Source organism: Crocodylus siamensis, chromosome 7 (assembly GCF_052110815.1).
Source record: "Crocodylus siamensis isolate JL-2025a chromosome 7, ASM5211081v1, whole genome shotgun sequence".
Lineage (NCBI taxonomy): Eukaryota > Metazoa > Chordata > Crocodylia > Crocodylidae > Crocodylus > Crocodylus siamensis.
Window position 1 is genome coordinate 33,608,323 of NC_143401.1, and position 110,285 is coordinate 33,718,607.

Below are 110,285 nucleotides of genomic sequence, written 5' to 3' on the forward strand. Positions count from 1 at the left end.
GACAGATGGTACTATCAGCTAACTTGGAGGTCTTCAAGAGGAGGCTAGATAGGCACCTGGCTGGGGTCATCTAACCTTGGTCCTCTTTCCTGCCTGGGGCAGGGGGTCGGACACAATGATTCTTCGGGGTCCCTTCCAACTCTACAATCTATGAATCTATGAAAATGACACCAGAAACATGACTGAAGGAAACAGCCTGTCAGTACAATAGCCCCTAATGCCATGTATACTTGTGATCAGTGTGGCAGGACCTGCAAGTCTAATATGGCTCTTCATAGCCACAAGAGAAAATGCACCACCAGTCAACAGAACACCTGCAATATCCATCATCACTCACTGATGAATGGATATCATACATATGCATGTTCATACACCAGACAATGCTAACATTGCATGGCATTCTGTGGTACCCTTGAAAGGATCTCAAGACATCCCAGGGTGCCACAGTACCCTGGTTGAAAATCACTGATTTAAACTTTCTGTTTATGTAGCCTCATCAACCACCTCTTACTTTAGTCCTAAAGTTTCCTGCCTTCCAACAAACTGGAGTTCGCTCACTTTCATTTCTGTTTGTAACAAAAAAACTGCATGAAGCTGAGGCAGTGAAGACAGTTCTTTAGGCTGCAGGTATAAATCTCACAGGAATACATCCTGCACAGATAAATTATTTTTGTCCTATGCTTCAGGTTTTATAATGTATATGACATTTGGAGCTTGGCAGACTGAAAGGTGCTTTAGTGTGCACAGGAATTGCTAATATCAATTTAAAGAATGTGTGAGCTGTCCAGTCACCATTGTTATCTTCTGAGTTTCAAAAGCCCCCAGGACCGTGTCAGACCAGCAAAGTAGCATTAAGGAAGCCTTGTAGTTATCTATAGTGAAGAAACACATTTGTTTAGATGCCACTGTGCCCTAATGCATCGGTCATAAGATTTATTTTGTAAGGGGAACACAACACCTCACTTGTTTGTAAATTGTGAGCGGGACAAGAGTGTATAGGCCACAAAGCACCCCCCATAAAGCACAGCTCACAAGAGCTGTACCTGTTCCCATTCATTTAAATCCAATTTATCATTAGTCAGTTGCTCCCTGGAGATAATGAACTATAGTTAGATGAAACCACTCCCAGGTAGCTCTGCTTTGCACCTGTTCTATAAAACCTGGGTTATACTGAATTGAGAGAGATCCATTTAGGCAAAAGAAATTTTAGACTGCTTGGTCTGCATTTAGTTCTTCATCTCTTGAAATGTGTACATTTGTCTCCATATGAGGTGTTTTGTAATGATTTCCTACCCCATGTGCATTACATAATCCTAAATTATCAGTTTAATTTTCTGTGTTGTTAATCTCTGAAAATCTATAGTCCTTGGCTTTTACTACAGTATTTCCCGCCCCCCCCCTTCCATTGCCCCTCCTTTTCTAGCTGCTTAAATTCCTCAAAAACAAAAGGCTCCATTTTGGGTGAGATCACTGGTTCTTCTCCATGTTGTCTTTTATTGAAGCTGGAAATACTGCTAATCTCATTGGGTATGAAAAACCTGGCTGCATCCTTCAAATCCATCTCAACTCATATAATTTTAAAGAAGCCTTAATTTACTGTGATAATAGCTGTTTCCTTTTTTGCTGTCCTGAACAATTTCAGCCTGGTTTCATGCAAGTGAAATCCCACTTTCTATTTTAAAAGCACACAATCACTTTGTTTTCAGTTGGAAGAAAGTACAGCACAGCCCTTGTTTAGAGAGCTCCACAGTGAAACAAGCAAGCTGTTATTTTGCACATGGAAAATATTACAGTCTTCAGCTGCCTTCTTGAGTAGGAAGGATCAATAGGATGCCAAAGGGCAGGCTGTTCTGGGAATAAGATGAATGTTGAAGAATCCAACACAGAGCGAAGACGGTTCTTTTTTTTCTCCACCTCTTATGAGTTCCACTGAAGATCAGGTGTTTGTGTGCTGGTGAAAAAGATGACGGCATTTTAGTTTATTTATTCATTTGTTATTTTATGTATTAGATTCATATGCTCTCCTCCCAAAAAGCCTTGGGTGGCTTACAATAATATACAAAATAAATAAAGAGATAAAATATTAAAATATAATAGTATGCAATAAATTAAAAAATGCCTGAACAGTGCTCGAAAATGTAACCCTTCCTGTTAAAAGCCTTCCTAAATGAAAAGGTCCTACAGGATTTCCTGGAGATGTGCTGGCTCAGGCTTTGCCAGCCCCCAAGGGGAAGGAATTACAGAGCTGATGTGTGACTCCAAGCAACTTCCGCTTAATGCTCTTAATTGGTTCCAGAAAAACTGAGTGTTAGGTAGAACCACACTAAGTGAAACCCATTTCCCCATAGAAATGAATGCAAGTAGAGATTAATTGGTTACTGCCTTCCATGCTGCCGCCTCTCCCCACTCCCATACCCGCCTGCTGGTACTCCAGCCCCACGTACCAGCCCGGGCCTATGCTCCTGCCACCCTGCTCTGGGCCCCCGCCGGTCCTGGCCCTGGGCACTGGCACAGGTCCCACACTCATGCCTGGCCCCGCCTCGCTGCTTCTCAGAGCTGCCGCCTCTTCCCACCCCCCTTGCCTGCCCACCGGCCTCTTTGGCCCCACTTGGCAGCCTGGGAACTGGTGCTACTGATGTCCTGCTCTGGGCAGAGGCCCCCAGTGGCCCGGGCACCAGCGTGGGCCCTGTGCTACTCACCTCTGTCACTGTAGCTTCTCTCCACACCCCATCCTGCTCCAGCCTGGGCACCACTGCTCCTGCTGCCCTGCTCTGGGTGTGGGCTTCCACTGGCCCTGGCACAGGCCCCACACTCCCACCTCCTACCCTGGGTGGCCTCTGCTGGCCCTGGCCCTGGCTCTAGGCACCGGCTTGGGCCCCACGCTCCTCCCCTCTTTTGCAGCTGCTTGTCACCCCCCCATCTGCTCCAGCACCATGTGCCAGCCTGGGCCCATGCTTCTGCCATCCCACCCTGGGCCCTCATGCCTGCCTGCCCACTCACTGCCACTCACTCACCTCCCACTTGCTGCCACTGCCACTGCTGCTTCTCCCTGCCTGCTTGCCTGCTGAAACTCCAGTTCCACTGAGCGCTATAGCAAAACTGGCTGAGCACTCAACGGAATTGGGTATCAATTCTAAATGAGCACTATAGCAAAATAGCACTAACTGAAATCACTTTAAGCAGGGTTGTCTGTACTGAGAACAACCTACTACAGTAAAAGCCGCATTAACTGGCACTTCATTAACCAGCATGCTCTATTAATTAGCATGCCAGTTGACGCTGGTTGACGCAGCCAAAGAGAAAGTGGAAGTGGGACTTCCAGTTTTGTCAAATTCCATAACCTGGGGGAAAGCACCCCGTGCGGAGCCCGCCACTCCCTTGCCCCTGGCACACTGACACCAGGGGAGGGGTAGGAGGGGCACACAGTTAATCTGAGATGTGGACACGCTGGACACAACGGGAGGGGTGTCTTTGCCCGACCAGGCAAAGACGCCTCTCAGGTAACCGGCACATTTGGTTATCCAGCACCCCCCATTTCCCATGGGTGCCAGATGACGGAGCTTTTGCTGTACATGTTTTTGATGGATGAAAACTGGTACTAAAATGGTTTCCTTTTTGCAGCTGGCTTGTAGCTAAAGTAAATTTGCATTAGTACAATGGTCCAGGGAAATGGCAACATGCTTACGTGATTTCTAAAAGCCTGTTTGTGACAAAGTGCCCTTCAAGGCCCACTGGGTCTGAAGCCAGCAGACACACAGGCTGGAAAATTGAAGACATGTACCACAGCATTCCATAACATGAGATAAGGTTGCATTAGGCCACAGTGCCAACTGCAGAGCCCTTGGGATTTCCAGTATTGGTGAACAGACCAAATTAGGAGGCCTGGTAAATAACCAAATTAAGATGTATGCATGTGACGGATTTGTGGCGAACAAAGAAATATGCTGACAGGACAGAAAGTGGACAGTATGACAACCACAGGAAAACCAATCAACAATGCCTAGGAATGAAGAGTCTTCAGAGGGGGGAGAAAGAATACAAAAGGAGGAATATCAGATCAGCAAAGGGTCCCCGAGAGGAGAACTCAAGGCCACCATGGACAGAGGGCATACCAGCAGCCTGTCTCACTCACCCCACTGGGGCAGAGAGTGGGCTTTGGCCTTTGACCACCAGGCTGCTGACATCTGACATTCAAGAGATAACCTCAGGGTGAAGCTCACGTACTGGTTAGATGTACCTTCCATCTGTCACAGCTCTAGGACTGATAGATATAGAATTGTATGCATTATTCTTATCTGCTATCACTATGTATCAATAAAATTTGTCTATTATTGAATAGAGAGGTCTTGGTCAGTCTGAGGGTTTGGGTCCACCTGGAAAAAGGTATCTGGGTTATAAATCCAGTGCCAACAGTTTTCACCAAATGGACTTGGCACACAGATGGTACTTGCTCTCAGTTAACCTTAAAAATCTCTATGAAACATAACGGAAGAGGCAATCCTTCCATATCACTCTTTGGCATAAAATGGTGCAGTAGAAAAAAAGATATGCTAAGGCATACTCTATTCCTGGTCTTGAATTTTTCAGGACTTGGCACATGAGATAAGAATACGTAAAGCAAGGGAGGAAAATGCCTTTTGATGGTAAATAACAGACTGTAGGGATGTATTGAAGCTTCAGTCACCGATTTGATACAGAGAAGATTTGGCCCAATTTGGAGTCTGAATCACTGAATCCAAAATGAATTGGGAGACCAAAAAACCCCTCCGAATCTATTTCAAGTCTATGAATAGATTTGGAAAAGATTTGGAAAAAGATTCAGAGATTCGTAAGGCAGGCTTTCAGGGGAACAGAAACTGAGAAAAGGGTGCAGTGGGGGAAAGACTGACATCTGTAGCTGGCCAGTGACTGTGATCTTTCCCTGAGTCCCCTTCCAATCACAGTGCTTTGGGGGAAGGACATAGAAACAGTACATAAGCCTCTGTCTGCAGCCTTTCTGCCCCATGGTCCTAATCCATGTAGGCACTAATGATGTGGCCAGGAGCAGTCCAGATCACCTGATGAAGGACTACCAAGCTCTGGGGGGCAAGCTGAAGGAGATAGGGGCACAGGTCATCTTCTTATCAGTCCTTCCAGTGAGCAGACATAGAAGATGCCATGAGACCTACATCTGGGATGTTAACTTGCGGCTTCAGGAATACTGTCTCCCAGAGGGCTTTGGCTTTTTGGACCACGACCCATACTTCAGAACAAGAGACATGCTCGGGTGGGATGGGCTTCACCTCTCCCCCAAAAGGTAAGTGTGTGTTCTTTTTCAGGTTGGCTGATCTCCTCCAGTGGGCTTTAAACTAGGCACGTCAGGGGAGGGGAAGGGGGAGGACCAAGAGAGCCACAGAACACGAAACCAAGAGACACCCACAAGAACAGCCCAGACAAGACGGGCAATGAGCACAAAAAATACCCAGGTAAGACACAGGGGCCTGGACAGTCCTGGGATTGTGGGGGAGATGCATACACTTTCAGGAGGCCTTAAATGCCTCTACACTAATGCTTGTAGTATAGGGAACAAGCAGGAGGAACTTGCCCTTCTGCTAGCTAAAACAAACCCAGATATAGTGGGATAGGATCCAACGCATGTGTCACGGAGCCACAGAGGTGCCCCGTGATTGTGAGGATGATTGGCAGAGCTGCCAATCACCCAGGCAGCTCAGGTGCCGGGTTACCAGGGTGTCACGGAGCCACAGAGGTGCCCCGTGATTGTGAGGCTGATTGGCAGAGCTGCCAATCACCCAGGCAGCTCAGGTGCCGGGTTACCAGGGCAACCAGGTGGGTCACATGGCCAGAAGGGGGCAGGGCCCGGCCTTTATAAACAGCTTAGGCCGGAGCCTGACTCACAGTTCCCTTCTGGCTGCCGCAGGAGCAGGAGCTCTGCGGCTCGAGCTGAGTGGCCTGAGTTGGTGGTCGCAGCCTTACCCCACTAACAGGCTGCGATGATGCGGGGAACCAGATCACCCTGACGGGAGGTAGGACTGAGAGCCCTGGTAGGGCTTGGAGTTATAGTTAGGCGTATGGAGCCTCTGTGTTTATGTTACAGCCAGATGGCTGGAGTTTGAGTTACAGTTTGCACCGGAGGACCGGGTGAGGCTGTAGGGGAGTGAGGAGGCCTCACGGGAGCTCCCCCACAGCTTGGGGGTTCCCAGTGCCCAGTAGGGGCACAGTGCCAGGGGCACTATTGTCGGCACCAGGGAGGCACCGTATTGCGCCAGGGAGGCGCGGTGTACAAGGTTGCAGACCCCAGCCCTAAGGGTGGGGTGTTGCCCGGTGGGGCAACTTGACCCTGAGAAGGGTCAAGGGGACAGGCACGGCGGCAAGCGCCTGTGCCCCTAGCGCGAGGCGCACGGTGTCGGCCCTAGCGAGGGCAAGGCCCCGGAGCGGGGCAGAGACAGAGCGCGAGGCGCGCAGTGTCAGCCCTAGAGAGGGCAAGGCCCCGGAGCGGGGCAGAGACAGAGCGCGAGGCGCGCAGTGTCAGCCCTAGAGAGGGCAAGGCCCCGGAGCGGGGCAGAGACAAGGCGCGCGGTGTCGGCCCTAGAGAGGGCAAGGCCCCAGGGCGGGGCAGAGACAGGGCGCGGGGCGCGCGGTGTCGGCCCTAGAGAGGGCAAGGCCCCAGGGCGGGGCAGAGACAGGGTGCGGGGCGCGCAGTGTCGGCCCTAGAGAGGGCAAGGCCCCGGAGCGGGGCAAGGACAGTGTGGGGCGTGCGGTGTCGGCCCTAGCGAGGGCAAGGCCCCAGAGCAGGGCAAGGACAGCGCGGGGCGCACGGTGTCAGCCCTAGAGAGGGCAAGGCCCCAGAGTGGGGCAGAGACAGAGCGCGAGGCGCTAGGCCCCGGCCCTAGAGAGGGCAAGGCCCCAGAGCGGGGCAGAATAAGAAGTGAGAGCGAGCCGGCCCAAGGGCGCCGAGACTAGGGCGGCGAGAGCGAGCCGGCCCAAGGGCGCCAAGACTAGGGCGGCAAGAGCGCCGGTAAATAGGGCGGCGAGAGCGAGCCGGCCCGAGAGCGCCGGTAAATAGGGCGGCGAGAGCGAGCCGGACTCAAGGGGCGCCGGTATTAGGCGGCGCTAGCGAGCCGGACTCAAGGGGCGCCAGCAATTAGCTGGAGGCCAGTAAGAGAGGCCCAGGGCGCCGGGAGCGGGCTGGAGATAGGAGCCCGACCCAAGGGGGCGCCAGGTGGGCGAGGAGCCCCGGGGCCCGAGAGAGAGAACAAGGGCACCTGAGGGGCGAGGGACCATCCAAACGTCCCCAGAACAGCTGCGAGGCTTGAGGCGTGCTGAAGGGGAGGTTTGGAGGCACGCATAGCCCTTAAGGCGGGATGCACATAGATACCCCAGTCTGGAATAGGGACAGGAACACCAATACCGTCCACTAGGGAAACTGGCAGCCTCCATAATATATATATGTCATCAAAGTCGTGGCGGGCGAGATTCTGAGGGTGCTACATCACCCTAACGTGACGGTAGGGGGGCGCTAGGGGGTTCGCGGCCGCCCCTAGCCGCCGCTCCCTCACAGCATGATTGGGCAGTAAACACCAAGGGCTATAGGCTGTATAGGCAGGATAGAACAGGGAGGAAAGGTGGGGGTGTGGCGCTTTACATCAAAGAGCAATACACATCCTCTGCAAACAGCACTGGGCCTGAGGTAGGGAAGACTGAGGTGCTCTGGGTCGGGCGGAAAGGGACCTAACGGTGGGGATCTACTACAGGCCACCTAACCAGGGAGAAGAGCTGGACTGGGAATTCTCAGGCCAGCTCACGGAGGCAGTTAAGTCAAGGGACATGGTCATCATGGGTGACCTAAACTACCTGGACATCTGCTGGGAAGAGTAGTCAGCCAGGTCTGACCGCTCACGTGGGCTCCTAGCCAAGTTGCAGGACCTCCATCTAACCCAGGAGGTGCACAGTCCCACAAGGGGAAATGCCTTGTTGGACCTGGTCCTGGCTACAGGCGACGACCTGGTGAGGGGACTGCGGGTGCTCAACCACCTGGGTGATAGCGATCATCACCTACTGGAATTTACCATCCAGCACAGGGTGTCAAAGGCCTGCAGCAAGGCAGCAGCTCTGGACTTCAGGAGGGCAGATTTCAATGAGGTAAGGAGACTAGTCTACTACAGACCACCCAACCAAGGAGAAGAGCTAGACCAGGAATTCTTAAGTCAGCTCACGGAGGTAGTTAGGTCAAAGAACGTGGTCATCATGGGTGACCTGAACTTTCCAGACATCTGCTGGGAAGAGCAGTCAGCCAGGTCTGACTGCTCACGTAGGTTCCTAGCCAGAATGCAGGACCTCCATCTAACCCAGGAGGTACGCAGCCCCACCAGGGGAGACACCTTGTTGGACCTGGTGCTGGCTACCGGTGACGACCTGGTGAGGGGGCTGCGGGTGCTTGACCACCTGGGCAACAGCGATCATCGCCTGCTGGAATTCACCATCCAGCACAAGGTGGCAAAGGCCTACAGCAAGGCAGCAGCCCTAGATTTCAAGAGGGTGGACTTCAATGAGCTAAGGAGAATAGTCGGGGAAGCACTGAGGTCCCAGACAGGAGGGGAGCCAGGTGTCTAAGAACAGTGGTGGCTCCTTAAGGAGACGATCCTCCAAGCCCAAAGGGAAGTAATCCCAACACGGATCAAAGGGGGCAGGAGGGTGCAAAAGCCCCCATGGCTCACCAAAAGCATCCAAGAAAGTCTCCTAGCTAAAAGGGAGGCGTACACCCAATGGATCAGTGTACCCCCAGCAGTCAGACGCGGAGCAGGGGAAGAGGGGGGCCACAAGGCCAGACACGGAGTGAGGGGCGGGGGTTGGCACACGGTTGAACACAGAGTGGTGGCAGCCGCCGTGTGTAAGCTTCCCCCACCCCCTGCATCTGTCTGGGCAGTGCTTTGTCCCCACCTGCCATGGTATACCCCCTAGGGCCTTCTCAAGTACCCCTGGGGGTGTTCTAGACTACATGGCACAAAAAGACATTACCTCTTGAAAGTATGACTCTTCCCATGGTGCAGGAAGTCCTGCAGGCTGTGTGATCCCACTTTTTTTGATCCCTTGTCTGGATGTAACAAGCTGAGCTAAGATAGTGGGAGTCTCCTTCAGTGAAGCATTGGAAATAATTTTTTAAAATAAGTATTTATTAACTACATATTTTGCTGATCTCATAGACTTTTGTACTTTGGCTCAGCTATCAATATCAAATCCTGCAATGTTCATCTGAAAACTCCTTCCACAGGAAGGCAATTAGTAGTGCAATAGCATGGCAGATTACCACAATGTTAAACCAAAACAATTTGATCAGGTTGCACTGTTAAGGTCTCTTCCTGGAAACAGTTACTGCTGTAATGCAACATACCTTTATGTATATTACAGTTCAGCAGTGGGCAATGTACTTTCCTCCTGTTCAGATTCTCATTACTCCTGTGCATAGAAGGCAGCTGCAGGGTTCATTTAATTCCAAAGGATCTTAACGCATATTATCCACTTTAATTGGCAAATAGGGATTATTTTGTTCATTACTGAACTGAAGCCACATCCAAGCCAGAATGTAACAGCAGTTAAAGAATGTACAGCTGACATTGTAATGAGAATATCAACAGACAAAATACAGTTAAAGCTGTTGTCCTGGCCAAATTCCAGCCTGACTAATAACCCTACTCAAAAAGCACAATGTTTTGAGACTGTTAAGGACCACAAGTGGTGAAGAATACATTTCAGACCGCATCCAAAGCACAAGAAAAATCTAATGTTCCTCCATGCCACACTTTGAGGCAGTACTGACTTGAAAACACAAGAGCCATCATTTACGCTCTGCACAGCATTTCATAGTTTCATAGTTGGTAGGGTCGGAAGGAACCTAAGCAGATCATGAAGTCTGACCCCCTGCCATGGGCAGGAAAGGATGCTGGGGTCAAACGACCCTGGCTACGTGATTGTCTAGCCTCCTTTTGAAGACCACCAGGATTGGGACAAGCACCACTTTCCTTGGAAGTTGTTTCCAGCTCCTAGCCACCCTGACTGTGAAGTGGTGCCTCCTGATGTCTAGCCTGAATCTACTCTCAGTCAACTTATGGCCGTTGTTCCTTGTTACCCCTAGTAACAAGTGCCTGGGGGAACAGGGACTCTCCCATTGCCTGCTGGTCCCCCTTGGCAAGATTATAGGCGGCCACCAGATCCCTTCTCAGCCTTCGTTTGTGGAGGCTGAACAGGTTCAGGTTCCATAGCCTCTCCTCGTTGGGCCTGCCCTGCTGCCCCCTGATTATGCGAGTAGCCCTCCTCTGGACCCCCTCAATGCTGTCCACATCCCTTCTGAAGTGCGGCGCCCAGAACTGGACGCAATACTCCAACTGCAGCCTGACCAATGTCACACAGAGGGGGAAGATCACCTCCTTGGACCTGCTTGAGATGCATCTGTGGATGCATGACAAGGTGTGGTTGGCCTTCCTGACTGCCTCCCCACATTGGCGGCCCATGTTCATCTTGGAATCAATATTGACACCAAGATCTTTTTTTGCCTCTATGTTGACAAGAAGGGAGTTCCCCAGCCTGTAGGTATGCTGCTGGTTCTTCCTCCCCAGGTGCAACACCTTGCACTTGTCCATATTGAAACCCATCCTATTCTCATCTGGCCACCTCTGTAACCTGTCCAGATCTAATTGTAGTCTGTCCCTCTCTTCTAGTGTGCTCTCTGCTCTCCACATCTTAGTGTCATCTGCAAACTTGAACAAGGTGCTTTTCACCCCCTTGTCCAAATTGCCAATGAAGATATTGAACAGTGTGGGCCCTAGGACCAAGCCCTGGGGAACCCCACTGCCCACATCTCTCCAGGTCAAAAATGACCCATCCACCACCACTCTGAAGGGTGTTATGAGGCAATAAGTGAGGTGGGAGGAGATAAGCACAGGTTCTGGTTTGTCCCTGCCTGAATGATTCCCGCCCCCCCCACCCAACTGCCTAGCCTTTCTGCAAGGAGGTGAGCACTGCAATATACAAATTAGTTTTTGAAAGTAGGTGCCACTTAATTCACAAAAGTTATGGAGGGGTGCCTCAAGTCTAGTGAGGGTGCTTCAAGTTAAAAAAGATTGAGAATCACTGGTCTAGAAATATTTGTTTGTAAAAAACTAGTCAGCAGTTACGAGGACTCTTAGGTGTATTTGAACTGTTTGGCCAGAACTTGAGCTCCCCCAAATCTGCATGACAGATTGGTTTGGCAGTTAATATTATGGGCCTTAAAGTGGACTTCATAGTTCAATCCAATCCATTCCACCTCTCTCACCATCAGGCGTATATGGCAGAGTCGCTTCCAGGGATCCTGGTTTTCCCTGATAAACCCCCCCACAAATTCTGTGATAAAACCCCCCAAATCTGTGATTAAAATAAAAGGCCCCCCACAGCCCTGCTGGTGCCCCTCACTCCCCTGCCCCCCCATGACAGCCCCCACAGTAGGCCTGTGTGAATAGGGCAGTATTTGATTCAGATTTGGCCAATTCAGAAGCCAGCGATTCGATTTAGAAATTCGGATTGCTGTTCCAAATCAATTTGGCCGAATTGGCAGATTCAGAGACTCGGCCATAGAGGATAATGTGGAATCACTGAAATACCTATAACTTTGTCATTTTTTGACACTTGCCCATTCTGAGGGCATGAAGCCTGACAAGTTTCAAGGAGATAGGTGCAGGGGTTTCTGGGAAACTGCACCTCAAAGTCTTGAAAACAAAACCCATGTTGTGTGTGTGAAGCCACAGCAGGGTAAAAACTGCAGGCATGCTAGCCGCTACTGAGCCCATGACTGACTCTCTTGCCTGCATTGCATGCCAGGCTCTGGCTTCTTTACTATTCCTTTCATCTAGGAACAGCACATACACCAAGTGCAGGTGCTTCCTCAGCCTGACAAAAGGTTTTTCAACCGAAAACCTGGCAACCCAGGCAGCTAAGCTGAGCTCACCTGGAGCCTCACAACTGCACTGCAACCAGCAAGCCTCAGGGCTGTCAAACACGTGACAGGTCTGGGCTTTCCCCAGCCAGGACTGTGCATGCGTGTGGTGGCTGGAGGTTATGGCACCTCCTACCCACCTTTCACCAGGGGGATCCTAGGTCCTGGCATTGCCTGGGACTGCCGCACCACCAGCAGTCCCACCACATCTCCCCAACCCTGGCAGAGTGCAGTTTTAGGGGTCATGCCCAGGACACGGGGCCTCCTCCATCCCCAGAGCCCCAGTCCATACCTCCAAGTTCATCCTGGCACGGAAGCTCAGCAGTAACATGTTTTTCCTTGCTGGCTGGTGATGCAGTGAGTGCCCCCTCCAGCTCTGAGAGTGGGACTGTAACTGGTGTTAAAAAATAAAATGGAAATAGGTACAGACAGAATGAGGAGGGAGGCACTCAATCCATTTGCAGGTGGAGCTTGGGAACCCCAGCAGTGGGAGGTTTACCTTCAGGAACACCAGCTACTCCACTAAACCAGGATCCAAGCAGGTGCGATGGGGTGTGACAGCAACCCCAGCAATGCTGAACACCCTCTTGCTTGGAACACTGGATGGACAGGACAGGTGTTTGCAGGCAACCATGGCCAAATCCTGCCACATCTGGCTGTGGCTTTCCCAGTAGGCCAAGGGGTCGCAGTCCAGTGGCATCATGACAGCCTTGACAATACTGGCCCCGTTGTTGGTAACCATGAACCTGTGGGTGAGCTCATCCTGCCCAGCGAGCCACCCCTGTACCATACCTCACCTCGGCTTCAAGGAGAGCCCACCAACAGCTTGACTGATTGCACCAGTGCACTGTGAGGGAGAGGTAGGTGTGATCTCCACCCCAGCTACTCCAGATGTTGGAAATGACGTGCGAGGCTTCTTGCTGCGCCACCTTACGCAACTCCTCTTTAAAGTCCTCCCTGCATGCCTCATACAGGAAGGGCACCACCCTGCTAAAGGTGGTACATGTGGGCACTTGGTAGGATGGGGCCACAATCACCATGAGCATCCTGAACCCTGGCTGCTCAATTAAGGAGAAGGGCTACTCATCGAGAGCAAGCATCTCCCCAGTGCTCTGGGAGATTTCATTTGCTCTTGCAACGCACCACCCTCTATCTGCAGCTTTTCCCCACTGCTCCAGGGTGACCTGCCTCTGCTTTGGGGGGATGGGGGCTTTGGAGCGAGTGGGGGACTTCCCTTTAGTGCCAGGCTGAGGAGGAAGTAGGGCAAAGGGGTGCTGCCTCCTGAGATGCAGCAGCATCACCGTGGTAGTAAGGTGTTTCATCTCCTTGCCCTGGCTGATCAGCCTTCGGCAGTGCTGGCAAATAACAAACTTGGGATGATATGCCACCTCAAAATGATCCCACACTACACTACTCCCTCGCTTCTGAGTTGAGGATGGAGATCCTGCCTTATCTCCCTCCTTAGCAGGCAGTGGCACAACAGCAGGAGGAGCTGACTTAGATGAGCCACTTGCCTCCATAAACTCCTCTGAGGTGCCTTTCTGACAAGGAGACCTGGGTCTAGGGGAACTTTGAGGGGTGTGGAGCACAAACTCAGATTCTCTCTGGGTCCCCAGAATTTCTTTAGCTAGGGCACTCAGGTCCCCTGGTTCCAGCTCCAACTCCTCTTCTGGCAGTGAGAGGCTCATGCTGGGAGATGACGCTGTGAAGCTGGGGTGGAGGAAACTGTTATTCTGCTGCTGGTGCCTATTTCTGGAGCATGGGAAGGTGGTGCAGGTGCAGGGACAAGTACTGCTCCACCCACCTTGCTTCCACTGGCAGCAGAAGACTGCCGGCTGCCAGGAAAGAGGATGTGTTTCTTTGGGTGGGGGAAGTGGGGGTGGAAACTTGCAGCTCTAGCTCTTCCCCTACCCCTTCTAGCCCCTTTCCCTCCCTTGCCAGAAGACCTGGCATCTGCCTTTCCAGCACACTTCATATTAATCTTTCGTGTGCTAGAAAATGTGTCTGTGTGTGTAACTAATCATAGAATATATGTCTTCTTCTTCTCTGATATATGACTGACTGTGTCTGACTTCTTCTGTGTTGTCTTTTTTTTTACTGTTCTGTGTTGTTGTGTAGCATACCTAAAATATCTATTCTCCTCTTCTTCTTCTCTGACTCTCTAACTTGTTGTGTTGTGTTAGTCTGTGTCTGAGTTCTGTCTTGTCTGTAGTGTGATTGTAGGTATGATTAATAATAATTGCTATCTATAAATTTGATCTCTTCTTCTGTGACTGATTTACATTACTCTTAAACCGTGACTTCTTTTTCTTCTATGTTTTGTTTACTGTTCTGTGTTGTTGTGTACCTAAAATATCTCGTCTCTTCCTCTTCTTCTTCTACATCTCTCTGATTTGTGTTAATCTGTATCTGACTCCTGTGTTGTTTGTAGTGTAATTGTAAGTATGATTAATAATAATAGCTATATATAATGTGATCTCTTCTTCTGTGACTCTCTGACTTCCGTTATATTAATCTGAATCTGTGACTACTTCTTCTGTGTTGTGTTTACTGTTCTGCATGTATTGTGTAACTAAAATAATCTCTTCTTCTTCTGTGACTGAGTGCCTGATTTCTGTGTTGTGTTAATCTGACTTCTCTGTTGTTATTAGTCTGCATGTAACCAATAACTATAACTAATAATATTAATAACTATATATAATATTTTCTTCTTCTATGAATGTCTTAATTATTCTGTGTTGTAATAATATCTACTTCTTCTATAACGTATGTGTATGAGTGTGTGTAATATGTGCTTCCCTGCATAGTGGTGGATAACACTGCCAGGGAAAACACAGCTTTCTTTTTAAAAAGTTCTGGAAAAAAAAAACCCAAGAAGAAATATAAATTGAAATAAATGGATAAGTAGAGTGATTCTAGTTAGTAAGCTAAGTTATATTCAATCCTTTCCAAGACCAAAAAGTAGAAGGAGACTGACTAGGAAGCCAAACCAGTACAGTACCATTCAGATGCTGTTGCTCAGGCAGAAACAGCTCACAAAAGGCACAGAAAGCCTGCAGACAGAGGCTTTTATGCTGTTTCTATGTCCCTCCCCTAGACACTGTAATTGGAAGGAGACTAAGGGAGAGATCATAGTCACTGGCCAGCTAGAGATGTTAACCCTTCCCCCCATTTCCCCTCCCTCTTCTCAGTTTCTGTTCCCCTGAAAGACAATCGCCAAATCTCCGAATCTTTTCTGAATTGATTTGGAGTCTTTGAATCAATTCAGAAATTTTTAAGCTTCTTTCAATTCAATTTGGATTTGGAGATTTGGCCCCTGAACAGGGTTGAATCTTCTCCAAATCAAATCACAAACCGAAGCTTTGCACAACCCTACCCCACAGCCCTGCTGGTGCCCCTCACTTCTCCCCACAACCTCCTGGCCCTGCTGGTTCCTCTTGCTACCACAGCCCCCCGGTCATGCTGGTGCCCTTCACTCTCCCCCCCACCCACAGCCCAGGTGGGTGTAGGCTGTAAGCTCAGTCTCCTGCCCTGCTGCCTGCTGTACATTGCCAGAGCAGCGCAGAGCTTGCAGCAACAAGCAGCTTCTCCTCATGACCTAGTTATTCCCTGTCACACCGGGTCATGCCCGCTGGGCTGCAGAGGCCCCAGGGAGGGCAGCAGGGCAGAAGCCCAAGCCTACAACCCATGCCCACTCCAACCCCTGCCCCATGCACAAATCTGGGGCGGGGCGCAGGTCCCCCCACCTCCCAGGGAGTGAGCACAACACCGAGGAGCAAGCCCCACCCTCCAGAGAAGCCATCCACGGCCCCGTTCTGCCCCCTGCTGGGGCTCTGCAGCTGTGCATTGTGGCCCTGGGCCCCCAGCCCCACACATTGCCCATTTGGGCAGTAGCCCCAGCCCCAGTCCCATCCCTGTCCAACTCTGCCCCCTCCCTCCCTATGGGGGTTCAATTCCCACCCCCTCCCACCTACTTACCTGCAGGAGCTGCTCTACAGGCTGCCTGACCACCCTCCTCCCGCTCCCTCCCATCCCCCTGCAGGCTGGAAATCTGCCAGCCTGCAGAGGGCTCATCGCAAAACTGCAACTTATTGCAAAAGGTATTTATAGAGAACCTGGTATCTTTATCAGAGGACTACTAATGGGATATGGAGACTTTCACCTCTATAACTTCCGCACAAATCCATTACTGTTCATCAATAGTCACCAGAATGCTGTTGTGTGGCCTGTATGAGATATTTGTCACTGTAGCTCCCAGTAGACAAATATCCTTGCTAGTTATGTTCAGTGGTAGCATTAGGAAATTTATTCTGCAATTTCACTTCTGTTGTTTGCATCCATGTTACTAGTTGTGATGTGCAATTGAGAGGGCTTCAGTGTTGTGTTCACATGATCAATTAACCAACATAAGGATCCTCTAACAATTTAAGGTCTCGGTTGAGTGAGGAAAAAAAATTCCTGGAGACACAGAAATAAAACTGCTAAACCCATCATGTTGCCTTTGTGAATGGTGACTGTTGAAATGCATTTTGCCTTGAGCAAATCATCAAGCATATGCTTAAGTCCATCCCTATTAAGCAAATCACATCCTGAAATGTTAAGCAGACACTTAAGTGCCTTGTTAATGAGAACCTCAAAATAGGTGCTTGTAATAATATTGATATAGAGGCATAAAGTTAATTAATTCTCCATTGTGGGCAGTCCAATTTAAACTAATTTCTTCTTCTATTGCTGCCTAATAGTTGTATGTAAATTTTATGTTTAAAGAAGGACACTGCACATCCAAGAGATTTAAAGTAGGAAGAAAAAGCAAACCCCTGGATTAGATTATGGGTCAAAGTTTATAGTTTATTCCCACTCTTTCCTGAGCTGAATTCAAATCCCCTAAACTCTAGGCAATATTGGAACCCTCAAAGTTTAAGAACGGTGACACTCAGCATTTTGATGCTCTTTGTTAAGATGAAAGTACATATATAGATGTAAGACTTAAGGTATGATTTTTACACTGTCTTTGTCTGTAATCCCTTAATTAATGTTTAGCGGTCCTGTTTTGGAGAAGTGAGAAATTAAGAAATGAAATCCTAATGGAAGGATATGCTATGTTTTGTGTTGTATTTTATGTTGTGTGATGGGTTGCGTTGGGTCAGTTGGTTTGTTATGTCATGTTGTTAGAGCTGGCTGAAAACCTAGAATGTCTTTTCAAGGAATTTTTCACTGGAAGAAAATCCCGTTTTGAAATTTTGAAGAAAATGGAAAGTGGTATTCTCCTCATAACCTTTCTTACTGTATGACTGGTTAACACTTTAGAAAGATCCTCACTACCTTACTGTGAGACAGTATAGAGGGAAAGTAGGAAAATTGGGAAAGTCTGTAAGCCTGAAACAAACCAGCAAGAAAAAAAAAACCTTGCACATCTTTTAACTGGAATTTGGGGGCTTTCTTCAATTTCTGCTAGTGTAAATTTCAGAAAAATAATCAAGATCAAATTTTCCTGTAAGGAAATATTTGTACAAGCTTCATATCTAATTAAAATAAATTCACTGGGAAAAAATTGGTCAGCTTTTACAGTCTTGCTGTAAGCTGGTTGATAGGCCTGCGTGAAGCAGCTAGTATTCACTTTGGATTTGGCCAATTTGGGGACAGTGATTCATAGTTTCATAGTTTCATGGTTTCTAGGGTCAGAAGAGACCTGAGTAGATTGCCTAGTCTGACCCCCTGCCATGGCAGGAAAGCGTACTGGGGTCAAACGACCCCAGCAAGGTGTTCATCTAGCCTCCTCTTAAAGACCCCCAGGGTAGGAGCCAGCACCACTTCTCTTGGAAGTTGGTTCCAGATCCTAGCCGCCCTGACCATGAAGTAGCGCCTCCTGATATCCAGCCTAAACCTACCCTCCGCCAGCTTGTGACTGTTATTCCTGGTCACTCCTGGTAGTGCTCGGGGGAACAGGGACTCCCCCAATGCCTGCTGGTCCCCCCTAACTAGTTTGTAACAGGCCACTAGATCCCCGCTCAGCCTTCTCTTTTGGAGGCTGTGTTGCACAAGGGGCCGTTCGAGCTCCTGGAGGCTAAGTTCCAATTTGGTCCCCAGAAGTGAGTCACACCACAAGCCACAGAGACAAAGCCTTTATTGCTTGCAAGCAGGTCGGCCTGGAGTCATGAGACTCAGATCAAAGACGACCTTGAGTGCCTATTCTCCATTGCTTATATACTCGATTACAAGGTATTGGAAAATTCCCATTAGCACAATCACATTTCAAACTAGCATAGTTGCGAAGCTAAGGACTTTCCAACTGCAAGTCTGCGGTTTGCATGTTTGTACAACAGAGCGGGAAACAAGCTGCATGTAGATGCTTCCTGAGTTCTCGTAAAAGCAAATGGTTTTCAGCCCCCCCGCTTTTCCCACAGCTGAACAGGTTCAGGTCCCATAGCCTCTCCTCATAAGGCCTTCCCTACTGCCCCCTGATCATGTGGGTGGCCCTCCTCTGGACCCTTTCCATGTTGTCCACATCCCTCTTGAAATGTGGCGCCCAGAACTGGACGCAGTACTCCAGCTGCTGGACGCAGTACTCCAGCTACTAGACGCAGTACTCCAGCTGCGGATGCAGTACTCCAGATTTGAATCACTGTCCTAATTCAATTCAGCTGAATCTAATTCAGAGATTCGGCTGCTGCCAAATGTCTGAATTTTCAAATTAACCCAGGCCCTTCCCCGCCCACCCAGGCCCATCCCCTGCCCACCCCAGCTCCTGGCTCTTTGGGAAAAAAAAAGCCCCGACTCAGCAGGTGCTGCCAGGGGAAGGGGAATGATCCCTGCTGTCCCCCACTGCATGGGGAGCTCTACAAGAGCCCCCACTTGCTCCCTCAGCCCCCCCACGGGTGCCCCTCCCCGGCCAACTCTGGCCATTTAAGGAAAAAAAAAAAGAAGAGAAAAACCATGAACTCACCACTCCTGCCAGTGGGGGGTGATCCCTGCTCCCCCCGCCACTGGCCCATGTCATGGGGGGTTCTCTACACAAGCCTCCAAAGCCCTAAGGCCACTGCAGCAGGGTGAGTTTCGGGGCTTTTCTTGGTTTTTTTTTTCTTAAAGAACCAGAGCTGGCCTGGGCAGGGCAGCTGTGCGGGGTGGGGTGGGATGCCGGGGGGATCATGCAGAACCCCTCATGCAGTGGGGGGCAGTGGGGATTGCCCCCCCTCCTGGCAGCACCCAGTGAGTGGGGCTTTTTTTTAAAGGGCCAGGAGCTGGGGTGGGTGAGGCAGCCATAGGGGGATGTGAGGGGTCCCCCCATGGTCCCCTCCACCCTCCCCCAGACTCCTCTCCCCGACTTACCAGCTCCAAGCCCAGCAGCAGCTCTCTTCTGCAGCCACCAGGGACTGCCCAAATCATCAAAGATTTGGGCAGTCTTGGAAAAGATTTGGAGAGCTTTGAATTGATTCAGACCTTATAATTGGTTCCCTGATTCAATTCGGATTCCGAATTGAATCAGCACCCAAAGCTTTGCACAGCTCTACTGGTTAACTCTTTTGGAAAGCATTTTTTGTTTGAGCTATATAACTTTTAATATGAAGTTAAAGACATGGGGGGTTGTTGTTCTGAGGTGACTATCAACCAAAATAAATAGTAATGGAAGGCAAGAGCATGGGGAGGTACTGAGCTCCACTGGAGCGGAAAGTGCACCCTGATAATCTGACTCCTGCAGTAATAGCATTAGAAGAAGTGAAGGAAATATAATTTCCTGGAGAAAGGTATTAGGGAGAAGGCTGCCTAGCTCTGGAAAGGATTTAAACAAGATAACAACAGATAAGGAGAGGTCAAGGTCAGGGATGTTAAGTGCTCACAAAGAGTGGCAAGATCCATTTGCTTCAGACAGAAGCAGCCGGGCTGATGTGTGGTTATCGATAAGAATAAGGATGGCTAAGCTGTGCAGTGAAAGGCTGAGAATAAAGCCTATGCAGCACTGTGAGTATGATGCCTGACAGGCAGGAAAAAGAGCAGTACCCTAACCTCTAGGCTACAGCCACCTTCTCTCTTGCTTGCTTTTTTGACCCAACACATCTTAAATCTCTTTTATGCAAGGCAACCCAGTTTCGGTGGGAGGGGTGGAAACTGTCCTGATTTCAGACCAGACTGGTGGTAGGGCAATCCTAAGGTAAGTATGGTGCAGTTGGATTTTAATTTCCTCAGTCAGAGGCGGGCTTCAAATCCAGGTCTCCAACCTTCTAGATAACCAGGACTGTTGATGGTAGGACCCGCAGTACTATCACCTCCTCTTGTAAGAACTTCCCCAGATTTGAAAGAAAAGTCACAGATCCCTGCCCTCAGGAGGAGGTTTATGTTAGAGGTACAGATCTGTGCAGCTGACTTCTCTATGGATCCTTGGTAATAGATCTGCTGGAGAATGGGTCAGAACCCATATGAGTCTCCCTGGCTATCACTGTAACCTTCTGGCTACTTCCTTAGTGGACTCATTCTCCTGTTCTCCATAGATGATCGGCGTATCTTTTTCTCCTACCACAAAGACCATGAACAAGAGAAATACTGAGTGAAGCATTGGTCAGATACCCTGACCCTGTCTCATAGACTACTGCAGATCTTGATTTCTAGTGCCTTTGTACATTCATTCCTGATTCCTATTCTTCTGAGTTAAATAGCATAAAGCCATGATGCCCCAGCACCCTGAGAAAAGTGGCAGTCACTTGTTTCTCTTTCTTTCTCCAGGCCTAAGTACATAGTCAAAAAGCCTGAGGCTGAATTGATTCAATCTTCACAGGTTAGTCTAAGCTGCATATATTGAACCAATAAGCAAGTGAACAGATATTCACTTTTGATATCGGAAATGCAGCCACATGCCTACAGTGGCCCAGGCCAGAAGCTGGGGGATGCTTAGAACATGCCTCTCTGCTCAGCTGAGCTTGGGCCAAGGCTAGCCTGCCCACCCTGCAAGGGGAAGGTTTGTGGGGGAGGTGCAAAGCATCCTGGGATGCTGGGAGACTGTGAGTTAACTTGGATCTGGGACAGTTCAATAAAATATTTTGACCTAAATGAGTTAAGTCTGATAATACATCCATCCAGGTTTATCTTAAACCAATTCTGGCCATTTTGTGCACTGAGCTTCATTTCAGTTACAGATTTGAACTAGGGTTTTCCCAGACATCTTCTCTTTTTTGGACTCCTGTCCTCATATCTGGGTGGGTTTTCTAAGTTAGAGCTAATGTTCGGGTTTTGGCAGCAGGCAAGGTGATTGGCTGTTGGGGGTCATGTGCTTCCTGCACAGTCCCCAGCCCCAGCCCCAGCCCCAGCCAGGTAAAGAGACACTGTGCATGCATGTGTGTGCAAGCATGCATGTGTGCATGCATGTGATCTGCTTGGGCAGCAGGGCTGGGGGGCAGGATACTGCCGGTCAGGGGTGCAGAGCACCAGCAGGGGGTTGCGGGGCAGGAGTGAGGGGCACCAGCACGCTTGTGGGGCAGAGGGCTGTGGATTGGGAGTGAGGGGCAATAGCAGGGCCGGGGGGCAGCAGGGCTGTCAGGACAGGGGCTTAGAAGCGAGGGGCAGAGGCAGGGCATGAGCATATCACTCCCGCCCACCCAATTATATGCTCTCCCTCCTCTCCTCCCCTATTCCCTGGCAAGTGTCCTCTTTTTTGATACTGGAAATATGGTAGCCCTAATTTAAACCAGTTTCCAATCACTTATACTAGTTTATGTGTAATTTCTGCCCCTGGTCCAAGAGACCGTGTTGCTAATTTTGTGACTGCTGCAGCAAACCTAGACCAGGCACTATACTAAGCAGTAAGTATCTAAAGCTGTAAGTGGTCTGCTACTGGAGCGTCACCTACATATAATCCAGGCCCTGACTCAAATTGACAAGGACAGGTTGCCCTGTGAAATAATCTCTTTAAATAGCAGCAGCCAACCCTCAAAGTCATTTTTTTTTGTTTGTGTTGAAGTGCAGCTTACAGCAAGACACCTACTGAGTGTATTTCCCCCCCCGGGCATTACAGTGGTGGTACTTTTCAGAGGCAAGTGTGTCCGTTGCCTGGGGTCTCTCTGCCTTATTTAACAACAGGAATTGCTATGAATTTTGCAGCACAATTTCTCTACTCCAAGGTTTTAAAGAACAGAACTCCCAGGGAATCCTCCTCAGAAGATGAAGACTATGATCCTTTCTGGCAAAGGTTGGAGAATCTTGCTGTGTGACCTAGAACTAGAGTGCTCCTTTCTCCCCCCTAGGAGTGATGGACAGTCCTGGGTTTGCACCCGGGGCCAGAGCAATTGGCATCACTTCCCCTGGATCCCTTCTGCCTCCTTATGGTGCTGTAGTTGGAATTTTGCTTCATCTCTTTGTTTATTTTGTCACTGTGCTTCATAGGTAATGCTTTATTTTTCCTTTTTCTCGTTCTTTAGAAAAAACAAATCGATCGCAGTTATTCCATGTTTTCCAAAGCTCTTAGTGGACTAAATTTATCTCTGGGATTACTCCACTGGAAGCACTTGAGCTATATTAGGAATGAGCTGCAGGCAAAGAAACAATTTTTCTGTTAAGCCTTTGGGATTCAAATAATTTATGTCTCCATAAGTGTCCTGATGAAGACGGGCTTGAGGTGGTACAAAATGGTTCAAACCATTTTGTAGGACAGTTTATATTATGCATGTGTCTAGAATCTAGGGTTGCAGGTGTGCTACAGAGGTATTTGGACTGGTGATTATGACTGTCCTGCAATTTTTGTGGTACAACAAAGTCTGAAAACCCAAATGAGATCTAGTTTCCAGCGATCATGCAGTGCCTAGCACTGAGAGCTCTGAGTGTACCCTTCTGCAAAGAGCTTGCAGTCCAGGGCTCTTATCAGGGAAACACAAAATGCATGCTTAACACTGACCATGTATGCAATGCCATTGATGTCAGTGACAGTCCTTGTGGTCAAACCTAAGCTTGTAATTACAGGATGGATAGAAAGAGAAAAAAGATGGGAGAAAGGAAGGATTATTCACCTGGGTTGTACAAATAAGAAACTGAGGCACAGAAAGAGAAAGTAGCTGCCATGAAGGTCATGTAAGACAGCTGTAGTACAGCCTGGATTTAACCCTTGATCTCATGAATACCCAGCCAGTTCCTTAATTATAAGACTGTCTTTCTTTCACAGCTGTTTCATTTTTTTCCCCTTCTTACCTGTTAGTTAATGGAAAATTGTTTACCGTATGAGAAGACTCCCAAATAAGAGCTCTACTGAGATTTAATTTTAAATATATAAATATAAATATATAGATATATATAAATGTTTGGGTCTGATTCTTCATTTTCCTAATAACTGCAGAGGCAGCTATGCTAAAGTGCATGCAGTAAGTTTGATCTCACAAATGTGAATATTGTAAAAGAAGAATCTGTCTCTCTAAGGAACTCTTTAAAATTATAATGGCATTATCATAACACTGAATCTCTCTCTCTCTCTCTTTTACACATGCACACACACAATGTGTGATCATTTATCTTGCTTCCTGATTATTAATTCCCCTAGCATCCCTTTGACATTTCCCAAATACTGCCAGCAGTAAGCAATATTTGGCATTTTTAGTAAACTGTATTTGAGGAGGCTATGAATTGAGGTCATGACGACTGGTCAGGCTGAAGCCATGTAAAGAGTACGGCAAAACACTCATTATAATGAAGAAGTATTAAAGATAATACATACATTATACATAGTAAGATGTAGAAAATAATAATACAGCTTTACTAGTAGGAAGTAGACAAAACCAGGTCTCCACTTCCCCGCTTCTTCCCCACTCCCCACCTTGTGCACTGGAGAACAATGAAACAAATGTGCCTGCTGCATATGCAGTCTCTGAGGTGTTTTTTTCACTTTGAATAAACTACAGTTCAAAACAGTAACTTTTTACATAAACTGCATAGGCCCAGCTTACCTGGCCACATTACTTAGCATTTGGTTTGTGGGGAGCTAGGCTTGTAGTAAGACCTGGTTATGTATGGGTAAGGCGTTGCATTAGGATTTGGGATAGCTCTGAGTTCAGTTACAGGCTCAGGAGCAGACTTCCTGTATGAACCTAGATCAGTCAGTTAATCTGTCTGTGCCCTAGTTCCCCATCTGTAAAACTGGGATAATGTCCAAGCTTGTGTCTATGTTGTCTGTCTAGGGAAAAATTTTCCCTAGTACCCAAGAGATATAGGAGCACAGGTCCCAGTGACCTTCAGTGGGAGCTGGCTGCCTAAACCCCAGAGGTGCTTTTGGAAAATCCACTCTGAGATTCTAAACTCACTGAGACAGGGATAAATCTTCTTGAGTGTTTGCAAAGTCAGGCCCTAGTCTCATTTGGAGGCCTCTAGGTGCTATTGTAATACAAAATAATAATACTGGTAAAATGCTTCTTTAATTTGTCACACTAGTTCTAGTCTTGGGGTATTTTGTCCTTATACACAAGGGAAACAACGTTGCCTTTAGTCCAACTCTTATAGGGTAGTCAGAGATGACACTGAATGTTGTCTTGTGATGCCGTAGGGTTGTGTGACCCTTCTCATCATTTGGTTTATTTCTCATCATTGATTTGATTGTTCTCATTCTCTTAAAAAAACAAAGGCCTGAACCCGAGTTAAGAGCTCGATGCAGGAATGCAGGGTAAAACTCTATGGCCTGTGCTGGGCCAGAGCTCAGACTGGTCAATGATAGTGATTATTTCTGGCCTTTAAATATATGAGCCCACAATCCTCACTCAGTCCAAAATCACCACTGACTGGAGGATTTGGTCTGCAGGATTTGTCTTAATGAATCAGACTACTGTCCCATCAACTTTAATAGCCTTTTTGCAGCAGGGACCTCACCTGATAAATTAGAAAAATGTTAAAAAAGAAAATGTATAGTATGTGTAGGAAAGGTTTGTTCCTCTTTGCTGCTGAGCGGTTTCTGAAAAAGCCTAAGATGCTTAGCATTCTTGAGGAGAAGCTCAGCCTCTGAGGATCAGGTCTTAGTACAGCAATGTATTTCATGGGTTGGAATTTACTGTCTGTAGTAAATAATTTAATCTAAGCCCGGTTACTTTGAATGTAGACTACAAGTAGGTCTACAAACCTCATATGACTGACATAAGTCATCTTGGTTAACATATTGCTGAAAGGTTCTTGTACAGTTTGGGGATGAGGGCTGTGTAGGAATGCAGAATTATTTGTCTTTACCGTAGAAAAATCCAGCTATAGTATTTGATCTGGGACTGATTGTCCTGGGGCTTGAACCATGTCACCCTTCCAGGCTACATTGCTACTGCTTCATCACTAGGTGGCCAGCAAGAGTGCCCAACCTGACAGGCTTGTCCCTGGAATGAATCACAGTAACTATACTGACATACAGCAGGATATTGTGAGGGAAAGAGTTAGTACATTTTATCCAACATAGTTCAGAAGGACTTGAAGTGGCAAAGTGAATGTGTATGTCTATACAATCCTTGAACAAAAGGCTTTATCCAGGACAAATTCAGTGTCTCTTCACAGCCTTAGAATAGATTGGGATTGTTAGAAGTTATATTAATGTTTTATAATATCCAACACATTTCCATACTACTGCTGCTCACTGAGACTGATGTACAGGAATTTGGAGATCCTTCATTTTTGTGGGGTCCTTAAAGAAATGAAAACAGAAGAGAGAGCTGTCCTGCCATCCTCCCTGAACAGTCCCAGGATGGTTTCCTCACTGCCTCTTCAAGAGCTAAAACTGAACCAGTAGCTCCAACTTTGGAAGCAAAGAGCTAGATTTACATGGGTATTTAAAAGTCATGCATACAAAGGCTGGAGTGCCCTGCCTTATACGGAATAGTCCTGAGGTCTGTTCAGTTCTGGGGTTCAATTCCTTCTCTGCCTGAATTAGAGCAGGAACTTCAATTCAGATTTCCCTACCCTCCAGAAGAGTGCCCTAACTACTAGGCTAGAGAGCTTTCTAGTGTTCTCTCCGTTCTCTTTGGTCCAGAGATTGAGAATGAGACTGATTCTATAGCCTGCTGGCTAGTGCCCTCAGCCACGTGGTGGCATGCCAAGGTACGTTTTCCAGTGGATTAAACTGGAATGCAGATATTGCCCGTCCTAGTCATTGCTCTAACTACCAAGCTATAGAGTCTTTTTTCCCCTCTTCTGATCCCATAAATATTTCACTATTTTGCAAAGTAGAACAGCTTCTGAGAGACTGAGAGAAACCAAACCAAAAATATTCTTTAGCTTGGTGCTTAAGGCTGTTCCATGGGTTGTGGGAACATCTCTTCTCTGTTTCAGAGCAGTGAGATTTAAACTGGGGTCTCACCATCACGCAAGCGCCCTGACCACTGGGCTATAAAGCCTACTGCTTCTCTGTTTTCTCTCTGTGAATAGCTCCAATGCCCCCTTACAATTCTAGCTTAAAAAGTCAAACCATTTTGCTTCAGAAATACCAGAGGGAACTGTTTTGTCCCAAACTTGCAAACAGTTTTTGCTTGCCCTGACATTGCATTTTTGGTAACTAAACTGCATATGAGAAATTCTCCCAAGCACTCAGATTCCATTTGCTTGGATGAATAACTGGGGTCAAGATGTACAGTCTGAGAAACTCAAAAACTATTCTGACTCCTAGGGTAGGAACAGACTGCATTTGTCCTGGAACAAGTTGTGCCAATGTTTGTCCTCAAACAGAAATGCCCTGTGATTGGTATGTATACTCAAAACCCTTCTAATCAGGGTTTAATGAATGGTTGAATGTCCTGCTGCTTTTCTGCCATTGATTCAATGATGCAATCCCAGAACAACTGTTCAGATGCACTTTGTGATGTCCTGGGACATACTGTTAGCACTTCTTCTCCTGTGAACATTTTATGGGTTTGTCCCAGGACAACGGACATGGACATCTGAACAACTGCACTTTGTCCCGGGATAATTTTCCCCCCAGAATAGTTTCATAGTTTCATAGTAGCTAGAGTCGGAAGGGACCTAGGTAGATCATCTAGTCCGACCCCCTGCCTTGGCAGGAAAGAGCACCGGGGTCAGATGACCCTGGCAAGGTGCTCATCTAACTTCCTTTTAAAAATCCCCAGGCTAGGAGCCTGCACCACTTCCCCTGGAAGCTGGTTCCAGGCCCTAGCCGCCCTGACTGTGAAGTAGCGCCTCCTAATATCTAATCTAAACTTACCCTCCGCCAGCTTGTGACCGTTATTCCTGGTCACTCCTGGCAGCGCATGGGGGAACAGGGACTCCCCCAATACCTGCTGATCCCCCCTGACCAGTTTGTAGCAGGCCACAAGGTCCCCCCTTAACCTTCTCTTGTGGAGGCTAAACAGGTTCAGGTCCCGTAGCCTCTCCTCATAAGGCCTGCCCTGCTGACCCCTGATCATACGAGTGGCCCTCCTCTGGACTCTTTCCATATCGTCCATGTCCCTCTTGAAGTGTGGCGCCCAGAACTGGACGCGGTACTCCAGCTGCGGCCTGACCAGTGCCGCATAGAGGGGGAGGATCACCTCCCTGGACCTGCTTGAGATGCATCTGTGGATGCATGACAGGGTACGGTTGGCCTTCTTGACTGCCTCCCCACACTGCCGGCCCATGTTCATCGTGGAGTCAATGACGACTCCAAGATCCTTTTCCGTCTCCGTGCTGGCAAGAGGGGAGTTCCCCAACCTGTAAGTGTGGTGCCGGTTCTTCCTCCCCATGTGCAACACCTTGCACTTATCAGTGTTAAACCCCATCCTATTCTCATCCGCCCACCATTGCAACCTGTCAAGGTCAGCTTGTAGCCTATTGCACCCTTCTAGTGCACCCACATCCCCCCACATCTTAGTGTCATCAGCAAACTTGAACAGGGTGCTTTCTACCCCCTCATCCAAGTCACTGATGAAGATGTTGAACAGTGCGGGCCCGAGGACCGAGCCCTGCGGAACCCCACTGCCCACGTCCTTCCAGGTCGAGAAGAACCCATCCACTACCACCCTCTGGGTGCGGCCCTCCAACCAGTTGGCGACCCATTTGACCGTGTGGGCATCGACACCACAGTCTCCCAGCTTTTTGATGAGGACAGGGTGAGAGACAGTGTCGAAAGCCTTCCGGAAGTCCAGAAAGACTACATCCACAGCAACCCCTGCGTCTAATGATTTGGTGACCTGATCGTAAAAGGCCACCAGGTTGGTCTGACAAGACCTGCCACTGATGAACCCATGTTGGTTGCCCCTGAGCATGCATTCCCCCGCAAGGCCCTCCTGGATGTGTGCCAGGATAATTTTTTCAAAGAGCTTACCCGGGATTGAGGTAAGACTAACTGGCCTGTAATTTCCCGGGTCCTCTTTTTTTCCCTTTTTGAAGATAGGGACCACATTGGCCCTCTTCCAGTCCTGCGGCACCTCACCAGAGCACCACAAGTGCTCATAGAGCCGCGCCAGGGGTCCCGCAATGACCTCGGCCAGTTCCTGTAGAACCCTAGGGTGAAGATCGTCCGGACCAGCGGACTTGAACACGTCCAGCCTCTCCAGAAGTACCCTAACTAACTCCTCGCTAACCCCTGGCCCAGGCGTGTCTCTCCCGGGGGCATGTGCTTGAAGCCCTAGCTACATGATCCTTTCATAAATTCTTGCAGCTTCACACAAGCAAACACCAGTAAGTCTGCCTCTTACAGGAAAATCTTCCCTGGAAGAGAGAAGGAAATCACATACATGTTGCTTAAGAACAGATGAATTGTCCTATTAAGTGTTTTATGTTACATTGCAAAACAAGAACTGGCAAAAATAAGGCAGGCTGAAGTATCTTTGTTCTCTCTGTGCCTCAGCTGTAGTCAGTAAAGCAAGTACTCTTCAAAAACCTCTTGTAGGTCATAGATAATATTTGTACATCATAATCTTTAACCACACAAAGACATTGATCCCGTGGTCACTGCTTTTATGAGGAATAAATGCCTTTGGTAGTCTAGCATCCTAGAATTGTTTTCCATAGAATTGCAACTGCTTCTTTGGGGCCAAATTAGATTGCCTGTTTAGGACTAATAATAAATAAATTGGGTACTGAAATTAAAAGTCTTTCAGCTCTCATTGACATCAGAAGACTTAATATATAGCTGAAGTAAGCCTTTTCTAAGATAGGAAGGCTTTTTCCAATGAGTATAATTTGGCTCTGACATGCAGCTGCAGTTCTATTAACCTTATCAGAGTTTCACCTATTCACACTATGTTTAAGTTCATGCCATTGAAAAAAAAACACATTTTTTTTCCTGTTCATAATATCTGAACACCTCACTCAGAACTATGAGTGCATCTATGAGTACTTATTATGGCAAAGCTATTTCACAACCTATTGAAAGGTCAGTATAAAGTATTAGTGATACAGGAAGGAAAATTTAAGTTATCTGTGATTGTTATCATCTTGTAAATATTTATCATCTTTAATTCTTTCAGACTTTTGGGTCTGGTGCTTTAAGATTTAGCTGTCCACATTGCTGGGTTTCTGAGGGTTAATACAGATAGCAGATTGCTCTCCCATCTGGCTGTCCATAATCATGTCATCTTTACCTAGAAATACAGCTTGACTCATTTTGCAGAAAGTGAAAAGGCTATTAAGGGGGCCAAAATCGGCATACAAATCCTGCAAATTTAATTGAGCAATTCTGCCATCTGAGCAGGACATATAATCTAGTTCAGTTGAGTAGTACAGTGGGTGCTTATATCCTCCTTGGGGAAAAAAGGACACATTTAAATTGGTTTAAATAAACATGTACATAACTGATTTTGCTTATTGTTACTTGCCTTGTTGTAAAAGAGGATATTTCAAAGGAAACAAACAAAGAAAGAAAATAACTCATTCAAAGTTGTCGCTCTTTACCAGATTTCAAAAGGCTAATCTTGTGGCATTAAGACTTTAAGTAAATACAATTTTTCTCCAGTTCTTAATTATCTCTGGAATTTCCCACATGGATCTTCTCTCTACTTTTCTTCCAGTTATGTGGGGAAGCTCTTCTCAAAAAAGTAGGTTTATAAACTATGCCTGTATTACTGTTATTATTATTATTACTATTATTATTAATCACACCTATTATTATTAATCACACCAAAGGTGAAGTGGCATGATCTATGGGTACATAATACAACTTACCAGCTGGATATTTACTTAATGTGGGGCTGGCTCAATATTTGCATGAAAATAAGGAATAAAACAGTAATGTTTTACAGTGTGTGAGTTTCTTTTACATGGGATGGAGTATGGTTATTAAATCATGTACAAAATGTTACTGGCATGGCAAATCATGTTTTTATTTTTCACTAACCAGACTGTTAATGTTTCCATGTTTTTATACATTCTTTAGTTGTAAGCAACTGTCTGCTAAGGAAACTCATGCTGAATGGGTTATACAGACTGCTTTCAAGAAGAGATGCACGTGAGCTGGCACAACTATTAGTCACCTCTCAATGCATTCCTTAACTCAAATCCAACATTTGCCGTGAAAGTTACTGAGCTCTCAGTTGGTATATGGCACATTAAGATGGGTTCTGTAGGGAAAATGTTTCTTGGCAATGAGGCTGCTGACTTTTCAAATGTGAAAGTTCATAGTTTCCATACTAAATGCTGAGATGTTAATGTTTCAGATTTACATAACCTCATGTATGTACCCAGGAATAATAAATACTTGACATCTGTTTGGCATTTTATTCTTCTTTTCAATGAGCATAAATGTGTTGCCTGCATTAAGGTTTTTAGGGGAAAAAAATCCAAAATGTGGTAGTAAAATGGAAGTTCAAGAGTGAATAAGTAGTCAGATTCTTTACTAGACTTTTGCTAATAGAAGATTTGATCCAAGGTTCCTGTATTCATCAAAACTCTTGACGAGACAAAGCCTAAGAAACTAATTTGCTCACTTTAGCTCTCCCTCCCAGTCACAAGGAGAAATACAGGATTATGGCCCCCAACCTTAATCTGCTTTCTTTGGCATTTACTCTCTTCTAATATATGTATATATTGTCTGCATGGAAGGAGTCAAATTTCACAGCTTCAGCTTTCAGTCTTTGTTCATTAATGGAGATTTTAATATACATAGATTTTAAAATTTGTAATAGCCATAGTAAAAAATGGGTGGATTCTTCATATCTTGCATTTCTCTTTCTAACAACATAATAAATGTAATAAATACCTGCTTCTTGTCTACCTAATAATATACCCTTTCCATCCATCACCCAAATAAAAAACTACAGACAATGTCAATAATTTTTAAAAAGTGGCAAATGTGTGCTAGTATTTCCAAGTAGTTCTAGTCTTCTGGACAACAAGAAAGGTTTATTTGTTTTTTTTGCCATAGAAAACTGTTAAATAGACTGGCTAGAGTGGGTGTCAAGGGCAGTGCAGTCTCAAACCTGCTGGAGTGAACGCTGTGTGCGCTGGATCTGGCACAGTATAGTTTTGGACTTTTACAAGATCTTACCTTCAGCTGATAGCTCCCTTGCTCACTTGCTAACTGCTGTTGTTCTGCTTAATATCTCTTTTACTCTATAAGTCACTCTTTAAATTCCAAGAGTTACTGGAAGATTTTATTTTAATTTGTTCTTAGATGGGTTGGAGAACATGAGAATTTATTTCCGGGATTACATACTGTAGTATACAGAGTAACATCTAAAAATAGCATTTTGGAATTCTAACTTTTTTTTTTAATAAACATTTAACTGTGAGAGGGGATGAATGTACCCTTGCTAATACATAACAGTTACATGAAAGTTTCTCCAGTGAAATTAGGATTCTTCTAACTTTAGAGCATGTTCATGCAAAGGACTGCAGAGTGTGGACAATCTATCAAATTAGTGAGTTAGCAGAGTTTGCTTGTTGTCAGCCAGCTGCTTTGCAGTATCTGTTCATTGTGCATACAATTTACCTGTGATAAATGAGAGTTAAAACAGGGCAGCTAACCACATAATAAAACAAAAGTAAGTTATTGTAGTTTAGTTTCCATTTACTGTGGGGTAATTGCAGACAGACAGTTGCCATGTGACAGCTGTTCCATGTTTGTTTCCTGCTCACCTGTTAACTTACCTTTAATACGATTATTTAGTTGTACCCACATTCTCCTCAGATTCATCATATGTTTATGAATTACTCATATTACAGTAGCATTGAGAGGTGCCAATGAGATAGGGGCCCCATGATATTAGGCATTGGACAAACTCCCAATAGGAAAGTGCATAGCCAGTTAATTTATGGTTTAAATAGACTAGACCAATAAAGAATGGGAAAGGAAAAGATAAACCAAGGTGATGAGGTACATTCAAATTCACACAGCAGCAGAGTCAGGAACAGAAGCCATGTTTCTTGGTTCCTAGTTTATTATCCTATCCAGTAGACGACACTGTTTCTAACTTTTATAATCTCCCTTTTCCTTTGAGCTTTAAGTGAAAGCTTTATGATAGCTTTAGGAATAAGGTCAGTTCCTTTCCTGGATACTAGGGCTTCATAAGAAAAATCTGACTTTCTATGTCAGTAGGAATTTTTAATGGAGGAAATGAATGTGGAATGTGGCTTTCCACACTGGCATGGATTGTTTATTGGACTGGTTAACTGACTGTCAGGTTGATTTGCTGATGTGGTAATTAGAGCTTTTAAAATCCTAGGAAGGGAAGCATTCCTGTAGCTACATAGTGATTAAGTGCAGTTCTCATTTGAAAAAATAAGAGATTGTAGATCAATGGCCGTAACTTGCGATTGTGTAAGATGTTAATGATTTTGCTTTGTGTTTTTTGGGGGGAGGGATGGGGGTTAACAGCTGACTCAAAAAGGTTAATGCTCCTTACCTCTCTCTCTTTTTTTTTAAATCTGCAAATAGATACTTTAGTCAGGCACAGGGGCTTTAGTCCTTTTGCTTCATGTTAAGATTTAAAGTTTGTCCTTACTACAGTCAGTCTATCCCTGTCGCATGCTAACTGATGATGGCCATGATTTGCAAGTATCTGAAGCAGCTGCCTGCAATATACAATGGAATAAGATATATTACTGCTATTATTAGCTTTTAGGAATGCTATGATAAGGCCATGTGTCTTTTTCACAAATTGTAGAATCATGCACATCAAAAATAGGGCAAAGTTTTCACAAAAGCTGCATACATCCATTGAGAACAATGAAAACTGCTGGTTCTAAGCATGTTTTTAATATCTAGCTGCTTAAAATGCATAAATATATTCTCCTAATTAGATGATGTCTTTGCTTCCTCCAGTGCCCACATTTTTGCTCTCACTGTGCCAGCTGACCAACTACAACTAGCTTTCCATCCACATAAAACACAGTAGTTCATTAACAATTAACATATATTTGAGGCATGCAAACAAAAGAACAGCTTAGTTACATGTCCTTCCTAAGCAGATGTCAAGCTTTTGATAACCCAGTCTTCTCTAACAAGATTATTTCATTCTTTCTTAGTGATGACAGTAAAGTGAAGAAACAAGATATCCCAACCCCTCATGACATTCAGCATTGTAAGGACAGGCCTATTAGAAATGGCAACATCGGGCAGCGACCATTGTCCATTAACCCTGAGAGACTGAAAGATTTTGGGGAAGAGGACTACTTGAATGGGGATGTGAAGACTTGGGAAATGAAGATTGTGAGCCGGAGTGAGGAATTACTTGGAGATGCCCTTGACCCAGTTTCTCACTCAAAGAGCAGGACCTATAATAAGCTAATTCGATTTGAAGATATAAGTGCAGCGGCTTTCAAAATCCAATGTGGTGTTCAGAAAACCCCCTGCATGGTATGGAATTTCCAGTGCTTTACATTCTTTGATTCTTTCTTGTCTTATATGAGTGAGAACTGACCTAGATATTTGCATTAGCCAGAAGATGTATCTGTATACAATGATAATCCTTCCATAGTAGCTATCATTATCACCTGCCTAATTTTTTCTTCTTTGTTTTCACCAAAGACCCACAGATTGTTACAGCACTGGTAAATGAAGAATACAATTGCATCAAGCACTCAATTAGGCTAGGTACAGACAGTCAAAAAGACCGGGGCTGAATTGATTCAGTCTTTGCAGATTAGTCTAAAATACAGAGATTAATTGAAACAGAAGTGAACAGACCTTTACCTTTAATTCAGAAAATACAGCCACATGCCTGCAGTGGCTCAGACCAAAAGCCGGGGACCACTAGAACATGACTCTCTGGCAAATAACCAGCATGGGCTGTGTATATCACTTCCTCTTGCTGCTGCCCCTGAGGTCTCTGGGATTTGCAGCCCAAAATCACAGCAGTGGGACTCTGCAGGGTTGCTCATCACTTCCTCCTCCTGTTTCCAGATGCCTCTGGGATTTGTAGTCCAGAGTCATAGCCAGCAGTAAGTTTGAGCAGCGGAATGGGTATTTAACACCCCCGGCCCCAAACCCCAGCTGGGGTTTGCCTGGGGGAGCAGCCTTCCCCCCACCCCCAGATTGGACTGCATCCCCAACCTGACTTGCCCCCTACCATCAGCCAACCTTCACTGCTCTGGGTATGGAGCAGAGGGGTGGGGCCAGCCCTGCTCTCTGGAGTAGGCAGCCCAACACAACCCAGGCCAGGAAAGCATACTGGGGGACTGTGATTTAACTTGACCCAGGAAGGGGTCTGAGATAGAAGTTTCATAAACCTGTTTGACACAAATCAGTTAAGTGTGATACTATATTCAACCAGGTTTATCTTAAACCAGTTTCAGCCATTTTGAAACTGGTTTATGTGCACTGAGCTTCTGTTCTGTTACTGGTTTAAAGCAGTTTATGATCATTTAAACCAGCGTATACGTAACTTCTATCTCTAGCTTAAATGCAGAATTGCATTATGCATTTGGGTAAAACTTTTGTCACCAGAATCTTCTTATTTAGGGAGCAAAAAACTGTAATTTGATTTACGTTCTCCCCACTGCCCTGTTAAGTCAGTCCCCAGGCAGTGGAAACAACATGAAGAAATGCAATATTCACCTTGTTTCTTTTCACCTGTATCCTGTTGCCCTGCTTATAGGTTAGAAAAACAAAAACAAACAAAAAAAACTAACAGAAAAGCAGATTTATGAAATGAAGAAGAAAAAATGTTCTATGCGACTAATTTCCTTCAGTCTCTTATAATGGCCTGTTTTGTCAAGCCATTGTAAGAGGCGGAGGCAGAGCAGTATTGTAATGCCCATAGTTAAGGTTTCCTAACTTTACTGGGTATTGATTGGTTCTATGATAGTACTTCACCAATTCGAGATTGGTTTCCTGTTGCACAAAGTGCAGTATAACAGACCCATATTAAACAGTCCCTTCTGTAAAGAGTTTCCAGTTTAGGTTAATGCCCAGACTAATGAAACAAACAAGTGGAATATGAGGAAGGGCGAGAAAGGAACAAAGGGCCAGATTCTATTCCACCTCTTAAGTGCCTAAGAATCATTATATTCCACTCTGTTCAAGTCCTGAAAATCCATAACTCTTATAACACACCATCGTCTTACCCAAGCCTAAATCCATTTATGCAGCTAACAGGTGAAACAGAGTCTGGGAGCTTGAACAGCAGTTGGCCATTCGGGAGTGAGAGCTTGGGTTGTATCCCAAAGGTTTCCCTTTCAGTCCCCATGTGAAACTCTCACTGGGAGTTGTTGCTATTCATCAACATATGGGCACACTAGTGGGGTGCCCTTCTTGTCTTTGGGAGATCAGCATATGTTTTTAGAATCTAAATGTGCCAATTTCCCTTCTTAGCCTAGCAGCTGGTGCAGTGATGCATCAGTGGTGGCATTAGGGTTGTTAGGGCCCTGGGCAAGAGAGTCATTTGGGGTCCCTTAGAGTCTTAATTTGGATGACCCATAAGCAAGTCAGACATGTTCGATTTCAGTTTCACTTTGCCCTATCCATGAAACTGTAATGAAAGTATCTTAATACAATACTGATAATATAAATATTCGGCATAATTATTTTTCATTTTTATAAAGTGTGGGGCCCTGGGTTGTTGCCCAGTTTGCCCTCCCCTAAGGCTGCTCCTGGAAGTGTATATACTGTAAATGTGAAAGTTTATCAAATGACATGCTGGTTATCTTTCGCAAGTGGAAAAGACAAATCGAAGGGACTGAGGCAGAATCACTACAGATGTACAAAACCTGAGAAGGTACAGGCAAAATGTCAACGAGTTATCTTGCATACCATACCTTATCAAGAACTGTTATCATTTCACTGGCTCTGAGGTCACTATAATTTATTAACTGTACCAGGTAGATTTTCTGCCAGATTTTCCAGAGTGCAGTTTGGGGCTGAAGGTTTTGTTTATATATTTCATGAAAAAAGATAAATATCTGCACTGAAGGAAGGGCACGGGAGAAAGCTGCATTTTTCACTGTGATCCTCAATTTAAGTCAATATTTATTAGCTGGATGTAACATTGCATGTTTGTGTGTGGTACATAAATTATAATTTCCCTCTTCTCCCTGATTCATGTATATCTGCCCAAAGAGCACTTTGAATATTCCTACTTTACAGAATATCTATCAAATCTTATGTCTTACAAATATAGCTGCCAGTTTTCTGTGGGCATGATTCCTTTGGAAGAACAAAATTAAGAAAAGCTGATGGAGGCTTGGTCAGGAAAAAAAAGCAAGCGGTACGAGTGACGGAGTAGTAACATTAACTTATTAAAAACATGCCATTAAATGGGAAACTTGTGGGAAGGGGAGACATCCTTAAGCAGAAGTGATGCACTGAGCCTTGCTTGCTGAAGAAACCACTTACATAAACTTTGAATAGTCATTCGTGTCTATGAAAAGCAGAGGTGAAATTCTACTGCTCTAATTGCGGTGTGAAGGTGTGGGACATCAAGCCCCTTGGGTTTGCCAGCTTGAAGCCAGACTCTGGGAAAGGGGCTGTTGTCTATGCTTTGTGGTGTCATTAAGGCTTCCCTGGTCAAAACCATCTGTAGAGCTGAGTGTACAGTTTGTATCTCTTTACAGAGATGCAGTCAGTTGTCATAGTATTTCCAGTGAGGTGAATGGTCTTCATCACTGCTGGTCTTAGGTAGATAGGAAGCAGCAACTCAGAAGAGAGAGACAGCATTTCTTTACCAATCCCATTGGCTAGCTAACTGTCCATGAAGCATTTCTAATAAAGTATCTTGTTCAAGCTAACTTGAAATAAACTGTTACATATGTATAGAGATGAAGGTTTGGAAGGGGCCTTTTTCATTATCAAAACTAATCCTTGGCTACTGTTGACAACCAAGTTTTATGGTCCTTTCCAGGCTTGATCAAGCTCTCTCTGAAAAAACATTTAGGTTTCTTGCTCCTTTTATTTTCAGTAGAAGGATGTTCCACAACTTTACTTTGTTGAAATCTTCTTCTAATTCCTGGCCTAAATTTATTTGTGGCCAGTTTATACTTGTAAAGATAGGCCTTTATCTTACGTAACTCTTCTTCTGCCCTGGTGTGTATCTATAATATATATAGAGAAAGCAATCATATCATCACTCAGCCTTCATTTTGCTAGGATAATGTCAAGCTGTTTTAGTCTCCTCTTGTAAAACAGGCTTTCTATTACTCTTATCATCCTAGTAATCCTTCTCTGCACCAGTTCCAGCTTGAGTTCAACCTGTTAATGTTCCTAATCAAAGGACTACTCATGTAGAAGTCATGTAATACTTGTATGTTTTCATTATGAGAAATTGTGGATACATGATATGATGTCCATGGTACAGTATAATGGATATCAGCTCCTCCAATGAACTGCAGCAGTCTCTTCTCTAACAGCTCCAGTTTTGGAAACTGGTGTTCCTAATGCCTTTGTGGATGCACTTCGGATACCAATGTGCAGTTCAAGTTGCTATTTGTTAATAATTAGGCTCTATACAATGAAGGGAAATCACAAGTGCTAAATTATAATCCCTACTCCCTGCCAGAGCCATCAAAATCTGCAGTTAAATGCTTATACAGCACTCTCAATGTATACACAGTGCTTATACATGTATTAAAAACAATGTATTCCTGATTCATCAGCTAACAGTCAAAGGCTCCTGACCTAGGGGAATATTGTGGACACAGACTGTAGCATTAGCTCATGTAGTTGCTTTGGTTGTTGATGTGCATGCCAAGAAAGCTCTTTATTATTTGTATTTCTGTAGCACCTAAAGATTTCAACTGAGATCATGGCTTCATTATGCTAAATGGATATACAAGGCATAAGAGATGATACTTTCCTTAGATATTTTATAACTAATTAGACAGGGCAAATCTTGGTAAGGGCAGTGCACTGACAGTTCCAAAGTCAGACAGTAGGTAAGTGGCAAAGCTCAAGAGAGTACCCTGACTAACTATTGTTGTTAAGAGGTGAAACAGTTGAATGCAGACTTCATGACAGAGCTATAGTTTAAGGAGTGAACTGAAGAAAAAGAAGTTGCACTAATGCATACCACATTAATTTGAGCCCCCACAATTAGAAATAAGCTTTTAAGCTGCATCCTCAATCTACATTGCTCACATAATAAAGAATGACAATGAGAAACATGTAGGTTGCTTCAATAACACAATTTGTCTGATCAAAGCTATTTCCTCAACATCACCAGATGTGCAGGCCCCCACTCTAAATCATGGTGCTTTATATAAAATGCCATGAATTGGAGCACCCCACACCCCGACCCAAAATATGGTGATCTGTTGAGTTGGGGGCAGAGGGGGAGATTGAACCTGCCTACAGGAGCCTGAGGAACCTCCTTTCTCCCCCAGCCCACCCAGCTCCAGAACTGTCATGAGTTGGAGGGGCTGGGGTTGGGGGGCACAATGTGGGGGACTCCAATCCCACCTGCCTCCCTTCCAGCTCAAGCAGGAAAGCCCCAGCCAGCAGCTCACTTCCCCTCCCCACTCCCTTCCTACTGAGAGCCCCAGGGACAGGCCTGGACTGCATCAGCTCAGCCCTGATTATGTCACAAATTAATCCTAGGGAACGCAAGTTCCCTAAGGCTCTGCAAAGTGGAGTGCCTTCATCTAATACTTCATTTGATGAGGGTTAATTTGTTGTGATCAGCCACTTTAAAAGCACTCTGAAGCCTTGCACGTTTGTCACAGCACAGTTGTAGAGTGTTTTTAGGGGACAGATTGCATGACAAACATAACTTCTGTCTGCACCCCAAAAAGCCCAAGATGTCCTACAAAAATGAATGGACAACCCTGACAAGATATGTGGAAGCCTACTTAAGCAATGCATTATCTTATACTTGAACATTGTCTCCTTTTGTTATGTTTCTGTTCCAACTATAAGGTCCTTGGAGCCAGTGTCATGTATCTTAATGAAGTGCTAAGCGCTTAGAAACATTGGCTGCTTTGAGCCAGATTTTTTTAAAGGAGTCACAAGCAGCAGTCTCCAGAGTGACCACCTGCCAATATTTTCAAAAGAGCTTGAAAAAAACCAGGAAGAATCTGTCCATATATCAATAAATACACCAATCCACACAGAATTTAAAACACCCTTAGAAGTGATCCCACTATTAAGTTATGCTGCATTTGTAAGCTTCAGAAAATGACTGAATTAATCTCTAAGGTAAAAAAATCTGTTTCTGATATGCTTGGTTGAATAAAAAAAAGTGCGTAACACTTTAAAAGTCCAGCAGTAAATAAAATATAGGAAGAATCTCTCCAGGAATTATGGTTAACATTGTATGACGCATTACAGTAGATATGGATTAAGAGAGGTATTTAAAATATATTGTCATGCTGAGTATTTTAAATAACAGCCTCTCACTGTATCTTTTCCTAAACTAAGTCTTAGTCCTTTAGGCCCACTTGAAGTCAATGGAGATCAGGTCACTATTTTGTAGATTTGCTGTACGCTTTAAATGTTACAGCCATGTTCTATCTCAGAAGCGGCATTACAGTAGAAGTAAAGTGGGGGCTCTTTATGTATATGTGTATAATAATACGAAATGCATGTGCAAAGTCATGTAAGAATATGCAAAACTACAAGGTAGTATGTACCTGTAACCACAACATGTGGATTTCATAGACATTAGGGCTGGAAGGGACCTCGGAAGATCATCGAGTCCAGCCCCCTACCCAAAGGGCAGGAAGTCAGCTGGGGTCATAGGATCCCAGCAAGATAACCATCCAATTTACTCTTGAAGGTGTTCAATGTAGGTGCTTGAACCACCTCCGATGGCAGGCTGGTCCAGACCTTGGGGGATCAGACAGTAAAGAAATTCTTCCTTATGTCTAGCTTGAAATGGTCTTATAGTAGTTTATGACCGTTCGACCTTGTCATCCCTTGGGGCGCTCTGGTGAACAAACTTTCCCCCAGATCCTGGTGGTCACCCCGATAAACTTATAGGTGACCATCAGATCACCCCTGAGCCTGCGCTTTCCCAGGCTACAGAGTCCCATGTTTCTCAGCCTATCATCGTAAGATCTGTTTTCCTGACCTCTGATCATGCGCGTGGCTCTCCTCTGGACTCTCTCAAGCTTCTCCACATCCTTTTTGAATTGTGGAGCCCAAAACTGGACACAGTACTCCAGCTGCGGACTCACCAAGGCCGAGTACAAGGGGAGAATGACGTCCCGGGATTTGCTCAAGAAGCATCTATGGATGCAAGCCAGTGTTTTGGTGGCCTCATTAGCCGCAGCATCGCATTGCAGGCTCATGTTCATCTTGTGGTCAATGATGACCCCCAAGTCTCTTTCTTCTGTAGTGCTAACCAACGTAGCACTGCCGAGCCTATAAGGGTGCTGCAGGTTTTTCCTCCCAAGGTGGAGAACCTTGCATTTTTCGGTGTTAAACACCATCAGGTTCTCGTCCGCCCATTTGCTGAGCTTGTCTGGGTCAGCCTGGATCACCCGCCTATCTTCTGGCGTGGATGCTTTTCCCCAAAGTTTGGTGTCATCGGCGAACTTGGCCAGTCCACTCCTGACTCCAATGTCCACATCATTAATGAAGATGTTGAACAGTATGGGTTCCAGGACAGAGCCTTGAGGGACCCCACTGGTCACAGGGCACCATGATGAGTGACTGCCATCAACTACAGCCCTCTGGGTCCGACCACGGAGCCAATTTCCCAGCCAGCGGATCGTGGTGGAGCCAAGGCCACAACTGGCCAGTTTGGCCAAGAGGTGATCATGGGATACTAGATCAAAAGCTTTTTTGAAGTCAAGATATATGACATCAATCTCATCTCCCTGGTCCAAGTGATAGGTGACCTGGTCATCGAAGGAAATGAGATTGGTCAAACAAGACCTACCCGCAACAAACCCGTGCTGGCTATCCCTTAGGATGTTCATCTGCGCCAGTCCATCAAAGATGGCCTCCTTAATAAACTTTTCTAAGATCTTCCCCAGGATAGAAGTCAGGCTAATGGGCCTGTAGTTAGCTGGATCCACTCTCCTTCCTTTCTTGAAGATTGGCACCACATTGGCCTTCTTCCAGTCTTTGGGCACTACACCAGAGCGCCAGGAGTTTTCAAAGATCCGTGCCAGGGGCTGGGCTATGACGCTCGCCAGCTCCTTGAGTATCCTGGGGTGCAGATTGTCAGGGCCGGCTGACTTGAAGGTATCCAGCTTCTCAAGGTGTTCCTTCACGAGGTCAGCATTTATGGAGGGTAGGGGATCCCCATCACCCGGATCTCCCTGTCCCATAGCAGGCATGGGAGTCCCATGGGACCAATGAAAGACTGACGCAAAGTACCTATTTAATAGGCTGGCTTTTTCCTGGGCGTCAGTTGTCAGTTGCCCCATCTGGTTTAGCAGGGGTCCAACGTTGCCCTTGCTTTTACTCCGGCTCCCCACATATCTGAAAAAGGACTTTTTGTTGTCCTTGATGCCTGAAGCTAGTTGGAGTTCAGTTGCAGCCTTGGCTTTCCTGGTTTGCTCCCTGCAGGACCAGACCAGCACAGAATAATCCTCCTTGGAGGTGAATCCCATCCTCCATCCTTTGTAGGCTTTCCTTTTTAGCCACAGGAGGTCCACTACGTCCCTGGAGAGCCAGGAGGGCTGCTGTGCCTTCTTGCTGCCTTTCCTCCGTGTTGAAATAGATTTAGCTTGTGCATTGAGGATCGCTTCCTTGAGAAGCAACCACTCTTCTTGAACTCCCATCTCCCTGGGGTCATGGTCTCTAAGCGCCTGACTGACAAGCCTCTTGAGCTTGTCAAAGTCGGCTTTTCTGAAGTCAAGGACTTCTGTGTTGCTGACTGACTTGCCAGCTTTACGGCGGATGGTGAAGGTGATCAGCTCATGGTCGCTGTCACCCAGCTTCCCATCTATCACTAGGTCACCGATTAGGTCGTCCCCCATTGCCAGTACCAGGTCAAGCAGCGCTTTGCCTCTCGTTGGCCCATAGATTTCTTGAGTCAGGTAGAGGTCATCCACGCACAAGAGAAAGCTTTGTGACCGCTTGGATTTTGCTGAGTGATCTTCCCATGAAATGTCCGGGTAATTGAAGTCACCCATGACAACCAAGGTCCTGGAGCAAGCAGCCTCAGTCAGTTCCCGGGCGAACTCCTGGTCAAGCTCAGGACTTTGAGTGGGAGGTCTGTAATAGACTCCCACCGTTGTGTCCCCTGTGCCGTATTCCCCACAAATTTTTACCCAGAGGGTCTCTAGCTGTCCATGCTGGTCGCCAACATCAGCTTGCAGGGACATGTAGCTTTCCTTCACATAGAGAGCTACACCCCCACCCCTTTTGTCAACACGATCCCTCCTGTACAGGGTATAGCCCTCTATACCCATGGTCCAGTCATGGGTGGAGTCCCACCAGGTCTCCATTATCCCAATGACATCATAATTCTTTGCACTGAGCAGGAGGATGAGCTCCTCCTGCTTGTTGCCCAGGCTCCTGGCATTAGTGTACAGGCAGGCAAGTGTCCCCTTGGGGGCTCTTGCCTTGCCCACAGATTGTGCCAGGGCTGGGGCAGGGATGGGGTCCCTTAAGTGCCTTGGTCTGCTGGCTTTGCAAGGGTTGTTCAGCGGGCCAGCAGTGGCAGTAGTCCCCCCGATCCCCCAGCGGGCTTAGTTTAAAGCCTGGTGGAGCAGGTCAGCCCTCCTCCCCAGGGGGGAGAGGTGGAGGCCATCTCTTCCCAGCAGCTCGCTGCCTCTCTCGCCAAAGAGTGGGCTGTGGTCATGGAAGCCAAAGCCTTCCTGATGACACTAGCTCTGCAGTCTTTGGTTCACTGCGTGGATCCTCCTCTCCCTCCTCAGCCCAGTGCCTTCTAATACGTCTAAGCCAGTGATTCTCAACACCTTCATGGGCCTTAATATCTTTTCAGGGGTGCCGCAAGGTGTCATGCAATGTTAGTGCTGTTAGGGGTACAAACATTATTCACAAGATCAACCCAGGATATTCATGTGGGAATCCATAGTGTTAAAAGCATTCTGAATTGTTGTGGTCATTCTGAGTTCTTTGCAGTAAGAATTGATCTATTATTTTTATGTAGCCAGAAAAACAAGAGAAAACCAAAAGCTGACATTTTCTGAGGTGTGCCTCGAATCTGTTGAGAGATGCCTCGAGTCTAAAAATTAAGGGTGCACCAGTAGAGATTTTTTGGGCCAATACTAATAAACTATTTTTAACAAGCCATATCAGCCAATAGTGATCCAATTGCCAACATGCAGTCCTACAGTGTGGAGAGCAGTGACTGGCTGGCAAGCCTGCTGTGGGGGGAAAGGGTGGGGGGAGGGAAAGGTAGCGGGAGGGAAGGGATGTGGGGGGAGCAGCAGATCGAGGCCCCCAGGATAAGGGAGGGAGTAGCACTGGGGCAGGGGCAGGACAGGCACTGCCCAGCTAGGGTGGGGTGGGGCACAGAACAGAGCTGCAGCTCATCTGGGAGATATGGGGGGGCAGCTCCTGCTGCTGCATGCACCCCTGGGAGGGCATGGGCTGCATGTGCCCCCCCAGACCTGCAAAAAGGGTGAGGGTGGGCCGCTGCTGCAGGCTGGGGTCAGGGTGGCACCGGGCTCTTCCTGGTGGGAGGCTGGTCCAGACTGTGCTCAGGGCACACAGCAGCAGTGCTGAGAGCATGGCTATGGTGAATTTTGGGGTGGCTGCAGCCCCTGTAACCCCCCCTCCCAGCACTGCCACTGCCTACCCCAAGTGCAGCCCTGGCCTCAGTCCACAGTGGCAGCCCAGCCTACCCCGCGTGTAGATCCAGAGGGTACATGTGCCCCCCCCATGTCCTCCCAGGGTGCATGCAGTGGCATGAGCCATCCCCCCATCCCTGCACCCCTGGATGAGCTGCAGCTCCATCCTATGTCCTGCCCCACCCTGGCTGGGCAGCCCCTGCCTCAGCCCCACTCCCTCCCTCACCGCAGAGGCCTTGATCTGTCCCCACCTTTCCCTCTCCCCACCCCTTCCCCCACAACAGACTTACCAGCCAGACCCAGTTGTTCTCCACACTGCCAGGCTGCACTCCTGGCCACCTGTTTGCCACACTGTGGCTGTGCACATGCACACAATATTTATCAGCCATGTTATCAGTCACATCAGCCAAAAAAAGCGGATTTCCATTACTCTCAATTTTCCTCATATTGGTGCTGATCTGATTTGGGACCAATGTATTGGTTGACCTCTACTAAAAATGTTAAGAATTACTGATCTAAGTCCAGGGCTTTCTATCCCTTTGAACAGTTTGAAGCAGGACTGTGAAGAAAATTATTTTCTTATCCTTATTTCCCTCTCTTCTCAAATGTTGAAATTCTTCTTGAAAGTTATATGAGTTTAAGGGTAAAATGAGCAATATTCATTCTGGATCAGTGACCAGCTCCCAGGCATGACACAGTAGGTTATCATACTACTAGAGCTGAGAAATAACCAGCATTCCAGGGATCTAGATCCAGTCTCTTTTCTAGTTCTGGCAAATGCTGAGACATTGAACTTTATAATGGTTTCTAAACTGTTCTGCTTCTTGGTGGCCAATGCGATTGTACTCTTGGTATCTAAGCAACATGGCTGTATAAAAGGAAGTAAACTATTAGAACTAATAATTTTTCTTGTAATTAATTCTCCCTCGTTCATTGTTGTTGTAAAATACAGAAAGCTTGGTGATGCAGTGTAAACATTTTATTTACACTGGTTTGGGATGATTTGCATAATTCACAGGAGTCTCTTAAATTATCTAATACTGTCATGTGTTCTTTCTATATGGAAATATATTTTGAAAATAATGGTTTTGCTCTGTAAAACCAATCAAAATACTGATGTGTAGTTCAGGCATATAAAATATTACAGAAAAATAATGATCTTATTCTTCTTTTTCAGTATTCTAGGCTTTCAAAGCAGTATGGAATGGACATCTATCTAAAGAAAGAGTTCCTCCAGTACACAGGATCCGTAAAGGAACGGGGTGTCCTCTACCTTCTGTCATCACTACCACAGGTTGGACAAATTATCAAAAACCAAAAATAAATAAATAAATAGAAATCAAACTTTCTTGACCTAAATGCAGCAGGAAGCTGCTAGATTAAGGACAATTTGACATCTTACCTGTACCTCCCAAAGACTTCCTGCATTTCTTCATTTAGGAAATATGCTTGGCGCAGCACTCAGTTACTGCTGTGCTGAGCAGCAGAGATGCTTATAAATATATTTTGATACATATCTTTTACATTTGGTGAATCAATGGGATTTTTTTGTGTGGTTTTAAGAGAAATACTTGAAGGAAAGGTTAGAAGAGTAGACTTCAAGATTTACCTTGATACTGAAATGAATTAACTTTGAATATTATATACTGCTGTGTTTCCCCAGATATGCTGAGACCACAAACTGAGCAATGACAAAGCCCATATTAAAGGCTGAGTGAGTAGTTTTGTGGATTAATGAACTGGTAAATTGTTTTGTAAGGAATTCCAGTAGCACTTGAATAACTGGTTTTGTCTGTCTTGTAGACAGTATATGTTATCTCTCTGTAGAATTAATAATACTATTTGGCCTAGTGTCCTGCACCTCTGAGATTGTTTCTTCCTATACTTTTGGGAGATTCATTCACATAGGAATGCGAAGCAAAGAAGTACAGTGATTTTTTTTCCCTGTGACCAGAAAAAGGGACCAGATCCTATATCTATTACAGTTAATGGGAGCTATTCAGTTGATTAAAATGAGAGAAAGATTGGTTCCAGGAATTATTAAATGTGAGATTTCACTTAAGAAATTTTACACTGAAATGCATAATCTTTGTCACAGATTGATCATCTGAAGTGGGAAAGAGAACTAGGACAGGGCAGTCTGAAGACCAAAATGATCCCTCAGAAACTTTCAATAAGTCTGTGCTTATTTGGACAAACTGTTACTTTCAGTACTCTGTAATCTAGTATAAGTGAACATATTTTGCAGGATCAGCAGAGAAATGGTGTGATCGTGGCCTCCGACAGTAACTTTTGTATGGCAGTTGCATACCATGCTTCAGAACTCCACATTCCAGTGTTTGTCATCATGTCTACCAGCACCTCTCTAGCCAGAGTGAAAATGTGCCGTGATTATGGTGCCATGGTTATTTCCTATGGCACTACAGCCAAGGATTCCCAGATGCATGCAAGGAGGCTGGCACAAGAGAATGGCTATTTGTACCTTGAAGAGTAAGTGAAAGTTTTTTAGACAAATGTGAAGCTCTGCACCAACTCATTTTCTTTATGTATGTGCACAAACTCAGACCTTGACCCTGGCTCATCAAACATTTTCCTGAGTTTCCTGAAAGGTTGGTCCGAATTTTGACTTGTGTATTTTCAGGTGCAAACCATGGATCTTTGTGGTGTATTTCCAAGGTTTGGTTCCCAGATATACCACATTCATTGGCTTTGGCTGCTTAAGTTTTTAGAATGGTTCAAAGCAGAATTCAAACCTGTTTGTCCCTCATCATTGCCCTGCTGCCTATAAAAATACTGTAGACATAGCAGTTGTACAAAACTAACTACTGAATATGAAAATGATAGGATATTAAAATGAATCACTTATAAAGCACTGTCTAAATGTAGGAGACATCCTTAGAAATGGAAAAAAACTGAATGATTTCTCTAAATGGTTTCAGATCCATTAATTACAGTTCTTAAACTGGACCAAAGGACTCCTGTTCAGACTATTCACTGCACTGTTCTTGATTACAAGCTTCAACTTCACTATTTGGAGAGCTGCAGGAGCTTGCTAGGCTGTATTTGTCTCTGGAGATACAGCCAGGGGGACTCTAGTCCTAGAGACACACAATCCCTTAGCTCACCTCTGGCCATTGGGTATGCACACAAGACACATACCAGTGTAGTTATTTTTTGCCTTTTACAGGGATAACTTTACCCTGGAGTAGGGTGACCTACAGTGCCATAAGGTGTGTCCTCTGCACTTTACAACATTATAAAAATTTTACCAGTGTGAATGGGTCGGGTGTCTTCACTCATAGGCTAAGACCTGTCATTAAATGGATTCACGTCAATGCTATAAAAACCTGCTGTGGCTTATAAGGGCCTAGGATCAGACCATGGGACTTCTCATGGGCCAACTCTATATGCAGCAGCAGGACAAGCAGTGGCAGTGGGGCAGGTGGCCAGGGTGGGGCTTAACCCAGGTGTTGCTCACCTGCCTCGTTGCGAACTTGTGCCCATTGGGCACTCCTGTTACCACCACTCCATGACCTGGATTTTGGGGGTAGGTCCCATCCCCAAATTCCTGACACCTCTGTCAGACCGGTGAGTCCTATAGTCCAGCCCTGCAAGCTGGATGTGGTCTACAGGCTGTAAGTTGGATACAACTAGAATGTGGAACCAAAACAATGCCGAGATCAGGAGGTGGTTAGCTGGGAAACTGCAGGCCTTGCAGTAGCTTAGAGCAGGCACAAGAATGGCAGCTGGTGCTGCTGCCAGCCCAGCCACTGCTGCCAGCCTGATCCCTACTGGCTATTAGTGCCCAGGGAATAGATCCTCGTTGATACATTTCTGAGGCCTTGTATTATACAGTCCATAGAGAAACTGCTGACACAACAGACAAACAAGGGGAAAACCCAACCCTGTTGTAAGAAGGAGATATGTTGGCTCTAGGTGCTAACCTAAGAAATAAGGTAGCTGAAGAACAAGAATATCTATACCTCCGCTTCCTGTTAGGTAGGTCTATACTGGTATACTGACAGTCATTGGACCTTGATATCTTGGAGTGGTGTGAGAGCACTAACAGTAACCATGTGAGTTGGGTAACATTGCTTGGGTAGACCTTCCTTTTCCTTTTTTTTAAACTTCTACCTTGTCAACTACTAGCTGGGCTGAGTTATGAAGGAACTTGTTTAGTCAGGCTTATAACATAATAGGTGATAATAAAAGTGAGGAAGGTTAGTACAATATACAGGGCCCTGAAGTATGTAATGCGGCAAGGGGAAAAGGCCTGGATGTTTTGAAATACTTTCCATTTGAATTTTCAGTCCAGTATTTATTAGCGGTGTGTGAAGCAGGCCCTATTCAATTCGGATTTGGATTGGGATTCAACCTAAATTAGGGACAGAGTTTTAGTTAATTGATTTGGATCACTGTCCCTGATTCGATTTGGCCAAATACGAATCTGACGATACAATGCTGATTTGGAGAACTGGCGATTCGGACATAGACACAGCTTTAAAAGTTTTTCTACATACCTTGAGGTACCAGTGTGGCTTGTGAATGCTGGGGCAGATTGAGTGTCCCACAGGAGCACAGGGGGGCCCCACTGTGTGCTTGGTGGTAAACCCAGAAGTGGACCGGAAATACTTCCAGTCCACTTCCGGGTCCACCAGGGAGCGTGGGGGCAGTTGGCCATGGGAGGACCACGGGTGCCCCCCCAGACCCAGGAGTCACCCATTGCTGAGTCAGGGGGAGTGCCAGGGAGACCCCCAGTGCACTCCCTGGTGGACCCGGAAGTAGACTGGAAGTGTTTCTGGTCCACTTCTGGGCCTGCTGAAAGCATGCTGGGGAGCCCCCCACACTTCTGTAAGACACTCCAAGTGCCCCAGTGTCGCAGCATTCATAAGCCACCTGCTACCTAGAGGTACGTAGAAAAAGCGTTTAAAGCTGTTTCTATGTCTAAATCACTGAATCTTTCCGAATCTCTCCGAATCGATTTGGAGGGTTCCAGTTCGAATCATAGAAATTAAAGGGTCCCCTGATTCAATTCGTATTCAGAGATTCAGCCACCAAATCAGGCTGAATCTCTGCTGAATCAAATCAGGGACTGAAACTTCACACAGCTCTAGTAATCAATAGTATAGAAAACTAATAACATGTTAGCTTGTGTCCAAGTGTTATTATACCAAATCACTGTGCATTTTAGTAGAGTTGACACATTCTTACAGCCATGAAGGAAATCCTTTGTGTTGTGTGGGTCAGTCTTCATTTGTGATAGTTTTCAGTTTTGATCACTGTGCTTGGAGAAGAACATAGTTAACCCTATGTGGACAGAGTAAGAAAGATTAATGAAATGAAGGGTATGCAGAACATTTGGCAGAGGCAATATCTTTTATTAAACTAACTAAATGGTTGCCAAAAAATTCTTTATTTGCAAGCTTTTGGGTTCATGCACCCTTCCTCAGGCAAAGCAGAAAGCACAGATTGTAACATTTCTCCCAGGCAGAAATGAAAATTCATAATGCACAGGAGAATAAAAAGATGTTATACCTTTCCCTGGGTGGAAAAGTTCCTTTTATGCAAGTTACACTCAAATAAAAGTTCGAGCAGTCTGAAATGAAGGGTATCACATATGAGGAATGATTGACAAAACTGGGACTCTGACTTGAGAGATGACTAAGAGGTGAACTTGTTTGAAATATTTGAACGGTCTAAGCATGGTTATAAAATGAGGCTTGATCATAGGTGGTGGAAGTGGGGGACTAACAGGGCTTAGCCCTGCCAAACGTGAGGTGGCAGTAGGGCTGCAAGGCAGCCTGGATTCAGGTTTTCAGTGGCTGCAGCAGTGGTGGGGAGGGGTGTGCATGCAGCAGTGAGGGGGGGAGTGGGACTGGGGCTGGGACAGGGTCTGCACAGCTGGGGTGGGACACAGGACAAGCCGTGAATGACTCATCTGGGGGGCACAGCTCCTGCTGCTAAGTGCATCCCAGGAGGCATGGGGAGCATCTGCCCCCAGATTTGTGCAGTTGGGCTGGGCTGCCACTCTGCACTGGGGCTAGGGTGGTGCTGGGCTCTTACCAGCAGGGATGGGCTGCACTGAGCTTGGGGTGGGTGGTGGAGGTACTGGGAGGGGTGCCACGGGGGGCTACAGCCACCCCAACATTTGCCGTAGTGCCCTCAGCCCTCCCTCCCAGTGCCGGCTGCCCAAAGCACAGCGTGGCCCAGCCCCTGCCAAGAAGTGCCTGGCACGGCCCTGACCCCAGCCCTTAGCGGCAGCCCATCTCGCTCCACACAGATCCCAGGCACATGCCCACCATGCCTCCTGTTGTGTATGCAGTGGTGGGAGCTGATACCCCCTCCCCGTGCCAAGCACCCCCCCGGACAAGCCACTCACAGCTCCATCCCATGCCCCACTCCAGCTGTGCAGGGCCTGCCCCAGCCCCAGCTGGAGCCCGTGACCCAGCTTCACTTCCTACCCCCCACATGGCCCTTCCCCCACAGACTTACCTGCTGGGGGGGGCAGACATGCACACACACCCAGATCCCCCAAATAATTTTTTCTCCCTCTGCCTATGGGCTTGATGATCTGTTTAAGGTCATTGGACAGGCCAGGTGTAAAGAATGACAGGCCAGGAATAAGGTTTAGAATGATACAAGAGATGCAAGGATATCTTTACCTTTTCCTCTGACCAGTATCCATAACCCTTCCTTGCCTTTTCTTTCCATTTGGATTTATCCTTCCTAATTAAGAGGGGGAAATTCTGGTTAAATTGACAGTTAGTTAAAAAGGCCCTTCCTGGTGGGGGGCCCATGCTGTGGGGTGGGCAGAGTTTCTGAGTTCATTTTTTCGTGATGATAGAGATACTGGTAGGCTTCCAAATTGCTTTGACATTGTAAATATACCAGTAAAGGATTACCCAACTTATCTCTCTCTCTCTCTTTCTCTAGATATATGTGTGTGTATGTGTGTGTATAGAATGGTTTTTTATTTTAAGAACATGGATTTTGGGGTAATTTTAAGCATTACGTGTATTACAGAAGTGCTCAATGCATGTTTTACAACACTGTAATTTTGTGCACACAAGTGACAGTTTTCACTCAGTCTGGCCACAGAACGCAGTTCATAGTTGTGACTAAACACAAATGCATGGCTGCAGACACCTTAAAAATGGCTGAAAATCTGACCTCTCATTGCATGAGGTATCAGATGAAGATGTTTCAAAATGTAATGTCTTCTGTAACTTGTGTCTGTGCTGCCTAGAGAACTTTTTATAGCACTATAAAGTTACAGCACTCTTAAACATGATGGGCACATCCACACACGCAAGCACATGCGCTTGCAGCAGCTCAAGTAGAAGCGGTGCAAATTTGAACTGAGGCTTTTTGCCTCAGCTCACGTGCTTGGACATGCACTTTGTTGTGGAGCAAATTGTGCCACTAGGGGCAAAATAACCCTTCCTGGCTTCTTCCAGGAGGAACTAGAGCCTGGGGCCAGCACCTATGCTGTCCCCAGCAGTATAAAAAGCTGCTCTGTCCTGGCCCCATCCATACAAAAAGCTGCCCTGGCAAGCAGCTCAAGGCTGCTTGTTCTCTGGAGCTTCTGGGGCTCAGCCAACTGATACTTGGGGATACTACCCCTTGTGCCAGCTGGACTGCTGCAGCAGCATCCCAAATCCATTTTTAAAATTACTCCAAAATCCATGTTCTTAAAATAAAAAAACATTCTATATACACACACACACATATATCTAGAGAGAGAGAGTGATAAGTTGGGTAATCCTTTATTGGTATATTTACAATGTCAAAGCAATTTGGAAGCCTACCAGTATCTCTATCATCATGAAAAAATGAACTCAGAAACTCTGCCCACCCCACAGCATGGGCCCCCCACCAGGAAGGGCCTCACGCTTGGCGAAACCGTGATGGGGGCTGCTGCCATGACAGAGGTGGGGGTGGGGCCAGATACTGGTGGCAGGGCCCAGGGGAAGGGGGCTGGGAACAGAGTTATTCCGCACTCTGCCCCTGGGGCACCACAGCTGGGTCTGCCTGGCTGCAGCCTCAGCCATCAGGAAGGGGCTCACACTCCCTGACATTGTGACAAGGGCCGCTGCCCCCATCAAGGGCCCTGCCCCTCCCACTGCAGTGACGGGATGGGGGCATGGCTAGATGCCAGCCAGCAGGGCCTCTTGTGGGGTAGAGCAGGGATGGGGGTTATTCCCCCTCCTTCTGGCATCCAGCAGAGGAGACAGCAGGGGGCTTATTCTGCCACAGGGAATAAGTGCAGCGACAATGATGGGCAGACCCGACTGGCAGTGGGGGTAGAAGGGAGACTAACCTCCTCCCTGCCCCCCTCTGCCTCGGGGGCCATGGTGCCCTGCTGCTGCAGCAGCAAGGGGGGAGCACCCAGCAGACCTGGCTCAGGTGCCTGCCAGTGTGACAGGGAGGGGAGAATTAAACCCCTCTCTGGCCAAGCCCCCACCCCTACCTGTCCCTGCTCCGGCTGGGGAGCAGAGGGGTGGGGAGAGCAGAGAGCCTAGCCCAGAAAGTATGCTGGATGCTCTGGGACTGTGGTTTAACTTAAACAAGGAAGGGGTCTGGGATAGACATTGCATAAACCAGTTTGACCCAAATCAGTTAAGTCTGTTACTACATTCGACTATGTTTATCTCAAACTGTTTCAGCCATTTTGAAACTGGTTTATGTGCACTAAACCTCTATTCTGTTACAGGTTTAAACCAGTTTCTGATCACCTAAATTGGTTTATGTGTAATGGCTGTCTCTAGGCTCCTACTTTTTTATGGTCTTTTCTCTTTGGGGTTATTGAGTTCTTTTTGCCTTCTGCCATGAACTGTGATATATGTTAGGTCTTTCAGTACTTTGGGAACCCTAATACCAATGAATAAAAGTAGCCCTTTGCTACCAGACACAAATTTAATGCATAAATGTGGTGGTGGGATATGAGGTTACTGGTTCTGTAACCCTGCCTTGATTATTCATTTGTCAGTCAATATGGAACATGGGCACTTATGGTTTTATAACATATATACATAACTGATTTATTGTTCTGCAATTTTTTTTCTTTTAATTAAAATGAAAATAGCCTTTAGAAATATATCTGAATCAACCAGTCTCTATTCAAGTCTTGCTGGTTTCTAATCTGGTCATTAAAAATGGTCTGCATTTAAAGTGTTTTACCAGTGAATACTTTGGCAGAATAAATGCTTCTCTTACCCTCCTAGTGAGGTGTTCCAAGGAAGAGTTAAGGTATCAGCTATTGGCCCTGGATTGTGGAAAGACTTATGCTGTATTGGTCTGCTCTGAGACGAGTGCTTCAGTTTCCTGAAATTCCCCTTGCATGAGTATGAGTACTAAATTCCACTTGTAAATAAAAGAGAGAGAGGAGAAAGCTGCATTTCATTTTGTATCATTGCTTACAGTTTGGGTTGAATTGTGGGAGGAATTAGAACACATGCAACTTAAGGAAAGAAAGCAATAGAAAAACCTGCAGCATCCTTATAGGCTCAGCAGTGCTACACTGGTTAGCACTATGGAAGAAAGAGACTTGGGGGTCATCATTGACCACAAGATGAACATGAGCCTTCAATGCAATGCTGCGGCTAGTAAAGCCACCAAAACGCTGGCTTGCATCCATAGATGCTTCTCAAGCAAATCCCGGGGCATCATTCTCCCCTTGTACTCGGCCTTGGTGAGGCCGCAGCTGGAGTACTGCGTCCAGTTTTGGGCTCCACAATTCAAAAAGGATTCCAGAGAGAGAGTCCAGAGGAGAGCCACGCGCATGATCAGAGGTCAGGAAACAAACCTTATGACGACAGGCTGAAAGCCATGGGGCTCTTTAGTTTGGAAAAGCACAGGCTCAGGGGTGATCTGATGGCCACCTATAAGTTTATCAGGGGTGACCACCAGGATCTGGGGGAACGTTTGTTCACCAGAGCGCCCCAAGGGATGACAAGGTCGAACGGTCATAAACTACTATAAGACCATTTCAAGCTAGACATAAGGAAGAATTTCTTTACTGTCTGATCCCCCAAGGTCTGGACCAGCCTGCCATCGGAGGTGGTTCAAGCACCTACATTGAACACCTTCAAGAGTAAATTGGATGGTTATCTTGCTGGGATCCTATGACCCCAGCTGACTTCCTGCCCTTTGGGTAGGGGGCTGGACTCGATGATCTTCCGAGGTCCCTTCCAGCCCTGATGTCTATGAAATCTATGAAATCTAAGATACTGGACATTGCCAAGAACTTATGTATTTGATGGCAGTTCCAATAAATACAGAATCAACTTGGTCATATTTATTAAAGTAACTTGATAAGTAGCCTGAAGACCTACTTGGGCAGCAGACAAAGTGTATTCTTCTGGTAAAGCATTTGTCACTTTCGTCCTTAGTCTCCAGTATAGAAACCATCATATCTGCTGCTTTCAGATTAATTGCGCACTGTAAAGTGGTTCTGAAATTTTTGCTGAGGATCTGAGCTCATCTCTCCTCACAGGACTGTCTTGCAGTACCATCAGTTTGTTTTGCTTTTCTACTTAGCACTGCTGTAGAAAGTGTCTGGATTGCTAAAGTTCATCATTGCAGTATATTCTGATGCAAAATATACAATGATCTGAACAATAGTAGTAAACTACTGCATGCCTCCAGCCTAACTCTGCTTGTGGTTTGTTTCCATATATGGATTTTTCTGATAAATTGTATCTTGCAAGTAATGGATTTAACCATTGTTCTGGGAGTAATTCCCAACTCCACTATGACTTCATTTTCTGCTCTGCAGGGAGGACAGTGCTATTTACCTGGCAGGGCTGGGTACCCTGGGTCTGGAGATTTATGAGCAGGTGCCAAAGTTGGATGCAGTGATTTTCCCTGCTGGAGGACATTGTGGTTTGCTGGCAGGATCAGCTGCTGCACTCAAACATCTGAACCCACACATTTCTGTGATTGTAAGTATCACCTTTTAGATGTTGGTCCTTGATGACACTATCTTCCTGTTTCTGAGACTTCACCATGGCACTGTGCTCTGCTATGATACTGGCAATGAATATGTAAATGCTGTAGGTGAGTTATTTGTCCCCATGTTTATCACACAGGAGAATTCTGTTTCATAGTTTGGACAGCCTGTTTGTTGCCTATTGTTTTTTTAGTAACATATTTGCATCTAAGGCAAATAAAACCAAACTCTCAAATAAAACCAAAAACCATACATGGGTGCAGCAAGGATTTTGTTAAGGAAGGTGTGGGAGCAGCCTATGCCATTGCAGGGGTGGCTGCACCCCAGCTCCCAGCCTTTCCTCACTGGAGGCAGGCAGACCATGCTGGTGACTATCCAGCACCTAGGGAAATTTTTTTGAGTCCCCAAATCATGCAAGAATCTTCCCCTACCCCCATTCTTGGCACCCCCTCCCCACCCCTCTGTGCTTAGCAGCATGTTACCTCTCCTCCCCATCTATTTCCCATGCTCCCATCTTGCTGCTACTGCTGCTGTCCTCTGCTGATCTGCAGGTGAGGGAAGCTCCAGAGCAACTCTTGCTCCACTCCAGCTAGGTGGTAAATGGAGCCAGCCTTGACTGGAGACAGTGGCAGTGGCAGTGAGTTCCCCATCCCTGTGCCTGATCCTAGGCTTATAGGGAACCAGGAAAAGGAACCTGTCTGAACCCTGCTATCTGCACAGCCCAACTGGAGCTCAAGGACAGTGAGAACAGGCATAGTGGTGGGTAGAGAAAGGGAGGAATCAAAGGGAGGGTATGTGCCTTGTGGAAGAAAGGGAGAGAGTTCTTACCTGCTTTGGGGACTGAAAAAAAGGCCCCAGCTGCTTTTCATATGGCATGATTGGAAAGGGGGATGTGACTACCCATTGCACCCCTTCTGGATCTGCCCCTGTCTCTCCATATTTGTGTCTTTTTTAACAAGGCTCTCAACATTGAGCACTGTTTGTTAGCTTTTTTAAAGTCAACTAAAGTAATTAAAATCAGAATTGTGCAAGTCTCAGTGGTTTCAGGATGTTATGGAACTCTGCTTATTGGAAGTTTTTGGACTTAATCCTTATTTATGGAAGAAGCTACCTGCTCAGATCAACATTGAAGACTGTATTTTTTTTAATTAAACAACAGTCAGCCAAAACTGTAGACAAAATAAAGCTTTCTATTCCACAATAAGGAAACCTTTACTGAAACTGTGAACACATATAGCAGGCAGCATGTCTGGATGCCTAGGGATTACTTACAGGCAAGACAGAGAGAGAGAAAGTCAAGTGATTTTAGTCGGCTCCAAAGTGCTTATGATGCATGCTATCATAAACACAATTACTGGGCTCTAACCAAAACCCTAGAAATAAGACCTCAGAACCTGGCCCAAGGAAAATACAGATGTGTGCTGAGTATAATAGAAACCATAATAAATAAGGGAACGAAGAAACAGAAAGTGCAGGTCTATACCACCTCAGAATGGCACCACAGAGCACTGTAGCAAGGAATGGTATATCTGCTTTATCTTCCAAATCAACAGCTGAGCAATTGCTTTAATGCAGCATTGACTGTGCTCTGAGGGTAAGAACAGATATTGAACTTGCCCAGGGACAAGTTGTGCCTGTGTTTGTTCCAGAACAGAAATGCCTGGAGATTGGTGTGACTGACTGCTCATTTCCTTCCAATCAGGGTTTGGCAAGCAGTGAAATGCATTGCTTCTTTTCTGGACAACCATTCAGATGTACTTGCAGTGCCCCAGGACAAACTCTTAACACTTTTTTATTCCATAAACCTTTTCCAGGTTTGTTCTGGAACAACAGACGTGGATGTCTGAATGATCACACTTTGCCCAAGAATAAAATGGTTTTATTCTGGGATAAATGCAACATCTGTTTGTAGCCAAAATAAGCTCTGTTCCTTGGGAGGGCTTATTGGCACATATCTAGCACCATGCACAAGGAGTGGTGTCTTCCATTTTGGGAGATAGTGTGGATGGCATTGAGGCATGGCAGCTCAGTACAGTATGCCTTGGGGCTGTGCTAAGTCAGCATAGCTATACCCAGCATCTCCAGAGTGCTAGTGCTTTGAAATTATGTGGTATTTACAAAGTTTTGTTATTAACCTTCCCTGTGCAGAGGATAAGTACAAGACCTATGGATCACTTAGGTTGGGTACAAACATTTGGGGAGGTTAGACTGAGTAAAAAATGGTTACCTGAACTAAGGTAAGTCAGGATGGGGAGGCTCGCAGGAAGTGGATCATGGGGTCCATCGGGAGATGAGGGGCAAGCAGGATCTGCAGGAGGGATCAAGGGAATGGGCAGCATATGTGGGAGGGATTGGAGGGGCTAGTGGGGCCTGTGCGGTGGCTCAGGGGGGCAGGTGGTATTCATGGAGGGATTGGAGGGGGCAGACAGCATCCATGGGGCGATTGAGGAGCCAAGTGGAGTCCATTGGGGGATCAAGAGGGCAGGTGGCATCCGCATGGGGGTGCATGGGGGATGGAGAGTTGGCGTGATGGGGTTCTCTCTCCCCCATCCCTTGGGGCCAGAGGCTATTTTGAGCTCCCTGACCCACTCCCCAGCATACCTACCCTGCCATTCTTCCACCCCTCTGTTCATTGGGACCTACTTACTTGGCTCCCAGCATTGGTCAACACTGATAAAACTGGCACCAGGAGCAGCCTGCAGGATGGAGGGATTTGGTAGGCTCAGGACCTGGCTGGTTCATGGGGGCAGGGCTGGGAAGCTAATCTAACCTTCCTGGAACTTGAGTATAGTTTGCACTTAAATGAACCTAACTAGGGATCTAAGCGTATGGTCCACACCAAATTAAAGAGCCACCCACCCCCCACTCATAGAGCATGCCCTTGCTGTCTCTGCATACCAGCAGGAACTACAGCCTGCTGATGGTCACAGTATATTTTCGTCATTTTGATGTAAATCATACAGAAAATGAGGTTATACCTGTTGGTTAAAATCAGCTCTGATACCTTAGATTAAAACTGAATGAATTTTTAAAATACAATTTTGCTTTTTGTTACTTTTTACAGTCTTACTACTTAGCTTGAAGCACTGAAATTAACTGTTTTTCCTTCTCCTGTATAGTTATAGCTCTTCTTCATTTAAATCCTGATATTGTGCAATGGTTTGGGCTTTTTTTCCATTTGGTGAAAAGATTTCTGTTCAATTTTATATATATGTAGCCCTTCCCCTCCTTTTCTCAGAAGTAAACTAAAGTGGGAGCCTAGTCCCAGGACCTGAGAGCATGTGTTTAGAATAAAGGCATATTAAAATTAAATTAGCAATATGTTTCAGAAAGATATCAAACTCTCCTGATACATTTTGCCTAGGCCTTTCTTGAATTTCCATTTTGTTTCCTTGGTGTTGGTGGCTCCTGTACTAATATGAGCAATATAGTTATGATAATTTCTTTTCCTTTTCCAAGGGTGTTGAATCTGAGAGTTTCCCTATACTACAACAGTCATTAAAGACAGGGCAACCTGTCAAAGACCAGGCCTGCAGCAATCATCAGTTTTATGGAGGTAAGAGAGAGAATTTCTAAAAAATCAAATTGTTATGGATTTCTGCCACCTTGGTGTTCCTTTTTCAGTTAATTTAAGTCAGATCTAGTTGAATGCAGTAATAAACATGGGTTGAGGGAGGGTACTTTGTAGCCAAAGCATCTCAAATTTCTCTCCCAGCCATATAGTTGAACCAATAAAAAATATGACAAATTATCCCTTCATACATTTTGTGGATCATCATACCTACAACTATACTCCAACACTGCTTTAATAATTATTTCTAGTTCTTTTCATGCTCAGATGATGACTTAGGAATGTAAATATTCTTCTTTGGAACCAAATTTTGTCACCTGTACTGACAACTAGTATTACCTTATCCTACTAAAGTCAGTGGGACAGTGTACCAGGTCAAACACTGGGATGTGGAAGGGTAGAAAAACCTGGTGCTTAAGCATTTAGTTTTATAAAACAATGATCAGAGATGCCTTCTATAGCAATACTTGAAAATTAGATACCATTTTTTTTTATGTGCAGAGAAATCTGGAAAACAAACAAAGAAATAGCTGAATACCTCATTTTCGGAGAACCTGCTACTTTGACGTTGTTTACTGTTACAGATGATAAACACCTTTGAAAATATGGCTGTGCAAGCCTGCACAAGTCTTCCCTTCCTTCCTACTCACCTCAGTTTTTCTGTGTGCCCTGTACCCTCTCTTACTTATCTATCTTGAGAGCCTCACCATTTTCTCAAACTAGAGGTGTCAAAAACCAAACTTTTTACCTTTCTTAGTAAAGCCTCTCCTTCTTATGTGTGGCTACCACATAATCCGCGGTGTAACAAAAACATGTTATTTTTAACTTCTCTTTATGCCTCTTTACACATTGAGAACCAGATGGATGTCACATCACTGAAGCTGATGAAGTTGTATTACTGTAGGGGGGCAGGTGCCTGGGTCTAAATGCATAAATAGAGTTTTACATTATAAACTCTTTGAGGGCAGATATTTTCTCTTTCGTGTTAACAGGTTAACAAGTGTCGAAAGCATTTATTTTTAAGACAGCATAATGACAAGCTACTGTTCTTATTCTATTTCAATTGATAGCCAACATAAAACAAAATGACACTGGACCTCCAGACAACTTTGGACATACCTAAAGTAGCCAGCTTCATTTTTTCATATGTCACTTAAATCTGCAGATGTGAGTGGGCCTTGCTTTGGCACCAACTCTTCCCAGTTGACAGGAAAACTTGTAGACAAAGTTGTTACTGTGAGGTAAGTAGAGAAAGAAAATATACCCAGCAATGTTACTTTGAATGGGCATATTTTAAATGTAATGTTGTATGTTTCAGATGGGCTACAGAGGTGTCTTCCTGATAGCCTGATAAGTCCCTAGTTCCATTAACTTTTAAGAATTTTGCCTATGTGGCACTGAAAACTCAGACTAGAACCTGAACAGATACTCTAACAGCAAAAGCAATTTCTGCTGATTTCAGTAAATGTCGGATGAGGCCCTTGGGAAGATAACAGTAATTACGGCAATATCTGTGCGTTACTTTAAGTAGCATTTATCTTCCCATCTCCTTTGGTGTTCATTAAGCTAGGTTTATTATAATGTCTATTTATAATAAAAGTATCCTGTAACTGTTCTTTCAGTGTCCTAAATAGTATCTGCATGCATAATAGGAAAAGCAAAGGGGCATTAAGAGACATATAAACAAAGGAGAAAAGGTGAGAGCTGAAATGATAGGAATGGTGTGGGGAATACAGGGCTGCTATTATGAAGAGTAGGCTGCCAGGAATTTATAACTGAAGTTTGTCACATCTGCTGTGTAATTGTTGTCTTCATTTCTGATCAAACCAAGGATGAATTGTGGGACAGATCCTGAGATGGGGTAAATTATACCATGTTATGCCAGTTAAGGGTTAATTCCTACTTCTCTTAAAGCCGCTGTGAGAGGTTCAATGACCTTCCTGCTGTAAAACAACCCTTTGACAGCATACAGTAATATGATATAGCAATTCTGAACACTCAGTGGAACACCTCTAATCTGATGTCCCATCAAAATAATGGGGTCAGTGCTGGTTGACAGAAAGTACTTATCCAGTTGAATTATCCAGCCAGAATACTGATGTGAACATTTCTTGCAAACAGTTCCATGACATCTTTGTCAGCATGTGTTCAAGACCTGGGTTCATGCTCAGCAACCTAGTTTCCTATAATGCTATGCTGAGGTTGATGAATAAACCAACCACAGGACAAACAGGATCCCTTAATATTATAAATATCTTGTACCTTATTCCTAACCCTCTTTGGGGGGTTTATTGTGTATTCACTCTGCAGTTTGCTAGTTCTAACACCATTCTTTTTGCCTTAGGGAGGAGGACATTCTCATTGCCATATTGAGGCTGCTAGAATATGAGCGAGCCACAATTGATGCAGAAGGAGCTATTGGACTTGCGGCTTTAGTTGCGGGGAAGCTGCCAGAATTAAAGAGTAAAAGGTACAGTGCCTACAAAGCAGCAATTACAAAATAGACCTTATCAGGGAAGTCACCCAAAAGGGAGAGAGAGAGAGAGAAAGAGAGCGCTGTACTTCTCAGACAGAGAAGGGTTTGTTGTTTTCCCTCATCCTGATCCGTGAGATTGCCCACACTGGTAAGGAGTAGTGCTTCTAGAAGAAGGGGACAGCTGGCTGAAAGAGAGATGAGGCCAGCCTCTACTGAAGACCTTCCATTATGCTTAACAGATCTAGCAGTTTACACCAAGTATTCAATACCAAGCCCTCTGGCCCATAGTCAGTGAAATTACTTACGGGCTTGAAGTTAAGCATGTGCATAAATTGCAAAAATGCCTTTTGGATCAAAGTCCCTGTAATCACTACTTTATGGGACTGAGCCCAAACTCAAGACGTAGCCTGGAATACAAGATTGGGGAGGGAGGGGGCGGAGGGAGTGTTGTAGGATCCTGGTTGCACAAAATTTGTGAGTGATTTTTATAGGCTGAGCAGGAAAATATATGTTGCCAAGCATACCTTGGGTATTTAGGGTGAAAAGTAGCTTGTAGAAAAGGCAAGTCAGATGCAGTGGTGTGCTATGAATAAGAGAAAACAGGGTTTGGGATTCTAGAGGTCTGCGTTGTGCTTCTCCAGCTAAGCCACTGACAAGGTACAAGACTTGACACAAGTCACACATCCTCTCTGCAAAGTGAAACTTCATTAGTGTTTATGCTCCACTTCAAACATGTCATGCACTACTTACAATTACATCATGTTTATTACTGTTACTTAGTTCTCCGAGTACCTGTCTCAATACCTTTGGCTTGTTAAATTTTTAAATTTCTACTTTTTGGCAAATTCCAACATTTTGAGCAAGGTATGGAATGAATACTGATATTGTCAAGGTTTTCTATAGGAGAAAGAGTCAGGAAGATTTATATTTCACAAAATTCAAAACACTTAGTTCAGTCTCTCAGAAACACAAGGGAATAATTTGATCCTGATTTCTAAGACCTTCCCACAGCTGCTCTCACGGCATGGTGGGAGCTTGCCTTGTCTCAAGCTATGACTCTCCTGAGATTTAGATGTTCTATTCTGGAGTAGACACTATCAGCATTTTCAGGCTCCTAGATATGTGACAGGGAGCTTGGAAGTCCCAAAAGAACATCTGCTAGATATGTAATATATTCTGCAGTTACTGATGCAACTGTGATATTCTGTTTTCACTTTATTCAGACAAGCAGGAAAGACCCTGTTTGCTCTTCCCTTTCAGAGTGGCGATTGCTGTATGCAGTGGCAACCTGGAGTTGCCTTTGATGCGACAGTGCATAGATCGTGCCCTGACCCTTGACAACAGAATGTGCAAATTTTCCCTCCTGCTCTCTGACTGCCCAGGGGATATTACAAAGTTACTGGAGATATTGGCTCGGGAAGACGTGAGGTAATTCAGAATCATGTGGATGCTGCTGGCTGGCCACTGCTCAGAAGATAACATAATGGTTTCTTAAATGCAATCAATGACTTTAAGTATCAGCTGAAAGTAAATGGATTTATTTAGTAACTAACATAACTCAAATAATCTATCATCTGCTATTGTAGTCAGTCTCAGAAAATGTTTCCCGGTTACAAAGTGAGTAGTGGTATGTAGCCTGTAAAATAGGTGCTACAAATATCCTACTCTGGATGGCTCATCTGATATAGTGAACTGTAGAATTTCATTGCTTCTAAAAATGGCGAAGTCTCTGTGTTGGAGAAAGCATGAATTATTTTCTGAGACAAGCTGAAGGCTTGTAATAGTTTCTACAGCTGACTAAAGCCCAGCAATTCCATTTCATGAAACTTCCAAAGTTTCAACATTTGTTTTCGTTGCACATCAGAATGAACCCTAAACCTCTTACAGGAGTTTGTGAAAAGCTGAATCGTTTTGAAAGGTCTGTTTTTCCAACTGAAAAAAGCCCAGGTTTCTTATTTGAATCTCTCTAGCTGAACAGAGTTCCCCCTGGACTTCTGAAAACTTTCTGTCAAAAATGTTCAAATTGATAGATGTCTATAAAATATTCTGGTTTGACTAGCTAGGAAACTCTGAGGAAAAACGTTATTTGAAATGCTGCAGACACCCTATTTGTCTTTTCTCTAGTTACTTGAGTTTCTATTAGAAGTATGGAAAGGTACAGAGTTCAGTACCAACTTCTCTCCTTACAGGCGAATGGCTGGCCTGTGCACACGTTTAACAATTAAATGTAGCCTTTTCCTCTACAAAGGAACTCAGAGCTATGGATAGGTGCTAAGAAAACACACAGCCAGATGACTTTATGGGAAAATATTTAGGAGAGGAAGGGAGAGAGGCAGTGGAGGATACACCTGGAACAATTTCTAAAGGATTAAATTTCCACAGGATATTTAATGCTTCTAATTTTAGCTTTTTATCCTGTCTTTGGTTGCTCCCATCCAGAAACAGTGTAATACATTAGCAGGCAGCTGGCAATGGAAAATATTCAGCTTGTTGAATGAGTTATAGTTGTTGCATTTTGGCACAACTTAATTCTCCCTAAGATTGATACAATAAAAATACAACTGATGTACTGATTTCAGTGAAATTATAATGGCATGATTGTGGTCCAGTAGGTGTCAGGAAGACAAACTGGAAAGGAGCTCAAAATATTGAGAGATGTGAACAACCTGTGCTTTGAATTCACATTTATTTCAACCTAGCTGCATATTAGAGGGACATGTATGGATGTGTTTATCATCCAAATGCTCAGAGAAAATAATTTGACAATGACAAGGGCTTGCAGTGATCTCTAATTTGTTTGTTCTAGGGTGTTGGATATTAAGCAAGAACATATGTTTGTGACATCTGATCTCTTCACTAATGAGGTAAGGGGAGAAACACAAACATTATTTAATGCGTTAATACATGCATTGCTCTCCTGTCATTGAAAAGCCAGCAGTAAAATATCCCAGTTCTTAGTATCATAGAGTTATGATGTGTAGATGGATGGATCCTAGAGTTATTTATTCTGGAAGTCATGAACAAACAATGGTATCCAACTGAAAATTCCGTTTGCATCTTTGTAGGATAATTGTAATTATCTGAACTGGTGAGCAACAGTTCATACTTAGGCAAAGTTCTTCTGAACATATATGAACATCAACCTTATCCCTTTGGAGGGTAGTTAGTTCAATGTGACTCAAAGGGAGGAATGTCACCAATCAACACATTCATCTAAAACTCCCCACAGCTGGGTCTCCTCTGTGACACCAGTTTGACATTGATTCAGTTCTATTGACTTTACTGGTAATCCCCAATCCAGCTACTGCCCAAGTCTAGTCCTTAGCTTGTGAGACTGCAGCTCCAGGTGGTATGAAGAGGTCCTATTTAGGCTCTTTAGCAGGCCAGCCAATGGGAAGGATTCTTAGATTACTATTTCTTAGATCACTAAATGTGTCCTGGATAACTGTGTTGATCCCAATTTGTTTTGAAACACTCAGCTGATCAGTATTTCTTTTTGCCATTACCATTTTGGATCAGGGGCTTTAAATTTGCAAAGGACACAGGCCAAACACATGGATCTACCAACAAAGGTGAAAATGGATGTCACTTAAAAGATGTCCAAGTAACTTAAATTCCTAATCTCAAAATAGAGAACTTTATCTCCTAAATTACATAGGCACTTTTGAAAATGTTACTGTGACAAGGTGATGCCAAGGCACCCCCAAAAAATTCTCCTACCCTGTCTAGACCAGTCCGTCCCACACTAGCCCGCCATGCCTCATTGTTAACTGATATCTGTATGCTGTGGAAGGCTGCCCTGATTTTACTAAGATGAGCTTCAACTTGTAGCCCCAGCTTCCAAGGCCAATCACACGGCTCTGTGCCTTCCCTACACCATGTCCAATGCCTTGGTATCCTACTCATCATGTCTGGTTCATGATCTCAACTGGGCCACACTCATGCCCCTAACTGGGCCATATTCTTGTCTCATCCGGTTCGTGCCTGCAACTGGGCCACCTTATGACTCATGCCCCTAACTGGGCCATACTCCTTAGCTCAGGCCTCTCAGCTCCACTCAGACCTGGCTCAGTTCTGCTCCAGCCTTCCCAACTCTGCTCAGACCTGGCTCAGTTTTGTTCTGGCCTTCCCAGCTCTACCCCATCCAGTGGACTCCTGTGATCCACATGATCTTCTTTGCCCCATGCTTTTCTATCAGGGTGTGTTCCTTTAGCCTTCCCCTTCCACAGGGTAACCCACAAGGCAGTGGGGGCTGAGACTTTCCCCTGAAGTGGCCCACGTGTGCCATTTCCTGAAGGCTGCCCCACCACAGGCAACCACACTACACTAACCAACCCCTGCAGTGTGCAGTTTTCAGACTTACCCAGAACCAGTCAGACCTACTTGGTCTTCCTGCCTTCCCCCATGGGCCTCCCTACAAGGTTCTGCCTCCCTCCAGGGCTGGTGGCTATTGGGCCCTTTGACCCTGACTTCATCTCATGGCTCTCTCTACTCTTGGCCCTACTGTGTGCTTGGACCCCTTATTCTCAAGCCCTCCTCTCAGATGACTCCATTTGCTGTCATAATTCGAACTGACCCAGCCCAGCTCTCCTTCTCTCCCGGCATGTGGCTCTCCTAACCAGCCTCCGGTGTCAGCCCCCAAGTCTGCTGACTCACTGATTAGGCCTGGCCGCACCTGCTGAAGGTTCCCTAGGCCTGTCTGATTCCTTGAAGTGGTGGATATCCCCAGTGCCCTGTTACAGTTACCCTACATCTGGATAACATAGGGGCAAAGGCAGATTCACAGAGGGATCCAGCCAGTTTATCCCAAGAACGGGCAGCTGAGGCCATTGAGAGCTCTGGTCTCACCTGCCAGATGCATGCATGGGACACGTGCCCTTTTGTACCATCCTGAAATCACTGTTGAATAAGGGCATAGTTAAAGTCCCTCCTCATTTTACCTTGTTCAGAAGAGAACTATTTTTCAGCTGAAAGCTGTGGCCCTTAGATCTCTTCTAGAAGTTTCTTTATTAGATTTTTATAAAATTCTTAACATTTGAATTTATGCTGCCAAGTAAATTGAACTAATTAACTTTCCTAGTCTCTTGGCAGAGAGCATTACAAGAATTTTCCATTTCTATTGCAGTCTTTGTCATGAGTCTCATTTATCTGAATCTTAAAATCATATCTCATAAAAAAATGTATGCCATGTGCTAATGTCTGCCTCCATGATCTATTTTCATTGGCTGTTTGTTCTGGTAGTCTCAGAGTAACTTGTACTGCAAGAGAATTTTGATAGCTATCCAACGGAAATAAAGAACATTCAAGGGGTCAGAATGTTTCACTAAATGAATTACCTTGCTATTGAATTTGCATAATTATTTTTAACAGGAATGGAAAAGACTGCATTTTCCTGTGAGATTATTAGAGATTAGCCTGAGCCGCAAAGTTGAAATCCAGATAAATATCTGTCAAAGATTTGAAGGTGCCTGGATCTTGGCATTAGGCTTTATCCTTGGGTTTGGTATTTCTCAATATTCTCCTTTGCTAGAGAGAAGCATAGGCAGGAAAGCCACACCATGCTGAATGCCAAAACTTTAATGGTTTGAATATAAATGACCAGACATCGGGGGCTTATACTTTCACAGTGCTGTATGTGTGTAATATATCACAACTACTAGGATATTAACCATGGGATAAAGTAATAACCCCGTTCACATTACTGTAACACTATTGTAAATATAGATGAAGTCTCTGACTAAACTACAGTACTAGAGTAGCTAATTCAGAAAGTTAAACAAACTGAGTCAAGAATTTCACCTTAATGTTTGATCTTTCCTATGACTTACTCTTTCATTTCCAAGTGAGGGAAACTTGGCATCTACTGACTATTCATCATGAAGATGAAGTGATTTCTTTACTGTGGTGGTGTGCTTTGATGTGTTTATTCATCTGATGCATACTGAGATATCTCTGTGGGAAGTTATTTGCAGTTACTCTGATCCTGGGGTGGTAAGGATTCAAAAAGAAGGCGTTACATCCAGTTGCATCCCCCACAAAATCATTGGCAGAACATTTTCTTGGAGAAAATAAACAGAATCTAAGAATGGAGAAAAAAAATCTAATTTTTTTTGCTGGCTGATGTGTTGGCTACAATTAGTTCTTAGCAGTTGCTTACTGAAGTGATTTGTGAGACAGGATTGTCAGTGTTAGCGTATCTTCTTTGGGAATCTGTGAAAACATCTTTTGGATACTTCTTGCTTCAGGCTTCTAATTTGGATTCTTTCATTTGGAGCAAGTGCAGATTTATATCATGGGGAAGACTGCAGTTCATTTTGGTCAGGCAGCAACGGAAACTTCGTCAAGAGCACATGACCTGTTTTATCCTGATGCAGTTAGAAATTAGGGCTGCGCAAAATTTCTGCAGCCATTTGTTTTGCAGGTGTTTCAGGCTGTTTTGGCTTTCAAAGTGCTGAATATGAATTGAAACAGAAGGCTCTGAAACATTTCAGAAACGTTTCAGAGAATTTCAGAGTTTCGGAGCTGGGCTTCCAGGGAAACAAAAACTAAGAAGAGGGAGGGGAGGACTGCTCTGTTATTGACATCTAGCTCCTGGTTCAATTCCCCAGCTCTCTGATTGCTTCCCCCCAGTTCTTCCTGGGGAGCACGGGCCCCTGATCTGTGAGCAGGGTTTCAGCAGGCTGCCACTGCAGGCTGGAGTCAGTAGCAGCCACTTGGCGCCACCTGCGCTGAGTGCCAGAAAGACTGTGGTGCTGCTGCTGGCTTCAGCCTACAGAGGCAGCCTTCTGAAACCAGACACGCAGATCCGGGGGCCTGTGCCCCAGGAAGAGCTGAGGGAATGATCACAGAGTGGGGGAATCAAACTGGGGGCTGGTGAATCGAACCTGAGGCTGGGTAATCAAACTGGGAGCTAGGGAATGGAACTGGGAGCTGGGAAAATGTTCAGATGCCTGAACATTCCCCCCGTTCCCGGTTTCATTCCCCAGCTCCGCAATCTTTTCCCCAGCTCTCTGATTGCTTCCCCCAGCTCTTCCTGTGGGGCCTGGGCCCCCAGATGTTGCAGGAAGACAGCAGGCTACCACTGCCTGGTGGTGATGGTGGCGGCTCTGGGCTATTTTCCCAGCCAGCAGCAGCAGCCTGCTAAAACCTCACATGCAGATCTAGGAGCTGTGGCCCCTGGGAAGAGCTGGGAGAATGATCAGAGAGCTGGGGAATTGAACCTGGAGCTCTGGCTGACAGGTGTATCTGTCCCACCTCCAGGATAGTGCGCGGTGCCCTGCCAAGCCATGCTGCACCTACATCATGGGGCAGCTGCCATGCAGATGCCAGGGGGAGAAGGGAGAATCCCTGCTGCCCCCCCCCCGTGCTGCATGCAGAGGCCCCAGTTGCCGCTGCCACAGCCAGTGAATACAGGTCTTTTTTTTTTTAAAGTTCCACACTCACTGGCTGCGGAGTACGTGGATGACAGCATGCTGTGGCTGCTGGCTGGGGCCAGTGCCAGCACCTGAGTCTGCCTGGCACAGCTTGTGCTGAGCACTGGAAAGAACCTAGTCCTGGCCCCAGCTGGCAGTGGCAGCCTGCTGTCATCTTACACACCGATCCAGGGGCCCGTGCCCCCAAGAGGGATGCAGGGCTGTGCCAGACTCTTCCTGGGGGGAGCGTGCCCCCAGATCTGCACACAGGATTACAGCATGCTGCCACTGCTGGCAGGTGATACTAGTTTTTCTTAGAAAAGTTTGAGGTACATTTTCACAGAAATCCCAGCTCCTATCTCCTTGAAACTTGGCAGACTTCCTGCCCTCAGAAGGGGCTACCATCCCTGCAATTTTCATCTGAATCAGGCAAGAAATGACAAAGTTATAGGCATTTTAGTGATTCCCCATTATAGCCTATGGCCAAAACAGCGTTGAAACTCTGAAACAGATTCGGCCGAATCGAAACAGGACAGTGATCTGAAATACCGAAATGAATCACTTTCCCTCCGAAACGCTGAATCCAAAACCAAAATGAAACATAACCATTTGGCACAGCCCTATTGGAAATGTCTTAATGGATTCCAGATATTTTGATATTCTAAAACAATAATGACAAAAATCTGACAGGCCCTTCCTGTTTACTTTGACATTGGGGTAAGATAATAAACAACAGCAAAATAAAGTCAGGGTCAGATCGAGGGAAAAGTACATTCCCTGAGCCTTGGATCACAGGGCACATGGAACCTCCATGATTATCCTATGCTTTGGAAGATCTCCCCCATTTAGATGGAGAAGCTCTACTTCCTTAACAGTCAACCATAGTATTCTACGGCTGTTCTCTTCCTAAATCAGTCTTGTTCACTGATGACCAGATTGTGGTCTCCTCACTTGTGCTGAATTCACCTCCACCAGAAGCTCACCTTGAATGTCAATGGGAATACATGTTGCATAAGATATTCAGTCTGGATAAAGTAATTACAATCCAGACCTGAGTTTTTTCCGCTTCCTCAAATATGCTCCCTGATATCCAGCATGCGGCTATTTTTTTGCTTTAGTAGTTTTCTTCCCTTCCTCCCCACAAGGCCCCTAGTAAATGAGAAGCAGATTCTTTCCTGGCATGACTGAAAGCAGTAGGCTACAACCCACATTTTTTGGGTACCTCAGAAATAATACTTTCTCTTGGTTTTAAAGTATTTGTGGTGTCCAGATGGAGTCACTTGCTATAATGGGGATTAACAGCTAGCAGGCAGATCTAGGGCATATGAAAAAGGATGCAGATAATGCCCCTGTAGGTTAGTCTTTGAGGAAAAGTATATATTTACATCATATATTCCTTATCTTCAGGGTATTCAATAGCTAGGACTGAGCACATCTAAAAGAACCCAACTAAGGCTCTGAGATGAAGACCATGATCAATAGTCCCACTCCTATAGCATGATGGAATTTTCTTTCAGATTCAGCCATATAGGAGATAGAACTTGTCTGGACGATTGTCCAAGACTGTGGAAAACATATCCATATCAACTAAAGGACATCTCTAACAGATGTTAAGCAGTGGGAATGTATGAAATAAAATCCTTCCAAATGAAAACCCTGCACTGTGCTCACACATTTTCCTCTGAAGGAGAGGATCAAGTAAAGAACAAACCACATATAGCAGATGTCAGTTACAACATTTAATTCATTACTGTAGGGCACTTAGATACTATGTTATGAGAACAGCACAAGGACCTCATTATAACAGAACAGACTGTATAATATCTTTTATATTTGTGCCATTTCTTGACCACTTGAGTGATGTTTTTGCTGTTAGATAGGGATAAGAGCAAACCTAACCAGAGGCACAGAATCATAGATTCAAAGGGTTGGAAGGGACAACGTCATGGATCACCTAGTCCAACCCTTTGCACAGATGCAAGATTCACTCTTTGTAAACCCTCCCAGGTATATACTTCTCCAGCCTCTTCTTGAGAACCTCCAGATAAGGAGATTCCATAACTTCCATGGGTAGCTTGTTCCATTGTCATATTGGTCTTAGAGTTGAGAAAATTATCTTGAGATTTGATCTAAGTCTGCTTTGCTGCAGTTTGAGTCAATTGTTTTGTGTCCTGCCCTTTATAGGGAGAGAAAAAATCTCCATCTTATTTACAGTAGCTTATCAAATACATGAAAACTGCTACCCTTAATATCCTTTTCTCCAAACTAAATGTATCTATTTCTGTCAACCCTTTCTCAGAAGGATTGCATTCCAACCCCTTTGTTATAGTTGTTGTTTGCCTCTGGGTTCTGTATGGTTTCTCTACATCTTTAAAAAATGTGAAACGGAAAGGACACAGAATTCCAGCATAGGTCTGTACTACCATCTCTCGTATTCAGTGCTTCTATTAATGCATCCAATATGTGATTTTTTTGGTAACATCATCACATTGCTGACTTCTGTTGGGTTTGTGGCTTACCGTAACTGTTCTTACCTGAACTACTGCCAAGTCAGTCATTCTGTACATGCCCATTTGATTTTTCTTCTGTATGTTGAATTTCATGTTATCTATAGCACAAGTTATCAAGATTCCTTTGAATTGTAATCCTATCCTTCCAAGTGTTTGTCACCTGAAGATTTGGCCAGTATGCCCTGTATCTCTATTTCAGTCATTAAAAAAATGTTCGAGAACTGGACTCAAAACAAAATTGTGACTGAACATTTCAGACAGACCTGCTCTTCTGATGTTGATCTACAAATAGATTTTTTATTCTTTCCTTCAAGTTATTCAACCAGTTGTACATCCATCTAATAGTATTTCTATCTAGTCCATTTTTCTCCAGTTTTACTTACTAGAATTGAATGTGGCATATGTCAGAAGTCCAGCTATATTATATTGATCACATTTCTCTTACCTACGAACCCAGTTACCCTGTCCAAAAAAGGAAATGAACCTGGCTTGTTATGATTTTTCTAATAATCCATGTTGGTTGCTAGTGATAGTGACTCTCTATCCTTGGAGTTTTTTAAGACCCAGCTACACAAAGCCTCGGCTGGGACGGTTCTTTGAGCAAGGGGTTAAACTAGATGACCTCCTGAGGTCCCTTACAACCCTAATTTTCTATGATTTTATGATAGCCCTGTCATCTTTTAGAAATGTTCCCATTGTGCCCTCTTCTTGCTCCAAAACAAGGAATATATTTATGCACTTATAAAAATGCAGCTGTCATTGACAGGCTGTCCCTAATCATGCTTGCTGAGGAATAGTATTATAATTAGACATCTGTGATACAGTAGAGATGTAGTTAAGAATACACTGTGTAATTTAATTGAGAGTGGGAAACCTCAATTAATATTATGGGCATTACCCATAATATTCCTTTTAGTCTAGGTTGCATGTTTTATATTGCATATTTCATTCATATAAACCTCATATGTCTCATACAGCATTGACTAGAGTGAGGTCAGAGTGTAAATAAAATCAAATGACTTAACACAGAAAGAAAAAGGCTCTCCAAGGCTTTGTTACCCATCAACAGCTTGTCAGTATGTCAGTGTTCAAAAATCCCAGTTGGTACAGTGAAGAGAAAATACATTTGGTCCAGTATGTTTGCTAGTGAATTCTTTTCCACACCACAAAAACCACAGTATAAACTGATATGACTGGCAGCATCAGAAGAGAACTATGACTAGGAAGGCAAGGAGCTTTGAGGTCTACATTGAGGCATGCTGGCAGTTGGCAAAGAAGCCATTTCTGTGGCACTCATCCAAAATTTTGTTTAAAGTTATACATGATATGTGCACACCTTGGCTAGGAACAGGCATTCAAAAAACCTGAGCCTGAATTGATTCAATCTTTGCAGGTTAGTTTAACCTGTCTGGGCTGAACCAGTTTGCAACTGTACAGACATTCCCTCTGGACTGAAGAAATGCAGGCACATGCCTGCAGTGGCTCAGGCTAGAAGCTGAGGGGCACAGACCTTGCCAGACGTCAGACTCCAACTAGGATTCTGAGCCAAAGAGGGGGTGTGCAGTGCATGCATCTGTTGATGATACTGAGCTTTTCAATCTTTCTCTCCCTGCTTCTACATACTGTCTGCAAGCCTGACAGGTGCTAGAGCCAGCAGGGGGCTGATAACATAACGTTTATCAGCCCATCAACAAAACAAAAACTTCCCTCATTAGCTGAAGCTTTTCTTAAACAGCTTTTTCCAAGGAAGAAACAGAGGGACATTACCAGCTGACCTGTTGATTAGCTCCGAAAAGTCCTAAATGGACTCTGTTCTGTCTGCCTGTCCCAGTGAAATTGGAGGCACACACACACAGACACCTCTCGGCATTAGCTAGCATACCATATGCCTAGGGTCCATGGGGCTCAGGTCTGTGCTGTGGCAGAGGGGAGGGAGGGAGGGAGGTAGGGGAACCCTGCTTGAGTAGTTGTGGGGGAGAGGCAGGGGGAAGCAAGGCAGACCCTGCTGTGCCTGCAGTCTCTGCTGGAGCTCTGGCTAGGGAGCAGAGGGGTGGGGCCAGCCCTGTTCTCTGGAGCAGACAGCACAGCCCAGGGCTGCAAAGCATCTTGGGGATTCTTGTTTAACTTAAAACAGAAAGAGGTCTGGGACAGACATTGGGTAAATCAGTTTGACCCAAATCAGTTAAGTATGATACTACATTCAACCAGGTTTATCTTAAACCAGTTTCAGCCATTTTGAAATTGGTTTATGTGCACTGAACTTATGTTCTGTTACAGATTTAAACCAGTTTCTGATCACTTAAACTGGCTTATGCATAATGTGTGTCCCTAGCCCTTAAATTCAATCAAACTTTTAATCCAAAAAGGTAGTGATGGGGAAAGGTTGATAGGCTATGATTTACCACCTCTCTCACTCTCCCATGTTTTGGCTGTTCAGCAAAATCTTAATTCATAAGTCAAACATTGCTCTTCCTTTACAATAACATTACATGTGTTTCTGTGAGCAGCTGTTTCCTGCCTCACATTGCTGGTGTAGAACTTGGTTTTATTGCATAGAGTTTACTCAGTTCAAGCCAGGAATCATTTGGTCTTGTTCAGGGCAATTTTAATAAATCCCTCTGAGCCAGGTGTGTATTTTTGTTTTAAAAAACTACATGAGAACTTTTATAACCAGAATTCCCAACCTACTCCAGATTTTTTCTTTTCCATGTTCTGAGTTTACAAACACATGCTGCTTTCCAGGTAGGGGTAGAATGGTATTGTGACTTGGTCATGTCTACATCAGTGCAAGACTGCACTTGGGAGTACCTCAGCAAAGTATGGCATGCCTGCTCAACACAAAATACATCCTGTGCTGGACATATTACAGTAATCACTCCTAAGAGAGAGTATGGGGTGTACACCACTAAGTGCACAAGCTCTACTACATCCATTTTGAAGTGTGGCAGGCATGGTATGCTCTGCTGTGGCATGCTCTAGGGCAGCTTTTCTCAACCCATGGGTCGTGACCCAAACGTGGTCACAAGAATATATGAAAGGGTTGTAAACAAACTTTAAAAATGGATTCTCCTTTAAAGGAGAAAAACATTGGAACCTGGCTTTTCCACTGCAGGCTGACAGAGTTCCAGTCTGCAAGGGGCTTCTTGGGGTCCATGCCCCATACACACCCCCTGCCCGCCAACCTACCTCCTACCTGCTCCACACTGTGGGGCTGGGGCCTGGACACAGGGGGCAGTAGGTCAGGAGTGAGGTGCACTGGGTTGGGATTGGTCACTGATGTTTACAAATGGGTCCTGGTACAACAAACATTGAAAATCATTGTTCCAGGAGAGGGGTGGCAATTATTTCAGGTGGAGGGCCAGTTACTGAGTTTTGGCAAGCCACCAAGGGCCACAAGGGTGGCCTTGCCCCATGACAAGGTGCCCCACCCCCTGGTCACCATCTTGGGACTAGAAGTCCCACCCCCTGACTTTTGCCACCAGAAGTCCCTCCCCTTGCCCCCAGTAAGTACTCCTTTCAGCAAGGGTTTGCCATCTTGGAACCAGAAAAATACCAAATGATATTCTAAAAATCAAACATATACTACAATGTTCATTAATTTGATTTTAAAAAATATTTTTGTCCTGGTTTACATGTGTTTGTGTAATGTACATAGAGGTGATTGATTGTGTAATAGCTTAAAATGAAGTCTTACTTTTGTATACTATGGGAGGGTGTGGGGGGTAGGTATAGGTTTGTGGTGTGTGGGTATGTGGTGTGTGGGGGAGGGTGTGGGTGTGTGTGTAGGGGGATAGGTGTGGCAGGCATGTGGGGAGTATGTGGGTTAATGGGTATGAGGTTTGTGGGAGGCTGTGAGTGTGTGGGGGGAGGGTGGCTGGGGAGGGTTGTGGCATGTGTGGAGGGCGAGGATTTGCCTACAGCCCTTCCCCCTCCCCATGGCAGGCAGAGACCCTACCAGCGTTCTTCTGGCTCAGGCTCCACACTCCTGCAAGTCCTGCCCCTGGGGCATCAGCGCAGCCTCATGCTGCTGCTCACCACTACTCTCCCCTCCCCAGTCTGCCACCACTGCCTTTCTGCCACTTCCCTGTCCCATCCCGTTCCCCTCCCCTGCCAGCTTGCTGCTCCAGCACCATGTCCCAGCTGCATGGCTGAGACTGCAGGACACAGCAGGAGCTGAGCCAGCCTGGCCAGCAATGCACAGAGCCAGCAGAGAATCACAGGGACCAGGCCGGCTCCTGTTGTATCCTACGGTCCAGTGCTGCAGCCAGGATCCATGTGGTACCACAGCAACTGACGGGAGCAGGGGCAGGTGGAGGGGAGCAGTGGCAGTGGTGGGTAAATGGCTGCAGCAGGCGGGGGGCAAGTGGGAGCCAGTGGATGTGTGGGAGTGCAGCAATAGCTGGGCAGGAGCAAGGGGCCCGCGCTGGTGTCCCAGGGCCAGCACCGACAGGGACTAGAGTGGGGAGGCAAGAGTGCAGGTGGGGCTGGCAAGGATCTATGGAGCCAGGACAGGCTGCACCAGCAGGGAGAGGGGGAACTGGCCCAGCTTGAGCCCCTACCGGCCTGGGCTCCATGTTACTCCTGCCCCACCCTGGGCCTCACTGGCTCTGGCCCTGGTGGGGCAAGGGCCCCACGCTGCCACCCAACTGTTGCTGCGCTCCTCATGCCTGCTTGCTCCCACTGTCCCCCGCCTGCTGCCACTTTCAACGCTTCCCTGCCTGAGGCTGCCACCATTCCTCTACCCCAAGCTAGCTGCTCTGGCACCACATGGCTCCCAGCTGCAGGCTGGGACCACAGCAGCCAGCTTTGCCGAATCCTGAGAACTGAGATGATTTAGCTGATTTAGGTTGAACTGGTTTATGGAATTTCTGTCCCAGATCCCTTCCTGGTTCAATTTAACTCACAGATCCCCAGCATCCCAGGATGCTTTGCAGCCCTGTGCTTTGCTGTCTGCTGCAATACAGCAGGGACTGCCCTGCTCCTCTGCTCCCTAACCTGTTTCCTGCCTGCATCTGTCAACCCATGGGGATGGGGGGCAGGGGAACAGACTCCCAGATGCAACTAGCCCAGGCCTACACAGCATGTGGGGAAGGGAAAGCCCCTGTGGTGAGGGCTTTTTACTTCTCCACAGCCCTCCCCCATTGGGGACAGCCTGGAAGCAGGGAAAATTCCTCATTCCCCCACCCCTGCAGAGCTGCTTGCCACAGGAGAGAGGGGGAAGAAGTCCCTTGAGCTAGGGACACCAAGGAACCTCTGCCTTGGGTGGCTTCCTCCCACCCCAGGCCAGGGTCCCCCAGCTCGAGGCAGCCTCATGGAGCAGAGGGAAATTATCCCACTCCCCCACAGCTGCTTGCCTCAGACTCACAGCAGCTGGGGCAAGCAGCTGTGGGGAAGTGGGAGGGGGAGAATTTCCCTTGGCTCCCCAGGGCTGCCTGGGCTGGGAAACCCAGGCTGAAGGAAAACCCCTTGAGAGGGAGGCTCCTCCAAGGTGAACCAGCACCTGGACAGGGGATTCCTCAACCTCCTGTTGGGGGACAGCAGGGGTTGGGGGCATATGCTGGGGAGTCAATCAGGGATGGCCTAACCTGGCCAGCAGGCTGGGAGACATACTGTAGCACTCCCCCCGCCCCCCAACACACACACACATACACACTTGCAAGAGCTAGCAAGCCAGGAGGTGTGCTCTAGCACATCCAGCCTACTGGCCTAGATCAGTGCAGGGCTCCCCCTTCCTTTCTGAATTAAAAACTAAATGTCAGTGTAGTTGGTTATCTGTGTAGTTTATGCAACTTGGAGGAAGCAGCCTAGATTGAATCAATTCCTCCTCTGTCTTTTTGACCGTCTGTACTTAGCTATTATGCCAGATCACATTTCTTCCACCTCCCTGAAGAACATCTGTCCAAACTTCCTTGGACATTTCCTTTAAGAAAGCAGACAAGACTCCAGAAAAACTTGCAGCCAAGACTCCTGAGAAGACTCCAGCCAAGAACTCTTCAAAGAATCCAACCAAGAGCCTTCAAAACGTCCAGTAAAGTCACCTCAAAGAAGTCCTTCCAAATCAATATGATTGCTATTTACAATATAAATACATTAATGTAGCTATATTACTCATCTATAATTGAGTACACAATTCTGGGTTATTTTTGGTGAAAACAGGGTATCAGGCCTTGGTTCAGGAACAAATCCCCCATTTATAACATTGTTTCCTATGGGAAAATCGGTTCTGAGTTACAACATTTCAACTTAAGACATGGTTTTCAGGAACCAATTGTGTAAGTTCGAGGACTGCCTGTAGTAAAAGAGTATTTTGTTTAACTGGTTTAACATTCATAAAAAGCAAGTTTAGAATCATAGAATCATAGAATCAATGAGTCGGAAGGGACCTAGACAGATCATCTAGCCCGACCCCCTGCCATGGGCAGGAAGGAGCATGGGGGTAGCAGGGGTCATAAGACCCCAGCCAGGTGCCTATCCAGTCTCCTCTTGAAGATTTCCAGGGAAGGTGAGAGCACCACCTCTCTGGGAAGCCTATTCCAGGCTCAGGCCACCCTTACAGTGAGGTAGTTCTTCCTAATAGCTAACCTAAACGTGTCCTCCCTCAGCTTGTGGCCATTGTTCCTGTGACCCCAAGGGGGGCCCTGGGGAAAAGACTTTCCCTGAGTCCTTGTTGGTGGCCCCCGATAAGGTTGTAGACAGCCACAAGATCCCTCCTCAGTCTCCTCTTGCGGAGACTGAAGAGATTCAGGTCCCTCAGCCTCTCCTCACAGGGCTGGCCACAGAGGCCCTCAACCATATGAGTGTCCGCCTCTGGACCCTCTCCAGGTTCTCCACATCCTTCTTGAAGTGCGGCACCCAGAACTGGACACAGTACTCCAGCTGCAGCCTGACCAGTGCCACATAGAGGGGGAGCAAGACCTCTCTTGACCTCTTAGTGATGTCCCTGTTGATGCAGGACAGGGTGCGGTTGGCTCTGCCTATTGCTTCGTTGCATTGGCGACTCATATTCATCCTGGAGTCAGTCCTACTCCAAGATCCCTCTCTGCCTCTGTGGTGCTGAGAGGGTCAGCCCCTAACCTATAACCATAATGCTGGTTCCCTCTCCCCAGGTGCAGCACCCTGCACTTGTCCTTGTTGAACCACATCCTGTTCAGATCCGCCCACTTCTCTAACCTATCCAGGTCTCCCTGGATGCGGTCCCTGCCTGCCGGTGTATTCACTTTACCCCACAGCTTGGTGTCATCAGTGAACTTGAACAGGGTGCCCTCCACACCCTCATCCAGGTTGCTAATGAAGATATTGAACAGCACTGGCCCAAGGACCAACCTCTGGGGGACTCCGCTGCCTACACCCTCCCAAGTCGACATCGACTCGTCCACCACCACCCTCTGGGTGCGCCCCTGGAGCCAGTTTGCCACCCATGTGACCGTGCATTCGTCAGTGCCTCAGTCCCTCAGCTTGCCCACCAGAATTGGGTGGAACACTGTGTCAAAGGCCTTCTGGAAGTCCAAGAAGATGACATCGACTTTCTCCTTCCCATCTAACCTCTTTGTTACCTGGTCATAGAAAGAGACCAGGTTAGTCAGGCAGGATCGGCCTTGCATGAACCCATGCTGGTTACCCCTCAATGTCACTTCCCCTGCAGGGCTCTCACAAATGTGGCCCTTGATAATTTTTTCAAAGACCTTCCCCAGGATAGAAGTGAGGCTGACTGGCCTGTAGTTGTCAGGCTCTTCCTTCCTCCCCTTCTTGAAAATAGGGACCACGCTGGCCCTTTTCCAGTCCTCAGGGACTTGGCCCGAGCCCCAGGAGTCCTCAAACAGCCGTGCCAATGGCTTCATGATGACACCAGCCAATTCCCTCAGCATCTGCGGATAAAGGTCATCCGGGCCCGCTGATTTGGACACATCTAAGCCCTCCAGGTAATCCTTAACTAGGTCTGAACTAACAGTTGGGGGACGCGCATCCTTCCCGGGCCTCTCTACGCTGTCACCCGAGAGCACCCCGTTGTCAGCAGACAGGAACACGGAGGCAAAGAACTTGTTGAAGAGTTCTGCCTTCTCTCACGCGTCCGTCACCAACTGCCGTGCCCTGCCTCATAGGGGTCCAATGTTACCCCAAGACTTCTTCTTGCTACCTATATACTTGAAGAGGGACTTTTTGTTATCCTAGCTTTTGTAATCCCAGAAGCTAATCTAAGCTCCAAAAAAGCAATGACAAACTACTCAAAATGCTCACTAAAGATTTTACCCTCACTGAAAGGTGGCTCTCCATTTCTAACAATTCAGGTGAAGGACTTTGAGTATCATAACTACAAAGTCCATGGTGGTGTTTTGGCACCTTGTCTTAGGTATCACCCAGATTTCATGTACACCTTAAACTTTTCCTTGACATTCATAATGTGTATATCTGTCACCAACAGATATACTCACGGTTGCCTCACCCATTCTAGAATTCAAGAAGTAAGCAGTTAACAACTATTTTATGCTCCAAAGAAGTATAAAAATGAAGTCATGTTCAGAATAAGAGAGTGAGGAGTCCTAGAAGTGTATAATAAAACTGGTTTATTTCATGTTGAAAGATGGCAAACCACGTTCAATGAAAATGAGATCAAGTCTATGTAGTTGATATTACCAACTATATTACCAATGTAAGATATTACCAGGTTTTGGACACTCCTTTTCCAAATGACTGCTTTGGTCTTTGCTTTTATTTCAAAATGTTATGCTGAGGAATATGAACTTAGAAAGTGAGGCATGAGTATTTTTGATGTAACAGGCTGAAAGGTAATTTTTTTTGTCTCGTTCCTTCCTTTAAAGAATTAACTCCATATAGCAGCAATCTGGATGGTATTTTAAAAATTTCTACTTAACAGGAGTTCCCATATGATCCCAACATGTTCACTGGTGCTTAATATGTTCAGTGAATTCTTTCAAGTGCTATACGAACGGCCAGTCCAATATGTAAAGTTTGACTTTCATTATCCGTATTTTTTCCTCAATAGCACAGCATATTTTAGCCCTGAAGAGCTACGTATTTGAGCATGAGAAGGTGTCTGTCTCCTTTTGGTCAGGTCACACAATACATACAAGTAAAGTAAGATAGTGTTGTACAGGGTATTGCATGTGTGAAAGTGAGGCAAATGCTCCCAGAACTTGAGGAAGCCAATCCTGCCCTTCAAGCCCATGAAGCCCTTGCCCCAGGAGGCTGGAGAGCCCGGCCAGCTCCATGCTGCCTGAGTTCTTCTGCCATGAACAAACAAGTGTGGGCCACAGTAAAGTAGCCGAATTGAATACTACCTTCTGTCATTTGAGCATTTGTGACATGATAGAAGGTATGGCTATCTGTTTGCTTTCATAGAAAATACGTATGGTGGCACAAAAGTGATGTCTGTTTCCACCCCTAGAGCAGAAAGTTCCCAAGAGAAATGAATTAGCAACAGTGAAAGTGACAGGCAGATCCAATGAACAGGCACTTTTTCAGTACATATTACAGGAAGGTTTCATGGTGACTTAAAGAGAGCACAGCCTCTAGGAGACAGAAGAGAGAAAGACAAAGTAACTGCTCAAAACGTTGGAAGCAAAGGGAAGATGAGGTAGGAAAACAGGTAAGGCCAAATGAAGGATTCTGGTTTGAAGAAATGTGGAAACCGTAGCATTTAGGGACTGCAGGATCCAGAAGCTTTTAACTTAGACTGATCATCTTGGCTTTGTAAAGGTATGTTATGGCTAAGTTGGAAATACTGCTGTTGTCAGAGAATGTTGTCATCTCTTTAAGAATGTTCCTAAATCTTTTCCCAGGTCACCTGCATTGGAGAGACTAGAGACAAAATCCATACAGTACAACTAAGAAATGCTCTCTTGGATCGCTACCCGGAGATGAAGTGGACGGAGCGGTGATCAGCAAAGCACTATGGAAAAGTGCTGCGGTCTTTTAACAAGCACTTTATAGAGAATTGAAACTTGAGGCAATAACAAATATTACCTTTCAGAACTAAATAGTTAGCAAATAGCTGCAGGATTAATTGATTGATTGATCTGTTTTCATGCTCAGAATACAGTGGCTCAAAGCATTAGATTAGCTATGGGAAAACTTCATAGTTCCTGCTTGAGTTGGAATTCAAGAATAAGTTATCAAATAGCTGTTTGGTTTTTCACTGGCATGTAGACTCCTGTGGTAAGTAGAACGAAAGAGGGCATTTTTTTTGAGATCTTATTATGGTTTTTTCATCCTCCTTCTTTTAATGCTCTCAGTTTTCATATGTGATGTGTCCTCCTTTGCTGGCAGGCTCATTTTACATTTTCCAAGCCAGAAACAGCACCTCATTGGCTGAGTCTGCCTTCATAATTACATATCTACATTTATGTCTGCACAACATCTTCACTTTCAGGCAAGGAAAAATACAGTTAATGAAACATACTAGATAAAAAATATACATCTTGGAAAGGAAAAGCCAATGTTGAATTTTTTCCTATGGGAAGATTATAATGTTTATAGAAATATGGCTTCCAGCAATATTGCAATTATAAAAAAGTTATTTTAATGTTATTAATCCTCATGTTTATCAAACAAATGTAAATGTTTTTCTTCCCCATCCTTTGGAAATTCACCAGTACAAGCCACGTATAAAATAGATATTTCACTTTTAGAGAGGGTCTTCACCTACTGAATTTTGTAATCAGAAGTCAAGTTAATGTTAGCTTGCCCAAAACAAAGCAATGTTAGAAATAATATGTATGTTCAAATATGGCTAGTTAATAAGCAAAGAGAACTATAGAAGAAGAGGAAGCATGAATCTTAAGAAACTGCTAGTGCAATTCAGAAGGAGCATATTGACTTGAATGTCCCTGAGTACCAATAATTGCTCTGTAAGCAGAGACCTGTTAATAAGTTAACACTACAGGGTAGGGAAAGACCTTGGTAAAAGCTTGGGCCCATTGTGAATCTTAAGTAGCCCAGTTGCCTGTGTAGCTGAATGAGATTCAATTTTAGATCAGGTGTAATGGATTCAATAAAATCACTCTAATGGGCAGATTTCAACAGGACTGAACCAAGATTTGAATGTGGGTACTTTAATTAATTCTGTCTCTGAATCCTCAAACTGATGAGTAAGTAGGTAAAACAGAGATGCATCTTTAAGTGTGCTATACCAACTGAAATGAATCAGATTCTTCAGTAGGACTTAAAGTAATTAGAGCTCCCTAGTGCAGGATTTGGGTTCCCTTATTAGGCACCCATGTAACTGGACTTCAGATTCAAGTTTCCTATGATTGTGGAAAAAGATTGGATTAAAAGCCTGTAATGACCTTAAATAATTCCAATATGCAAAATCCTCCTTTTTTCCCCCAAGAGTGATGCCCTTGTCAACTACTGTAGTATTAATGGGGTGTAATTCCACGTGCCCCTAAAAACACAGCACAGAACTCAGCCAGGAGAAAGGGCTCTGTTGGCTTTGAACTATCTGTCCTTACATTTTTGAGGTGCGCTGACAGCCAGAGAGGGCCCATTCTCCAGCAGAACCAATCTGGGGGTCTGTCCTAAGGTTGAGCAGCCTAACAAGGGATGTTCCATGAACTGTAGAGCTGCCTGACATGCTGGTAGTCCTCTCCTGATAGCACCTCTGGCTGCCTATTCACATGCTCGGAGATGGGGAGGTGGGGGGGCGGGGCATTTTAATTACAGTGGTTCATAGAGAGCTGCTGTAATTAAAATGCTGCAGCATTATGTTTATTAAGACCCTGCACATTTAAAAATGGCTGTGAAATGCTTTAAATAAAGCTCATTCAATAAAGTGCCCCATGTCCTTTTGAAATGGAGGGGGTCTTAATATATGTGATGCTATGACAATTCTAGAGCATTCAAATTAGAGCGTCGGAGCATGTCTATAGGCAGCCTGATTCTGGCCCTCTCAGAGCGTGTGGAGAGCAGTCTCATGGCTGTCTCTGCAGTGTCTGCAGAGCCTTTTTAGGGATCCCTTAAATTACTTGGGCCATAAGGAAGCCAGAGCAGGAGGAAAGATCTCACCTATGACATTTAAAGCACAGAAAGTTCAGTGTTTCATTATATTTTTTAAGAACCATATTTATGTGCATATAAAAACTAAAAACTACTTAAGTACTAAAGATTAGTGTTCCCCACTTTTTGCTGGCTTTCAGAGGTGAGTGCATAGCAACAAAGGGCTTACATGCTTGAATTTATCTGTCTGTAAATCACAAGCTGTCATATACAACTCCTTTTCACTGGTCAAAAAAATCTCAAACCATTTAAGGAGACCTACATTATGCCAGTTCCTCTCTATTTGTACACCTGAGACTTCCATTGCTAGATGACAAAGACCAGTGGACACTGGAGGACAGAAACTCAAATAAGGAACAACTCATTTAAGCTGGCAGAACTCAGTTGCATGTTTGCTATGAGCAGAAAATGTAGTCCTACGGCCAATGCTTTTAATGGCTGCTGTGTGAGACTCTGTTTTTTGGAGCCAGTCTGAGATATTTAGACTGTGTACCACACTGGTGGGAACTGCAGGTGCCCAGTATCCTTGAAAAACAAGATGAAGGGTTGTCAATGGTCATTAGGCAGCCAAAAACAGAGTGACTGCCTTTGAAAATTTGGTTGCAAATTAACTAGACTACAAGTATCTGAAAAGTAGTTAATATAGGACACATATAATAAAATCTGTGCAGCAGTTCCTTCAAGCCAACTTGAAGGAACTATGTATCAGACCTGGACTGGTTCTGTAGGCATATAAATGAGACAGGTGCAATATAGGAGCTGACATGCCAAAGGATAATCCAGATCAGCTGCTGCAGGCAGAAAAATATTTAAATTCCATTGCCACCTTTATTCTGTACTGCAGACTTCCCTGAACTCCTACACTTGGGCTTCTAAGCATTTCCAGAAGGGATTCAGTTAATTGCCTAGGTGCCAAACTTCCACCCAAATCTGTTGCAATCCATACTGGTTCTAGGGAGGTTCCTAAATCCCTTGAAGGTACCAATCCACTAGGTATGCTTCAAGTTCATCTATCTCATACCAAAAACATTGAGACCCTTTTAATAACAAGGCTGATAGTGTGCTGCCCCTTACATTTTGCATAATAGCTTAATGGGGGACCTGGGTTCTAGACATTTCTCAGGCTAAGCATATTCAAACCCACATCACCACTGAACAGGAGAGTGCCCTAACCTCCATCCTCTAGAAAAAGTTGGTTGGAGTGACCCCTTCTCTTAAAATCGAGTCGCTGGGCATCCAAGGTGGTAAAAGTCCGGAGAGAGTAATTTGTAGCCCAAGGGATCTCCTCTGGGAAGGGAGAAACAGGGAAGGATTATCTGAAATGTGACTCTAGAAGGTAACTTGGGTGACAGTGACTATGAACTGACAGAATTCAAGATCCTAAGGCAAAGAAGGAAGGAGAACAGCAGAATAAAGACACTAGACTTCAGAAAATCAGATTTTAGTACCCTCAGAGAACTGATGGGCAGACTACCCTGAGAAGTCTGAGGGGAAAAGAAGCCCATGAGAGTAATGTGCCGTACTTGACATAAATAGTCATAACGATACAATATTTGTTATAGTTCTTTATCAGTAGGTTTCCTTATTTGTTAAATATTGTGATACCAGAGGGGATATCTATTCTGAAGTGTTTTCTTTCACTACTAAGCTGAAATGGGTAGGAAGGAAAAAGGCATTCTGAATACTTGGATCAATGAATGCAACAAAAGAAAAAAGTAATTAAGTGTCTCTGCAATCAGATTTTTTTATTATAGACTATAATGGGACTATGCCAATGCAATGTCTAATTTATATATTAAAAAATTCTCACTTAACAGAGTGTTTTTAATGTGAATTTTTTTAAGTATTCTAAGTAACCTTTGCCTAAAACAAGTTTTACAAAAAGTTCCACAAAAATGTGAAATAAGAAATATATATCCTTCCAAGGCATCTATTTACTTTTATAAGGATGTAGCTAAAATCAGACTGGGCAACCCAATAACAAAAGATGATTCACCTTCTAATATGTTGTTAGGAATATCCCCCACTTCCGTGCACCATCAAGCAACATCAGGATTGCTGAGCTGTGGGCATAGGGGAGAGGTGGGCAAAAGGCGGCCCACGGGCCAGATGCGGCCCGCCGAGCCATTCTATCTGCCCATGGGCCCCTAAAAATTTAGAAAATTAATATTTATCTGCCGCCTGTCATGCAGCCCTTGATAGCTTGCCAAAACTCAGGAAGCGGCCCTCTGCTCAAAATAATTGCCCGCCCCTGGCATAGGGTGTCCTTTAAGCATTCTGGAAGAATTCGGGCTGAGTCCACCAGTATGCCTCTGGGGACGAGAACTGGAGCTCCCCATATGCAAAGATTCATTTCTTGAGCATGTTCTCTAGTGGGTTATGGACTGGAGAAAGATCCCACACTATTTACTGATTTGTTTGATGCACCTGGCTGGAGAGTATTGGGCTAATTGCACGATTTCACAATGATTACACGCTTAATTTGTACAACACAATTTTATTTGAATAAAGCTTACTGTGTACACAACACAAACATCAAAACATTATAACTACATATACTAAGAACAGCACTCCAAGAACAATTAAAATTACAACAAAAGGTTAAATTTGAACTAGAAAAGATATCTCTTATTATTTACATTATACTTATAGTCCTATGATTCCGAGAAGCCAAATACCCAGATGTCTGTTCATTCTTTAATGAGGTTTAATGGGCTGGCCTCAGTTGTGGTAGGAACAAGTCCCCTTTCTCCAGTCCCACTCGGGCGCTCTGTGGCTTCAGCATGAACAAAAGATTCGTATTCACGGGGAGGGTGGTTCAGGTGATCAGGCTGATCTGGCCTACACTTGCAATTCTTCCTTTGTTGTTCTGCAAGTGAGGTTACCTCCAAATTGGGACTGTAGTTTATGGGTTATATACTGGGTGAATTGCTGTCATTGGCCCCTCCTACCCAAACTTGTCACTACTCTCAAATTTGGGCTTGGATATTATGTCATGGATAGTTTCTTTGGCAGGAAAGTTTTACCCACCAAGTGGAATTTTCCTCTGCAGCGAACTTTTAGCGCCCTCATCTTCTGGAACCTTCCATACCACCATCGTGACCCTTTAGTGCCCTCAGTTTTTTATCTGTTGTATAAAATCCTTGGGCTTCAATTTCTCGGAATTCTGTAACAAGTCTAATTAAGTTTTGATTCTAGTCTAAACTGGCTAATGGGCTTTTTTTACATATAACCCATAAACTCCATAAATTTATCATTCAGGTGACAGAATAGAAGCCAGTTCTCTGTCCCCAAGAATTAACCACAAACAGTCCCAAGCCTGGCATAACTCCATGAATGCTTCCCCTTCCCATAAAGGTGACAGTGCCTTTTTAAATGCAATTCTTGCTCTTCTGGCAAAATGTCAGACACAAAAAGGAGAGAAATGAGTCAATATTTTCCTCATTTGGCATGGCAGGAATTAAGAATAAAAAGGGCCACTGGAGAACAGACATATTTTTCTATTTCTGTAGATGGAAGGAGAACTTCAAAAGGTAGAGTTAGAGTATCCATAGTTCCTTTTCCAAAATGTATCAAGTAGATTAGGTACCTGCTAAAATCTACTGCTATAACCACAGAGCAAGGACTATCGTCTAGTGCTATGGTTCTTAACCTTTTCAGACTCCAGGCCCCTCTCCATAACGTTTTTTAGCAACACCTTCTGCAGGTGTGGATGAAGAAAGCTTTTCCTTTTCCCCTTGCAAAGGAGACATACTCCCCTGCCTTTGTCTCAGCACATAAAGCCCAGGGGATGCCCCTCACCAGGAAGTGCATTAGCGGGGATGGCACTTACTGCACCCTGTCCACAATGGTATTAATGCCTGTCTGGGCTAACAGATGGGCCAGGAGTAGCAAACCTTTAGGCAGCCTGTCTTTTCAGGTCAGGCTGCAGTAGGAACATACCCTCCTGCCTCGGTCACTTCCACAGCAACTCCCCAAAACAGAGGCATGTCAGGGAAGTTCCTCTTGGTACCCTTAGAAGGATCTCTAACAACCCAGTTTTGAATTGCTGGGCTATTAGTTAGAACACAAGACTAAGTCAGTGATATTCAACCTTTTTTGGACTCAGGGCAGCACCCCCTCAGAAAATGCCAGCTCTCAGCTTTCATTTCTTTCTCAACTATAGAAGAATAATTGAGCAATTCTTTTGTTGTCAAGAACTTAGAAAGGCCACAACAGGTCAGGCTGTTTTTGATGGTATGGATTCCTATTTGAAATCTCTGGATGCTAGTACATGCCACGGCATTGAATCCTCATTAATTTAATGAGCTTTAAAAATTTTAACTTGGGTTATTTTGGTGAGTCGCGTTCGTGTTTTTATGTCATGGTCTTTTGAATGAATTAAATCCTGTGTATAAATTCCTTGCAGATTTCAGCGACACTACCACCAGTAGTGTCTTTCCTAATAAATTACAGCAGGAGGTGCATGTTTGCCGGTAAACTGGCCTTCACAGTCCCTGCCCTGCGCTGGGAATCTCATGCTAAGCTACCACCCACCCTGCACGCCAGGCCGCAGTCACCCCAAAACCCTGCCACTTGCACCCACCTAGGCTCAGTCCGGTGTCCTAGTAAGTGACCCTGGGGTGATCGAAACAACAAGCCGTGTGAATCATCCCCCTCCCCTCCCTTTCCCTTCCCCCCATGTTACAAAGTAAATCTGAGTTTAATTTAGTAAATGACGTGCAAGTGTTTGTACACCTAATATTGAACAGCAACCTTAAGAGGATCTCACATTGCCCCAGGGTACTACATCACCCAGTTGAGAATCACTGCCTTAGGACACACTACTAGCTTCTCACAGATTTACTTGGTATCCCTGAGCAGGTGTTTTAACCTTTCTGTGGACTGTATTTCTAATGTGTTCATAGCCCATTGGAAATACATGGAAGTAAGTCTTACATTAGCATTTACAAAGTCATTTTCCATTATAACACTTTGTTTTCATATGCTTATGGCTAAAATAGTTGCATCTGAGGCCAAATATTTCTTGATATCTGCCTAACTGGATGGAGTGAGAGAGACACTTAACTGGATATTCATGAGCCAGTCCAATAAAATTATGGCAAGAAAGTAAGTCTTTCCATTGGTTGTATCACATAATTAGATTTTTCATTTTTGAATTTTATTTCAGCAAAGTATGGCTAACCTTTGAAATGAGGCACAGCAACATAGTCTCTAATGGGAACAAAGTTTCTAACTCTTTTCCCATAACAAACTCAATACCAAGTTATAAATGACTGGAAATTACCTCCAGGAATTCTCTATTTAAATGCGTTTGTGTGCACTCTTTCATAGTTTCATAGTTGGCAGGGTCGGAAGGGACCTGAGCAGATCATCAAGTCCGACCCCCTGCCACGGCAGGAAAGAGTACTGGGGTCAAACAACCCTGGCAAGGTGATTGTCTAGCCTTGTCTTAAAGATCCCCAGGGTAGGAGCCAGCACCACTTCACTTGGAAGTTGGTTTCAAATCCTAGCCGCCCTGACAGTGAAGTAGCGTCTCCTGATGTCTAATCTGAATCTACTCTTTGCCAGCTTGTGACCATTATTTCTAGTCACTCCTGGTAGTGCTCGGGGGAACAGGGACTCCCCCAATACCTGCTGGTCCCCTCTGACTAGTTTGTAACAGGCCACTAGATCCCCCCTCAGCCTTCTCTTGTGGAGGTTGAACAGGTTCAGGTCCCATCGCCTCTCTCATAGGGCCTGCCCTGCTGCCCCCTGATCATGCAAGCGGCCCTCCTCTGGACCCTCTCCATGCTGTCCACATTCCTCCTGAAGTGCGGCGCCCAGAACTGGACGCAGTACTCCAACTGCGGCCTGACCAGTGCCGCATAGAGGGGGAGGATCACCTCCTTGGACCTGCTTGAGATGTATTTGTGGATGCATGACAAAGTGCGGTTGGCCTTCCTGACTGCATCCCCACACTGCCGGCCCATGTTCCTCTTGGCATCAATGATGACTCCAAGATCCTTTTCTGCCTCTGTACTGACAAGTAGGGAGTTCCCCAGCCTGTAGATATGCTGCTGGTTCTTCCTCCCCAGGTGCATCACCTTGCACTTGTCAGTGTTGAATCCCATCCTATCCTCATCTGCCCACCCCTGTAACCCCTTTTGTAGCATGGTTCATTCTTGCCTACCTGGATGAGAAAATATATTCTTGCTGTAATTCTGTTTTAACTCACAGAGCTGTAGTTACCTGTAATATCTGTGGTATGATCACAGAATACAGCTTTTGTTCATATAGTGATTCATCATCGCATATGTATCAGTCCATCCACAATGTCACTCTGCCTGTTTTAATTAGAGGTATCAGATGCTCTTGACAGCAATTCCCAAGTACCATGTCTGAGACTGTCAACAGGAGGGTAGGGTGTTTACGAGGGGACCATTCTCCCTTGCTCAGCATACTGAGATTTCTGTGGCAAATCCCACAATTTGCACTGCAATTATCTAGACACTTGAAACTGGTGCACTTTTCCCCAGTTGGCATCTTTTAGTTGGCAGCTTTGAAAGAGACAGGGGAGAAGCAGGCATAGCTGCCAGTAACATGAGACTGTACATCTGATAAAGGTGGCATCACAGGAAGAGCTCTGTAACTGTCCCTATTGCCAAAGTGAATTTCAGAGGCCAGCCTCTTGAACTGTTCTAACTGCACTTGTTATACTTAATTTTGATTAAGGGGCTGTGTGGACAGAATAAACTAATCAGTGAAACTATTTCAGTCTCAAATCCAATTTATTGAACAATTAAGTAATACCAAAACTTCAAACAGGCTATGAAGATTAGATATCCTTACATAGGACATCCAAATGATGTGCATTGACTCAGCTAGTAAGGTGTTGTCATGGCACTGGTGGCCACAACTGCAGTAGCTGGGTGTTGTTTGCTTCTCCAGGTTTCCAAAGGTAAGCTTCTTTGGCTATTTGTAAGTTCTCACAAGTTTTTTTTTTCTATATGATTGACAAGCTTCCATATGTGGTTATGCCGCAGGTCCCCAGCAATCACACCTTCACACAAGCTGTCCCCATGTTACTTTGTTACCCACATTCTGTCTTTCAATTTTCTTATTGCTAACTATGTCACCTAAGTAAGTCATCTAAGTAGGTCAGCCCCACGCTGCTATGTGCTTATCCCACATCCAGCTCATGGCATTGGTTATGTCAAGGACTACATACCCATTGGAGGCATAATCTATGGCTCTCTGGACTGGCAGAATTCTGTATTTGACTTCCTGTGGTGTGTTGGTGCCTTAGGATACAAAACCTCCCCTATGAAAGAGATTATCCTAAACAGTGAGAGACCTGTTATTGCTCTCTAAAAAACAGACAAGAGCTAATGATGCCCATTTTCTGGAAAAGCCCTCTAGATAAGTCTACAATAAGAGATATTCCATGGAGGTGTCCTGAGTAAGGTCCTGCTGCATGTATGGTAAAGGAAGCCAGCATCATAGATATAAACATGGCAGTAAAAACTGCCTGTGGGTACTGATAAACTCCCTTTCCCGTTATTTCCCCACCCATATAAGGTCCCAAGGCTCTACAAACGTAATGCATATTATTATGGGGTACATGATACATCACATCATGTTGCCTGGCCAGGTAGAGTTAATCTGGAACAGCATGTACACAGCCCCTTTAACCACATTTATGGAAAAGTCAACAAAAGACAGAGAATACAAGTCTAATTGACCAGCAAGGTAGCAGGGTTCCAGGAACCTCTGAGATAGCAAGTAGTTCCCTGTGTTTCAGAAGATGGTAGGCCCTGAACTGTAAACAGCAAAACAACACAGAGAAAATTCTACCTATGGTTTTAATTTAGATTTCTAGAATGATTGTCCTAGTGGCAAATCAAATTTTACTAAGTGCAACAAACATACAGAAGCCAGTTTTAAAAGCTTCATGTTACTATCAGTAGCCACATACACAACTGTTAAATGTAAGAAACTGTTTTTCCTATATTCTCCATACTCACCTAAATTTCCCTCTCTTCAGTGTTTTGTTGCCTTGATTCTTTTCTCTGATTTCACTTATTTCCCCCAACTCTTTTCATACTGTCAGCTGATATCCCTGGCTCTTTATTTCATGTTTTGGTGTCTCCAGGCCTCTTTCTATTTTCATGTTCTGTCTTTCCTGAACCCACATTCAGTTCTTGCCAAGGTTCTTTTAATCATTTTCATTTGCACTCAGTTATACCTCTCACTCTCCTTTATTCTTCCTATTCAAACACCCGATCCACTCCTCCTTCCTTATCGGTCCTCTCTTACCTCTCTCAGCTCCATCTGTTGACAGTCAACTAACTTATGCATACAGATCCATCTGCCTCTAAACTCATTCACTCTCTTCTTTCCACTCACAAAAAAACTCACCTTCAAACAATTATCTATCCCTGTTTTCAGCTTTTCTGAGTGATTTCCTCATACAGCTGGAACACACTGATTGCTTCATATAGCATATGGGAAATTTAGATGTTGCATATCCATAGTCAGCTGGTTTTTATTCCATTTCAAAGTATTGCTTCCATATGGCAGGGACTTCCTGCACATTAAGTGCTCAGCAGTATGGGCAAGTATGCCTTTTTTCTTTATTCTCCTGCTATATCCTGCTATACTCCTGCTATACTGTGGGAACTTTCTCATGGCACATTGTGGGATACTTAGCAGAAGCCAGCTGGAAGCAAGTGCAATTCTGAGCTCTGAGATCAAGCTCGTGAACTCCCATAACTCCCCTCCAGCCATCCCAAGATCCATCTCTTTTCTGTCCAGTCAATGCCACTTCCAACATACCTACTGGGTAGCCTGGATGAATCCTGTGATGCTGATTTCAAAGAGACAGCAGCTTTTTGAGCTCTCTCCATCAAATAACTTCATTTCTTTGAATTATCTTCTGTACCACAGAGCAGCTTCCACAGCAGTGCCAACATTTAACCTACCTGTAGTTGTATTGGGAGGACAATGAAAAAGAAGAGACACCCATAGACCAGCTGTTTCTAGAGGAAGTTTTCTTGGATTAGCATCACTTGGTGTAGTGTAGCTTTTCAGTGCTGCATGAAACAATATTGGCCAATGGATTGTGTGGCAAACAGGATGACTAGCAGTGGCTGCAGAATTTCAGGATGACAAAAGGTACTATTCTGGAGGTCCACACAAAGCTCCCGAAGTGTCAGCATATGCACATGACATCAGTGCTAACTCCTGAAGAAGGAAGCTAAGAACTGGCCATAGTCAGTAGCTAACCAACTGGGTGCAGACTGGTGGATGGTTGTGGATGCTGCAATAGAGGTAAGCGCCAAGTGGTGCTGTTAAAAAGATTATGTCTTGGGGTGTCATTCTGTCATTGATGGCTTTCCAATCACAGGACTGTCATCGCATTGGCGCATTGGTAGATACTATATTTCTCCTTTCAAGTCTGGGCTCTGAGATCTAAAATAGAAAGGAGTAACTTTGGCCTACCTGACCATTGTGGCCGGTTTATATATATTCATATGTGGTGGGCTGGAAAGGTTCTTTTTCCTAGAACCTTTAGGAACCTGCTTTTCTTTTCTTTCCATGGTCACCACTATGGACAGTAATGATGTTTGTATTTCCCTTGCTATTCCGGGTGGGTCTATTTGTCCTCTTTTACCTTGGTTCCTGAAACATTTTTATGGGATAGTTGGAAAACTGAAAATAACTGTTTACAGCTGTAGAATGACAGAGAATTGTGCACTAAAAGTAAGATGGTGCTATTTCATGGCTTGGCTACAGGCTGCTGAGAAATACCTGCCTCAAATTACAACCACAGGCCATGTGTTTCTCTACATCTGTGAGAGTAACAAAGAGTCTCTCTGACATGTACAAGGTAAAGTTTCATACGGAGTCATAATAAGTAGCAAAGAGGTCCTGAAATTGTTCAAGTCCTAAAAGAGAGGCCTCTGGGTAATAGGACCTCTACACCCCAACTTTTCTAGTGAAACAAGGAAAGATGGGAGAAACCAAGACCCAAAGGAGTTTTTTGCAGGAGGAAGAGTCAAATCTGCTGCATCTGGGTTTTGGAGAGCACTTATAAACTGGGCTGTTCCAGTTAGAAGTGGATTGTTGTTAGAAACTGTTCTTCTCAGTTCTTTGAAGGATTACTCCAAACGTAAGTACTGGTTGTTCTACTTGGCTGAGTAAGGAGCCTGAGGGGATTTTAGGAAGGAATTGTATTTTCTATTTTAAAAATAAACTAGCTGGTGTCTCCTAAAAAATGTTTTGTTTTCTCTTTGAGTGACCTTGTGATTTGTGAGAACTTTGAATCAAGTCTTGGCCAGACTCCTACAGAAGAACTTGGTTACATTCACAAGCACTCTGTCTGTCCAACTCAGTCTTTATTAATGTTTGGAATGGTAATATTCTTGAGCAAACAATATGGTCCTGTACCTCCTTCAGTCCTCAAAGCTATTCAGCCATTTTATTTGTACTTTGAAGAAGGATGATGAAGGGACTTGCTATTTTTTTGGCCTTCCTGTAACTAACAAACACTGAAGAGAATACTGAATTCAGCTCTGGGTATAGTTACCTCTGGCCCCATGACTGGCTAAATATACTAACAAGATTGTCTGTCAGCAGGGAGGCGAAAAAGGATCTTGGAGTCATCATCGACTCCAAGATGAACATGGGCCGGCAGTGTGGGGATGCAGTCAGGAAGGCCAACCGTACCTTGTCATGCATCCACAGATGCCTCTTAAGCAGGTCCAAGGAGGTGATCCTCCCACTCTATGCGGCACTGGTCAGGCCACAGCTGGAGTACTGCATCCAGTTCTGGACACCACACTTCAAGAGGGATGTGGGCAACATGGAGAGGGTCCAGTAGAGGGCCACTCGCATGTTCAGGGGGCAGCAGGGCAGGCCCTATGAGGAGAAGAGGCTAAGGGACCTGAACCTGTTCAGCCTCCACAAGAGAAGGCTGGGGGGGGATCTAGTAGCCTGTTACAAACTAGTCAGAGGGGACTGGCAGGCACTGGGGGAGTCCCTGTTCCCCCGAGCACTGCCAGGAGTGACCAGAAATAACGGTCACAAGCTGGCAGAGCGTAGGTTTAGGCTAGATATCAGGAGGCGCTACTTCACTGTCAGGGCAGCTAGGATCTGGAACCAACCTCCAAGAGAAGTGGTGCTGGCTCCTACCCTGGGGGTCTTTAAGAGGGGGCTAGATGTACATCTTGCTGGGGTCATATGACCCCAGTACTCTTTCCTGCCATGGCAGGGGGTTGGACTAGATGATCTACTCAGGTCCCTTCTGACCCTAGAAACTATGAAGATAGGTTAACCAAATTAGATGTTGAACACATGCTGAGGCTGTCATTAAAAGTGCATTAGAAAGAAGCATCTCAACTTACTTTTAATCAGGATTGTCTTTCTTTGCAAGAAGTATATAAATATACTACCTTTTGTATCAGGGGTGCTGCTTGTAGTCATATTGGTCTAAGGACATAGGCAGACAAGTTTATCTGCCTGAACCCGAAAGCTTGCAAAGAACTTTCTCAACAATTTTAGTTGGTTTAATAAAATATATCAGACTTACCCAAAGAACCTTGTCTACCTTTTGTATCTCAGCTACTATGGGTGACAAGCATACATGCTTAGTTCCTGAAGCTAACACTGGGTCTTATGAAATGTGGGTGACCTGCAACTTAAAAGAATGGGGGCAGATCTTCAGCTAGCATAACTGGCTTCAGGAGAATCACTGTGCGGATTTAATCTCAGCTGAAGACCTGACCAATAGAGGCAAATAATGGATTGTAAAAGAGTAAACATGCTTTTTCCTGGTTTCCCAGTGAGGGTTGATCTTAAGGAAGACCCCCCTTGCTTTTCCTTAAAAAAAGGAAGTGTGATAGTGAAGGATAAAACCAAAACATAACTTCTTTCTCTGCAAAATATTTTAATGTTTTTTTTTCCCCCCACAAGAACACCATACTAGCATCAGTATTTTAAGACTTAAGATTACATGTATATTATTTGTTTTCCTTTTTTTTTGTTTTCAACTTCCAGAAACATAGTGATGTACTGCTAGTTGAGATAAAACTGTAAACATAGTTAAAAACCCTGTATATGAATAGGAGATATGCAAGTTTTTTTCCAGTATATTTGTTCATCACAAAGGTGAATATTTGCCAAAGGCTTGTAAAAGAGAAAAATCCAAAAAACCCAAAAATATAAGCAGAGCAACAAGAAGAGAAAAACAAGAAACGTTGATCATATTCTAGATCAGCAGTTACTGTATACTGGCAGATGTAGTCAAATGCGAGCTCATCTCAAACCCAACACCTGGTAAGTAAGTGTGACTACGTAATTTTAAGTAAAATGAGGTGGAGTATGTTGGATCCTGGCCATATATGCACTGGTCACAAAAAGCTGCTTATGAGAAGTAGGTGAGAGAACAGCCACTTCTACAACCATGCTCCTCTCGTAACCAATTAGACTTCTTTCTGGGACTCCCTATCAGCTGCGTCTCACATGCCATCCAGTCCTAGGGAGAATACAAACACTATTTGCCAATAAACCGTGACCTGCACGATTTTCATAAGCTGTAACTTGCAGCCACTTCACACCTATATATAGCCAGCTATCCTGTTGGATTAGAGTTGTACCCAGTGCCTGTATGAGGCTTCCACATTTTAATAGTTTATAGATAGTGCTACTATTGACATATCTACAAGTCTTGGTCCATAGTAGCAGCCTACAGAATATAGGGTTTAACCCTACTGCAACTCTGGTCAGGATGGCAACAACTCTCTCCAGTCTCCTAATAGAGACTTGAAAAAGGGATGCTAGTTTTCTCTAAAGAGAAAGCTAGCAACACGGGCATCATGAATTAATAATCTGGTATTGTATTCTGATAATTTGTAGTGGCTGACAGGTGGACAACTACTATCTACTATTTATAAACGGTATAATCTTAACCCTGGAGAATCGTGAAAACACAAGACATTTTCACTTAGTATAAATACTAAGAAGTGCACCAAAGCTAAGATGTAATTGTTTACAGTAGTAACAGCTGTCTGCAGCTACTTAAGGCACAAACAAGCTTCTTGTTTCTCAGGGATAGTTCAAGAAAGATACATCAGAATTGTATCAAATGCATCTAGGAAACTCTCTTGAGAACATTAGCTTCAGATGGTCTCTGGAAAGCTTCCACTGTTGCTTCCAACTAGATGTTTAATACATGCAAACTTACTCAGGTTATGACTGCACTTAGAGGGACACATACAACGTTCATGTATATCTTTGAAACTCCATCTAGGAAGGGTACTAAACTATTATATATGTGAATTAACTTTGTCAGAAAAAAGCAGTACCCACCCTTCAAATTATACTTGGCTGCTGAATTCAATAGCCTGAATAAACAAGTACAAAATGCAAATGTCTGGTGTGCAAGGTTTAAGGCAAGTGCCTTTTAACAGAATTCTTAAAAATCTTTAATTGAGTATGTTGAAGTGTTTTGTCATGTACTCTGCCTCATTGCCACACCTCATCTTATGGTATAATTTTTTTGCTTCTTAGTGTTTCTGCAGCCTTGTGGTCTCTAACCTTTGTGGAAGATGGAAGAAGAAAAAGAAACCGGTCAGAGTAGATTGATGGATAGCACTAACCAAAGACAAGTGCAACACTGAAGAAAAGAGAATGAAGCTCTAGTAGTGAACTGCTAGAAGCTGACTGGCGTTAAGTGCTCTGATTTGGAAGGAAAGCTTTTACAAGTAGAAAGGTCCGCTAGTAACTGCTACCACCCAATGGGAGGGGAAGGGGCATCTACTATGAACTTTTTTTGTACTTTTTTTTGTATTATTACACTGCTTATGATGCTAAATAAATAGACTAGAGGAAAACTAGTTTTGGTCTCCAGTGATTCCACCCAGAAAGAACTGTGCAGTTACACAAAAGAGGTTCTGTTTCAATTATTCACTTGGGGCATCCAAGGAGCTCTTCACCTGAGACTTAGCATTTAATGATGTGCAAGGAGTTGCTTGGTAAGAGTGCACTGAGTCTCACTGCAAATGCATTCTGATAGTCCACAACCCAAATAGCTAAGAGGAGGATCCATTTTCTGAGGTATGAAGATGAAGTATGTTAGCACAGATTCTTCTTGTCCAGTCTGTTATTCCTGTCTCTTAGATGGTGGCTTATATTCTAGCAGCTTATAGAGGGAAGCTATCCCAAAAGCTGCAGTTTGGAAGAACCACTGAAGCTGAGTTGGGCCATGAGTGATGCCTTTAGTCCTACAGCAAAGCAAGGAAAAAATAGGATTTTCATAACAGAGCATTAACTTGATAAGAGAAGGAACTCTGACAGGGTTCCAAGACTTGATTACACTGTGTATTTTATTTCAACAAAACCTTGGGATAATTGCTAAGACAGTCCCAATACCTTTAATAAAGGATTCAGCAGACATTGGTGGTAACTTTCATTAAAATTATTTGAAAGATAGTGTCAAGTTAACTTTGAGTTCTACCTATTCAGGTACCATTTCCTATAACTATATCCCAGTGCTTTTTTTTGCATTCTAGTGTTCTCAAACACTCAGAAAAAGTGATTTAGAACAGGCAGCATAAAAAGGTACTGGCATGTTCTGATACAGGAGTTTCAGGGGTAATGAGTTAAAAATCTGAACAACAGAAGCCTGTTACTGAAACAGGAAACTTTTCCACATGCAAATCAAAAGTTCCATGTGAAGTTATGTTTCTGTGGTAACACTTACTTAGACTAATTCCTCTGAGCATTTTTTAAAAATGTATGAATAAGGGATTTCTAGCTATTACCTTTCACGTAAAGAACCAGTGGTAGGCTCTCTCAGTATCAGACCAGTGTAGCAGTACATAAAGCAGGTCCATTAAGGCTCCATCCAAGTAGCTTTGTAACCTGTCTGAATCATTTATTTAGCTTATGCCATGTGTACTGTCACTTCTAGAGTAAGTACTAGGCAAAATCTAAAATGTAAGACATAATACTAATCTAAGCTACATCCTTTTCTACAATCTTACTCTAAATGAATAGCTAAGAAGCTGATCTCTGAAGGGGCAGAGGTGGCTGTTATTTTCTTCGGTGTCTTTGCCCAGCAAAGGGGGGAGAAACAAAACACAGAAGAACTTGCACCAGCCTGCAACAGGTCTGTAGGCACGAGGCCAGGCGGCACAGCTTGGTGTAGGTTCTGAAAGCCACTGTTTTCACCTATTGGTGTCTGCTTGTTGGAGGCAGGAGGAATAATGAACAATGGGAACATGACCCATTTCCTCTGGAAATCAACTTGCACAGCAGCAGACACCTCTTTCAAAAGGAAATATGCCCCCTAAGATGCTGTATTTCTAGGATTCCAGTACATTGTTGGTACACTACCACAGTGTCAATAAAACTTATATAGTTTTGTTCCTAAAGACTGACACTTAGGGTGCATCCCCATGAGCAGGAATGAGTTTCCCTGGAGAAAAGTAAGTAGCAGCATGCCTTGGGCCACTGCTACTTGTCACCAGGGAACGCCTGTACCACACGCACACTGGTGTGCGGCTTGTTATCCCAGGTAAGATAGGGGAGTCTGAGGTCAGCAATTGTGTGGGCCCTGGCAGCCTTACCTGGAGGCCTCTGGGACTTGCAGTTGTGGTGATCCTGCAGTAGGGAGTCTGGCCAGCAGCTGGAATGCAGCTCCAGCTGGCCAGGTTCCGGTTTTGGGTAGTACATGCTACTGCCACATGCACCACCCCATTTTTTTAGGCATGGGTTTTTTGACCCTGGGATTTTACTTATTTATGTATTTTTAGGGTCAACTCCACCCCATGCTGAAGAGTAGTAGAGTGGGGAATGGCTGCATGTACAGCATGTGTGATGCGTGGTGCCACAAATGGGTCTGCAACACTACACACTACACATCCACGCTCGTCTGGACACTGCCTCAGTGTCCCCTAAAATAATTCTTCCTGCCCTTCAGTGTGGTTGTAAATAAAATAATAATTCCATCAACAAATCTGTTCACTTTCTCAGGAAGCTGCACCACGTGAAAAAGTTCATTAACCAGATCAGGTGTTTTCCTATTCCTATTGTAAAACATTAAGTGTAATATGAAGTTCTATTTACACACACAAATTTTGCCACCTCTGCCCCTTCAGAGATCAGCTTCTTGGCTATTCATTTAGAGTAAGATTGTAGAAAAGGATGTAGCTTAGATTAGTATTATGTCTTACATTTTAGATTTTGCCTAGTACTTACTCTAGAAGTGACAGTACACATGGCATAAGCTAAATAAATGATTCAGACAGGTTACAAAGCTACTTGGATGGAGCCTTAATGGACTTGCTTTATGTACTGCTACACTGGTCTGATACTGAGAGAGCCTACCACTGGTTCTTTACGTGAAAGGTAATAGCTAGAAATTCCTTATTCGTACATACTTAGAGCACCCTCTACTGACCCCAGTTAAAATATTACAGTAGCTTAAATTCTTAGGCCCATCTAGAGTAGAACAGGCATGTGGCAAATGTTAGCTAATACATGCTAAAGTGCTCTAAGACTCCCCTTTTTGCTTAATAAAGTAAACTATATATCAAATATATTTTATTTCAGCTAAGGGTATCCTGTATGTATATAAAAACCTTACTTGCATAATTTGACACTGTACAAGGCTTCTGCTCCATGAAGTCCCCAGGCAAGCCAAAACCTGATGATAAAGGAATGAAAATTTGCTTTAGCTGTAGAAGACGAGGACCACATTGTATCCATAAATCACTGTGTATAGCATGGAGAGATGTTGAAAAAGCATAAACTATAACTTCTTGCTTTATTAACTAAAGAAGGGAGATTCATTCTAAGATTAGGCTGCATATAAAGCTTCCTAACCTGAATAAACTAGGGGCACTCAACCTACAGAATGAAGTGATCTGACCTGCAGGGTTCCCTATGGGTCTGGAAATTTGGTGGGAGAGCAGCAGCAATTAACACCATCACAGCTCCCTTACTGCCAGATTTCCAAACCCAGCATGCCAGGACAGGGCCCAAGGACCAGTTCCCACCTGTGAACCAACCTGGCATCACTCATCCAGCCCAAGGGGCAAAAAGACTGGTACCACTGGTCTAAACAGAAACTAAATGCATACAGGAAGTTAAGAAGCAACTGAAATTTTCACTGTTTCAGCTGGCATTCACCTAAAAGTTCTCATGTGTTTTCTAAAATGGCAGATAGTGGTGCAAAAACCATGTGCTTTAGTAACCTGACTGCCAGCTAAGCCATACAAGTTAGCCCTGTACACTGAGCAAACTTCATAGATTTCACAGACATTAGGGATGGAAGGGACCTTTAGCCCTATACAGGCAACCCCTGCTTAATACAGTTTCAGTTAGAGCTATTTCACTGTAGCACTAATTTAAAATTCATACCTTATTCCATTGAGCACTCAGCCAGTTTCACTATAGCACTCAGTGGAACCAGTGAGTTTTGGCAGGCAGGCGGAGAGAAGCAGCAGCAGCAGCAAAAAGCAGCGAGTGGGTGGGTGTGAGCATGGAGGCTGTACTGGTGCCCCAGGGCTGGCAGGGGCCCAGGGCAGGGCGATGTGGTGGGGAGAAGTGGCAGCAGCGGCAAGTGAGGGGCGAGAGCGAGGGCAGGGCCAGCACCCAAGGCCAGCATGTGGTGCTAGAGTGGCTGGTGGGCAGAAGCGGCTGTGGCAAAAGTGGTGAGTGGCAGTGAGTGGGTGGGCAGCCAGGCTTGAGCAAGGGGTGGCCCTGAGTATGGGGCCCAGGGCCAGTGAGGGCAAGACAAATTATATTTAATCACATTAATTTCTATGGGAAATTGTGTTTTGCTTAGTGCGGTTCCACTTAATGCTTCTTTTGTTTGGCAATTAAAGATGTCACCGCCCACCCCAGCCAAGGCAGTCAAAAACAGTGTTCAAACAGACATGTTAATATTTCTTAAAGCAGGGCTGGCCAACCTGCATGTTACAGGTGGCATAGATAGCCTGCTGTGTGTGCAGCATGTAGCTGATGGGGAGGTTGGGACATGCAGCACAGCAAAAGCTAAGGCAGGGAGCAGAAAGCAGAACAGCTGACTAGGCAGGGGAAGGGGAAGGGGAGCAGAACAGCATTTAGAGGGTAGAGGTCTGAACTGTGTAGAGTAAGAAAAGAAAAGGAGAAAGGCCAAAAAGGTAGGCCTCCACTGTCTTAAAGGATTTAAAAAGTTCAGAGGGAAAAAAAAAATCCAACACGTACAAACTATCTTAAGTTGTGATGTGTTAATAGATGTGCACTTGTGATGTTTGGATTTTTGTGTAGCCTAGGAGCACTCAGAGCATATTTTGTTCAACTAAACAATGTAGGCTTGCTTCAATTAAGTGCTGTAGATGATAACACAGCAATTACCTTCTGAAAGGGCTCCAAATTTTGGGGGGCCTTAGACTATGCTAATTTAATTTCACTGTGTACCAAGTCAGAATTTAGTGTTGATGCACATCGCCAGTTTCCATGATACAAGTGAATCTTGTGACCATGTTACAGAAATTCCCTGAAACAAGTTTGTGTACTGAAGGAATGCCTCATGTGTACAGAAACCTAACCGCAAAAAGATTCTATAAACAGCATTTTGATTTTACAGCTGTTGACCACATTGTTTTCAGTACAGAGTAAGCCTTAGAGCAAGTGTAGTGCCAAGACACTCTTTTTATTTCTAAAGGGTTGAAAAGGGAAGTTAACAACATTTTCCTGAAGTATCTAGAGACCCACCTAATGTTTCCAGGGTAATAAACTTTTAAGAGGTCCTGGAGAAATAAAATCTTTCTAAGTACTATAGTAGTGTTGGTGGTGGCAGCCCTTCAAGATAACAAAAGCAATCATCACGAAGTTAGGCAATATGGAGTATTAAGAACCAAGGTACTCTGAGAGCAGTAGGGAAAGGAGAAAAAAAAATAATAATCAGAGTAGCAACGAAATTTTAGCTTGCTGAAGATACCTTACCCATAATACAGCAAGTTGTGGTGATTGTCAACTAAATATTTAGTAAGATGGCCCAATGGTCCCAGGCTTTCATATGGTATTTTTGTAGGTGAAAAAACTGCACACTAAAAGAGAAACACAATTAAGTTACCCTCACTTTTAAAAAAGAAACCATTTAACTCAGGACTTGAGATTTTGCTCTTCTTTATCCATCATTCCTGAAATGTTTGCTATTTAACTGAGCTAGAATCAACTATACAGGTTAAGTATTTAGCTTGCTTGTTGCTCCCTCATCCAAAATATCACCTCTTCATAAGGCTACTACCATTTTCATAGATTTGATAGATTTCATAGCCATTAGGGCTGGAAGGGACCTCGGAAGATCGAGTCCAGCCCCCTGCCCAAAGGGCAGGAAGTCACCTGGGGTCATAGGACCCCAGCAAGATAACCATCCAATTTTTTCTTGAAGGCGTTCAATGTAGGTGCTTGAACCACCTCTGATGGCAGGCTGTTCCAGACCTTGGGGGCTCAGACAGTAAAGAAATTCTTCCTTATGTCCAGCCTGAAATGGTCTTGCAGTAGTTTATGACCGTTCAACCTCCTCATCCCTTGAGCGCTCTGGTGAACAAAAGTTCCCCCAGATACTGATGGTCATCCCTGATAAAAACTTACAGGTGGCCATTAGATCACCACTGAGCCTGCGCTTTTCCAGGCTAAAGAGCCTCATGGCTCTCAGCCTGTCGTCGTAAGGTCTGTTTTCCTGACCTCTGATCATGCACGTGGCTCTTCTCTGGACTTTAAGAGGATAAAGTCAAGCTCTTGGCCTGCAAAACCCAACCTAAGAAAAATTTAAAATTATGCATATTTTTGCTACATCAACCAGGAGTAAGGGCTAGTAAGTGTAAAGAGTGGTTGATGCATCAAACAAGCACCTTTACTTTTGTAAGTGGCATTTTTAAAGACCAGAAACATGCATGACTGATGGGTAAAATTATTTAAACTGAGATCTTCAGAGACCACATTAAGTAATCCTAGAAGAAAGAAGGAACGGCACAGATGGCACTGTGGAAGCTGCAACTTCATGCGTATGTTGCAGCGTGTATGTATTTTTAAGGACACATCTTAAAGTGGAATTGGAGTCACGGAGGATATGACAGAAGGGCATTAAGAGTGCTGAGCTGCGGAAGATGCTCAAACAAGAAAATGGTTACATTGGGGAAATCTATTAAAGAATATGTTGAAACTTCTCTCATCTGTTTATCTGTGACAATTCTGCATGTTAGTTGTGAAAGAATCTGCCAATTTATCAAAAGGTGCAGGCATGAAGTCATCTTTGAACCCAGATTTCACAATAGTTGCCTATTTTAATTAAACAGTGTGACGGGCGTTAACTTCATACAACTAATTTAAGTCATGTGGCAACTTCTGGGGCCTGGCTTTGCTAATACACCCTTCTGCCTCTACTTCCCCAATGTGGAAACTTTTAAGGTAAGAAAATCATACCTGGCTGTTTGCAAATTCAAATACTGGATGACAGATACAATCACAGAAAAGTAGGACTGGAAGGGACCTCAGGAGACCGTATAGTCCAACCCCCTACTCAAGGCAGGCCTACCCACTCTAGATGGGTGTCCATCTAACCTGGTCTCAACCTGCCAAGGATGAAGCTTACCTAGAGAGACTGTATAACCTGCTCCAAGGCTCAGTCCCCCACCTAGCGAGAAAGTTCTTCCTAACAGCCCTTTGCTGCAATTTAAGACCACTGCTCCCTCTGCTGTCCCCAGCAGCCACAGAGAACAGGCTATTATTGCTCTGCAGGTCTACTCTTCAAGTACTTCAAAGCTGTCACCACATCCCTTCCCACTCTTCTCTACTCAAACTAAATATCCCCGGCTCTTTCAGCTTTCCCTCCTACATCATGTGTCCCGGACTTCTGCTGCCATCTTTCTCGGCAGGCTGCAGCACCGCTTTTTAGCTTTTCTCCATTCGCAGACCCGTTAAGAAGTACAGAACGGAGGTGCGGACCCGTCCGAATGGGCAGCAGGGTGTGCACCTACTTCTGCTTGTCAGAGTCATCTCCCGCCAACCCCGGAGCACGACGGGGCCCCGCCGGCACGGCACGGCACGGCCTCCCTCCCCGCCGGGGCTTGCACGCAGCCGCGGCCCTGGCTCTCCTCTGCGCCAGGCCCGTGCCCGGCTCCTGTCCGCCCAGCGCCCGTCCTAGCCCAGAAGCCGCCGCCGCCGCTTACCGCCAAGAAGCCGAAGGAGACTACGACGAGGGCCATGGGCAGGCCGCTCGTGCGCTGGAAGTAGCGGCTGGAGTCCACCGCGCGCTCGCCCCTGCCCGCCATCGCGCCGCGTCTCTGTCCCGGTGCCGGTGCCGGTGCCGGTGCCAGAGCGGGGGCGGCCCGCGCTGTACTACGTCCTCGCAGGGGGGCGAGAACGGCGGCCGGGAGGAGTCGTAGCCCCACCCTCGCCCCGCGTATGGGGCGGAGCTGAGCAGAGCACTTGGACTCGTAGCACAAGCCGGGGGCGGGGCGTGCCGGAGCGCGGAGAGCAGAGCGCGCTGCGGGGGCGGCCCCCTGCCCAGGGCGCTGAGAAGCGCGGGCGCCTGCGCCCCTTCCTCGCCGGCGGAAGGGCTTTTGTGCGAGCTGGAGGCTGCAGCTGCCCCAAGCAACCCTGAATTCTCATCTTCCCTGTACCTGGGCCGCCACAGCTGCGACAACACTGTCGCCCTATTAGAAATGTGTTCAGGCAGGAAGGTTTATGGAGAAGGGGTCTCACAGGTGACTTGCACTGTGCTCTTCCCCCAACACAGACAGCCCCCCCAGGATGCTGGGTGATCTGCCTTCCTGCATGGGAAGAAAAACCTGCAGCATCCTTATAGGCTCGGCAGTGCTACGTTGGCTAGCGCTACGGAAGAAAGAGACTTGGGGGTCATCAGTGACCACAAGATGAACAATGCCATGCTGCAGCTAGTAAAGCCACCAAAATGCTGGCTTGCATCCATAGATGCTTCTCAAGCAAATCCCGAGACGTCATTCTCCCCTTGTACTCGGCCTTGGTGAGGCCGCAGCTGGAGTACTGCATCCAGTTTTGGGCCCCACAATTCAAAAAGGATGTGGAGAAGCTTGAGAGAGTCCAGAGGAGAGCCACGCGCATGATCAGAGGTCAGGAAAACAGACCTTATGACGACAGGCTGAGAGCCATGGGACTCTTTAGCCTGGAAAAGCACAGGCTTAGGGGCGATCTGATGGCCACCTATAAGTTTATCAGGGGTGACCACCAGGATCTGGGGGAACGTTTGTTCACCAGAGCGCCCCAAGGGATGATGAGGTTGAACGGCTATAAACTACTGCAAGACCATTTCAGGCTGGACATAAGGAAGAATTTCTTTACTGTCCGAGCCCCGAGGTCTGGAACAGCCTGCCAGCGGAGGTGGCTCAAGCACCTACATTGAACACCTTCAAGAGTAAATTGGATGCTTATCTTGCTGGGATCCTATGACCCCAGCTGACTTCCTGCCCTTTGGGCAGGGGGCTGGACTCAAAGATCTTCCGAGGTCCCTTCCAGCCCTAATGTCTATGAAATCTATGAAATCCTGCTGGTCGTACATTTATGTTTTATTACACCATGGGATAGCAAATGGGAGAGACTTTGTGGGTGATATCTAGCCTGTGATAGGTTTTATTATAATCTACTGTGTCTTGCCTAATATTTTTGAGTGATGCAGTTTCTATGCATCATGTAATTTCTGTGCACCTGTGATTTCTGTTGTGTCATGTAAAAGACATTACAGGACTGCCTAATACAATCTTTGTGCCAGGCAGTTTTTTTGTATATGTACAGCAGATTTTTTTTTCTTTCTTCATTTTACCTCATCACTCCCAGGTATGCCTTTTTGTATTACTGTACTCTAACACCTCACTTCTGTGTCCTGGGCTGACCTTCATCCACACTAAAGGATATTTCTGCATTCTGTATGACTACCTCCACCTGCCATCCATGCTGCACACATAATTGGAGGCGCAGGTTGGAAAGCACTAGTAATACTTAAAAGTAGCAGTTGTAATAACCTGATGTTTTGCCTTTTGATAAGAAACATTGTATAATCAGCTATGTAGTGATAAAAGTTATAATTCAGAGATGGTTCCTAATTTAGAAGCATGGGGAACTGGGTGATGGTCCCTCAGTTGGGGAGGAGCTGGTAATTAGGGAGGCTACAGAAGCTTGTTAACTACTCCACAATAAACCTTGCTGTTTAGCTCTCTTTCATGCCTGATTCATTGAACCTAACCATCACTACAAGCTGGACTCCTACTGAAATGATAAGTGTGTTTTTGTTAACTCAGTATGATAAAAGGGGATATACATGTCATGTTTTAGTTGTCGTAAAGATAAAAGTAAAGTTTAGAGTGGTTTGGGAAGGTGTCAGGACCAAGAACAAAAGGGTTCATGGACAGTTCCCCTTACCAGGCCTGCTAGTCTGGTAAAATAGCTTACTTTACTTAGTATGTTCTACAGCCTGATTTATTGCTAAATTGTTATTATTGAGGTATTCTAATAAATAGTTAAGTTCACTTGGTTCTCTCTCTCTCTCTGCTGCACTGTTGACTTTGACCTTTATGGGGAAGGGGAGGGGATTCTAACACAGACTGGGGAAAAACTAATCGTTCCCCTCTGGTACTGGTGAGATTCTAAAGAAAAGCTAATGCAGCTCACACTAAGGCAATTTGTATACCTCACAACCCAATACATGTAAAAAAAAAAAACTACTGAGATTTTCTTCCGCATAGCTTGCTTTTTTCCACCCAAAGGGAGAATGTGGGCCTGTATGACATTTAAATTCATGGTCTATGAGCATGTTTTCCTCTCCGCCTTTACCTGCTTCTAGATTAAATATAAGTAAAACCACAATCTTATGAACCTCTAATTATACAAAACTCGTTAATATCTAGGTTCTAAAAATTCATAAAATGCATTAATTTGACTCTAGTTTTGTATATATTTTCAGGAGTCCTCAATATTAGAATCATCATTAGAGGCTTTAATTTTACTTCAGGGATAAAGCCACTCACTTGGCCCTTCTATCATTTTTATTCTCCTGTCCAAATTGCTTCTAGTTTGAATCCTAGAAATGGAGGACTGGAAGGAACCTCAAGAGGTTGAGTTTATCCCCATTCTTATAAACAGGTATGTCTAGACCATGCATGTCAAACTCATGGGGCTTCTTGCAGGTTGGATCCAAACCCTGGGACTCTTCCATGGTCTGTATCTTCCCACCACCTTTGCAATTAGCTTGCAACCAGACTGACAGCGTGGAATCATGTTGTCTACTCAAATTGACTCGAGGGCAGTAGTATACACAGGGTGCATAGGTCATTGCTCATGTGTATTGTGGGACAAAGAAGTCTTGCTGTCCAAGGGAAATTGGAAGCATCAGCTTGGGGAAAGGAAGTGATGCCTTCCACCTCACAGTTCTTCTTGGAGCACTCCTTGTTGCTGCTTGAACTTTTCTCCAAAAGATAGGTGGTAGGCCAGTCTTCAAGGGCCAAAAAAACCTACTAGGCAGATAGATAACCAATGTGAGTTAACCGCTGTAAAGCAATAATGGAGAAAAAGTTCAGTAACTTTTACTGCAATGGGCTAAGCTGAGTAATGTAGTAAGAGTGGAGACCTTGCTCAGCCAAACTGCAATACAGCACCAGTTCTCAGTCTTCAAAAGATGACCCCATTGCCATGTTTTCAGTTGGCTCACTGCCCTGCTTGCAGTGTGGGTCTAACAACTATAAATTAATTTGTAGGGTTTGTGACCCCCTCATCTGTGCTACCTCATTTGGGTTGTGACCCTTAGCTTGGGAATTTCTGCAATAAAGTCTTTCTGCACTTTGTCTTCACTAGGTTCTAGTCTGCAGGATAAAATTCTGCTGGCATGGCTGTGTAGGCTAGGAATGAGAAGAAAAACCTCAGTGTAGACACAGCTACGTGGACAGTGCTTTTTGGGGCTAGCTATGCTGACCTGATCCTTTTGGATAGGAGGGGATATAAATAAATAAAAATGTTTTTCAGGAAGATGGTATAGATAGGATGGCATATTACATATCCTGTTACATATTCTGTCTCCACTGGGGGGCTCTGGAGATAGAGGTAGGCTGGCACAAATTTTGTAATGTATGTAGGGTAGTAAAGCAAATAAAACAGTGATCTTACTGGTAAAGCAGGCCTTTTGGGCATTTGAAATAAAGTCTGAAGGTATGGAGTTTCCTTCCTAAGCTTCAGGCATCTGGTTTGGTCTGTTTGCTTTGCTTCCTGTAAGGGTAGAAGCAAGCTGTTGCTCATAAAAGCTTATTCATCTCTGACTCAATGAGTCTGTAAAGTGCACCTCTGCCCTGCCCATTGCATGGCTTCAGACAGTAGTCTTTTCTCTAAAAGGGTATTTATCTTGATAGAGAGATGGGATCCTGGAGCCTGCCAGCATCACTGACATAATTCTAGTTTATTTCCATGGGCTGTGTGTACCCGCAAGACTAAAACAGCTCAGCTGTGGGAGACATGTTTATACCCAGCCTGAGGTTTAATGTACAGCAGGGGTGGCCAATCTGCAGCACATGTACCACAAGTTGCACAGTCAGCCTGTGTATAGCATGTGAGATTGGGGAGGTGACAGGCAGCACAGTGGCAGAATGGGCATGGGATAGAAAGCAGAGCAACAGCTTGGTCAAGGAGCATGGGGCAAGGAACTGAAAGCTGAGCAGAGGATCAGGTAAGGGAAAGGTATCAGAGTAGCACTAGGGGAAGGTGTGGGTCTAAATTGTGGCATGCCTGCCAAAAAGGTTGCCTTCCACTCATGTACACTCCGTAGTTTTTACCTGCATAGCTAGGAGTGTGAAAATATCACTTGCCCCAATTGGTGGAACTGTGCCTGAGAACTATGTTCTCAGTGGTAGCAGATGACAGAACAAAGAGTAACGGTCTCAAGTTGCAGCAAGAGAAGTTTAATTAGAATATTAGGAAAAACCTTCTCACTAGGAGGGTGGTGAAGCACTGGACCAGATTGCCTAGAGAAGTGGTGGAATCTCCATCCTTGGAGGTTTTTAAGACCTGGATTGACAGAGCCCTGGCTGGGATGATCTAGTTGGGGAAGGTCCTGCTTTGAGCAGGGGGGTTGGACTAGATGACCTCCTGAAGTCCCTTCCAACGTTAATTTTCTATGATGCTATGATTTCTATGCCTGTCCTCAACAGCATCCCTGCCCTCATCTGGATGCAGCCATTCCGTCCAACAAAAGAGATTCTGCCAGCAAAGTTTGTTCATTTGGGGAGGTGGTGTAGTGAACCCAACTGAAAAAAATCTTCACCTGGCATATCCTATATCTCCTGTAGGTATTGTTCCCAATTTAGTGTAATGAACAAATCTTGGACTTGGTTTATGGACTTGAGAATGTCCTTTTACATGCAACAGCACTAAAACTAACTTGTTCTGCTGCTTATATTTGTGAACACTCCCAATGCAGCCACCAATAATTAAAAAATAGTCTAACTGCACTCATACTGACTCTGTTAGTAGAATGTGCAAGTTAGTAGGATGTACCAGTTGAATTAATGTAGGTTTACCCCTGCTTCAAGGTAAACTGATTACAGAGATGGAGCTATTCCTGAGTATAGACAAAGCCCTAGGAAATTAAAGGAGAAACTAATATTAAGCAGTCTTGGAGAAATAAATGTATCCCTATCACTATCACTATAACATGCAAATGTGTTATGTTCAGTATCATTCAGGTAGAATTCTGATTTTAAAGTAGTAGTTAAAGTCACAAGTACTTTTTAAGAATTTAAGGTTTCAAATAGGGGACTTGCAGCTCGGGTTCACCTAAGATCATATGGCATCATTAGAATATGGCAAGTCTCACCTTCCCTGAGATTTAAAATTATAAGTACCCACTCTAAGTCCTGTTTTAATTGACAGATCTCGGTAGTTGCAGGACCCACAGGTGTTTAACTTGTTTCTATAGTGTGCAGGATAGGAGACTGGCTGGTCCTGCTGAAAGATCATGAGGTAATTAAACTCTAATGCTTCTTTCTGTCCTGGGTCCATCTTATGTTTCTGGCTCTTCACGCATTGTTTACAGCAATAAATTAGTCTTTCAGATCGTAAATACTAAAACCAGGTCTGCTGTGTCCAATGCAGTGAAAAGGTTGTTCTCCCTACAACTTGGAGACATTGGCTATCTAAGTTAGAGATATTGACTATCTAACTTTCATCTGGGAACACAAAGGGTATTTGCCATCTAGTCTGCCTCTTTTGTTTTTGTGCTCTTGATAGATGCTGGAGCCTAGATAGAGGTAACAGTTTTTATCCTTCCGTGTCTTAAAAAAAGAAAAACAAGTTAGGTGTAGGGGTCTGACTCCTTCTAAAGAACTTTAAAACATG

The 110,285-nt window shown here is 45.0% G+C and overlaps 2 protein-coding genes across 6 annotated transcripts; one reads left to right on the forward strand and one right to left on the reverse strand.

Moving 5' to 3' along the window:
• The first annotated feature begins 21,880 nt into the window (after positions 1-21,880).
• LOC149859661 (uncharacterized) lies at positions 21,881-84,715 on the forward strand. 5 transcript variants are annotated; one of them, XM_090058390.1, is made up of 12 exons: positions 21,941-22,139; positions 29,899-29,925; positions 33,353-33,683; positions 45,147-45,263; positions 46,218-46,459; positions 54,747-54,912; positions 58,380-58,476; positions 59,657-59,732; positions 60,836-60,961; positions 62,228-62,395; positions 63,774-63,831; positions 80,687-84,715. In XM_090058390.1, exons 1-12 carry the CDS (start codon positions 22,039-22,041, stop codon positions 80,783-80,785), a joined length of 1,608 nt encoding a protein of 535 aa, XP_089914516.1. In that variant the 5' UTR covers positions 21,941-22,038; the 3' UTR covers positions 80,786-84,715. The 5 variants fall into 5 exon arrangements, with proteins under 5 accessions (XP_089914515.1, XP_089914514.1, XP_089914516.1 ...); XM_090058385.1 differs by having other exon boundaries at positions 22,011-22,333; XM_090058389.1 differs by lacking the exon at positions 29,899-29,925 and having other exon boundaries at positions 21,881-21,983.
• A 10,095-nt stretch (positions 84,716-94,810) lies between these two features.
• On the reverse strand, positions 94,811-104,368 carry TMEM254 (transmembrane protein 254). Its single transcript, XM_090058225.1, has 4 exons — positions 104,105-104,368; positions 101,877-101,980; positions 99,532-99,591; positions 94,811-97,165 (listed from the first exon to the last, which is right to left on the reverse strand). The coding sequence occupies exons 1-4, from the start codon at positions 104,204-104,206 to the stop codon at positions 97,045-97,047; spliced, it is 387 nt and encodes a 128-aa protein (XP_089914351.1). The 5' UTR covers positions 104,207-104,368; the 3' UTR covers positions 94,811-97,044.
• Positions 104,369-110,285: the final 5,917 nt, after the last annotated feature.

What these genes read in the sequence shown, in the direction of transcription:
- TMEM254 (XM_090058225.1), bottom strand. Translation starts at nt 104,206, where the DNA reads ATGGCGGGCAGGGGCGAGCGCGCGGTGGACTCCAGCCGCTACTTCCAG. An exon ending in TCTCCTTCGGCTTCTTGGCG is followed by an intron (nt 101,981 to 104,104) that starts GTAAGCGGCGGC and finishes TTTCTCTTTTAG; the next exon opens with TGTGCAGTTTTTTCACCTAC. An exon ending in TACAGTGTCAAATTATGCAA is followed by an intron (nt 97,166 to 99,531) that starts GTAAGGTTTTTA and finishes GCTTTGCTGTAG; the next exon opens with GACTAAAGGCATCACTCATG.
- LOC149859661 (XM_090058385.1), top strand. Translation starts at nt 22,200, where the DNA reads ATGGACAGTCCTGGGTTTGCACCCGGGGCCAGAGCAATTGGCATCACT. An exon ending in TTTGTCACTGTGCTTCATAG is followed by an intron (nt 22,334 to 29,898) that starts GTAATGCTTTAT and finishes CTTTTCTTCCAG; the next exon opens with TTATGTGGGGAAGCTCTTCT. An exon ending in CTGATCTCTTCACTAATGAG is followed by an intron (nt 63,832 to 80,686) that starts GTAAGGGGAGAA and finishes ATCTTTTCCCAG; the next exon opens with GTCACCTGCATTGGAGAGAC.